At 38.7% G+C, this 107,322-nt stretch overlaps 1 protein-coding gene across 1 annotated transcript; it reads right to left on the bottom strand.

Moving 5' to 3' along the window:
* Positions 1 to 30,685: 30,685 nt before the first annotated feature.
* On the bottom strand, positions 30,686 to 84,142 carry CA1 (carbonic anhydrase 1). The gene is made up of 8 exons (XM_062189519.1): positions 84,060 to 84,142; positions 44,625 to 44,685; positions 43,975 to 44,169; positions 42,354 to 42,472; positions 37,520 to 37,615; positions 36,607 to 36,669; positions 31,633 to 31,788; positions 30,686 to 30,809 (listed from the first exon to the last, which is right to left on the bottom strand). Exons 2-8 carry the CDS (start codon positions 44,659 to 44,661, stop codon positions 30,693 to 30,695), a joined length of 783 nt encoding a protein of 260 aa, XP_062045503.1. The 5' UTR covers positions 44,662 to 44,685; positions 84,060 to 84,142; the 3' UTR covers positions 30,686 to 30,692.
* Positions 84,143 to 107,322: the final 23,180 nt, after the last annotated feature.

Genomic DNA, 107,322 nt, shown 5'->3' with positions numbered 1-107,322 from the left:
ATTGTAAAGGCATAAGAAAATAAATCATTTGTATTTTCATCCCATACCAACAATAACTCTTACCATTTGTCTTTTAGGAATTAAAAAAAAAAAGAATCTCTAGTGTATCTTGCTCTCATAAAGTTTTGAAAATTTGTTTTACTTTTTATAAGATGGATAATGCAATAGGCAATGAGAGAACAACATAAACTGGGTGTAACTCCATGTTTTAAGCCCCAGATTTGAGTAATTTACACTATACTGTGTAATCTAAGGGAGACAGACTGCTTTCTATTCAAAAGCACTGGTTAACTTCCCTCAGTCAGATATAAACCCTTCCACTGGCATTTCTGCCTGCAAGCTCAGCAGATATCAAGGAGCAATTATACCATTTCCTCACCTCCAAGTGACATCATCCATGGCTGGGTGGTGGCAAATGGTTGAAGAATGTCACACACTGCCCTGCAGGTGCTAATCTCTCTTCTCCTGGGGCAGAGACATTCAGTCTATGATGTGACACTGATGCCAACATTATGGTTGCAGCAAACAAGGACAGATGATCTGTGTGGACAAGACACTAGAATTTTAACTGTCAAAGTCCTGTGTTTGCTTTTTTTGTACAGGAAAGTTGGAGTGCATTAGGGATTTGACTAATGAGCCCATAGGATATCCTGACATATACTTTTACACTCAGATCCCATGACTGAACTTGGAAATTATGTATGCAACAGGAGGGTCTCTATGGAAGCGGGAAGTCTTCCTCATACCCATTGCTCTGGTCTCTCCAGACAACCGTGCCACCTTCCAAGAAAACCTGTTTTTTCCCTGTGATATTCTGTTTCTTTATTTCTTTTAGGACAAGCACACACACAGCTGTTTCTTCACCAGCTCTGTCCACTAGGCACAAGGAAGAGCTTTTTTGACTTGACTTGCATGCATTTGTTCACAGTGCTGCCCACCTTTCGATCTAGTTCTCTGTATGCATCTCCCACAGCTGGCAGGCTGCAGGTCTTCCAGGGCAGGGCCGAGTCTATTTTGTATTGTATCCCTAGAACTAGCACAGTGTTTAATGGAATCCATTAATTTATATATAGGCTTAGGCCACTGATAAATACATAAAACATATAGAATTGGTGTTTCACAGTATTTGCTAGTTTATTCAATTGCTTTTTAGTAAGTCCTTGTTTTATGCCAGGCACTTTGATACACCCTAACATAATATGATGAAGAAAACATTGTTTCTGTCTCGAAGGGGCCCACAATCATGTGAGGAAGAGAGACAGATGGTGTGAATTACCTGCATTTATGTATTTTTTTAAAAAAGTTTGTTTATTTATTTGAAAGTCAGAAAGAGAGGGAGAAACAGAGCGAGGAGAGAGAAGGAGGAGAGCAAGGGAGTGAACCAGAGACCTTTCATCTGCTGGTTCACTCCCCAGATGGTCTCAGCAGCCTGTGCTGGGCTAGATTGAAGCCAGGAACCAGGAGGTTCTTTCAGGTCTCCCACGGGGGTAGCAGGGGTCCAAACAGTTGGTCCATCTTCTGCTGCTTTTCCCAGACCATCAGCTGGGAGCTGGATCATCAAAAGTGGAGCAGCTGGGACACAAACTGGAGCTCATATGTGATGCCTGTGTCACAAGTGGGGCTTTAGCCACCATGGCACAATGCCAGCCCCCAGATTTCTTTATTTTATAAAATAGAAAAATGTTCAGAAATCTATTTTTCTCCCTGTATGAATTTATGGTGGAGAGGGAGTATGTTAGGAGCATGTGCAGCCAAAATATAAAGTATGTCTAATTTCTGGTTGGTGCTACTTAGAAAAGATGTATTTAACAGCAATTGTCTTTCCTCTCCCAGCAAGAGCACAAATCCTGGGTGTTTCTGCTTGGTGTGCTGGGCACTGAGCCATTCCTGTTCTTGCCACAGACAGCCACTGCCACAGGAGACTGCATTGCTTGGGAGATGGTGACTCTAGGCAGGAACACACTCACACAAACATGGACATGTACCCCATCCCCCACACAGACACCCAGAGAGGCACACAAACACACACACATGCACACAAGGAAAAATTGCTGTCTTGACTGCCAGAACCCTGCTAAGATAGCATCCCATTCAGGAATCCATAGGACTAGCAGAAAAGCAAGGGTAAATCCATAGCATCTTTGACCTACTTCTGGTAAAGTGAGACGATAAAGCACAGGCCAGCAAAATGTCCAGAAGGCATTTTGTATCAGTCTTGGGATTCATTTATCTTGTAGGCTTGGTTGAGTGTTTTCTAGATCCCTATTTTAGCTTGCACAAGTGATATGAGGGCTCCCAGCTGTTAATAAACTATGATGTGTAAAGAAACCACCTGAGATGACCAGCTGCATTTTGTAAAAATCAGAGGTTGCTATTAAAGGATTTCAGCAGAGACAACAATCATTCTTCTACTATACAAGGAGGAAAGTCCATACGCATGGGGTCATAAGACTGGAACAGACATTGGGACGTCAAGTATTCAGCCTTCACCTCTCAGCAGAACATCCAGTCATTCAAAAAAACAAAGAGAAAATAGAATGAACCCAATAAACTAGATCCTATTTTGGAAGCTAAATTCTATTCCAGCAAATGGCGCCAGTGAGCCTGCATTGTACATGAGGTAATATTCTAAAATAGCTAGAAGACATTTTAGAATTTTCTTAGCTGTATTAACAGTTTTGTTTGCTCATACCTTCAGAGTGAGAATTTTCAAGATTGTTTGGCAGGTGGCTTTGAAGATGCCTTAGAAACAAATGTCTGCTATTGGAGAAGGTGTGCTGTTTTCTCCTCTGGGACATGGCTTGGTGTTGGCTTCAGTTGTGGAAATGCAAAACTAGATGTGGGATGAAGTGGAAAATCAGAAGAGTTTCTTATGAAGATTTTTAGCAAAGGAGCCATGAGCTCTTCAGAGTATAAGTTATGGTATTTGTCAGTTAAGAGCACTTTTATGGCATTAATGTGAACTATTTTAATGTATTGCTTCTTTTCTTCCCTCTGAGGTTTCTAATAGTTCAATACAACCTCTAAAAAGTGATATCATTTGCTGTCACTTTCCAGAGAAGAGTAAGAGGCACATTGGAAATTAGTTTGTTAATCTGTGATGCAGGAGTCTTTAAGAATTGACCTTGGTAATGGGAGTGAAGATAAGTTTTGGCTTGATAATGAAAGACTCGGGCCATGTGTTCTGTCTGAGATCAGAGAGCTTTTGGAAACAGTGAAGAGAAAGCCTCATGAACCCAGCTCAGAATGGGCATTGCAGGGAAGTGCATTATGGTCTTCAGAAAGTTCATGGAAAATGTGTAGTATGAGAAAACTATGGATGGATTTCAGGCTTTTTGTCACCAAAATAAATTTCTTTTAATTTGTTCTACAAAATTTTTGCAATATCCTCATATATCCTCAGTTTAAAAAGTATTTATTTATTTTCATCTGCTAGAAAGGCAGAGGGATGGGGGAGGGGAGAAGGAAGGGAGAGAAAGAGAGAGTGATACCTGCAATAGTCAGTACTGAGGCCATGAGGCTGAAGCCTGAAGCCAGGAATTCCATTCAGTTTTCTTGGGTGAGTGGCAGGAGCCAAAACACTTGGACCAGGGCCAGTGCTGTGGCGCAGTGGGTTGACCCCCGGCCTGGGGCGCCGGCATCCCATATGGGCACTGGTTTGAGACCCGGCTGCTCCAATTCCGATCAAGCTCTCTGCTGTGGCCTGGAAGAGCAGTGGAGGATGGCCCAAGTCCTGGGGCCTGTGCACCCGTGTGGGAGACCTGGAAGAAGCTCCAGGCTCCTGGCTTCAGATCGGCTCAGCTCCGGCTGTTGTGGCCAATTGGGGAGTGAGCCATCGGATGGAAGACCTCTCTCTCTCTGCCTCTCCTCTCTGTGTAACTCTGACTTTTAAATAAATAAATAAATCTTTAAAAAAAAAAAAAAAGCACTTGGACCATCCTGTGCTGTCTCTCAGGATGCATTAGCAGGGAGTTGGATCAAAAGCAGAGTAGCTGGGACTCAAACAGGTATTTGATATGAGATGTGGGCATCCCAAGTAGCCCCATCCTCATTATTTATGGAAGATCTTTGAACTCTTGGGAACTGCGGTGGGTATAATAACAGAGATATTATATTAGGTACTCCAAAGATGGAAGAGATGAGCCTTGAGTCAAGGAATGCCAGTGACCTCTAGAAGCTGGAAAAGCCAGAGATAGATTCAATCCTATTGTTGTCAAAAATTACCTCAGCCATGCTGACATTTGATTTTAGTGCAGTGAGAGCCATGTAGGACTTCTGCACATAAGGGAACTGAAGAATACTAAATTTGTGTTGGTTTAAACCACTATGTTTGTGGTAAGTTCTAGAAGCAATAGCAAAATTATATAGGAATATATTATGATAATAATTATGAATCTGACAAGAAGACTTGAATCCAACTTATAGAAAAAGGGTGTAATCACCAGCTCCTTGTGATTCCTTATAGGAGCAATCTGTTGGCAGGCAACGCCCATTCGGTAGCATTATTTACTTGGGGGGAATTAATAGTTTTGGAATGAGGAGAAAATGAAATCTTCAGCTCCTACCTGGAGAATCTTGAAAAGATCATACAAACTCTTACATTGAGAGGAGATTCTCATATCGTATTTTTATTTCATTGCTGAGAACTAATATTTACAAAATATTTTGTTGATTTTCACAACAATCTTGATTTGTGTTCTCCCATTTTGTGTCAGAAAAACTGTAGGAAGAAACTTAACGGAAATTTCAGGCAAGATATTCAACCATCCATCCAATAAGGAAGGAAGGAAGGACTCAAGTCTATCACAACACCATCCAGTGACTTCCACTGATTTTTTTTTTTAAGATTTATTTATTTATTTGAAAATCAGAGTTACACAGAGATAGATGGAGAGCCAGAGAGAGAGAGAGAGAGAGAGAAAGAGAAAGGTCTTCCATTTGCTGGTTCACACCCCAATTGGCCACAACAGCCGGAGCTGTGCCTATCTGAAGCCAGGAGCCAGGAGCCTCCTCCAGGTCTCCCACACAGGTACAGGGACCCAACGACTTGGGCCATCTTCCACTGCTTTCCCAGGCCATAGCAGAGAGCTTGATTGGGAGTGGAGCAGCTGGGACTCGAACCAGAGCCCATATGGGATGCTGGCATTAGAGATGACAGCCTTATCCGCTATGCTGCAGCGCCAGCCCCTCCACTGATTCTTTTTTCTTTTTTTTTGACAGGCAGAGTGGACAGTGAGAGAGAGAGACAGAGAGAAAGGTCTTCCTTTGCCGTTGGTTCACCCTCCAATGGTCGCTGCGGCTCGCGCGCTGCGGCCGGCGCACCGCACTGATCCGATGGCAGGAGCCAGGTGCTTCTCCTGATCTCCCATGGGATGCAGGGCCCAAGCACTTGGGCCATCCTCCACTGCACTCCCTGGCCACAGCAGAGAGCTGGCCTGGAAGAGGGGCAACTGGGACAGAATCCGGTGCCCCGACTGGGACTAGAACCTGGTGTGCCGGCGCCGCAAGGCGGAGGATTAGCCTAGTGAGCCGCGGCGCCGGCCCCTCCACTGATTCTTAAAACAGATGTTTGCACCACCAGTCTAGTCATTTTCTTTACTATTCTTACTACATATCCTTGAGTATTGAACAGAATAAAGATTTCCATTCAAGACCGGGTTTTGTTTTCTACCTGTGGAGTAAAAATTGATGCATATCATTTCCCCCAAATTGTATTTGAACAAATTTGAATAGATTAGAAATAGAAGCAAATAGCGAAGTTGGTTCAGCCAACTTATTAGATGATTTTTGCTTAGTTTCTTTGCCAGTGTTTTCAGGGGATAGACCTGAACTCTGATGTGATTCAGTAGCTTTAACTATTGTTTTATTCAATTAATATAAGTTAGTGCAGTTGCATACAAAAATGAGCATGTCTGTAAATAAATCTGGCACAATGACAGTAAGGCATTTTTCTATTCTACAGGGAAGTATAAGTGGGTGGAAGTAAATCAAACCACTGGCGCACATCCCAGTAATATTACATAGATTTCAAGGCTACTCGTGCCTTCTTCCTAACGGCAGTAATTCAGATGAAGAGAGGAAGGATCTTTACAAATTAATGAAAATATCCAGCCTTGCTAAGATATAACTCATATGTAGTACAATTCACCCATTTGAACTGTCCAATTCCATGGTTTTTGGTATATTGTTAAGTTTTTTAGAACTTAAAATATACAACATAAAATGCACCATTTTAACCACTTTTAATTGTACAATTCAAGAGTCTTAATTACATTCGCAGTGTTGTACAGTCACCATTATGATCCATTTCCAAAATATTTTCATCATTTAGAGTAGCAACTTTGTGACTGTTAAGCAATAAGTTCCTATTCCTTCCCTGCAGCCCCAGTAGCCTGTAACCTCTTGTGTTTATGAATTTGTCTATTTTAGACATTTCATGTTATTAGATTCATAAAATATTTGTCTTTTGTGTTTGACTTGTTTACTTGGCATAATGTTTCCCAGTTGAACATGTCATAGCATATTTCAGAACTTCATTCCTTTATATGGCTAAATAATGGTCCGTTTTATGTATGTAACACACTGTACCCATTCATCTGTTGATGGACACTTAAGGTTATTTCTACCTTTTGGCTACTGTATTAATGCTTCTTTCAGTTCTTTGGGTATATATCTAGAGATGGAATTGCCAAATCATGTGCTTAGCTTTTTGAGAAACTGCCAAACCTTAATTACTGCACCGTTTTACCATCTCACCAGCAACATATGAGGGCTTCAGTTTCCTAGCAGGTGTTGATACCTGATTGTATCTCATGTGGTTTTGTATAAATGAACCTTTTCACTTTATAGCAGTGGCTGAAAATTTTGACTACAGTTAGTAGAAATCATTTACATTGTCCTTCTAGGCAGTTAATGTTAGATTCCTTCTACCCTTCAATTTCCTTTGATTTTTGTGAATATTAAATCACAATCAGGTGTTTATTACTACTTCATAAATTACTCCTATATTCTTAGTGTTGAAGGTCTTGTCTCATAAAAAGACCTAAAAGGAGACTCAGGAACAGGGAAAAACCCTTCAGGTGGAAAAAATTTGTGCAATAGTGCAATGTGTGTGTTATATAAAAGAGGGCAAAAAGGAGTGTACTAAGAAGTTATATTGTTTATAAAGGATTGTAAAGATTATGTAGGAGAAAGAAAACATGGGTGTATTCATGGCAAGGTAATGAAAGACATAAGAGGAACAGAGCAGGTACACTGTGTGAATAAAAGCCACAACTGGAACAGCAATGGTTCAAAGTCTTCATGGCTATATAAATGACTTTACTGTGGATATACATGTTCATGTCCCCTCTTTGTTTCCTATGGTGGGAAAAGTAGCTCCTGAAGCCCTACTAAAGATGGAAAGCCCTCAACTCTCCTTCAACTGCCATGGTGATCAAGTGTACAATACATTGGCTCAGTAGATTTGTTAAGGTTAGTCTGTGAGATTTAGGGAGGCAAGAGCTTCTTTCTAAAGAAAGGAAAAATACAGGGTTGTGTTTGTTTCCCTAAGGAGGTACTGGTTACCAAAATATTAGACTCCATATTTGGATAATTGTTTTGTAGTGAAATTGACATTTTGAGATTTAATGATTGTTTACAGCCCTTGTCTCTACTGTTGAGCAACAGTGTTTTCTTCTTTATACTATTTGTTGAACTCCTTACTTAGTATAGGGTTAATCCTATGTGTATAAGTTAAACTGAAAATAAATATTTGTAAAAATTAAGAGTAGGATGGCCGGCTCAATAGGCTAATCCTCGGCCTGCGGCGCCAGCACACCAGGTTCTAGTCCCAGCCGGGGCGTCGCATTCTATCCCGGTTGCCCCTCCTCCAGGCCAGCTCTCTGCTGTGGCCTGGGAGTGCAGTGGAGGATGGCCCAAGTCCTTGGGCCCTGCACCCACATGGGAGACCAGGAGAAGCACCTGGCTCCTGGCTTTGGATCAGCCAGCTGCAGCGCGCGAGCCGCAGCGGCCATTGGAGGGTGAACCAACGGCAAAGGAAGATCTTTCTCTCTGTCTCTGTCTCTCTCTCACTGTCTACTCTGCCTGTCAAAAAAAAAAAAAAATTAAGAGTAGGAATAGGAGAGTGAGGAGGAAGGAAAGTGGGAGTGTGGGCAGGAGGGAGGGTTGTGTGGGGACTATCACTATGTTCCTAAATTTGTATGTATGAAATACATGAAACTTGTATACCTTAAATAAAACTTAAAAAACGTATTGACATGGAATAATATTTATAAATTATTGACAAGTGAAACAAGCAAATTACAAAACAATAAATTCATAATTTGTAATATCTACCCATTATCTATTTTATCTGTCTATATCTATATATACTTCTTGCTACCTATAGCTATCTGTATCTATATATCCATCTTGATATTTCTAAATCTGTCTATATCTCTCCTGTGTATACATACACATATACATTATATATCAAAATCACTATAAGAAACAATGACCTAATCAGCTCTTGTCCTGACTCTAGATGTACAATGTAATACTTTATCCTTTTTAGTATTTGTTGTTGTTGTTGTTGTTGTTCTAGTACTAGTGGTTGAACTCTGTAATTAACACACAATTATTCTTAGGTGTTTAAATTTTAACTGAAAAGTGATCCCTGTTAAATTTCAGAGTGGAAAAAGAGAGGGAGGAGATGTACAATTTGGGACATGCTCAATCAGACTTGCCCCAAATGATGGAGTTAGAAATGTGCCAGGGGATTCCAATACAATGCCATCAAGGTGGCATGTACCAATGCCACCTCACTAGTCCAAGTGATCAATTTCAGTTCACAATCGATGGCTCTGATAGGTCTAAGAATCAAAGGGATCACACAAACAAGACAAGTGTCTGCTAATACTAACTGATAGAATCAAAAAGGGAGAGAAAGATCCAACATGGGAAGTGGGATACACAGCAGACTCATAGAATGGCAGACATCCTAAACAACACTCTGGCCTCAGAATCAGCCCTTACAGCATTCGGATCTGGCTGAAGAGCCCATGAGAGTATTTTAGGCATGGAAAGCCAAGATACCATGGAAAAGAAAAAAAAAAAAAAAAAAAAGAAGGAGACCTAAATGAAAGGTCTCTGTGAGTGAGATCCCAGTGGAAAGAACGGGGCCATCAAAGAAGGAGGTACCTTTCTCTGAAGGGAGGAGAGAACTTCCACTTTGACTATGACCCTATCGGAATAAGATCAAAGTCAGCGAACTCTAAAGGCTTCCATAGCCCTGGCAACTCATGACTAGAGCCTAGGGAGATTACTGACGCCATGAACAGGAGTGTCAAATTGTTAAGTCAGCAACAGGAGTCACTGTGTACTTACATCCCATGTGGGATCTGTCCTTAATGTGTTGTCTAATGTGCAGTGATGCTATAACTAGTACTGAAACAGTATTTTTACACTTTGTGTTTCTGCGTGGGTACAAACTGATGAGATCTTTACTAATTATATACTGAATCAATCTTCTGTATAGAAAGATAATTGGAAATGAAAAAAAAAAACCCCAGTGTTAAATTGGAAATGGCATAGAAAATTAATTAATTTTAAAAAAATATCATGTAGGATCTCTGTCTTTAATGTGCTGTACACTCTTATTTAATGCTATAACTAGTACTCCAACAGTATTTTTTTTCACTTTGTGTTGCTATATGGGGGCAAACTGGTGAAATTGTTACCTAATATATACTAAACTGATCTTCTGTATATAAAGAGAATTGAAAATGAATCATGATGGGATTGGAAGGGGAGAGGGAGCGGGAAAGGGGAGGGTTGTGGGTGGGAGGGAAGTTTTGGGAGGGGAAGCCATTGTAACCCATAAGCTGTACTTTGGAAATTTATATTCATTAAATAAAAGTCCTAATAATTTATCTTTAGGAGTAGGATTATAGGTGATTTCTATTCATTCTTTAAGATTATTTGCATTTTATAATTTACTTGTAGTGGCCTTGTATTATAGCCTCACATTCTCTACCCACATATCCTGGGAAATGCCAAATAGAGGCAACTTCACAATTTTGGTCAAGAAGGAGGTTGTTTGGGTTGGCACTGTGGTGTATATAGTGTGTATAGCTGCTGCCTGCAGCACCAGAATCCCATATGGGTGCCAGTTCAAGTCCCAGCTGCTCCACTTCTGTTCTAGCTCCCTGTTAATGTGATTGGGAAAGCAGCAGAGGATGGCCCAAGTGCCTGGGCTCATGTACCCATGTGGACACCCAGAAGGATTTCATGGATCCTGGGTTTGGATCAGCCCAGCTGATGGCAATTGCAGCCATATGGGGAATGATGGAAGATCTCTCTGTCTCTTTGTCTCTGTCTCTCTCTCTCTGTAACTTTACCTTTCAAGTAGATAAATAAATAAATCTTAAAAAAAAAACAAACAAACAGAAGGGGGTTGCTTTCCCTGCACACATGCAAAATTATCCACCTCTGTCTCCATGTATTCAGGGCAGTGGTGCACCCTTCTGGGTCTTCTTAAACATGTATTCTAAATGCATCTCAAAGAAGAAAACCAGCAGGCTGCAGTCTCATAGGGTAGTAAATGCTGACAGGGAGAGTAGAAATAGAGATGGTTCAGCAATGACGAGTCTTAATGGTTTGGTCACAGAACAGGAGTGCAGTGCCAGTTCCTGCTGTCTGGATGCCTTTTGTGTTCTGCATCATTTTTTTAGCTTGGGATTACTGGGGCAATGTTTCCACACCAGAGCATTCAGTGCGCATGCCCACCCAAACTCAAAGCTCAGTTTGATTCTGACTAGCTTCTAAAAACTCTGGTGGATAAAGATTTAGCTCTTGCTGACAGAATCGGTTCTTATGGATGACTTGCTATTGAGAAGTAAGCAAACACTGCTGTGATGACTTTGATTTACTACAAAGGCATTTTCTGAGTTGATTTCATCAGTATGTAACCTCGCAGGAACTTCATCAATAAAACAGCAAAATTATCTTTTCCACACTGACACTACACATACCTGGCTCACAGTCTCCAAGAATCAAAGGGACTCACGGGACCAGATGACCTAGTACTGTCAATAATGAACAGTGATAAAGATTGATGTCAATAGTCCCTAGTTCATCTGCACATTCCTTTTTAAGATCTAATAAAGACTATTGTGTTTTCAAAATATTATACCAAATAGTGAAATGTGAACACTTTAAAAAATAATTTTCAAAGTTATTTCTGAAACATCTGAACAATTCTGGGCTGATCAAGTGCTTGGTTTGTCCATCAGTTGCTCCAGAGGCTTTGGCTAGTAAGATCCTGAAGAGAATTAGAACAGGTCTAAAAACATGATGTCACAGACTGAGAAAGATGTTTAAAAATTGAAACTGCACAACAAGAACTAAATTCTTCACTCAATCATGTTAAGAGAGGGTTAAAAAAAAAAGAATATCATCCACCCAATAAATTGAAAAATGATTAGAAAACTCTTCAGGTGGAGTGATTTGGGGAATCCCTTAGCAAGATTGCTTAAATGAGTTCTTATAGTTCTCTGTACCCCAGTTCTCATCTAACCCTGAAACCCTGTAATACCGGAACACCTATTGCTTTCTCTCTTTCTTTTCCTTTAATGTTGATGGGGCCTAGTGGTTAAGATACCAGTCAAACCCTAAAAATATCTCTTCTAAAAGAAAATATTTTTCCTCAACAGATTCAAAAAACATTTACTGAATGTGAGCTCTGGATGTAGTTCTTTTATACTTGATCCCTCAAATTAGTCTAAAAATTTAGGAGTGAGCATTTAATTAGCAGTTAAGACGTTTGCATCCCATATTGGAGTGCCTGGGTTTAACTGCCGTTCAGGATCTTGACTCCAGCTTCCCACCAATTCAGATCTCAGGAGGTTGTGGTGGTGATTCAAGTAATTGAGTTCCTGCTTCCCACATGGGAGACCTGGATTTGGTTACTGGCTATGAGCTTCACACCTAACCTAGTCTTGACCATTGCCAGCATTTGGGGGATGAACCAGCATATGGGGACTCTGCCTCTCTGCTTCCCAAATAAAAATAATTAAAATAAATTATAAAAATCATTGTTGTTTCAGAATATTCTTAGAAAACTATCACCAATTTACACATTGGACAATAGTGAAAAGCATGCTTTTAGCCTTTGTGCTAACCAGCTTTCTTCCTCTGATCTTGCCCAACCAGAATCTACCTCTTCTTTGCTGGTCAGGTTACTTTAAGTGGACTTAGTGCATAAATGAAGTTTAGAAAATGAAAGATTCTGGAAGTTAACAATTAAAATCAGTATATTTTTATTCAAATGAGTCTTATGGGTATAAGTCTTGCTACTCTCATAGTTCTGTATATTTCCACAAATATGCTTTTTCTCTCTCCCCCAAGAACAACAAAATTTCACCTAGAACAAAACAAGCTTGTGTTATTGGCAATTGAATCATCTGTATCAATGAATATTTATTAAGGAACTAGCTTTGTGGTGCAGCGAGTTATGCTGAGGCTTGTGACTCTAGCATCCCATGTGGGTACTGTTCCACTTACAATCCTGCCCCTTGCTTATGTGCCTGGGAAAGCAGCAAAAGATGGCCCAAGTACTTGGGTACCTGTCACCCATGTCAGTAACTCAGATGGAGTTTCAGGCTCTTGGGTTAGGCCTGGCCTAACCTGGTCATTGTGGCCACTTGGGATGTGAACCAGAGGATGGAATAACTCTTGCTCTCTGTCTCTGTGTCTCTCCCTCTCTCTGTAACTCTGCCTTTCAAATAAAATATATCTTTAAAAAAGCCAAGAAAATGGAACAGAAAGATAATTTATCAAGTACCTTCTATATGTAAAGCAATTGGAATGTAATATCAAAATGATAAACAAGATTCCTGAGCTCATGGGAATTTCAAACATCCCTTGGTAACTCTAAGTGTGAGGAGTCCTGGAAAGCATTGTAATATCGGAACATCTATTGCTTTCTCTCTTTCTTTTCCTCTAATGTTGATGGGGCCTAGTGGTTAAGATATCAGTCAAAATGCCTGGGTTCCATATCAGAGTACCTGGGTTCAAGTGTCTGTTCCAACACCTACTATTTTGCACCTGGGAAGCAGCTGGTGATGGCTCAAGTAGTTGAATTCCTGCCATCCACATCAGATACCTGGGTTGGGTTCTCAGTTTCTGACTTCATCCTGGCTCAGTCCTGGTCATTGTGGGCATATGGGGAGCAAGTCTGTGGAAGGAAGATCACTGTTCCTCTACTGGTCTGTCTCTCTGCCTGTCAAATCATTTTGCAAAACAAAGTTGATATTTTCACCTGTGCCTCTGCGGTCTAGATCTACCCCTTGCTATGTGCAGCAGATGAAGTCTTAACCAATATGTACTGAAAATATGTAAAGAAGATAAAATGTGTATAGGGAATACAAAGGCAACAGTCCCAGTCAGGAAAGATAAGTTTCATTTCAGGAACTGTGAGCCTAGTGGTCTCTCTCTTTTATCTATTTGCCTTTCAAGTCTAGCAGCCCATCTGAGCTTTACTCTGGGTAAAGGAACATTCTCTGGATTTAGTATAAATCTGTGGCAATTCTGGGTACATTGCCACCTTGCTCAAATCTATTTACATGAACCATTCTTGCTTCAACAGAGCAAGTGATTTGCCATCTCCCTTGCTGTATTCATTCCTCTAGTGTAATATGCTCTATTTCTTTGTATGTTTTTCTGACTATATTACCTCATTCAGCCTGCTTAAGCAAACACAGAATTCTGCAACATCTAGACATTTATAAAGTTGAATCTTCTAATTTCTGTCCATGTTAGCAGGTACATTTTATGAAACTGTACTTTCAATTTTATTTTCCTTTTAGATTTTAAGACCTTTGAGGGTAAAGGACATTTTATGAGAAGTTATAAACTTGATACGATAAACCACAATGGCAACAACCCTCAAATCTTATAGCATAGCTTAGTAAATTATCTGTGGTGCTAGGATTATACCATTTTGTTCTAGCAGGGAAAGAGCATTAAAATTTCTGCTCCAAAAATAGTTTCAGAGAAGTGATTTCATTGAATTTTGTCATCAGGAAGTATATGTGATTTTCAGGTACCTTCCGTAGCATAGAATAAATGTAATAGTGCTTATGAAATACTTCAATATCTAAGGCCCCTTAGGAGCATGTTGTATTTTTGAGGGTTAATGACTTGTACACATTTATGCTGATTGCTCTTATTCATGTTAAGCAATAAAATATATTACCTTTTTTGACTTATACCTCACTAAACTTCTATGGTTTTGCTGTTTAGACTACCAACACATTTTCTTTGAAATCTTTTTAGAGCATTATAATTTTAGAAAAATTAAATATAATTTAACACTAAGAAAGTACTATATTTTCATAATTTTTATATGTACATATATTTTAAGTGATTGTATTTTTTTTAAATTAATTTATTTGACAGATAGAGTTAGACAGTGAGAGAGAGAGACTGAGAGAAAGGTCTTCCTTCCATTGGTTCACCCCCCAAATGGCCGCTATGGCCGCAGCTATGCCGATCCCCAAGCCAGGAGCCAGGTGCTTCCTCCTGGTCTCCCATGCAGGTGCAGGCACCCAAGCACTTGGGCCATCCTCCATTGCCCTCCCGGGCCACAGCAGAGAGCTGGACTAGAAGAGGAGCAACCAAAACTAGAACCCGGCACCCATATGGGATGCCAGTGCTGCAAGTGGAGGATTAACCAAGTGAGCCACGGCACCGGCCCCACGTGATTGTATCTTGAAAGAAAGTTAATTTAGAAATTGAGGATTCAAGGCCTTACCTTCACAAAATTTGGAATTCCAGTCCTATTTTTGTTCCTTTCTAGTTATGTGACCTTGGACAAACGAGTTCTCCAAAACTCAAACTTCTCCTCTGCAAAATAGTTAGGTTTAAAGAGGTTTATTTGTTTTCTTATTTGAAAGGCAAAGCAATAGAGAGGGAGTGAGAGAGAGAGAGAGCAAGAAAGAAGGGTCAGGAGTGGGATCTTCCATCCACTGGTTCACTCCCCAAAAGGCTGCAACAGCCAGTGCTGGGCAGGCTGAAGCCAGGAACTAGGAACCGGGAACTTGGAGTCCTCTTCTCTTGTCTTCCCAAGCCTATTAGCAGGAAGTTCAATTTCCAGTGGAGCGGCCAGCCTTTATAATGAAAATTTTCACATCATTTGTAAACTGTTGGCAGTAATGGGCTAAATGTCTAAAGATATACCTGTGTTAGAAGTGTACAAGATTTGAACATACTTTTAACAAACTTTAAATTGGAAGAAATGTACAGAACTTAAAATTTTGTTTAGCTTCACATTTCAAAAATTCATTAAAATGTAAAATATAAAATATAATAAATGAATTAAAACCTTTAAAAATTAAAGCTGAAATTTCCAACTCAATGTTATCAATATTTAATTTAATTGGATTAAATATTTTTAGAAAAATAGAACAATTCCTAAATCTGGTAGTCAATGTCCATCTACTTGTAACCTAGATTGATGAGTCACATGTTATCTCTAGATCAACTTTTCTACAAATGTAAGTTGTTTAAATTGCAAAATATTCCTCAGCTGTCATGCGCAGCTGCTGTGAACACTCAGTGATTCATGAGTAGCTTTGGAACCATAAAGTTGAGCACATAGGCAAACAAAAAAACTGTGTGCTTGGCTCGCTGTCTGCTGGGAACTAAGAACATTACTTTTTTTTAAGCAGGCATAAAATGCACATATGCTATCTGCAATGAATGTTTATTGTGGGCTTTCTCTTATCTAAACACCATCATTGCTCAAGTTGTCTCTATGCTGTACAGCCATGTCCGTCTCTAATGCCAGTGCTGGCACAGCCACAATCCTTTGTCTCATTCACACACAGTTGCCCTTTGCTTCAAGGACTTGGGCTATGGATATGAAATGGTATTTTCTTGGTATCTGAGTTATTTCTTTTATGATAGTAGATGTTTAGAGTTCTGAGTCTTGTTGGGCCAGCCTGAGTAATAGATCCTGAGGTACAGGGGACATCCATATGTTCTTCTATACATTTATTTTTATTTATGATGTAAGACCCTCCAAAGTGTAGGGTCTAGCCCAGGGTCCCTCTTGCTTAGGACTAGGGGTCTGTGTGACTACTACCTGTGAGACTCAGGAATATTATTAGAAGAGACAGGTATTTAGTTGAGTCTTGAAGGAGATTGGGCAACATGAGTCATGATGCTGAGATCATGTGCAAGGGTACTGATATATGTGGTTCAGGAATCTGCAGACATGTCTGTATTGTTGGAACACAGGTTGCTTGAGGGTAGTGGTGGGAGGTAAAACAGGAGAGAGCAGTTGGGATACATTGCAGAGTTTCTTAAGAACCAGATTTAAGCACATTGAAATGTATCCTATAGCAAAGAGAAACCTAACCCTAAAGGTTTTTATGCAAAGGGTTGTTTTTATTGGTTTGAATCAAGAAGGACAACACCAGGGACAGGGGCACTAATTAGGATGGTGATTATCTGAACAAGGACTCATGTCCTTAACAAATATGTGGTAGTGAACATGGTAATGATGGGAGGAGTTGAGATGACTTCAGGATACCATGAGAGGCTGGATGTACAAGTAGGCACAACGCCTTGTCCTTGTTTAATGTGTTTGTCGAAGTGCAATGGCTTCTCTTTCCATTGTCTTTAGCATTTTAACTACTCTACCACCTGCTTTGTTTAACTGTGAGTTAACTTGGATAAGTTGTTTCGATATTTGAATTGTAGTGTGGACTTTATCTTAACTTAATCAAAACTTAGCTTAACTTAATCAAAACTGATTCCAAGGGGAGCCATTACCAAGATTTCAGTGAAGCTGGTCATACTGTGGCGCAGCTGTGTTCATTCCCGGTATGAATACTTTGGAGATGTCTCCTCGGATCCAGGAAGTTCACCTCATAGGTCCAAAACATCATAAATGACTGAGTGACAGTGTATACTACCCATTTACAAGTTTTCTGTACATGCCTACTACACTGCCCTTCAGTTACCTTTGGTAAATTCTTTGTCTACTTTACCCAGTGGGAAACATTTGAAATATTTTTGAATTTTCCAAATAGGCTAGAACTTTGCATAATGTTCCCTTTGTTCTTTAAAGTGCTGAATTATTTATTTCTAAATCAAGCGTAACTTAAAACAACTTTTGTTTTTCTCTATTTTGACTTCATGTAACCTTTCAAAAACTGATTAGGGGATTTGTAACAAATGTAGCTGAAATTTGACTTGGCTATTTAACAATCACCGGCAGTGTGGACTGTATTCTTTTTTTGTTTCCAGATTTATTTATTTAACTATTTTAAAGGGAGAAAGAGAGAGAGAGAGAGAGAGAGAGAGAGAGAGAGCGAGAGAGAGAGACTGACTCTTCCATCTGCTGGTTTATTCCCTAAAAGCCTGCAAGAGTTAGGGCAGGACCAACCTGAAGCCAGGATCTTGGAACTCTTTCCATGTCTCACATATGGGTAGCAGGGACACAAATACTTGCTACTTCCTGGGTGCCTTAGCAGTGAGTTTGATCAAAAATAGAGTAGTCAGCTGCAGGTCTTGAACTGGAACTTTGATATGGGATGTGGATGTTCCAAGTGATGGCTTGACCTGCTGTACCCCAACACCTGCATTGTATTGTTCTTACACCTCTCTTACACCTCTCTTTAAAAACTCTCTTGTTCATGCTTATCATATCTATCTTCCTATATCTGGGTCAACTGGGCTACTTGATCCAAGCTCGATCCCACTGGTCTCTAAAACTCACCCTGACTTTAAGTAGAGAAATATGAGAAGCTAATCTCAATAACTTGTAATTCTACACTTACTCAACTATGAATCAGTACCTACTGCTATTGACCATGTGCTCTGGTTTGAATAACTGCTCCTTTCAAGGTTCTGGGTGATGAATTCAGGCTTTGAGAACCCAGATTCCCTAAGTATGGAAAATAATGATTTTTTATTCATTTTTCAGTCTTGTAAATGAAGCCTTGTTTCTTAATCTCAGCTTTGGGGCTAGGGCTTTTGGTTATGTGTTCACATTTTTGATGATCTGTCCAGTCCTGGATTTCTCCTGGATTTCTCCAGGAGAAATTTTTTTTTTAATGGAGAAAAACTTTTTATTTAAGGAACACAAACTTCATACATTTCACAATTACAACATAATTCTTGTGTTTGATCTTTTAGCACGAGCTTACTCTTTTTTGTCTGTTGCCTTACTTTTTACATATCTTATTTCATATGTCAATATGTCTTTTCTTTAATTCACAGAATTTGATCTATTCTCCAAACGTATTCCTCAACCCAGGTGAAAAGGCTGATAACAGATTCCATAGGCTACCTTTGTGTTAAAACTTGTTGAGCTGGTTGATTGTGTTCTGCACTTGATCTTAGCCAAAAGGCCGAGAAGCAATGATTGTGTTCTAAGATAGGCAAATTTGTAGCTGATAAACTAGTTGCAAAGCATTGCTGGACAAAGAGCAATAAAAATCAAAGTTAATCATTCTTCCACTGCTTTTAAGCACTTGGTTGTACATTTATTATGGTATTCATTCAGTTGCAAATAACATAGTTATTTACATGGATGTCCCAACCCTGATAGGATTGTGAGCATCTCTGACAGGGTCTACTCTTATTCTTTCATTCTATATCCCCTGCAGTGAGAGGATAGTTCTACTTTCCAAATGATAAACACATAGTAACTGATAGAAGAAATATGAAACTAGAATTTATATGACTCTTTTTATCCTGTTATGTGTTTTTTTTTAAGATTTATTTTATTTATTTGAAAGACAGAGTTACAGAGAGAGGTAGAGACAGAAAGAGGTCTTGCATCCACTGGTTCACTCCCCAGATGGCCACAATGGCGGGAGCTTCGCCGATCTGAAGCCAGGAGCCAGGAGCTTCTTCCAGGTCTCCCACATGGGTGCAGGGGCCCAAGGACTTGGACCATCTTCTACTGCTCTCTCAGGCCATAGCAGAGAGCTGGATTGGAAGAAGAGCAGCTGGGACTGGAACCAGCGCCCATATGGGATGCCAGCACTTCAGGCCAGGGAATTAACCTGCTGTGACACAGCGCCTGCCCCATAATTTTTTTTTAATGGAGAAAAACTTTTTATTTAAGGAACACAAACTTCATACATTTCACAATTACAACTTTAGGGACATGGTGATTCTTCCCATGATACCCACTCCTCTTCCTTCTCCCTCTCCTATTCCTGTGCTTATTTTTCACTAAGATCTATTTTCAATTAACTTTGTACATATATGAGTAACTGTATGTTAAATAAAGAGTTCAAAAACTAATATGAACAAAAAACTGTTCCTAAACAGTGGAGACAAGAGCTATTCAAAGACATTGCACTCCAAGTGTCAATTTCACTTCTGTAGATTGTCTTTTAGATGCTCTATTAGTTATCACAGGTGAGGAGAACATACAGCATTTGTCCTTTTGGGACTGGCTTATTTCACTAAGTATGATGTTTTCTAGTTTCATCTATTTTGTTGCAAACAACCATTTTTTAAATCACTGTGTAGTATTCCACGGTGTACATATCACATAACTTCTGTTATATATTAATGTTAGCCGTCGCAAAACACACAGAACACTGGAGTAAGGGAAAGGGTTTATTGGGGAACACCCAACAGACTGGAGTGAAGGGCCGGCGAAGGGAAAGAGAGAGAAAGTGAGTATAAGAGAGAAACAAAGAGGAGAGGAGCTAGCAAGGAGAGAAGAGAAAGAAGAGAGATGGGAGGAGCTGAGAGAGAGAGAGCCAAGAGACCAGAGGAGGAGGCTATAGAGAGGAACCAACAGAGCCCAGGAGAGAAGGGCCAAGAGAGAAGAACCAAGAGAGAAGAGCCAAGAAGAGCATGTGTTCAGGAACAGGTTTTAAAAAAAACTTTGCCTGAGGGCAGGCAGGGAAGCAGAAGCAGCGAATCCCATTAGGATGGGGGTGGAGCCTGGCTCAGGTAGCTGGACCATGTGGCCACCTGGCTAAAATTGCACAGGTTTCCTAACCACTTCTTTATCCAGTCTTCAGTTGGCAAACATTTGGGTTGATTCTATATCTTAGCTATTGTGAATTGAGCTGCAATAAACATGGGGGTACAGATAACGCTTTCATATGCTGATTTCATTTCTCTTGGATAAATTCCCAAGAGTGGGATAGCTGGGTCATATGGTAGGTCTATATTCATTTATCTGAGATAGCTCCAAACTGAATTCCATAGTGGTTTTATCAGTTTACATTCCTGGATTAGGTTACCTTTTTCCCACATTCTGGCCAGCATCTGTTGTTTGTTGATTTGTATAAGAAAACCATTCTAACAGGGGTGAGCTGAAACCTCACTGTGGTTTGAATTTGCATTTACCTGATGGCTAGTGATCCTGAGCGTTTTTTCTTGTGGCCATTTGTATTTCCTGTTTTGTAAAATGTCTCTTTAGATCATTTGCCCATTTCCTAACTGGTTGTTTGTTTTGATGTTGTTGAGTTTCGTGATCTCTTTTGTATTCTAGTTATTAATCCTTTATCAGTTGCATAGTTTGCAAATAACGTTTCTCACTCTGTCTGTTGCCTCTTCACATTGCTGAGTGTTTCTATTGCAGTACAGAAACTTCTAAATTTGATGTAATCCCATTTGTCAATTTTGGCTTTGATTGCCTGTGCCTCTTGGGTTCCAATAACTCTTTGCTCATGCCAATATCTTGCACAGTTTTCCCCATGACTAATAATTTGATGGTATTAGGTCATAGATTTAAGTCTTTAATCCATTTTGAGTGAATTTTTGTGAATTTTCCCAAATTAGGGAAGTTTTCTGTAATTATTTCACTAAAATGTTCTTATAATCCATTTTATCTTTCCACACCTTCAGAAACTACCAAGACCTATATGTTGGGTCATTTGATCGTATCCCATAAATCTCCAATACTATTTTTTCAATTTTCTAATTTTTTCTTTTTTTTTCTGACTGTAAACTTTCCAGAGATTTGTCTTGTAATTTGGATATTCTTTCTTTTGCTTCAGCAAGTCTGTTGTTAAGGTTTTCCATCACATTTTTAAATTTGTTCCATTAAATTTTTCATTTTCATTTCTCTTTATGATCTCAATTTCATGGGAGGAATTTTCTTTCATGTCATGTATGGGTTTTATTAGTTTCTGGATTTGCTTCTGATTACTTCTAAGTAATCCTACAATCAATTATTTGAATTCCATTTCTGGCATTTCTTTAATCTCTTCATCTTCAGATTCTAGTATTGAGGTGTTGTCTTCTTTTGGGGGTGTCATGCTTTCCTTATTCTTTTTCTTGAATTGCTGAATTTAATATTAGGCATTTGTGGAGATACTTATTGGATTCTTTCTCTCTTTCTTTCTCTCTCTCTCTTTCTCTCTCTCTTCCTTCCTTCCTTCCTTCCTTCCTTCCTTCCTTCCTTCCTTCCTCCCTTCCTTCCTTCCTTCCTTCCTTTTTTTTTTTTGTCCCTGTGATGGCTTTTATCTTTGGATTATACCTCTGGGGTTTAGTGCAGTGTCTGCTTTTTCAGTGAATACCCAAAGGCGTGTGCTGGGTGTGGCCAGGGAGCCCTGTTCAATGCTCCAAGGTGAAGGGAATGTCTAAGGTGACACCCAAGTGGGGTGTGGTAAATCTCTTATTTTTTTTTTTTTTTTAATCAGAGGGGAGGTTTGTTCTGCTCTGTTGGCATAGTTTCTTGCTCACCTCAAAGGAGACCAGCGGTCTGGGCCCTAGCCCCAGTGGGTACAATTTTCAGCCACTCTGCCACAAGAACCACACAAAGGATCTGTGTGGTACTCAGTGTAAGCATGGATCTTGAAGCAATGACCCTCAACAGGGAATCAGGGAGCCCCAAGCATATGGAGCTGCCCACAGTGACTGCCCAAAGTCCCAGCCACACACCCTGCACCCTCCCATGCAGCTACAATATTTTCACAGTCCTGGCACACAAGCCTCCCACAGTCATGAGCACATGGCTCCCTGTCAGTTCTCCCAGCCAGACTCAGGCATCTCTGCTCAGCTGGTTTGCTAGGTGTGAGGACACGGGCTGGCACAGCTGTTATGTTTATCCAAAATGGTGCCTGCCCTCTCTTGGCTTGTTACAGGACCCCAGTGCAAGGTGGTTGGGGAGAGAGAAACGTGCCCCACTATTTTCCCCCTGGGTTGGCAAGTACACAGTCCCCCATAGGGCTTCAAGCTGGACTTGCACTAGGCTCTTCCTGCAGCTTTAATGCCAGTGGTTTGGACTGCTGCAGTCTGGTCTCACCTCACTCTCCAAAGCTGGTGCCGAGTCTTTCAGCTGCTGGGATTCTGAGTTGTGTGCATCCACACCCTCCATGTAGGTCCACAGTGTCCCTCTAATTTGCGTGGAGTTTCCTCTGTCATTTTCTCCTTAATTCTTCCCTGAGACTGTACTTTCTCTACTTTAAAAAAAAAAATATTTATTTATTTATTTGAAAGACAGAATTCTGAGTTTCAATGAGATCATCTGAACTATAACTCAGCCTAAAGTTCATTTTTTTTAAAGGTTTATTTTATTTACTTGAAAGATAGAGTTACAGAGAGAGGTAGAGACAGAGAGAGAGGTTTTCCATCCACTGTTTCACTCCCCAACTGACCACATCATCCAGAGCTGCGCCAATCCAAAGCCAGGAGCCAGGAGCTTCTACTGGGTCTCCCACGTGGGTGCAGGGGCCCAATGACTTGGGCCTTCTTTTAGTGCTTCCCCAGGCAGAGAGCTGGATCGGAAGTGGAACAGCCAGGTCTAGAACCAGAGCTCATATGGGATGCCAGCCCCATACTCCATGGTGCTGACCCTTCTCCAGTTTTTAAAACTATCTGTAAGCTCCCTCCCTATTCTATCATCTTGGATCTCCCCATTTCCTATTATGAGTGTTTGTCTCTTTATCTACTACACATTAGTTTAATGCTTTCCATATGGCAAAACACTTAGGTAATGTTTAATAATAATAAGAATGTGGTGTCACTTTTCAAATGTAGAGTTAATACAGGATCATACCATTACAAATGGAACATTCAGCTTCTACAATTGGAGATGTCTCTCTCTAATGAACTCAGTTCTCACTTTTGACTGGATTTACTTGATGCTACTCCTAGTCCAAACTTTTCTTATCTTTGTTCCTCTTACCTTCAAGAGGGTAGTAAACCATTTTGGAATTTCCATTTGGTTTACAATGATGCTCCTAATATCCTGAAGAATATGTGCCGGGAATTCAGTGAATTCCATAGGATCCCCAGCCAGTGCTCAGCAACAGTTGATGGCAGCAAGGCTTGGTCCCATCCCAAGCCACTTAAGATCCTTTTCTTAGGAATCTGGAACTGGAACTAGTAAACATCTATTTATTCCTATTGCAAGTGTGAGGGTACACTGAAAATTTTGTGAAAAAAATGAAGCTAAAAAGTAAATTTGTTTTGATGAAGAAATTTTTGAAATCCATGGATAATTTTTTTTCTCACAATAAGAGGAGATTTTGAGAAAGTTAATACATAATGTATATTATAAAAAACCTGCATGGATTTCAATTTTCTTTGTATCCAAATAACTTACCTTTTACAGTTTTTCCATGAACTTTTGAAGTACCTTTATATATATTTTCCATGAACATTTTAAAGACTCATATCTGTAAAAGGAAAAATGTAAGAAGTAGCTCATTATGTAGGAACTTTAGTTTTTTAAAGATTTATTTATTTATTTAATTTTTAAAAATTCTATTTAAGGTATAAAAATTTCATGTATTTCATATATACAGATTTAGGAACGTAGTGATGCTTCCTGTCTTACCCCTCCCCATGCTTCCATGCTTCCTCCTCCTTTTCAGGTTATTTTATACTCATATGATTAACCCTTTACTAAGTAAAGAGTTCAACATATAGCAGAAGAAAAATCACTGTTCCTCAATAGTAAGGACAAGGGCTGTAAACAATAATTGAATCTCAGAATGTCCATTTCACTCCTATACATTACATTTTTGGTACTCTATTAGTTACCACAGATCAGGAAAACATGGTATTTGTCTTTTTGAGACTGGCTTATTTCACTAAGTACAATAGTTCCCAGTTGCATCCATTTTTTTTTGACAGATTTCATTCTTTTCTATAGCTGAGTTGTATTCCATAGTTGCATATATACTGCAATTTACTTAGTCATCACCTGATAGACATTTGGATTGATGTCGTATTTTAGCAATTGTGAATTGAGCACTTTGCTATTGGTGTCAGAAAAAAAGAGCAACATAATAATAAAGGGAAAGTTATTTTTGAACGTTTATGACCAGAAGAGTCACTACAAGTTCACTGGTGGCATCAGTTAGTCAAGGACATGTTTTATTGGTTTTCAGTCCTGCTGCCTCTCATCTCCATCTTTTGGGGCTGGTAGGAACCAGGTTTGGTAGCTTATCACAATTTGTATTCTGAATGGTTTGAGATGTTCATGTGACATCTAAGTGGAGATAATAAATAAGCATTGGACATGGACATTTGGAACTTAATCTTGGGTGGAAATATGACTTTGGAATCTGTAAACATAAATACAGTTTACACAGCCTTTAAAGCCAAGGTGTGGCCCTTGTTGAGTCAGCAGGTTAAGCTGTGGCCTGCAATGACAAATCCCATATGGGTGCCAATTTATGTCCTGGTTGCTGTATTTCCGATCCAGCTCTTTGCTAATGCACCTAGGAGGCAACAGAAGATGGCCCAAGTCCTAGGGCCCTTGCACCCACATGGGAGACCTGAAAGAAGCACCAGGTCTGGCCTTGACCTGGCACAGCCCTGGCCATTGTGGCCATTTAAGGAGCGAACCAGTAGATAGAAGATCTCTCTTTGTATCTCCCTTTCTCTCTGTAACTCTGACCTTCAAATAAATAAGTAAATAAATAAATAAACAAACAAATCTTTAAAAAAACAAAGCCAAGGTAATAGGTAAGTTAACCTCATTATAGCACCTCTGAAATTCTACTCCTTAACTCCTCTTTCCTACTTGGATCTACAGCCTCATTACACAATTCTTGATAATACAATTTCTTCTGGAACAAACATGTATTATTAGTTAACAGACTATACCAATTTATGCTCTTCCGGCAATGCGTAGCAGTCTTTATTTCTTTGCATCATTGGTATCACCGTGTATTATTTTTAAATTATTTGCCAATTTTTTATGTAAGGAATTGTTGAGCATTGTTTTGATCAGTAATCTTTAAACATTAAAATTGGGCATTTTTTCCATGTATTCGTTGATTATTTGTATTTCTTTATTGAATTGTTTGTTCATATCTTCTATTTCTCTTGGAAATTCAATTTTCATGTTAATAAGTTGTGAAAACTTTTTATGTCAGAAAGCCATTGTTCCTCTGAATGTGATTCACAGTAAGAATTTCCCCCAGTTTTCATTTTAATCTCCACTAAAATTTTTTCTGTTGTTGTTTTGACCTACATGTATAATCAACTATTCTTTTACTTCCTGGTTTCTAATTTTGGTGTTTTTGTATAAAATACTTAAAATAGGTATTATTTAAATATTTCCTTTTTCTAATTTATTAGTGATTTCATTGGTAAATTTAATCCATTTTGCATTTATTTTGGTATATGAGAGAGACCAGATTCTATTTTTCTAAGTAGCTGAACATTATTCTAGCATAGTACAGTTCTGATATGCGTATTTATTTCTATTGGCAATTAAATAATCTAGTAACATGGTGGATACATATCAAAATAGCTTAACATCCATCTGCTTCTAAAGAGTTCAGATTCTCACTAATGACTTGAGAAAAGTATACTCTAGTCTTTGAAGGGAAAAAGCAAAGTCCCTTAAACTCTATTCCTCTCTGACATAACTGCTATCTCTTCCTTTTCACAGAAATGGGGTTAGAATCCCAGGTGCCACTGTAACACTGCTAGTAAGTGTACTTGTGATCTGAGCGTTTTAATATTTTCAAACAGGACCCCTTTGTATACCAGCACCCTCTTTTGGTACAAGATGAGGGTTCTGAGAGCATGTACACATCTCTCAGTTGTTAGTTACTCATCATAGTTATTTTTTCGTTTTCTTTAAATTAATTTATTTGAAAGGCAGATTGACAAGAGGTAGACAGAGAGATAGATTGCATCTGCTGGTTGAATCCCCCAATACCCTCCACAGCCAGAGCTGGGTCAGGAACAGGACAGATTGAAAGCAATAGCCTGGAATTTCATCTGTGTCTTCCTCAGTGATTTCTGGGACTCAAGCCCTTTAGCCATCATCTCTGTCTCCTAGGATGTGTATTATTAGAATTAGAAATAGAGGCTTGAACCTAAGAGCTGTGATACAGGATGTGGATATCCCGAGTGATGGTTTAAGCATTATGCCACAATGCCTGCCCTCTTCTCTGTTGAAAGCAAAATATATAAATCCGAACACCACAATCACTTCTAATTTCCTTCAAGCATGTCATATTACTATCACTTTTTTTTTTAACTTTATGCACCTTCCTTTAGCTTTATGATTGTGTCCATTTAGGTCTGGCAGCACAAAACAATAATATTTCTTTTAAAAAAATTTTTTTTTATTTGAAAGTCAGAGTTACAGAGAGAGAAGGAGAGAGAGACAGAGATCTTCCAACTTCTGATTCCATCCCCAGTAGGATGCGATGGCTGGGACTGGGCCAGGCTGAAGCCAGGAGCCAGTAACTTCTTCTGGGTCCCCCACATGCAATTCAGAGGCCTATATATTTGGGCCATCTTGCACTGCTTTTCTCATACACATTAGCAGGGAGCTGGCTTGCAAGTGGAGCAGCAAGGCATAGAACTGCTGCCCACATGACATGCCGGGATTACAGGTGGCAGCTTTACCTACTACTCCACAATGTTGGCCTCAGCTATATTTTTATAATAAATTAAATATTCATGTCTGTGGTCCCATTTTGTTACAGTAGAGCAGTCTTGGAGTAAATGCAATTATAGATTCATTTGTATCTATGTGGGTCTGCTGATCTCTCTGTTTGTCTATATGCTGAGCTTGAAAACAGCCAAATCTATGAAGAATGATAATGAAACTGTACAGTGTCTAAGAACATTGGGTAAATAAACACTTGGAGTTTTTGACAATCGTGAAGACAATGGTCATAAGTATTTCGGTGTGCTTTGAAAAAGAAAGGGCTTGAGTATAGAAAATATTGTTGGCTTTCAGAATGTTTTTGACCATTATTAATTTGATGGTTTCTTCTTCAGCATTTTTGTATACTTCTTTTCCTTTTTTCTTTTCTTTTCTTTTCTTCTTTTTGGACAGGCAGAGTGGATAGTGAGAGAGAGAGACAGAGAGGAAGGTCTTCCTTTTTGCCGCTGGTTCACCCTCCAATGGCCGCTGCGGCCGGCGCAGCTAAGCCAGGAGCCAGGTGCTTCTCCTGGTCTCCCATGCGAGTGCAGGGCCCAAGCACTTGGGCCATCCTCCACTGCCTTCCCGGGCCATAGCAGAGAGCTGGCCTGGAAGAGGGGCAACCGGGATAGAATCTGGCACCCCGACCGGGACTAGAACCCGGTGTGCCGGCGCCGCAAGGCGGAGGATTAGCCTGTTAAGCCACGGCGCCAGCCATTTCTTTTCCTTTCATTTTTAATCCTTTGTTAATTAACTTACTAATCAGAAATTCACTAGGGTTTTGATTTCATTTCTTTCTGTGTTTTCTCTTCTACAATGAGACATATCAACTCTAAATTATATTTGGAAAGGGGAAAAACACTGAAAATGTAATTCATGGAATATACCAGAAATTTAGTGAAGTTCTGTCTCTAGACATCTATGAAAAATGAGATAGAAAATAATAATAACAAAAAGTTATTAGGAAAACAACATCAAGAGAGATTTGGAGTTCATGACAGCCCCATTTTTTGTAGTTTAGAACAGCCTTTGATTCTGAATGGCAGAAGAGGATGGCAGAAGAGGAAAAGAATTTAGAAAATATTCTAAAATTCAGTGCAAATTTTTGGCTATATTTTATTATGTAAATTCATGGGTGAAGCATTTCATAACTTTAATCACATGTTTATAGGAGTCTGTAACCCCCAAATCATTGGTGTAGAGAATATGTACTTGAGTCCTATAAGGAAATTAATGAAGATACTTTTTTTCAGTTTTCCTTTGCTCTAATTTGAGTCCTATAAGGAAATTAATGAAGATACTTTTTTTCAGTTTTCCTTTGCTCTAATTCCCCTGTTGATGAATTTAATGTTTATCAAGCTCTTTTGCTAAAACTAACATAAATGAACAATTTAGAAACATTTTAGCTTTCTGTATTCACAAATTGTCAGAAAGATGTTTAGCATGGTATCTCTGAAGGTGGGTGGGGGATGAGATGGTAAACAGCACCGTGCAAAAGCACCCTTCTACTGTAGAGCCTGTGATGGGCCTCAGCAGCTGCCATCACCAATCTGGATGCTGAGAAGCCCAATAGATTTGTCATAAAAAAAATCGGCTGTCAAACATCACAGAAGAATCTGAGCGTCCTTGCAGGATGTTCGAAAGTCTGCCATTTACCATTGCCAACAGGAGAGGGCACACTGCAGGCTCGCTAGTCAACAAAACATGAGCTAAGCTCTCATATGAGCCAATGCCTAGCCCACATATCATCTCTCAACAGCTGCTTTTATCGGCTACATCAGAGAAATGTAGAAAGCCCCCATGATGCACCTCGTGAGTTCTGCCAAATATATGAAATTATGGCAGAAGTAGTAAGAAAACAGGCTCACCATTTGGCATTTGGTTTAGGGATAAAGATTGATGACCATTATATATCTCCTGTCATACTTTTGCCCTTCCCATTATAAGACTTAAAGACTTACATATAAATTCTATAGTCTATTTTAACCTTCTTAAAACTATAAATGGATCATCAGGTGAAGCATTTTTTCAGGTTCTTCCTGTTTCTTCCTAAAATTATTTCTGAATTGTTAAATTTCTTTTCAGAAAATGTTTTCAAATATTATAGGTCTGAGCATCTTTTGTAGATATATTTCTCAAACTAAACTCGTGTCCCTGTTTCTTTGGGTCTCAGAGCCATCTTTGATAATTTCGAAATTAGAATCTTTCAATAAAAGGAAATAAATCAGGTGTAACTCTTTCAAACTTTCTCAATATTTACCAAGTGTAAAGTAGTATCAGATTATGTTTGCAAAGAAAACATTGTACATGTACAGAGTGTTTATGAGAGCAGAGCTAATATGTTACTTGGGTCTGTTACATTTTAATAAAGAGAATTTATTTAAATTCTGGGCCCCAAATCAAATATTTCAAAAGAAGTCTCTTAGTATGGTTATTAGTTGCAAAACAAACCTTCACAAAAAGCCTTTAGAAAACGGCTTCGACAAAGCAATGAAGAATCTGCTTGGTTGGTCTTTTCAACTTTGATTTTAGCTATTAAGAGATATTGGCAGATTTTGTGACCTTAGATATGACAAGGACATTGAAGTGGGCTTTGGTCTCTAAAATGATTTTTTAGGTTAGAAACAGCAAGACTCAATATTGGATATGGAATTTGCAGAATTCTGAGTGTAGATATAGCTTCAGAAAAAAATAGCATCAAGTTAAATGCACATCTGTCTGAAAGATTTCATGATGTGTCTAGGCCCAAGTGACTCTGGCAACATTTTTATAAATAATTCACATGTAACTCTACTTCCAATTTTAAAGTACAGATTCTCCATGAAAACGAACTAGTTACAATAATGGCAGAAAGGCATTGGCCTTGCTCATATAAGGAGAAGGTATGAGGGCAATATCCAGAAGCATCATTTTTCTATGTAAAAACTCATTTTTCTGGGGCTGGCACTGTGGCGTAGTGGGCTAAGCCTCTGTTTGTGGTGCCAGCATCCCATATTGGTGCCAGTTCAAGTCCCGGCTGCTCCACTTCCAATCCAGCTCTCTTGTTATGGTCTGGAAAAGCAGTAGAAGATGGCCCAAGTGCTTGGGCCATTGTACCCACATGGGAGACCCAAAAGAAGCTCCTGGCTTCTGGATTCGGATCAGCTCAACTTCTGCTGTTGCGGCCATTTGGAGAGTGAACCAACGGATGGAAGACCTCTCGCTCTCTCTCGCTCCCTCTCTCTCTAACTCTACCTCTCAAATAAATAAACAAATCTCTAAAAAAAAGTTCATTTTTCTCACTAGAATACAAGTGATAGTAATGTTGGGTCAGCATAATAATATTAAACCCAGTCACCAGTTTAGCAAGAAATTGAATTTTGAAAATTGTCAAAAGCAAGGAATTGAATTTCTCAATATTTCATTTCATGCTGCTCTTAGGTTATTTCAGTTGAGGCAAAATTAGTCTTTCAAGTAAGATACTTAAGATTTTCAACTGTAAATGAAGTACAGATTTAATGGTTTTGACAAAGAGCTCACAATAGATAAGAATTAAGAGCTAAATCAGTTTATTTGTGCAATGAAACTGAATAGGAAACAAATCACTTGGTTACAATTTTAAAGAGCTCCAGAAAATAAACTTTAAGCATAAATTTAGGCTCGCAGATTGCTATTTGTAGCTTACAGAATACTATTTTTAGTTAACATCAAGAACTAAAACTAAAGATTTTGGTCTTACAGATTAAATGGAAATGAGCCTATTTCTTAAAAGCAGTTATTGTACTGGATCATGTTGGTGGCAAGGCTGCTTTCCTAAGGGGATAGGCTCCTCTTGCACCCATCAGAATGAAGCTTTCACAGTTCTGCCCTTCAGAGGCTGCGGTGGTCGGTTGTTGTGCAGTATGGGGACAGCAGCCTCACCTTCAGCATTTGATAGAAGACTGCGGAATTGTGCCAACTGGAAGGCGGAATATTTAAATAATTAGACAATGTTAATGTTACACAAATTTCTCTATTTCCTGCACTATTAATGCACTGGTAGGTATAAAACTGAGCTGAGGATTGAAGTAGGAAGGAAGGAAACCCCAAATCCTTCACTCTCCTTTGTAGTAGTTATTTTACTTAAATTGTTGATGATGGTACTTATTTCATTGGGTTATTATGAAGATTAAAAGGGTCAACACATGTCAAGTACCTAGAATGATGCTTGGCACTAGCATGTGTTTGATAATGTTACTTAACGGTGGGTTACAATGTTTTTCTCCTAGGCTTGTCATGAGCATTGACTCACAAAAATATAAGCAAGTCTCTAATAAGAGTAGTTGCTCAATAAAAGATAATTATTATGATCATCATTATAAAAATAATTGAGATATTTTGTAAGATGATTAAAATTGCAAGTTCCAAAAAAAAAAAAAAAGGAAAATTTTGCCAGTTTTCAAAGGATGCCCATTGAGAGAGTTACAATTCATCACATCCTTAATGGAATTTGAAATTCCACTGACAGTTTTTCCTTTGTTTTAGAAACTTTTCAGAAACGATCTAACAATATTAGATTTTTCCTTATATTGCAGGAAAGAATAGTGGGAGTGCTGAATCTATTTTTTTCTGTGTAAAGTCAGAACAGTATTATAAATGTACTCTTTCTGATAATATAATACACCCATATCACATGCAAATCATTTTTTAATTAGGAAAATATTATTGAAATATTTATCTCCTTTTGTTGATGTAGAACTCCTCTACTCTCAAGTTTCGTTCGTTCACCTGTGATACGCTACCTGCTCTGAGCTGATGCTGATGCTGTCCTTACAGATGAGCCAGGTCACACTCTCGTGAAGAGGGGGATGAGTCAGAGAGCCAGAGTAGGTCCAGTAATCCAGGGATGGGGGAAGCAGAGTGGAAGGGTCAAAGTTTGTGAATGAGGCTTTTTTGCCCTGAAAGAAAAAGAGAAGTGCATGTCATTATATCATAATATCAAACACTATACCAAGATATAGCGTACATGTTATGCTATCTTTTTATGTTATTTAGAATTTGAGTTAAAATTTAATTATCTTTTTCTACCATATAGCATTTCATGACTGCTGTGTTTTGAGGCTATACTCAATAAAAACAATGGAAGGGAAAAGAAAAAAAGGACTACATGGAAATTTTAACCAAAAAAGCCTTCCTTCTTCACTTGGCTGAAGATCAACAACAATTCAAAAAAATTAGGGCCTTTATTCTTTGACACTTGTTTAACTTCCAGTATAAAACATTTCTTGTTTCTTTAAGAATGATGGCAAATTCAGTAATAAGGCAAAAATACTATTTGGCAACCATATTGTTTATGTTTTAGTCTTATTTTATTTATTCTCATTATCTTTTCTGAATGATTATTACTGATATAAAGGAAATAAACTGATATTTATATGTTAAACTTTTATGCAGCCTACCAGATATTTTTATTGATTCTGTTTTTTTGCTGATTGTTTTAAATTTGCCAAGCATTTGCCAATTATCATATCATCTGAACATAATGATGGTTTTGTCTTTGCTTTTCCAGTCTTTGTTCTAATATCTCATTTTATTTATTTCATTATTTTATTGCATTGATTGGGACCTTCATTAAATATGTCCAATCGTGATGGAGACAGTTGGCCTCTTAGTCTTGCTCCTGTTTAAAATGGAAAGATTTCAAGTGTTTCACTATTAAGTGTGATGTGATTCAAGGGATATTCTTTATCAAATTCAAGAAACTTTTAGAGTTATCTTTATCTTCATTTTGTTTTATCTTAAGGAATTGGCATTGATCTTTAAGAAATAATTTTTAACTATCTAACAAGTTGATACTATGGTTTTTCATCTTTTTTTTTAAAAAAGATTTATTTATTTATTTGAAAAGCAGAGTTACAGAGAGGCTGAGGCCGAGAGAGAGAAAGAATGAGACAGAGAGAGAGAGAGAGAGAGAGAGAGGTCTTTCATCCCCTGATTCAGTCCCCAAATGGCCACAATGGCTGGAGCTGAGACTATTCAAAGCCAGGAGCCAGGAGTTTCTTCTGGGTTTCCCAAGTGGGTGCAGGAGCTCAAACACTTGGGCCATCTTTTACTGCTTTCCCAGGCCATAGCAGAGAGCTGTATTGGAAGTGGAGAAGCCAGGACTTGGGATGCTGGCACTGCAGGCGGCAGCTTTTACCCACTATGCCACAACACTGGTCCCGGATTTTCATCTTTAACTTGCTAATATAATGAACTATATTAAGAGGTATTCCAGGGGGCCGGTGTTGTGGCATAGCAGATAAAGCCCCTGCCTGTGGCTCTGTCATCCCATATGGGCACCAGTTCAAGTCCCAACTGCTCCACCTCCGATCCAGCTCCCTGCTAATATACGTAGGAAAGCAGCAGAGGACAGCCCAAGTGCTTGACATCCTGAGCCCACGTGGGAGACCCATAAAAAACTTTGGCTCCTGGCTTCAGCCTGGCACAGCCCTGGCCATTGCAGCCATTCAGAGAGTGAACCAGTGGCTGCAAGATCTCTCTGTCTCTCTCTCTTTCCATGACTCTGCCTTTCAAATAAATAGAATTAATCTTTTTAAAAAAGAGATATTCTAATTTTGAGCCATCCTTGCAATTGTGAGATAAACTGTTAATTCAGAAATGTTATTATTGTTTATAGCCCTTGCCTGTATTTCTGCTGAAATAGGATATTTTTACTCTACTCATTGAATTCTATTTAGTAGAGCATTAAGCCTTTGATTATAATGCAAATTAAAAATGTTATATCAAAAATTTATAAAGAATTAATAAAAAGAAGAGAGGAAGGAAGGGAGGGAGATAAGGAAGAAAAGAAGGAAGGAGGTATCATTATATTATTGGAATTGTTTCTATGAACTGCATTGAATCTGTTCACTTTGTAGTAATATCACATTGGCATGAAAATTGAGAATTGTGTTGTAGTAATTATCATGCATATGCTATTAACAGATGAAAACCTATCAATAACTTCCTTAAATAAAAAAATTAAAATTAAAAAAGTTACTCTTATTATACTGTTTAATTTGATTTGTTATGATTAATTTTGGGATTTTAAAAACTACAATTTTATGTGCTAATTTTACCCAGTTTTCATGGTAGGTTTTATCGAACTGATGGGAAGTTTTGTGCCTGTCTCCTCATCTGGCCAGGTGAATTAACTCTGGCATGGTTATTTCTTGAAGTAACACTTTCCCATAAAACAGTTTTATCCAAGTTTTCTTTTATTAATTAAAAAATTATTTTATATTCATTTTATCTACTTGAAAGGCAGCAAGAGGGAGAGAGAGAATGAGAGAGAGAGAGAGAGAGAGAGAGAGAGAGAGCAAGAGAACTCATTTGCTGGTTTGCTCTCCAAATACCTGCAATGGTTGGGGCTGGACAGGAACCAAGAAACTTAATCTAGGTTTCCTCAGGTAAATGACAGGGACCCAACTATTTGAGTCCTCAACCATTACCTCCCAAGGTGTGAATTATCAGGGAGCTGAAACTGGGAGTGGAAATGGAACTCAAACCCAGGCACTCTGATAGAGGATGCAGGAATCCCAAGGGACGTCAACAATATTTTGAGTTTTCCTTAATAAATACAATTGGACTATTCATTTAGTTTTAGGTTCTCAGATTATTTATATTTTCTGATTCCTTTTGAGTTAAGTCTTGTATCTGAATTTTCTTAGAGAACTATCCATTTTATCCAAATTTTCAAATTTGTTGTCACAATGTTAGTTTTCTTTTTTAAACCTTTCTTCTATGGGTCAGACATTCAGTGCAGTGGTTGGGATGCCCAGCTGGGATACCCATCTCTCATACTGGACTGCCTGTTTTAGCTGTTTCCTAGCTCCCAATTCTGATTTTCTGCTAATGTGCAGAGCTAACAGGTGATGGCTCAAGTACCTGGGTTCCTGGCACTCATATTGGAGACATAGAATGAGTTCCTGACTCTGGGGCAGTTGAGAGTGAATCACGATGGGAGGTCTCTCTGTCTTTGCTCTCCAGTTGAAAATGGAAAACGAAAAACTGTGTATGTGAAATACATGAAATCGTCTTCTTTTATATAAATAAATTTAAAAAATTATAGAAGCAACCAAAATTTGTCTTAACTATTTCCCATTTTGTTGCCAAAATGTCTGCCTTTTTTGTTGGTTCATCCAAAGAATCAACTTTTCATTTCATTAATAAAATTTTTTCTTATGCTTAAGTCATCTCTTTCTATATTTCATTAGTTTTTGCTTTCATCTTTGTTAGTTGTTTTCTTTTAATATGTATTTTTATGTTATTAAGTTGTCATTTTTCCTTCTTTCTAAATTTAATACACTTACTTAAAGTTTAATCTTTCCTAGAATCATCACAAACCATATTTAATTTTCATAAAAATATAGCTTCTCCATACTGTAAAAGCAAATGACAGCTTTCTGACCCGTGGTTTAATTATTTACTGTTAAAAAAATGCTAAACATGGATATGTCAGAACACACATCCTGTTTTTCTACAGGATTTATTCTGCTCAAACTGGTAAACAATAACTATGCAAACAAAAACCAAAACATTAATCTTCCTCAAAAGCTGCCAATCTGTATGTTGTATCTTGATTTTCAGATTGTTAAATCTTCAGCCTTCTTACTCCCCACATCAAATATGCAATGCAATGACTTCATTGTTTATTTCAATATCTCTATCTCCCAGCAAAATTTTTTTCTTTGTATGTATCTCATAAATACATTAGGAACATAGTAATTCTTCCCACCTTACCTGCCTTCCCTCCCATCCCTCTCTTGTTTAGTCTGAGAAAGAAAAAAAAGAAAGAAAGAGAAAAAGAAAAAATGGAATAAAACTAAGAGAACTGTTTCTCAACAATCTAAACAAGGGCTCTTCTGTGTTATTGCTTCTCAAAAATGATTATGCTTTTTTTCTCTCTTCCTCTTTTCCCTTCCTTCCTAGCAATCCTGAGCATTTTTTTCATGTGTTTCTTGGCCATTTGGATTTCCTCTTTTGAAAAATGTCTGTTTGAGTCCTTTGCCTATGTCTTAACCAGATTGTTTTGTTGTTGTTGAATTTCTTGATCTTTTTATATATTCTGGTTATTAATCATCTATCAGTTGTATAGTTTGCAAATAATTTCTCCCATTCTGTTGGTTTTCTCTTCACTTTGCTGATTGTTTCTTTTGAAGTACAGAAGCTTCTCAATTTGATGTAATGCCATCTGTCAATTTTGGCTTTGATTGCCTGTGGCTCTGGGGTCATTTCCAAGAACCATTTTCCATCCATGCTTAGTGAAATAAGACAGTCCCCCAAAGTCAAATATCCTGATTTGTTTTCCTGATTTGTGGCAATTAATACACAGAGTACAAAAAGTGTAATGTGTATGAGTGAAATTGACATTTTGAGATTTGATTGTTATTTATAGCCCTTGTCTATACTCTTGAGGAACAGTGATTTTTCTACTTGCTCCTTGTTAAATTCTTTATTTAATAGAGGATTAAGCTTGCGATTATCAAATAAACTGAAAGTATGTCATTGTAAAAGTTAGAAGAAAAAATAAGAAAGGAAAGAGAGAGGTAGGGAAGCATGAGAGGAAGGGTAGGATGGGAAGTATCATTATGCTCTTAAATATGTATATATGAAATTTTTAACCTTGTGTAAATAAACAATTTGGAAAAATTTTAAAAACTGTTTCAATATTTCTATAGACTATTGCTCTATGATCTAAATTAACTTATTTACCTGTTAAATTAACTGCTTACCTTAGTTTTAACTGCACTCAGTGCATCAAGAACTTTCTGCAGCTTTGGGTTGGCCTGACCAACCTAGAGATAAAAAATATGAAATTAATATTATTAGCAATCAAATATTGGTTAGCTAAATTAAAAATAGTTTCAATTATGATGAGAGATAAGGTTTTTTTTTTTCTCTGCTTCAGGGGAGGAAATTTTGCTAGGTGTGTCTTTGTGGGTTCTTATCCTCTACAAACTGTTTATTAGGTGCAACCACAGATAAAGCAACAGTCAAAAAGTCTGGTTCAAATTTAATTATAGACAAAATATTCCAAGTTATTTAAGATAAAGTCTAGAAATTTAGCAAAACTGTGGTGCAAAACCTAAATCTCTCACTTTTGATCTGCTCTATTAGTTATAATTAGTGATTTTTGCTAGAATATAAGAGCTCAATAAAAGTTAGCTGGAATTAGTATAATCCCAAAATTTACTCATTCAAGCTTACCCAATTTAATAATAATTTTCCTATAGAACTTTTTAGGTTCTCTAATAGAGAGGGTTTGACCAACATCTGCCATTTACAAAATCAATTTTTTTTTTTTACTTATGGGAAAAACGGTCTTCACATTTTTCCCTGATGAGATAGTAAATTGGTAAATTCCCAAATCTGTCAGATAGGAAATTTAGAGGAAAAGGAATAAGGAATTTGGAACATCTGAAGAATAGAAATTTCTTTTTTCAAGTGAGGCTCTTCCTATTTTGCTACCACGTGAAGCTGGGAAAACAAAACTGCAAAGTACTAGGGAACTGCTTGTTCACTATGTCATTGGTGGAATATGAAATTTTCCAAAATGAAAACCCAAATGTCTTTTGGTATTTGTCATCCTCTGTTGAGATTCATTTGGTAAGAAAAAGTAGAGTTGTGTAACAATCTGTAGCTCACCTTCAGAAAAACAGCAACAATCGCCAAGCCATCAGCCTTGGAAATAGAGTCAGCAATGTTGGGGTACTTTGCAGAATTCCAGTGAACAAAGTGAAGCTAAAAATGGTATGTGGTTAATTAATTATTTATGCCAGTGTAAAAATAAAAAATAAGTTATGTTAATTTTCTACCATATGAAGATGAATGTTAGCTTTGAGATACTCAAATTAACTGAACTTTTACACAGTGGTTTGGGAGAGATATGTTCTCGATCTGAAAGGGTGAACTCTGCTCTGGGTAGGATAAGTAAACTGCAAGTCCTGGAGCCAGAAAGTATCATTTATTTTTCTATAATATTATTAACTATTAAACATTTCTCATTTAAAAATTAACTTTCTTTGGCATAAAAAACTTAGGAAATTCGACTAGCTTTAGGACAAAAATCAAAGTCTTTCTCTCACATGAGGCACTTTGTTCTAAAAACATTCCTAGAAAACCTTGGAGTCTTGGCCAAGATCACATTCTCATGCACACACAATTTCCTTTCCAAATACTTCTCAGCTCATTACCTCATGCTTCTTCCCTCTGTGGAACTCTAGACGTGTCCATCGGAGTACCTATATGTAAGTTGTCTCGATATTTGATTGATATGTTCACATGGATGTTTAATAGATATCTTGGGGCATAGCAGGTAAAGCTACCACCTGCAGCACTGGCATTCCCATATCAACTCTGGTTTGAGTCCTGGCTGCTCCACTTCTAATCCAGATCCCTGCTAATGCATCATAGAAAGCAGCTGAAGATGGTCCAAGCACTTGGGCCCCTGCAACCCTTGTGGGATATCTGGATGGAGTTCCTGATTCCTGGCTTTGGTCTGGGCCAGCCCTGGTCATTGCAACCATTTGGGTAGTGAACCAGCAAATGGAACACCTCTCTCTCTTTCACTCTGCATCTGCCTCACATTCTCTGTAACTCGGACTTTGAAATAAATAAATAAATAATCTTTTTTTAAAAATAGGTATCTCACACTAAATTTGTCCAAAACAGAACTCCTGATTTCTTCCTTGCCAAACCTCTTTATTTCTCCTATTTAGGAAAAGATAACACAGCCCATGTAATTTCTCAATAAAAAAAATGGGGCAGTTATAATTAATTTCTTATTTTCTATCATCACATCTCACAGATTTTACCTCCTCACTTGTTTGTAATTTTAAGTCTTTACATTAACTATTGATTTTCTCTAGGAATCCCCCTCGCCCATGATCTTTGAAAGGTAGGCTCTTGTCTTGTTTTAAGGATGAATTCAGATGTCACGCCTCAACAAGTCCTTTTCTTGTGCTCCAGTATGAAGCGATCATCATAAATCAAATAATTTTTTTCCATACTATTTATCTAATTTCTTTCTCTCCCTTTTCCCCTTCCTTTATTTTTCTAAAGTACTTCTTTCCCCTATCAAATGTTAGCCAGTCTTTTTTTTTTTTTTTTTTTTTTTATGGGTAGAGTGGACAGTGAGAGAGAGAGAGAGAAAGGTCTTCCTTTTCTGTTGGTTCATCCCCCAATGGCCAATACGGCTGGCGCGCTGTGGCCAGCGTACCTCGCTGATCCGAAGCCAAGAGCCAGGTGCTTCTCCTGGTCTCCCATGTGGGTGCAGGGCCCAAGGACTTGGGCCATCCTCCACTGCACTCCTGGGCCACAGCACAGAGCTGGACTGGTAGAGGGGCAACCAGGACAGAATCCGGCGCCCCGACCGGGACTAGAACCCGGGGTGCCAGTGCTGCAGGTGGAAGATTAGCCTAGTGAGCCACGGTGCCGGCCCTAGCCAGTCTTTTAAAAACAGTATTTGACATATTGTAGATGGTTGATGATTATCTGTTGAATGAAAAAGAACCATTAAAACAATATACCAAGAGACAGCACTTCACAGTTGAAATGTCATCTCATTGTTATTTCTTCTGACTGTGCCACTCTAGATTGTGTCCCTATCCTTAATTGACTGCTGCTGCATCTGTATTTCCATGGTGCTTGAGAATAGTGAGGCTGTCCTTTACTACTGTGCTTATTTAATCACTGTCATTTTGCCTATACTCTCCTGCTTGAGGAGCGCTTCTTTGTGATTCATCCACTGAATGTAAGTAACATTACTAAGTACTTACATCACAAAAAGCATTGGCCTAAGTGTGCTTTATATGGCTTTCCTTATTTCATCCTCTCAACAACCATATGAGATAGATACTAATATTATATTAACTTGACTCTATAGATGAGATGTTGGGGGACAAAATGATTTCCTCAAAGTTGTACATCTAGAAGTGGCAGTCAGCTAATGAGCTAATATTCTTTACCACCAGGCTGTCTTGTCTCTTGAACCTGGTGTGTCATGGGTGCCCTGTGGAGGCTTGTTGAATTGAATTGAAACACATGTTGAATTTTATTGTTTAGTGTCTCTAATCTCTAACCTGCATTGTTTCTACTTTTCTAGATTTAGATGACAGGATCATTGATTTAAGTCAGTTGGACACTAGCTATTTTTCTTCCAGAAAGATAATATTAATTTTTGGTCCTTTCTCATTTGATTTTACTCTACCTTCAAATTTTGGTAGAAGAATGGGGATAAACTTGTAATAGATTTCTGCAGTGTTGAAAGGTATAAGCTGTACAATACAACATAAAACATTTATGTATATCTGTATACTCCAAAGCCTCTTTAAGAATAAAAAATAAACACACTTTAACCTAGCAATCTCTCTTATGAAAATCAGTACTACATAATTTCTTCCACTTTTGTTTAAGATATATGCACAAAGGGCTGGCGCCGTGGCTCAACAGGCTAATCCTCTGCCTAGCGGCGCTGGCACACCAGGTTCTAGCCCCGCTTGGGGCACCGGATTCTGTCCTGGTTGCCCCTCTTCTAGGCCAGCTCTCTGCTATGGCCAAGGAGTGCAGTGGAGGATGGCCCAAGTGCTTGGGCCCTGCACCCCATGGGAGACCAGGATAAGCACCTGGCTCCTGCCTTCAGATCTGGCAGCCATTGGAGGGTGAACCAACGGCAAAGGAAGACCTTCCTCTCTGTCTCTCTCTCTTACTGTCCACTCTGCCTGTCAAAAAATAAATAAATAAGATATATGCACAAATGTAGTCATAGAAATATTTTGTTTGTAAAGGCAAAAGCCCAGATTGAAGACAGGAGATCAGGAGACTGGAATTCCATCCAGGTCTCCCATGTTGGTAGCAGGGGCCCAGGGCGTTGGACCATATTCTACTGCTTTTCCAGACATAGTAGCAGGGAGCTGGATCTGAAGCAGAGAAGCAGGGATTTGAACTGCCACTCCCATACGGGATGCTGCCATTACAAGCAGCTGTTTAACTCACTATGCCAGAATGCCAGCCCCAGCACCAATGGAACAAAAATAAGCAAACATTGTCATTGTTATTGTTATTGTTATTATTCACCAGTAGGGACCAGTTAAACAAATTCTGGCATACCCATCCAACGGAAATACTATACTGACATTAAAAGACTATGATAGAATTAAATCTTTTGACTTGGGAAATGACCATAATAATGGTAAGTAATAAAAGAGCAAAATTATATGTTCTATACTATTCATTTTGTGAAAGTAAAATTAAAAAATCAACTTGTACATATGGGTAAATGTATATTATGTAATTCGTTCATACACAGTAAAGAGCAAAATCTCTCCCCTTTTAATCTCTGAGACCCTTTGTTGACAATTTGATGATCACATGCCCATATTTTCTATGTGTAAACAGACAATAGTGTCTCGAAATGGAGCACACATTTCCAGGGGAGGGTAAGTCAAGAGGCTGTAGGGAGATGGTTGCAGTCAGGGACCTTCACATTCTCATCTAAGCATATGCTACTTTGTGTGAGCATTGCTGCAGTTAAACTTGAGCTCCTGGAGTCTTATTAAAGCATTCCACTCTGGTTACACTCATACTCCTGGTGTATCAAATATGAACATTTAAATAAAAAAGGGAGTGATGGTATCTTCTACTTGTGGTGAGAGAAGTAAACAAGATCAATGCCACCCCCCAAAGTGGACATGATGTCAAGGTGAGTGTTTTTAAGGCATTCTTGGAATGGTGAATCTTAGGGTTAGCAGTTCAGTTCCAAGTTTAGTGGATGCTTACCACATGAAAATTTCCTCCCTAATATCAGAGTGTATCTGTGTGTGATTTTTAAAAATTTTATATTGGTTTTAAGTTACTTTAGAGGCAGGGGAGAGAGAGAGAGAGAAAGAGAGAGAGAGAGAGAGAGAGAGAGAGAGAGAGAGAGAGCTGCTGGTTCTGTCTCTGCAGATACCTGCAATGGCTAAGGCTGAGCTAGGACCAGAACCAGGAGCTGGGAACTCAGTCCAGGTCTCCTACATGGGAGGCAGAGACCCAATCACTTGAGCCATCACCTGCTGCCTCCAAGAATTGAAACTGGCAGAAAGCTATAATAGAGAGCCAGTGCTGGTAATCAAATCCAGGCACTCTGATATGAGATGGGGCATTTTGATCACTAAGCCATATGCCCACCCCTATCTGAGTGAGATATGCTATAAGCTCTCTGAAGGTTGGGGTATACAAATCTGTTCCTTCCTTTCTAGCACCTGCTACAACACATATAACACTCAATAAATGTTGACTTGAATCCAATTATTCACATCTAAATGACTCATGCTATAGATAAATCCTGGTTTTCTTCATTCTAATGGAGGCAGGGTGTTCCTTGACAGAGAACAGAATGTTCATTTCTTTCAAGCTGTTATGGTGGTATCTTTTGTAAGAAGAGAGCTGCCCTTGGGATAACTCTCAGTGTAATTATTTCTCATGTACTAAATTACATTACCTCTGCAGAGAATTTGACTCCATCCACTGTGTGTTCAGAACCATAGTCATCTGTCTTGCCCCAATGAAAATGGAACTGAGAAAGTCGGTAGCTGTCAGAAAGAGGGCCGCCTTTCAGCACTGGAAGGAAAGGCAACTTCTGTTAGGCTTACGATCAGAAACCAGCTTACCACAGCATTTGATGTAGGCCAACACTAAATGACGTTGAATAGAAATGAAAGTAAACAATATTATTGAAGTTTTTATGTAATTTTTTAATCCCTCCACATCCATGATCATGACATTCTTGGGAGTATGTATGATGTATCCCTGACAATGGCACTGGTAAGATATCCCACAAGTTGTATATGATCTTCAGCATATGGGCCATAATTTCATCTATTTTCTACCTCCAAGACACCATACTTCAAGGTGAGTGAATTATATGATTGTAAGACTTTTACTGATATCTCCTTTAATTCACAAGTTTATTCATTATTTCTTTCAATAAGGACTATAGGCAGTATGCATCAAAAATATTTAGTAGTTTATTTTTAGTATCAAATTACTCATCTCATATTTTGTACCTGAAGAGGACACAACAGTATATTGTGATAGCTTTGTTGAGAACCCCTGGACATTAGGACAGGGGGTCACTTTTAAAAATTTAACATTGAATGACCTATCACTTTATTTATTTATTTATTTGACAGGTAGAGTTCCAGACAGTCAGAGAGACAGAGAGAAAGGTCTTCCTTCCATTGGTTCACCCCCCAATTGGCAGCAACTGCCAGAGCTGCGCCAATCCGAAGCCAGGAGCCAGGAACTTGCTCCCAGTCTCCCATGCGGGTGCAGGGGCCCAAGCACCTGAGCCATCCTCCACTGCCTTCCTGGGCCATAGCAGAGAGCTGGACTGGAAGAGGAGCAGCCGGCACTAGAACTGGCACCCATATGGGATGCTGGCGCTGCAGGTGGAGGATTAACCAAGTAAGCCATGGCACGAGCCCCAAATGACCTATCACTTTAGAGTGTACATCATATGAGTCCTTAATTGCATATTATACCACATCTGATCAATATTTATAAATGACATAGCCCCAAGGTGCCTAAAATTCAGGCTAAGCACCTTACAGAAGTGCCAAATTAAGTTTGATCTTTCAAGTCTGTAGAACTGTCTTGTGAAATTGTCACTTAACATATTATTTAATAAGCATTTATTAAAAGCTGATTATGTTGCAGGAAATGTGTTAGATTCTAGGGGGTGAGGATAATTCAATCACTCCATTGTCTCTCTTCTACTGTGATCCCTCACCCTCATCCCAAACAGAATATGTTTGCTTTTTCACTATCTATATTCGTGGCTCATTCACTAGTCCTTTGTAGGAACAAAAAGGCTTACTTACAGTGAATTAAGTGAACATAAAGATAGTGGAATGACCAAAAGAAATGGAAAGTGAAAAAGCACAGAGATCTCCAAGGCTACCTTCTCCACCTGGTGCACTCCGGAAGTCTCAGTCTCACCAGATTACAGCAATGGTACACACATCAGAAAGACTTAGGATGGATTCTTGATATCATGCCCCATTGTTCACATCTTCCCTGCCAACTCTAAGGAAAGATATCAGAAAGGTCTTCCAACTCACCTGATTGGCTGTCATCTTCAAAATTGACATGGAAGGAATGTCCTACGTTGATAATTTCTTTGGCAGAGGCTGGATTGTAGGAGACACTGAAAGGTTTCAGAGAGGTGTCATGTTTCACCTCACTGGTTTTAATATCAACAGGAGACTGCTTATTTCCATTCGCAATGGGATACAGCTTGCTCCAGTGTTCAGGACCTACCACAGTAAGGATGTGTACAGTCAAAACTTTATCAAATGCTTGATTCCAGGTTTATATATTATAAAGTTTACTAAATTATAATGTTTGCTTTATTTAGGCATCTTAAGTGGCAGTCTGTTTAGCTTAATGTAAATTCTCTGTTTGATTATGTCCCTTTTTCTGTACTATACTACAAAATGGTACACTGTGAATATAGTTTTTACAGTCAAGCTACAAATATTTTACTGTGAGCAATCAATTTCTACTACATACTCCCAAGTATTGAATAGATTTTATATACATCCATACTCCAAAGCCAATTGCTAAAAACATGCAAAGGAATTATTAATAATTCAATACAGGCAACTCAAACCATTAACCTACATGGTAAAGTTATTTTAAATGCTTAACATTTCTGTTAAAAAAAGAAAATAAATTATTATTTTAAATCATATAACAGAAGAACTCTTACCATTTTGGCCTTCATATGCCCAGTCAGAACTTGCCATGATCTCCTACTTTGTTTTATTTTTCTGAAAAGAAAAATAATGAATGCGTAGAGTAACTGCAACCACAGATGCAGTAGATACCTTAAGCTGTCACTTGAGGCTTTTTATAGAAACTTCTCTGCCCTTAAAAGGCCACTATTTCATCATCTTTGCTTATCAGGAAGTGAATATACCTTAAAAAAAAAAGGTGTTGTAAAAATAAGTCTACAAAAGTGACATCAGTTTTAATTGTTTTATTTGCTTATGTTGTAATAGAAAAATATCAAAATTTTTTATTTTATAAAACAACCACTGTTTCTCTCATAATAGTAGAAAATGTGATTGAATATATATAATTATTTAGATTTTCTAAGTAAAAAATGTTTGTTCACCTTTTCAATTTTTACCTGTTCAGGCTTCATACTTACAGGCTGATTTGAGCTACTATCATTATTTTAATTTAAAATTAGATAATAAAATTATTGATAATTTATCATACATTAGTTATGGTATTTATATATATATAGGGTGGTATTTTATATAGATAAAGATAGATAATAAAATTACTAATATCTCATCTATTAGTTATGATACTAGGATAATATTACTTGATATGGAGCAATATTGCAATTCACAAATGGAGTTTTATTAATGTTAAAATTAAATATGGTTTGGGGCCAGTGCTGTGGCGCAGCAGGTTGACGCCCTGGCCTGGGGCGCCGGCATCCCATATGAGCTCCAGTTCGAGTCCTGGATGCTCCGCTTCTGGTCCAGCTCTCTGCTATGGCCTGGGAAAGCAGTAGAAGATGGCCCAAGTCCTTGGGCCCCTGCACCCATGTAGGAGACCTGGAAGAGGCTTCTGGCTCCTGGCTTCCGATTGGCACAGCTCCAGCCATTGTGGCCATCTGGGGAGTGAACCATCGGATGGAAGACCTTTCTTTCTCTCTGCCTCTCCTCTCTCTGTATGACTCTGGCTTTCAAATAAATAAATAAATATTTATAAAAAAATAAAAAAAAAATAAATATGGCTCAGTATTTAAATACCACATCAAATAATTCTGTCTGAACAAAAGCCTTTTTTGTAGAGTTCTATTTATAAAGTACAAAGCATTTTCATACTATTTTATTTCACTCTCACACAGAGATCCTATAAAATAATTATCATTTTGTAGTTAAGAGATATTAAACAACTTCACCACAACTAGCAGGAAGCCAAGAAGCCGATAAAATTCAGTTGCTTTCTTAACAATACAGATGCTCTTACAACTACTATAGAGTTATAATGGAAGACCTAGCTTACCCTAAACCTGCTCGGAACATATCCATTAGATTTAGGATGGATATTGAGATATTACATATGACGTATCATTAACCCTGAAAAATCAAAATTCAAAAATTTCTACTGAACGCTCATTACTTTGGCAGCATCATCAAGCCAAAAAGCCATAAATTGAACTCGTGAGTTAGAAACATATTTATCTCTGCCAAATGCCACACTGGTGATCCCTCTTTATTCTTTTTTTTTTCTATGTTCAGAGTTCTTTTAATTTAAATTTAAATTTAAGCCTGGGCCAAGAAGACATCTGTTGAGTGTTCAGAAGGTCCACATGACTTTTGAGAGGCATAGAAATGGATTAGGATGTGTTGGACTACGGCTAAGTACATACTTTCAGTGTTTTAAACAAACTTGGAGGAAATGCAACATAAAAATAAGCTTGCAAAATAATTTCCTTTCATTTTTTTTTTGACAGGCAGAGTTAGACAGTGAGAGAGAGAGACAGAGAGAAAGGTCTTCCTTTCCGTTGGTTCACCTGCCTAATGGCCGCTACAGCCGGCACACTGCACCGATCCAAAGCCAGGAGCCAGGTGCTTCCTCCTGGGCTCCCATGTGGATGCAGGGCCCAAGGACCTGGGCCATCCTCCACTGCACTTCTGGGCCACAGCAGAGAGCTGGACTGGAAGAGGAGCAACAGGGATAGAATCTGGTGCCCCAACCGGGACTAGAACCTGGGGTGCTGGCGCAGCAGGCGGAGAATTAACCAAGTGAGCTGCGGTGCTGGCCAGCAAAATAATTTCTTTTCATGTGATCACAGTTGTCCCTCCTTCCACACTGTACAATTACCTGGGATGTCTCAGTTCCTAAAGGAAGAAGGTGATCAGGAGGAATTTTACAAGGCTGACTTGGAGAGAGATTGTTTCTTCCTTTGTGGCTAAAAGCAGTACAGATTGGGCTGCAGTTCATGAACATTCACAGAGTGGGAAGGGAGTCTATGGCTTTAGTACACCCAAGAAGATAGTGTTTAAAAGGGAACCTTTTAAAAAATTAAATTTTGAACTTTTTAATTTGACAAATGATATTGTATGTCTCTATTGTGTACACTATGATGTTTTGAAGTGCATACACACACTATGAGGAGGTTGAATTTACTTAATTAACAATTGCTTTACCTCACATACTTGTTTTTGTAATGAGAGCCCTTAACATCCAGTCTCTGCATTTTTCAAGAATACAAAAGCAGTGGCATTTAGCCTACTGGTTAAGAGTCTGGGGTTCCACATTGCAGGGCCTGGATTTGATACTCAACTCCGGCTCCAGCTCCTGACTCCAACTTCCTGTTAATGTAGACTGTGGAAGCAGAAGGAGATGGCCTCAGTAGTCAACTTCCACCCCCCTCCTCTGCCTACCATGGGAGACCTGGATTGAGTTTGCAGTGCCCAGCTTCGCCCGCAGCTGGCAGCTGTTATCAGAATTTGGGGGGTTAATCAGTGGATGGGAGTTCCCTCTCTTTCTCTGCCTTGCAAAAAATTATTAAAAAGGGATATAATTAACCATCATTAACTATAGTAACCTTGCTGTACAAAGATCTCTTGCACTTATTCTTCCTAATTCTTATGATGTATTCTTTGACTAGCCTGTTCAAACTACTAAGTAAATCAGCATATTTGAAAAGCTCAAATCCTTTTTCATTACACGATTGCATGATGATTCATCACTTGAATGTTTTAACATTCCTATGGGATGATAATTTATCTAAAGTTTTAGATGCAAAATTACTTTGAACCCTAACTCTTGTGACCTTTTATCTTTATTATGTGCCTAGGGTGTATTTGTATAGTTTGATAGGGAGCAAATTAAATAGAGGGAGGATGTAAAATTTAATGAACACCCATAATTTAAGTCCTAACACACTGCAATTTACCTTTATTCTTCTTTCTCTTCATAAACTTCGCCTCTCACAGTTTAATATCTACATTAAATCCAAAATGTTTTATCTCACATTTCCTTCTCTTACCTTTGGCCTCGTCCCATTATGTTCTTTAAGGATTGTAATCACTGGACTTCTTTTGCATACCGAAGAATTTTAATCAACACAGCCTTTGCTCCTCTAAACCAACAGTTTATTCCCTAAAGCCATCAAATATGTAAGCACATATGGAAAAGGGCTTTTTGCTTTTCCTGAGAGAAACTATTCTGAATAAATCTATATGCATTTGAAATTGAATCACGAGCAACAAGATTGATGGAAAAACTATATTTTTAGAAAAGTAATGCACAAGTACATAAATACTCCTGATAGATAATTGCTTAATTAGGAACATTAAGAAGTATCAAGAATGCTAAAATATTTCCCACACTCAGGAGCCCAAGTTCGGGACACCAGCGGCAGACTCAACACACCAGCGCTGGAACGCAAGGTGAGCCGAACCTCAATAGCCCGAGACACCAGCGGGAAAGTGGAAAGAGGAGACTAGAGGGAACGAGGCTTGAAACTCCGTGGGGAAAAATTCACCAGGCTAACTAGAAGAGAGAGAGAGAAAAGAAAAAGTGACTGATATGGACACGAATTTCTCTCTCTCCGCTCACTTCTCAAAGGCGAGCAAGACAAAGAGCAGGCGCCATTTTGGACATATGTCATAAACAGGGCAACCTCAGGTCTGCACCGGCCCTGAGCCTAGCAGAAAAACCTGACTCTGGGGGGAGGGGTGAAATAACAGGAGATTAGCATCTAACTTGGCAACCCAGTGGGAGACTGCAGGAGAATTGGAGCCCACACTGAGGGCAGCACAGATTCCCTGTGTGGTCCTTGGGAAAGAGCTTCTGATCTCTGGCTCCTGTGGGTATATCATTTGCCTGCTAACTACCTCCAATTATGTTCAGCTGTGCGGAATTACATCCCTTTTGAATCAAAAAAAAAAAAAAAAGAAAGAAAGAAAAAAAAAGAAAGAAAGAAAGAAAGAGAGATTTACCACGCCTAACCTGGGAGTGTCAGTCACCTTTGGCACACCCTCAACACTGAGGAACCAAACAGAGCCCTCAGGCCACACCCATCTCAAGCCTCTAAGGTTCCATCAAAAGCAGACAGTCCACTTAATCTAGACTCATAGTATAACAAGAAAAAACACCACAGTGAAGAAACCAAATATCTCCAACATGCCAAACAACAAACGCAAAAACCAAGCTAACAAGAACAAGGAAAACACTATGACGCCCCCAAATGAAAAAGACACCCCAATTCAAGATTATGAAGATGATGAGATAGAAGAAATGCAAGAAATGGATCTCAAAAAATTGATAAGAACATTAAGAAGTTCTCAAAAACAAATTCTTGAACTACAGAAATCCTTCATGGACAAGATAGAAAATCTCTCTCGTGAAAATGAAATCTTAAGGAGGAATCAAAATGAAATGAAACAACTAGTAGAACAAGAAACTGTGATAGTGAGGAGAAATCATAATGAAATGAAGAATTCAATAGATCAAGTGACAAACACATTAGAGAGCCTTAAAAACAGAATGGGTGAAGCAGAAGAGAGAATATCAGACTTAGAAGACAGCACAGGAAAGTATACAGTCAAACCAAAGAAAAGAAGAGGAAATTAGAAATCTAAAAAATATTGTCGGGAATCTACAAGATACTATTAAAAAACCCAACATTCGGGTTCTAGGAGTTCCTGAAGGCATGGAGAGGGAGAAAGGATTAGAAGGCCTTTTTAGTGAGATACTTGCAGAGAACTTCCCCGGTTTGGAGAAGGACAGAGACATCCTAGTACAGGAAGCTTATAGAACCCCTAGTAAACATGACCAAAAGAGATCCTCACCACGACATGTTGTAATCCAACTCACCACAGTGAAACATAAAGAAAAGATCCTAAAATGTGCAAGAGAGAAACGCCAGATTACTCTTAGAGGATCTCCAATTAGACTCACAGCTGACTTCTCATCAGAAACCCTACAAGCTAGAAGGGAATGGCAAGACATAGCCTAGGTACTAAGAGAGAAAAACTGCCAGCCCAGAATATTATATCCTGCAAAGCTCTCATTTGTGAATGAAGGTGAAATTAAGACTTTTCATAGCAAACAGAAATTGAAAGAATTTGTTGCCACTCGTCCTGCCCTGCAAAAGATGCTTAAAGATGTGTTACACACAGAAACACAGAAACATGGTCACCAATATGAAAGAAGGTAAAGGAAAGAAACCTCACAGCAAAAGATCACAGGAAGCTCAATTTCTCTTTGACATAGAATTAAACTCTGATGCTCTGTTAAAGCAATGTGTTAAAGTAATCTACTTCTTCTCTTGATGTCCGTCAAATTCTAATTGTTGAAAAACAGCTGAATTTTTATTAAGAGCTATGGGTTATTTAAATATGTCCTTATTTTCTTTCTTTTTTTTTTGACAGGCAGAGTGGATAGTGAGAGAGAGAGACAGAGAGAAAGGTCTTTCTTTCTGCCATTGGTTCACCCTCAAATGGCCGCTGTGGCCAGCGCATCTCGATGATCCGAAGCCAGGATCAGGTGCTTCTCCTGGTCTCCCATGCGGGTGCAGGGCCCAAGGACTTGGGCCATCCTCCACTGCCTTCCCAGGCCATAGCAGAGAGCTGGCCTGGAAGAGGAGCAACCGGGATAGAATCCGGCACCCCAACTGGGACTAGAACCCGGTGTGCCGGCACAGCAAGGCGGAGGATTAACCTGTTAAGCCATGGCGCCGGCCTATGTGCTTATTTTCAAAGATTTGAATAATCACCTTGTAACAATGATCAAATTTGGTCTATGTTATGTCATGATTTTAAGGAATCTTATTTCAACCAGATATTTTGGATTTTGAGCCTTCTTGGCATTCTTGACAGGCATTCAAAAAATCAAAGTTTCATACAATCTGGACCCTAAAATTTCAAGTAAATCCTGGACTTTGGTTTTTCCAGTTTGGGCCCAACTGAAAAAATCGAAGGACCTATGTCTCTCATCTTATAGAGACACCAACTAATCAGTCTATTTGGAGTATATTAGAAGGACTGTCAAGATGTGACATGGTACTAAATTTTAAGTTTCTATAATGGAAATGCTATTAATGCAAATGTTTGAGAAATAAAAAGTCTAATGATATTGTGTTACTAGACATGATAGTTATCTTAATGAGAAAGCCCCAGAGGCCTAAAGGGTTAAATACTTGTAAAATCCTACAGCTGCTTTCAAAAATACTGTGAAGTAAGCAAGTGCCTCTTGTTGGCTAATGAGTTTATAATTTTAAACATGGCGACTTAAAGTCTTTTGTCATCCACAGTTATATATGATGTGCTGCTCATAAAACTAAAGCGTTGTTGGCTCTGTGTTTAGCTGTCCTCCTATAGGTTCCTATGGACTTTTTCCAGCCACTTCTATTGTATTCAGTACTTTGGGATGGCTCTCTAAACAGATGAAGCCAATAATGTATTAACAGTACCAACTGAGAGAAAGTATGGTTAACTGAGGGTACTAAAAACAAAAAGCAATTCAAATCAATTGGCAATCTACAAAAAGAGTTAAAGATTTTAAAAGCTATTATTAAAATTGCTATATTGGTCTCTTATGCTATGTTATATGTGTGTACATATTGTATGTCCACATGGGAAAATTTTATTAAGAATTTTATTTTAATTGGCTTATAGATAAGATTGTCCATAAATTTAAGCTGCTAAAATTAATCAAAGATACATTTTAATTTGTGTGACCTGAATCTCTGCATCATATGTTTTATACTTGTTGGTAGAAAGAAACTAAAAACATTTTATATGGTTGTGCTTAAGTTTACTGGTTAAACAAACTATACCATGTTAGATATTTAAGAGGTGTTTCCAAATACATGATTCTTAAAGTTTATAGAAGGCATTGGACTTTCTGGTAAATGTTTTCTTAAGTTGTTATCTAATGGTTGAAACGGTTTGCTAAGTATTCATGTAGTAATGCTATTGTCAGCAAGCGATCTAGGACTTGCTCCCTCATTTCTCTATTCTAAGCCCAACTTGTTCTTTCATTTCTCTATTCTCTTCAAGGTAGGAAACTAATTCTATTATGAAGGAATCTGTAGGACACACAATTTAATCTTTAGACCTTATAAAAGAGATGGCTAACATTTCTCTGTAATAGCATAGCCAAAATAAGAACTTAAATAATAATCTCATAGCTAGATTCACTTCGCCATCAGCGAAGTATACAGTAAGTAGAAAAAAACCTCCCTTTCAGACCAAAGGGAAAGAAAGTTTTAAAGTGAGAATATAATTTTCCTCACGGGCATTGTCTACCTTAGAAAAACTACTACAGAACATGCCTGTGACTATAGACTTGTAGTTCAGGCCACCGAAGATTAGAGATGGGACATGGGCACTCCCTTGACTTGCATCCTCTGGTCTGCTTTAACACAAACCAGGAGGAAAAGTAAGCTAGGCACCAGAAGCAATAGGTGGCAGGCCTATTAATGGCTGATCTGTACAGTGATCTTCCCTCAAGGAGACCCAACAGGCCAGTCCACTGCAGTGGCTTTCAATGTGGTAAGCCTGGGCTTCAGCAGAAGTCAGCTTGTGAAGAGCCCTGGCAGCTCTGCCAAGAGTTGGATCACTGGAAATGGACCTGCCCTGGAGTCAAAGGATGCCCAGGTCAGAGCCACAGATCTTATTGGCTCTAAGCTGAAAAGCCCTTCACTCAGCCCAACTTCCAAAGTGACCACTGCAGCTGAGGGGATGGTCAAGTAGGGTCTGCAACATTGCAGGCAGAACTGTAAATTTCTTGTTAGAGATGCCCCCTGCCTTTACCTGGCCAGCTCTCCTCCCAGGCCAGCCAAGTAATGAAAGTCAACAGAGTGCCTTCCCCTAGGAGGTTCACACCTCCCTTAGGATATACCCCATGGGAAGAGATAGATAGGTCTGGGCCTCTGAACTTACAAGGCCTAAAGCCCACCAGATTATTATCAAGCCCCTTCTATCAGGTTCTATTTGCCTCTCAATCAGAAAACTTAATTGTAGCTTAGACAGCACCTTTCTTAGCTCCTCTAATAATGACTCTGTCCTTTGTTCTAGACCCTGTCTAGCGCACTTGGGCCTCATTCCTTCGAAATCATAACCTCTACTCTACCTCCAATGGCTCTACTCCCAACCTGTGTGTACTGATGGTCCTCTTCCCCACTTAATGCTGTATAATTGTTCAGACCTGGTAAATGCCACTCTTGGGATCATTGGTTACTATCCTCACCCTGTCTTGTATGACCTTGTCTAAATATGATCAGAGTCGGCAAACTTGGAAGGCTTCCATAGCCTTGGTAACTCATGACGACAGCCTAGGGTGGTTACTGGCGCCATAAACTAGAGTGTCAATTTGTTGGGTCAACAACAGGAGTCACTGTGCACTTGCTCCTCATGTGGGATCTCTGTCCTTAATGTGGTGTTCATTGTGACTTAATGCTATAACTAGTACTCAAACAGTATGTTTCACTTTGTGTTTCTATGTGGGTGCAAACTGTTGAAATCTTTATACTAAATTGATCTTCTGTATATAAAGAGAATTGAAAATGAATCTTGATGCAAATGGAAGGGGAGAGGGAGCAGGAGAGGGGAGGGTTGCTGGTGGGAGGGAAGTTATGGGAGGGGGAAGCCATTGTAATCCATAAGCTGTACATTGGAAATTTATATTCATTAAATAAAAGTTAAAAAAAATTCCCACAATTATTACATAGAACTATTTCACAATATACTCATGTTAGGGAACGGTAGTGTAAGTTAAAAAAGGACTACTTTATTTTGAATGACTTCTATCAGTTGGGTCCTTTAAAATTAAGATCTAATTAAATCCTCATAGTAGACCTAGGGAACAGGTTATTATCCCTCACTTTTCTTTCTTTCTTTTTTATTTTTTAAGATTTATTGATTTGAAAGTCAGAGTTACACAGATAGCGAAGGAGAGGCAGAGAGAGAGAGAAAAATCTTCCATCCTCTGGTTTACTCCCCAATTGGCTGAAACTGCCAAAGCTGTGCTGATCTGAAGCTGGGAGCCAGGAGCTTCTTCCAGGTCTCCCACGTGGGTGCAGGGGTCCAAGAACTTGAGCCATCTTCTACTGCTTTCCCAGGCCATTACAGAGAGCTTGATCACAAGTGGAGCAGCCAGGACTTGAACTGGTGCTTATATGGGATGCTGGCAGTGCAGGCTGCGGCTTTACCTGCTATGCCACAGTACTGGTCCCTATCTCTCACTTTTCAAGAGGAAATAACTCGGCTGGCGCCGTGGCTCAATAGGCTAATCCTCTGCCTGTGGCGCCGGCACCCCAGCTTCTAGTCCCGGTCGGGGCGCCGGATCCTGTCCCGGTTGCCCCTCTTCCAGTCCAGCTCTCTGCTGTGGCCCAGGAAGGTAGTGGAGGATGGCCCAAGTGCTTGGGCCCTGCACCCGCCTGGGAGACCAGGAGAGGCACCTGGCTCCTGGTTTCAGATCAGCGAGGTGCGCAGCGGCCATTGCGGGGTGAACCAACGGAAAGGAAGACCTTTCTCTCTGTCTCTCTCTCACTGTCCACTCTGCCTGTCAAAAGGCAAAAACAAAAACAAAAACAAAAAAACTGAAGCTAAGAAAATTTAAAGAGGAGAAACAGAGTTTGAACCCATTTCTGTGATATTACTAAAGTCCATGAGAATATCCTCTTCTTTATCACACCATACTATCATTTTTATTAGGCTGCTTGTTATGATATTTGGTTTAAGTTAATTAACAGTGTATTATATCTATTTATTGAGTAACACCAATTAACTTTGTTGAAGATTCTTTTAATGCCCTAAAATATTTTTCAAAAAAGCCAGTATATTACAAAATTTAAAAACCCATTGTTTATCTGATTTTAAATGATATTTAGGAACCTTAGTGTTTATTATTTTAACTTTTTCATTTCTAGTTCCTCACATATTTATTTTTCTCTAATTTCTAATGTAATAGTTTAAAATTAATTCGTAAAATCCTATGGAGATAATTAAATTATGAGTTTTAAGTTAAAATTTATAATTAAAAATAATTCTTTAGAACTTTCAAGATAGTCAATAGAGGTGCCCAGAATTTGCTCCCCCTACATGGAAAAGAACCAAAATATCAAATAAATAGCTACATTGTAAGGTATGTGCCCAAGGAAGAACACTGGAGCCCAGTAGGACACCACTAGATGAACTGAAATTCACATAATTGGACTTCACAAGGGAGAGGATAAGAGAAAAGGCATAGAAACCTATTCAAGGAAATAATAGCTGAAAATCTTCCATCTGGGGAAAGATATGAACATCTAAATATAGGTCCAAAGCACCCCAAACAGACATAACCAGAAACAATTCTTCCCATGACACATAATAGTCAAATTTTCAAAAGTACAACACAAAACAAGCTTACTTTTAAGGAACACCATCACAATAACAGCATAGTTTTCATCAGAAATCTTTCAGCAAAGAGGGAACATAGTTACATATTCCATGTTATGGAAGAAAAGAATGTCAGCAAAAAAACGCATTATCTAGCAAACTATCTTTCATAAATAAAAGTTTTTCAAGGCAAATGCAGGGAATTCATGATTACCAGATCAACTTTTTAAAAGATGCTTATTTGTGTCCCAAATTCATACAGAAAGAGCACAACTACCGTTATGAAAATGAACTGGCTGCTCTACTTCCTTTATTTTTTTTTTATTTTTTATTTTATTTTTGACAGGCAGAGTGGACAGTGAGAGAGAGAGAAACAGAGAGAAATGTCTTCCTTTGCCGTTGGTTCACCCACCAATGGCCGCCATGGCTGGCGCACTGCGGCCGGCGCACCGCGCTGATCTGAAGGCAGGAGCCAGGTGCTTCTCCTGGTCTCCCATGCGGGTGCAGGGCCCAAGCACTTGGGCCATCCTCCACTGCACTCCCGGGCCACAGCAGAGAGCTGGCCTGGAAGAGGGGCAACCGGGACAGAATCCGGCGCCCCGACCGGGACTAGAACCTGGGGTGCCGGTGCTGCTAGGCGGAGGATTAGCCTGTTGAGTCATGGCACCGGCCTGCTCTACCTCCAGTCCAACTTCCTGGTAACTCACCTGGGAAAACAGTAGAAGAGGATCCATGTACTTAGGCCCCTGCCTCCCATGTTGGAGTCCCAGATGGAGTTGCAGGCTCCTGGCTTTGGCATGGCCCAGCGCTAGTCGTTGTGTCTACTTGTGAAGTGAATCAGCAAATGGAAGATCTCGCGCTCTCTCTCTCTTTCTGTATCCTTGCCTCCATGCCCCCCCCCCCACTTTGCCTTTTAAATAAATAAATAAATCTTTTTTATTTTTATTTTTTAAAAGACAAAAACTGTAGAAAATAACAAAGATGATCACAGTATAATGATCAAGATCAACTCAGCAAGAAGATATGAGGAACACGATTGCACGTACACTAAATTCAGAGCACCTGGCTTCATGAAACAAAAATGACTACATCTAAAGGGAGAGCTAACTCCAACATGAGGGCAGCTTCCACACCCCATTTGCATCGATGGGCAGATCATCCAGACAAAAAAAGCCGATAAGATAGTATTAAAGTCAAACTTAACACTCGTGGCTAAATAGACCTAGCAGACATTTACAGAATGTTCCATCAATAACTGCAGAGTACACATACAGAATTCTCAAGGATAGGCTATATATTAGGCCACAAAGGGTATCATCAAATAAAAAATGTTGAAATCATATCATGTATCTTTTCTGACCACAATGAAATAAAATTAGAATTCAACAACAAATGAAACTAATGAAAATGGAAACACAATACACATCTTTTTAAAAAGATTTACTTATTTATTTGAAAGTCAGAGTAACAAGGAGAGAGAGGGAGGAGAGAGAGAGAATATCTTCCATCTGCTGGTTCACTCCTCAAATGATCGCAATGGTTGGGTCTGGAGCAGGCAGAAACCAGTAGCCAGGAATTTCAGCTGGGTCTCCCACTTGGGTGCAGAGGCCCAAGCACTTGGGTCATCCTCTACTACTTTTCCAGGTGCATTGGGAGGGAGTTGGATTGGAAGTGGAGCAGCAGGGACTCTAACTGGTGTCCATATGGGATGCCAGTTATGCAGATGGCAGCTTAACCCACTTCTCCACAGTGCCAGCCCGAACACACCAAAATTTATAGGGACAGCAAAAGCAATACATAAAGGGAAGTTTATTTAGTTATTTTTCAGAAGGGAAGTTTACAACAGTAAAGTACCCATATCAAAAAAGAAAGAAGAAGAAAGAAAGAAAAAGAAATTAAGATACCAAATAAACAACCTAAAATGCATCTCAGAAAAACAATAAAAAAGAGCAAAACAATAAAAACCAAACCCAAAGCCAGTAGGAGGAAAGAGACACTTAAAGTTGAGCAGAACTAAATGAAATAGAAACTAAAAAAAATAAAAGATTAATGAAATGAAGAGTTGGTTTATGAAAAAATAAGTAAAATTTATAACCATTACCTAAATTAAGAAAAAAAAAGAGCAGATTCCTAGTAAAATCAGAGATAAAAAAGAAAGTACTAAAGCTGACACCATAGAAATACAAGAGATCATTAGGAACTATTCTGAACAAATAAATGTCAAAAAATTAGAAAACCTACAAGAAATAGATAAATTCCTGGTTAAATATAACTTAGCAAAATTGAACTATGAAAATACAGAAAATCTGAACAGTCCAGTAACCAGTGATGAAATTGAATCAATAATAGAAAATCTCCAAAGACCAGTCTAATAGCAAATTACTTCACTGCCATATTGTAACAAACTTTAAAGGAAGAACTAACAGAAATTATCTAACTATTAAAAAAAATGATTGAATGTAAGGGAACTGTTCAGCACTCTGACAAAGCTAAAATTTCCTTGATCACAAAACCAGACACGGACACATACACAAAAAGAAAATTATAAACCAATATCCTTAATGAACAAAGATGCAAAATTTCTCAACAAAATATTAGCAAACTGAATCCAACAATACACAAGTAGCATTTATCCCAGGGATGTAAGGATGGTTTAACATACACAAATCAATAAACATAATACATCAATAAAAGATAAAAATCATGTGATTAAGTCAATAAATGGAGAAAAGCAATTCAATAAAATTCAAATCCATTGAAGATAAAATCCTACAACAAATTAGATATAGAAAGAACATACACCAATGTAACAACATTTTGAATGGGGGAAAGCTGAAATCATTTCCTTCATGGTATAGCACCAGACAAATATGTTCATGTCCATAACCATCTCTAAAATGACATCTTTGTGATGATAGGACTTTGACAATTTTTCACCATTGTGTTCTTTTCATCTATAGCATGCCTAGAAAACAGTGGCATTAAAGAAATACTTATAGAGAGAAGAATTAAATGATATTTTAAAACTTAGAAGGACCAAATGCTCAGAAGAGACTACACCTACACAAATGCAGTTTTCTGAACTTGGAGGTGTGACACACTGGTATGAGGGCATGGGAATGAGCTTTGCTAGAAGTAAACTCATGTTCATATTTGGACTAGGAAACTGAGCCTTCCTGTCACTGTTCTATTAATGGGAGGAATGAGGTAACCGATTGTGTCTGTCAATCATTGCTGGGAGACTGAGAATGCTGGTCTTTGCCAAGTATCAAATTTTTTGACACTTTGTAAGTGTAAAAATCTAAATCTTTAAATCTTAAATCTAAGTTTAAGAAACCCTTAATTGTAATGACTTTTATTACTGTAATTAAAGAAAACTTTCAATATTATGTTTCTTGCAGGATATTTTATTTTAAAAAGCAATTTTAAAAACTGCTATTGAGTATTATTTATTAACAACTAAGTCATCTCTAATAGATAATTTTAATTCACAACATAGAGGTACTTATAGTGTCTTTCAATTTTATGGTTTTAAAAACATTGAATTTTAAATCTGAGGATATTTCAACAAGTTCATGAAAAATGAAATTAAAATATAAATTATTTTGGTGAAAAAATTTTGAAATCCATGCATAGCTTTTTAATAATTCACATTTTCCATGAACTTTTTTTTTTTTTGACAGGCAGAGTGGACAGTGAGAGAGAGAGAGACAGAGAGAAAGGTCTTCCTTTTCCGTTGGTTCACCCCTCAATGGCCGCCGCGACCAGCGCACCACGCTGATCTGAAGCGAGGAGCCAGGTGCTTCTCCTGGTCTCCCACGTGGGTGCAGGGCCCAAGGACTTGGGCCATCTTCTACTGCTATCCCAGGCCATAGCAGAGAGCTGGATCAGAAAAGGAGCAGCTGGGACTAGAACCGGCACACATATGGGATACCATAGCTTCAGGCCAAGGCTTTAACCCGCTGTGCCACAGCACCAGCCCCATAAACATATCTTTTAATTCCGTTTGTTTCATGAACCATTCCAAGCACTGTTGTAAATTCTGAGAAGACTGTCTGTGAACTTTTAAACTAATAATTAGGAACTACTTTGTCATGAATTGTTAGCCTGGGCAGGTTAACTGTACACCCACATCCTTAAAAATGAGAAAATATTGATGTATCTTATCTTTTACAACTAGTTAGAAAATCAATGAGCCCATATGTAACCACTATTAAACAACATTTTTCAATAAGAAAGAAAATAATATGCACAAAACTGTATAAACCATAAATATTGCCCAAGTGTAACTGATAAGCCTCAGAAAGAATTGGATTTTCTCAAATAGATGATTATGTAAAACAAAAATAGTTCAAGTGACTGAAATTCAAATAATTGTTTAACAGATATCTGCTTGCTAGAGATTAAACTAAATCCTACATGTAAATATGAAAAGAGGTTGGCTGGCGCCGTGGCTCAACAGGCTAATCCTCCGCCTAGCGGCGCCAGCACACTGGGTTCTAGTCCGGTCGGGGCGCCAGATTCTATCCCAGTTGCCCCTCTTCCAGGCCAGCTCTCTGCTATGGCCCGGGAAGGCAGTGGAGGATGGCCCAAGTGCTTGGGCCCTGCACCCCATGGGAGACCAGGAAAAGCACCTGGCTCCTGCCATCGGATCAGCGCGGTGCGCCGGCTGCAGCGCGCCAGCTGTGGCGGCCATTGGAGGGTGAACCAACGGCAAAAGGAAGACCTTTCTCTCTGTCTCTCTCTCTCACTGTCCACTCTGCCTGTCAAAAAGTAAAAAAAAAAAAAAAAAAAAAAAAAAAAAAAAAAGAAAGAAAGAAAAGAGGTTAAGTTTTCAAGTGCAAATTTAAGGGAAATGAAGGCCCATTGTATCAGTCATCTTGTCATAATATTTTTCACCCACCTTTTCGAGGGTCTATCTTCCTAAAATCATATTGATCCTCTGATGAGTTCTCCCCAAATTTTGTTAGCTTCTAAACTCTTTTATTAAAGACTAGGTTTCTTAAGTCCATTTGCAATTGAATATGTCCTTTCTTAAACGAGTGTTTCATAACGTATAGTGTACAGACCACCTGCTTCAGACTCACCTAAGGACGACAGTAAAGCACACAGGTGGGACGGGCATTTGTCTCAGGGGTGAACATGTCGCTTCGGATACCCATGTGCCACATTGTAGTGCCTGGGTCTGAGTCTCCCTGGCTTTGCTCCTGATTCCCGCCTTCTGCTCATGAGCACCCTGGTAGGCAGCAGGTGATAACTTAATTACTTGGGTCCCTGCCACTCACATGGAAGACATGGATTGAGTTCTGGGATACTTGCTTTTAGCATGGCTCAACTCCAGCTGTTGCAGGCATTTGGGGCAGTGAATAGTCAATGGAAGATTTCTCTCTTTCTCTTTCTTTAACTCTCTCTCTACCTTCCTCCTTCCATCCCTGCCTTTCAAATAAATAAATACTTTTTAAAAATTAGGGGCTGGAAGCAGGTAAAGCTTCTGCTTGTGACGCCGGCAACCTATATGGGCACTGGTTCAAGTCCTGGCTTCTCCACTTCTGATCCAGCTCCCTGCTAATGTGCCTGGAAAAGCAATGGAAGATGACTTAAGTCCTTGGGCCCCTGAACCCATATGGGAGAAATGGATGAAGTTCCTGGCTCCTGACCATTGTGGCCATTTGTGAAGTGAATCTTTCTTTCTCTTTCTTTCTTTCTTTCTTTCTTTCTTTCTTTCTTTCTTTCTTTCTTTCTTTCTTTCTTTCTTTCTTTCTTTCTTTTCTTTCTTTCTTCCTTTCTTTCCCTTCCTTCCTTCCTTCCTTCCTTCCTTCCTTCCTTCCTTCCTTCCTTCCTTTCTTCCTCCCTCCCTTCCCCCTTCCTTCCTCCCCCCTTCCCTCTTCCCCCTTCCTTCTCCCCTTCCTTCCCCCCTTCCCTCCTTCCCTCCTTCCTTCCTTTCTTTCTCTCTCTCTCTTTCTCTCTCGATTTTTTATTTATGTATTTGAGAAGTAGAGTTACAGACAGACAGAAGAGCCTTCTATTCACTGGTTCACTCCCCAAATTGGCCACAACAGCTGGAGCTGGGCCGATCTGAGGCCAGGAGCCAGGAATTGTTCTAAGTCCTCCCATGGAAGTGATGGGGTCAAAGCACTTGTACTGTTTTCCCAGACCATAAGCGGAGAGCTGGATCAGAAGAGGAGCAGCTGGGATACGAACTGGCACCCATATGGGATGCTGGCACCTCAGGTGGAGGCTTAGCTCACTATGCCTCAGTGCTGGCCCTGTAACTCTACCTTTCAAATAAATAAATCTTTAAAAATTTTTAGAGGTGCACATGTATGTATTTCATTCAATGTGTTACTTCTGTGACATGGCCCTAGCCAATTTAGATGATTAAGAAACATCTGTATTTTTCATTAGTCTTGTTATAGGTATCTGGAGGCTATTCTCTAACCCTACAATTTATTACCAATGGATACATTTCAGTGAAAGTAGATTTCTGATGAAATCCCCCAAATTTCTGTGTGTGAGTAGCAGACAACAGTTACATGACTTTTATGGCTTCAGAAGGGCCGGCTGCAAATGAGGCTTACTAACCAGCAGCCTAGGTGAAAAATTCGCTCCAAGCAGCCTTTGTTGACATCAGGGCTAATGATCCTTATTGTTGGGTCAGGCATCTGGGTTTAGTGGGGCCTAGGCTCATATGCCACATCATTGCGTTCAAGTACTGGGGTTGTCTCCTTATATGTCTTTATTTTTAAAGATTTATTTGAAAGTCAGAGTTACACACAGAGAGAAGGAGAGGCACACACACACAGAAAGAGCGAGAGAGAGGAGAGAGGTCTTCCATCTGCTGGTTCACTCCCTAGATGGCCACAACGGCCAGAGCTGCACCAATCTGAAGCCCAGAGCCAGGAGCTTCTTCCGGGTCTCCCATGTGGGTGCTGGGGCCCAAGGACTTGGGCCGTCTTCTTCTGCTTTCCAAGGCCATAGCAGAGAGCTGGATCAGAAGTAAAGCAGCCAGGACTAGAACCGACGCCCATATGGGATGCTGGCACTGCAGGCAGCAGCTTTACATGCTACGCCACAGCACTGGCCCCCGTATGTGTCTTGTCCATACAAGATATATGGGTTCAGTGGCCAGCATTTTGGTGCAGTAGGTTATGTCCCTATTTACAATGCTGGTTCCAGTCCCAGTTGCTATGTTTCTGACCTGGCTCTCTGGTAATGCACCTGAGAAGACAGCATAAGATGGCTGGTGTACTTGGGTTCTTTACACCCTTATGGGAGTCCAGGATGAAGTTCCTAGTTGCCGGCTTTCGCCTTGCCCAGAACTGGCTGATGCAGGCATTTGGGAAGTGAGCCAGCAGATGGAAGATCTCTCTCTTTCTCTGTCACTCTGCCTTTCAAATAAATAAAGATAAATAAATAATTAAATAAATAAATCTTAAAAATAGGAGTTTAGCATTTTTCCTACTCAATTATTACTGTTGATATCGCTAATTTTGTGAGTTCAAAATTATTTATAACATCCTATAACAAACCTTCTGCACTGATTTTGCTGCAAATAGCAAAATAGTTACCACTGAAGGTGCTATGTCCTGGTTAGGATGTTAATAAGCATTCCTATTAAACATTCGATTATATGAGCAAATTCATTATTTATAGTGAAGTAATGTATAAATATGATGCTTACTGTTTTTTTTAAACCAAAATATGAATGGTAGGCCTAAGAATCTGTGTTTTTAATGACCATTTGCAGGTGCTTTTAAAAAGCGCACTTGGACACTTTTACAATCACTTTTCAAAGACACTGAAGGTTATCCTCCTGACTTGCTTTCATTTAGGAAGTACGCTGAATTAATATTCACTTCAGTAGCCACTTCAAAAGACATTCACTGTGGGGCCAGTGTAGTGGGGCAGCAGGTTAACCTTCCACTTTCAACACTAGCACCCCCCATCGGAGTGCTGGTTTGAGTCCAGGTAGTGTCACTTTCGATCAAGCATACCTGCTAATGAACCTGGGAATGCAGCAGAAGATAGACCAAGTACCTGGGCCACTGTCACCCATGTGGGAGGCTCTGAGGAAATTTCTGGCTCCTGGTTTCAGCCTTATTCTTCTATGGCTCTCATGGCCATTTAGGAAGTGAATCAGGCATCCCATATGGGCACTGGTTCTATCCTGCTTACTCTGCTTCTATTGCAGCTCCTTAACCATGTGCCTGGGAAAGCAGGGGAAGATGATCCAAGTGCTTGGGCCCCTTTGTCCATGTGGGCGACCCAGATAGAGTTCCAGGCGCCCAGCCACAAAGGCAGTCCTGGCCTTTGTGGACATTTGGATAGTGAAATGGCAGATGGAAGATTCTCTCGCTCGCTTGCTCGCTCCCTCTTTCTCTGTTTCCCTCTCTCTGTCACTATGCCTTTCAAACAAATTAATTTTTACCCCAACAAAGAGTGAACAAAGACATACCATTATGTGCAGTCATATCTGCAATGCTCCGTCAGTCTGTAAAAACTGTGTTTCATAGCTACTTTCAGGTGTTAGCATCAACTATAAAATTCTTTGTCTACCTCAATTTCTTTGAGCAAAGCTATTTCTCTACTGTGAATCTGGGTTAATAATAACAATCACCTTAAAGTCTTCTTAAAAAGGAGAATTAGATGGGAGCCGGTGCCATGGCTCACTTGGCTAATCCTCCACCTGCGGTGCTGGCATCCCATATGGGCTCTGGGTTTTAGTCCTGGCTGCTCCTCTTCCAGTCCAGCTCTCTGCTGTGGCCTGGGAGGGCAGTGGAGGATGGCCCAAGTGCTTGGGCACCTGTACCCACATGGGAGACCAGGAGGAAGTACCTGGCTCCTGGCTTCAGACTGGCACAGCGCCGGCCGTGGTGGCCATTTGGGGGGTGAACCAACAGAAGGAAGACCTTTCTCTCTCTCTCTTTCTCACTGTCTAACTCTATCTGTCAAATAAATTAAAAATATTAAAAAAAGGAAATAAAAAAAGAGAATTAGAGACAAAGCCACATAGCAGCTATATAGTGATATCTTTTGCCTATTACTGAGTATACTACTAATAAGGGAAAAGTGGGTGGGCTGTATTTGAGTAGGTTGAGTGAATGCAGCTGAGAGTTGAGGAGGACAAAGGCTTAGGTCAGAGCTTCCAAGCTTTGCCTGATGAAGCCCATCAGCTTTGAAACTGCAGGACCTAAACCTCACTTGGGTTTTTTCCAAGAAATAGTGAAGAATACATATAATGATTACAGGTGCTTTTCAAGAATTTCTTTCTTTTAGAATAGTTCCAGATAATGGAGACTTTTGCTATCCTTGTAATCATCAGATCTGATTTATAATTTTAAAAAAATCTAAATATAAACCTACCATATGATCCAGCCATCCCACTCCTGGGAATTTACCCTAGGGAAATGAAATCAGCAAATAAAAGAGTTATCTGCACCCCTATGTTTATTGCAACTCAATTCACAATAGCTAAGACATGGAGTCAACCCAAATGCCCATCAACTGTAGACCAGATAAAGAAAGAATGGGATATGTACACCTTGAAATGCTACTCAGTGGTAAAAAATAAATGATATACAGTCATTTGCAACAAAATGGAGGAATCTGGAAAACATCATGCTTAGTGAAATAAGCCAGTCCCAAAGGGACAAATAACATATTTTCTCCCTGACCTGTGATAACTAATAGAGCACCTAAAAGGTAATCTATAGAAGTAAAATTCACACTTTGAGAAGCAATGATTTGAACAGCCCTTGTCTTGACTGTTGAGAAATAGTTTTTTTAATGCTATTTGTTGAAATCTTTACTTAACATAGAGTAAACATTATGTGTATAAAGTCAATTGAAAACAGATCTCAGTAAAAAATACTGGGAATAGGCCGGCGCCGTGGCTTAACAGGCTAATCCTCCACCTTGCGGCGCCGGCACACCTGGTTCTAGTCCCGGTCGGGGCGCCAGATTCTGTCCCGGTTGCCCCTCTTCCAGGCCAGCTCTCTGCTATGGCCTGGGAAGGCAGTGGAGGATGGCCCAAGTCCTTGGGCCCTGCACCCACATGAGAGACCTGGAGAAGCACCTGGCTCCTGGCTTCGGATCAGCGCGATGAGCCGGCTGCAGCGGCCATTGGAGGGTGAACCAACGGCAAAAGGAAGACCTTTCTCTCTGTCTCTCTCTCTTACTATCCACTCTGCCTGTCAAAAAAAAAAAAAAAAAAAAAAAAAAAAAAAAAAAAAAAAAAAAAAAAAAAGAAAGACAAAAAACACTCAATATAATAAAGTATTGCAAGAAATTAAAAAAAAAAAATCTTGCCATGGGACCTCAAATCTCCTTAAGCTGGGTGGTAAAAATACCATCTTTTCTTTTTTTAAAGATTTTATTTATTTATTTGAGAGGTAGAGTTACAGACAGTGAGAGGGAGAGACAGAGAGAAAGGTCCTCCCTCCACTGATTCACTCCCCAAATGGCCACAATGGCCGGAGCTGCACCGATGCAAAGTCAGGAGCCAGGAGCTTCTTCCAGGTCTCCCATGTGGATGCAGGGTCCCAAGGACTCAGGCCATATTCTACTGCTTTCCCAGGCCACAGCAGAGGGCTGGATTGGAAGAGGAGCAGCCGGGACCAGAACTGGCACCCATATGGGATGCCGGTGCCACAAGCAGAGGATTAACCTATTGTGCCATGGTGCCAGCCCCCAAAATACCATCTTAAATGTTAAAGTGATTTACTAAATAAAAACTTTCTATAAAAAAATTTAAAAATGTTAAAGTAGTCATATGGATAGAATTGAGTGTCTGGTAATAATTATTATTAGAATTAAAAAGGAGTGAATGCTCCAACATGGAAGCAGTCCACATAGACTCATAGAATGACAATTGCTGTAAGTAGCATTGTGACCTCAGAATCAGTCCTTAAGGCCTTCTGGTCTGGATGAAGAGCCCATGAGGGCATTTCAGGCATGGAAAGCCAAGACACTGTGGCAAAAAAAAAAATGTCCTATATTAAGGACCTCAGTGGGTGAAACCCTAGTAGAAAGAAGTGGTCATCAAAGAAGGAGGTACTTTTCTCTGAAGGGAGTAGAGAATTTCCATTTTGCTATGGCCCTGTCTATAAACTGATGGAGTTTGTGGATTCAAAATGCTCCCATAGCCTAGGCAGCTCATGCGAAGAACAGCTCTTATCTCTCCTGTTAAGGAACAGTGTGTTTTTTTGTTTTTGTTTTTGGTTTTTTTTTTGTGTGTGTGCAAACTGTTGAACTCGTTATTTAGTATAGAGTTGGTCTTCTGTGTATAAAGTTAATCAAAAATGGATCTTAGTGGAGAATGGGACTGGGAATGGAAGAAGGAGGAGGATGAGGGGTGGGAGTGTGGTGGGGGGCAGATATGGTGGGAAGAATCCCTATATTCCTAAAGTTGTATTTATGAAATGCATGAAGTTTGTATTTTTTTTTTTTTTTGACAGGCAGAGTGGATAGTGAGCGAGAGAGACAGAGAGAAAGGTCTTCCTTTTTGCCGTTGGTTCACCCTCCAATGGCTGCTGCGGCCAGCGCATCGCGCTGATCCGAAGCCAGGAGCCAGTTACTTATCCTGGTCTCCCATGCGGGTGCAGGGCCCAAGCACTTGGGCCATCATCCACTGCACTCCCTGACCACAGCAGAGAGCTGGCCTGGAAGAGGGGCAACCGGGACAGAATCCGGTGCCCCAACTGGGACTAGAACCCGGTGTGCTGGCGCCGCAAGGCGGAGGATTAGCCTGTTAAGCCACGGTGCCGGCCAAAGTTTGTATTCTTTAAATAAAAGATTTCTTTGGGGAAAAAAAAGAAGTCTGTAGAGCAAATATCTGTATCTGTGCTTCAAAATAAAGAGGTTTTTGCAGAGGAGGAAGATAAGGCACTTATGCAAAGTCAGATGTACGCGTTAGATGTAGGCCAAGTCCTCAAACTCTGCTGGGAATTATCTCATTTATGACACATTACCAAATGGAACAAACAACAGCTTTTCTTTCATTCTTTTTCGCTATCACAATAGACTTTAGTCAAAAGGGGCTGCTATTATCTCAAAGCAGTCACTGTAGGCTCCCTAAATAGATCCGTAGTAGCTACCTAGACAAACTTGGTCTGGTCCCTGGGTTAGGTGCTAGGGGAGGGCTATTATCTCTCCGGAATGCATGTGTGCAGTGGTTTTTCATATTAGCATAGGCTGCACCTGGCCGTGGAGCTCTCACATATATTCCTGCTGAAGCTCCCTCACTGGCCACTCCTTTGTTTCTGTGGAGAAACCAAACTGCAGATGGTTTCAATTTCATAGGTGCAAGATAGTGGATGGGCACACCTTTCCACAATTCCATGAAAATCTACTATATTTCTTCCAGCCCTAAGGACAATGAATCAGAGCACAGGGTGGGGCAGAATAGGTCCTCCTTCCCTCTAAGAAAAGAAGGAAAAACTCAAATCAAAAAATTTATATTTGTGTAGTTTATTAACAGTGACCTTCACAGGAAGAATGCACAAGGCTTCTCCTGTGGTTTTTAGGACTACTTCAGCTCCTGGGATCTGAAAACTCGGAGAGCCCTCCAGTGACTACTAAGCTGTGACTTCAAAGGCCCTGGGCTTCAAACCTCCAGGGTAACCAGTGAAAATGTCCAGAATGAAAGGTCTCTTATTGCTTCCCCTTACACTTAGTTGACCTGGCCCTTTGGTGAAGTTCCTTAATAGCAATACTTGGCGCTTGCAATTGGTTTTCATTCCTTTAAGACTGTCCCAGATTCTGACTTTAACTAGTTGGTAAAGTTCCACATAACCTTTGTGCAACTGCCTGAAGTTACAAAGTGAGGGAATGACACGTTGGCAACTGCCTTGGTTTTCCATCATCACCCAGGAGGCACTTTGGAACCGGTCTGGTGAGAAAGAACTCCAGGAAAAACACTTTCCCAGGTTCATTTCAATAATGCTTTTAAAATGGATACCCTGGGAGCCCAACAGTGTCCTAAAGGCCCTATTGGCTAAAAAAGCAAGCTCCAGGTAGAATGCAGTTTTTGAGTGTTGGCTTTTTAGAATAAATAGAACTGATTTTATGCAGTGGTTTGATCTGGGGAAGATGAATTCCTGGCAATATTCTCAGTTCCTCCTGTTAATAATTCCTAGGGTGCTAGCTAGCCAGGCCTCATGTCTGATGCTCTTACAATGTGGTCTTTTGTTGCTCCTGTCACAGGCTCCAAGAGTTCTCGTAAAGTGCCCAGCAGAATTAGAATTTTATTGTGCGGCTGCTTGCAGCTGGCACCAGCTGTTGCTACACTTTATTATTTTAATTTTTGTGTTAAGTTTGTGTTTCTAGTCTTCCCCTCACTTCTGACACTACATATATAGTGCTAAGTTGTTTGCTGATGAATGTGACATTGTTAGTAAAGGGTCATGGATTCTTCCAAGAGAGAATTGACTATTTACATAAAACCACTTTCAGGTGTGGAGCTGTTAATATAATGTTGGTTAATGTAATGTTTTTGAAAGGGTCGTTTTGACTTTGGGATCAGAGGTAACAAATAAAACTTCACTAAGGATTCAAAACCCTAGAATGTAAAGTTGGAGTGGTAAAGAAGAAACAAATTGCCTTTTAGCAGCAGCTAGATATAATGAAGTTTGAAAAAAAAAACAAAGATAGGGTGTCTTTTCATAGATCAAATATTGACAGCAATGTTCTGGCATGATGGACATGCCTTCTGTGTGAGATGAGTGTGACACCCACTCAAAAAACAGCCCACATGGGAAAGAAATGCCAACGATAATAGAAGTGACCTTTTAGTGCCTTGGCCATTGGCATTGCCCGAGGGTAATCCTAGATCACCCGTTTTTCCATTTGGATGTAATGGAGACTGACAGGGCAGGTGTCCTGCCTAAATCAATTGATTTATGGTCAGCTTTCAGTCTCTTTCCTGCTTGCCTCTTCTAGCTCTTTTCACTGTCTGTAAGGCTTCTATTGAACTAATACAAAGATCGATGATAAATTGATGAGTCTTGAAGAATTTTAGCATTGGTATTGAATTCAGTAGTATTAAATGTGGCTACTGACATGGTGCTTGAACTGCAGTGCCTAGATGAGGCTAAATCAAGCACAGCTTAATCCCTTCATCATAAGATGAACAAGGAACAAAACAAATGGTACCTTGGCAGTTGGATACTGCCTCAGGCACCACAACCTGCAGTTGTTGAAATTAGCAATGGATTGATTTTGTAACTCACAGTGGCTCGCACTGCTGCTGATGTCGATAGCTTGCCTTTCAAACATCATGGCTGTACCCAAAGCATTTAACCCACTCCTGGGAAGGGTTGGAGAAAGTCTGTGTGCAATTCAGTGACCCATGGTTTCTTAGGTTGTAAAATAAGGGTTCGGCAGCACTGAATGTAGGAGGGGAGAGAATCACATTTGATCTCAATCTAGGTTACAAGTGGTACTGGCAGAATTCTTTCTTAAATTTTCTCAGCAGGGGCCAGATCTGTGGTGTAGTGAGTATAGATAGCCATTGCCTGCATCAGGGGCATCCCATAGCAGGGCCAGTTGGAGACCCGGTTGCTTGACTTTTCAAAAAAATATATTTATTTATTTATTTGAAAGTCAGAGTTACACAGAGAGAGGAGAGGCAGAGAGAGAGAGAGAGAGAGAGAGAGAGAGAGATAGAAGTCTTCCATCTGCTGGTTCACCCCCCAGTTGGCTGCAACGGCCGGAGCTATGCCAATCCAAAGCCAGGATCCAGGAGCTTCTTCCAGGTCTCCCATGAGGGTGTAGGGGCCCAAGGACTTGGGCCATCTTCTACTGCTATCCCAGGCCATAGCAGAGAGCTAGATCAGAAGTGGAACAGCTGGGACTTGAACCAGCGCCCATATGGGATGCAGACACTGCAGGTGGCGGCTTTACCAGCTACACGACAGTGCCTGTCCCCTACTTGCTTGACTTTTGATCTAGCTTCCTGCTGATGTGCCTGGTAAAGCAACAGAAGATGGCCCAAGTAGTTGTGCCTCTTGCACCCATGTGGGAGACCTGGAAGAAGCTCCTGGTTCCTGGCTTCAGCCTGGCTCAGCCTCGTCCTTTGTGACCATTTGGGGAGTGAACCAGTGAATGGCAAATTTCGCTCTTTCTCTCCCCCTCTCTCTGTAACTCTGCCTTTCAAATAAATAAATAAAGAGCTCAATTTTTTTTTCTCAGCATGAAAAAGGGCTGAAACCCTTCAAAGGGGACATACCCTAGTTATATCCTGGAATAGCCATGCTTGAACTTTTTTTTTCCTTATACTGGATTCCGGTTTACTTGAATGTATGCCTGGTCTCTCACAGGTGCCCTTTGGAACAACATTACTCTCCAGACCTCAGCCACAGTCCTCCAACCTGGACTCTAACCTTGTGTCTGATTTATTGTTGGCCTTACATCACAGCCACTGACTGCTGTCTGTCTCCAAACTCAAGGCCTTGCTCTGCCCATCTCTTGCCTGCAGGCTCAGCCCAGATTCTAGTCCAGCTTTCTCTTTGCCCACTCTGTTCCATGACTTGATACTGACCATTGGTTGAGTCCAGGCCTAAATGACTACTTGGTCTGGGAGGAATACTTCCAGGGATTCAAGCCACAGACAGGGGGAGCAGACTGGCTTGAGCTAAGAGCAGAGAGCATTGGGTGTTCTCTGGTGGTTAAAAAATCTAAAGAAAATGATCTGCCTAACTGAGAGGAAATTGAAATCAGGATTGTGAGGCACTTACATGCCACACTAACAACCAATATGAAACTACCAACTCAGCTGACTTGGGTAGCATTTGCGTCTTAAATTTCCCATGAATATAAAAAAACCACCTGTGGCTATTTTAATTTATAATATCAATATAATTTTTTGAATGGGTATGCTCATGGGCTTCTAAATTCAAAGATATAAAGAGTAGAAAATAAGGATATATCTCCCACCCTCTGTTCCAGAGAGGACCAAAGGTATTAATTTCATTCATACTCTTTTAGGGACACTTGACACACACACATGGGAATGATTTCGTGTATTATTATACACATTGAAAAAATACAAATAGTGTTATACTGTCCATACATTTTTTATCTTTATCTTTTCTTAATATGTTATCTTTGATTTTGGTCATATCACTAGGTTAAGAGTGTTTCCTTTCTTTCTTTCTTTTTTTTTTTTTTTGGATTACAATATTTTTATGGATTGCCTTTATTTAGCCAGTGCCCAGTTGATGCACATTTAGGTGATTTCTAGCCATTTTACATGATGTTGAAATTAATTATATTACTTATATACTGAGAGGAACAGTATGGGATAATTGAAACAGTGATAAAACAAACACTTTATATGTGTGCAGATTTTTGCTCTTCTTAATATACTCTCACCTTCTTTTTACTTAGATTCTTATAATGGTCTTGAAAAGGAGGCATAGGGAATATATATCTATTAAGATGAGAAAAAAGACATATCTAGAGAGAAGTGAGGTGAGAGCTTTCTTTAATGAGAAAGTTGAGCAGAAGGAAATTCATCATTTGGATACATCCCTGGAGAGTGCTTTTTAACAGAGAAGTCAAAATTTTTGCTTCCAAGAAAGTTGAAAAAACTAAAATCTTGTTGAGACAATCTTTGGTCTTTAGTACTAAAAACATCTGCTTTCTGACACATATGAAAAGTGAAAGAAAACAGGTACAGGCATTTGGTATAGCAGTTAGTTAAGACACAGATTGGGCTAACTGCATCCCTCCGTCAGAGTGTCTGAGTCCTGGCTCTGCTCCTGACTCCAGCTTCCTGCTAATGTACACCCGAGGAGGGGTAGTGATGGTTCAAGTACTTAGATCCTTGCCACCCTTGTGGGAGACCTGGATTGAGTTACTGGGCCCTGGCTTTAGACTGTTAACAGGTGTTTGGAGGAGTTAACCAGCAGATGGGAGATCTCCGTGTGTCTCACTTTGTCTCTCTTTTAAATGAAGAAGTAAATAAGAAAACTTAAAAAAAATTGAAGAACAAAGTAAAAGGAAAGGAACAAGGGAGACGGGAACACTTTCAGTATGCTGATGAAAAGCTCTCCAGAAAAATTTTTGTGTTGAATCTGAAGAGAGAAAACCAGAGCTCTGAGGACAGTGTCGACAGCAATGAACACAGCAAAGCAGAAACCTTAGATCACTGATATCTGAGAGAAAAACTGTGCCAAGGATGAAGGGTTGATATGCAGACACACAGAGAAACCTCATTCCAAATTTGCTTTAACTGTAAGAGTGATCATACAGAGCTTAGTGAGCAACCAGACATCCATTATACACTTATTTCATTATATAGCTTTAAACATTTTACTTTTAAAATAAATGTGTTTATTTATCAAAAGTATAAGTAAGCAAAACATGTTAAATCTGTCTAAGAGCCAATATGTAAAATTTAAAATATGCATAACAAGGCAACATATAGCACCTGGATCCATATCCTGTAGTAATGACATAAATACTATACTTGGGAAAAGTAACCACCAAGTTCAGGTGATTGTATCCCCTAAGGAGGAAAACAAGGAAAGAAAAAGGAGGCATCGTTTAAAGACTTTTACTGTATTCAAGTTCTTATTTATTTATTTATTTTAAATGAAGCAAGTACAACAGGTAGAAACCAAAGGAACTGTCTCCAAGATGGATTTGGTGAGAGCAGAGGCCAAAGTAAAGCTGGTTGAGGGCCCAGGTTACACATCACAGTAACTTGGGGAATAATTAGCCTGCTAGTTCACAAAGCACAATATAGTACCTTGAACCCAAAGAGATAGGAAAGTAATGAAGTGTCACTTGAAACAGTGCCATTTTGCAGGTGGGAGCACTCACGGATTGTGCCTTACTCACATTCCCATAACAGTTATCAGCAGCCAAGGTGGAGGGGAAGTGCCTGTTAAAAATGGCTTTTGATGTAAGAAAGGCCCTAGCAGGAAGGCCAGATGGAAGAACAAGAGCAGGCACGTCTCGGAGTGCGTGAAACATGCGGAAAGATTCCACGAGTTAACTGGAGGAAGTTTGATTGAGGTGAGGGTGTGGGGAGACACTATTCCTGCAAGCCGGAGCTATGAATCAATGACCTCATTTGGTTGATGATGCCTAGGGAAATTCAACTAGCAAAAATAGAAATACCTGTAGTAGCTAACACATAAATAAAAATAAGATGCAACCAAATGTAAGTGATGATGTAAGAGCCCTTTTTATTTTGATTGGTGGAGGGAGCTTGAAAGGAGGAAGAAACAGTGTCTCCAACTCAGAGAATGGCTGGCCTGAAGGTAGAAGAGGAGGAGGAAGTAGAACTGGAGAAGCAGGAGAGGTTATTTTTATATTTAGCTGTGCAAAAACTCAGAAGCTCCATTCAATGGTATTTCATGTATTGTTGCCAGTTTAGTAGAAGTTATAACATAGTCTCATTGCATTAAGGCTCATGCTAAAGTAGCGCATCTATTGTCTCAGAACGTTGGCTTCCATGATGATTTCCCAGGGTGCTGGCGCTGTGGTGAAGCCAGTGAAGCTGTCACCTACAACAACAGCATCACATATTGGAGTGCTGGTTGCAATACTGACTGCGCTGTTTCCAATCCACTCATTGCTAATGCCCCTGGGAAAGTAGTGGAAGATGGTCCAAGTGCTTGGGCTCCTGCTACCCATGTGGGACGCCTGGATGGAGTTCTAGGCTCTTGGCTTCAGCTTGGTCCAGCTCCAGCTATGGCAGCCACTTGGGGAAAAAACCAACAGGTGGAAGATCTCTCTTTGTCTATTACTCTGCCTTTCAAAGAAATAAAGTCTTCTTCAAAAAGATACCCTGGGACCTGCCCCCCTCCCACAGATATTCAGGGTAAAACTGGCTGGCTGAAAACCCATTTACTAATATTAAATATGATATATTAATGAGGACACTGCATTCCTTGGAGGATCATGGAGAATATGTGCTGATATTCTACCCTGATCATGGTCCTGGTTGTAGCATTTGGTTAAAAATAAGAAATTTAAAAACAAAACAAGAGGTAAAGATATAAAAAAATGGTTCAACTACCATTACATTCTTGTCAGTCAGTCCTTGGGAACAGATTCCATAGCTTTTTGTCTATTAATCCTTCCAGAGATTAAAAAATATGAGATTTTGTAGCCTTATACCACTTTTGAACTTACTTGCTTGACATATTCACTAACTCTTTGTCTTAAAGAGAAAATCAAGCCAAAAAAGACAAACATTGTATATGTAAAATATGTGTAAAAGATAATAAAGGAGAAAAAGTTGAAGAAATAATGTATATTAAGCACTTAGTGCAATGTCTGAGATGCAAAGGGCTCACTGGGGGGAAGCTCCAATTGGATTCCACTTCATGCTTTCTTCTCTGAACCACTGCTATTATCACTGATTCTCCATCTCTGTCTGGGCAGGCAGTACACAACACTGTAGTCTAGAGACCATAGAAAATCATACACAGAGATAGATGGTACTTTTTCATTGCTACTGTAACAAATTGCCAAAACTTCAGTGGCTTAAAACAATATAAATTTCTTAACTTTTTGCTGCCAGAGGTCACAAGACTGAAATGTACATTAGTGCTAAGTTCAGCATGGTGGCAGCGTGGCATTCTCTCTGACAGCTCTGGGTGAAATCTGTTTCCTTGTCTTTTCTGATGCGGGCCAGCCGCACCTGTCGAACGGAACCTGAAGGAGGGAGTGGGAATGAAAAGCGGGACAAGGGCGCAGAGAATGGAGCCAAGACAAAAGTCTGATCAAGGCTCATTTATTCCAACGTCTCAGCGATATTTTATACATAACCAGCTGCAGCTCAAGGCAACACAGAAGTGAACAACACAGGCAAGCAAGTTATCAGGCTTTCTGCAACACAATCATAACATAGTTAATTTTAGCGGAGTGTTCTTGTTTGATCATTCTCCTGGAGCATGGGAATAGGTGACTTTTTTTCCTCCCAGGAATTTCACAAGCCAAGACTGACCTTGACTTGTCTATGACTTGTTTATGGGCTGCCTACACTTTTCCAGTTTCTAGAAGCTGGATTTCTTAGCTCCTGGCTCCTTCACCCCCTTCAAAGCCAGCAACAAAGAATCTTCTCTCTCTATCTCTTCTCTTTCCCCCTTATAAGACCATTGTGATTACATGGTGCCCATCACCTGGATGATTCAGAATAATCTTTCTATGTCAGGACATTGAATTTAATCACATATCCAAAGTCTCTCTTGCCATGTAAGATTACGTATTCCCAGGTTCTGAGGTTTGTATGTGGACATCTTTGGGGGCCATTATTTAGTCTACCATAGATAGGGGAGCACAGAACAGCTTCTCAAGGTCTCATTGAATGATGGTGGATAGAGGTGGAGGTGGATGGGGTATCCAATAGGAAATAGGTCAAGTGGGGAAAAGAGATGAATTTCAGGCCTGGTGTGATTGGATACACATATTTGGGGGGGGGGAGATTCAAGGAAAATAGTTGCATATTGAACAGAGAAATATCAAGAGATTTTGCTTTCTGAAATGTGGGCACAACTGTGTGTGTGTGTGTAAAAAGAAATAGCAAGGAGAGTTAGTGGTGGTTGAAATAATGTGATAAACTAATACTTTTGTTACTAATGAAAGAGTATCATTTTTTATATTGCATTCAATTGACTAGCTGAAATAACAGAAAGGTGTTCTAATTGGTCAACTATTAACTCTACTGAATTTTGTAGGCAGATAGCATATTATGCATTATTTTGAGGAAAATGCTAATATTAACAAAAGATACATGAGAAGAAGTGATTCTGAAGAACTAAAAATATGTGTTTTGGCAGAATTATGTAGGCTGTTCACCTTTAATTCCCCTGTGGCACAATAAGGCAAGAAGGTGAGTCAGATTGATTTTAAGTGAATTTTATTTTTATAAGGGCTATTAAGTTTACAAAGGTTTGCTTAGTCATCATTTTGTGGCATGCCCATTCACTTAAAATGTAAGGAAAATGTGAAGGGAACATTTTCTTTTCTCAGCACTTTTGCTTCACATAGCCCATTGTTAATTTTATTATTAATGAGAGAAACTCCAGTTTTTCAGTAGTTAATTTTAAAACAAACCTTTTTCCATATCTTTCCAACCTTTGAAGTGCCATGCACAGAGCACAACATAATAAAAATATCTGCTCATGCAAGTGATGAATGTTAAGTGTTCCATTTGTTAATCAGTTAAGAAGTGCAGATTTACATACATTCAAGGCACATCTGTGAAAATGTTTCTCCTTTGAGTACAAACTTATCTACTCAGTCTTTTTACTAAAAGGCCAGTACTGTCAGAGTGACTGGACCGCACTCTGAATTCTTTGTACCACCAGATGAACCAATGATTGTTCTCCTCCTGCCTCCTACATGTTGGTTCTTGGTGCCACCAATATTGAATGGGTCAGAGTTCAGGCCCACCTACCAGGAGTTACCTCTGTCACTTGCCCTCTCACTAGGTTCCCATTCATGAAAGCTGTCGATTTCATCTCTGCAACCCTTCCGGCATGCCTTTCAATCTTCTCATTCGATTGTCATCACTTCTCACCTGCTGACATAAAATTGCTTGTCTCCTTGCCTGAGTCTTTTTCCATCAGCTCCAGTTCAAAGTCTTACTGAAGTATAATATCCCTGAAGCCAGTTCCAGTGAGCTCATTCGTGGTCCATGGACTTTCAACAACTTCCCATGGTTTTGCAATGAAAGGGGAACACTACCACCTCAAATCTACTTTTCTAGGTTTGTATTTTTACATTCCTTTGTGTTGTACAAATACATACTTATTTGTCCTACCAGAAGATGTGATCCTTGAAATCAGAGATCCAATCTTTTCAATCCTAGAAATCATTCATCATGTTTAATAAAAACTAAATAAATATTTATTAGATAATAGATTGAGCAAACAAGTGAATTGATTATATTAACTTATTTCCATGGGGGTTAGTGATGATGTGAACAAACAATTTGAGCCCACTCAGAATAAGATCTCTTTGGAACTGGAATAATAGAATTTCAATCAGAGAAGACTGTTAAGAATATGCACCAAGTTATGAAAAATCTAGTTTCTCCAAAACATGTCAGAATATTAGTACATCATTTTCATGAAATAGATACCATCTCTTTACCTAAGACTTGGTCTAAACTTAGTAGCAGAAAACTGAAACCTCCTAACTGGAGAATAAGTAAGTTTCAATTTTTAATATATCATAAATTGTGACAGAACTGGGAGTATCAAGTTAGCTCAAGCATTAGCCACCCTTCAGTGCCAATGAGGGGCATGTGGAGACAGAAGTCCTGGGTGGATGTGATGCTCAGATTCTAATCACAGTACTGACAGCAACAACTGCATCATGGCTCAGAAGGCAGCCCTCTGCTCTCCATCTATGGCCAAGAGATGGATGAGAAAAGCTTCAACAGCTAAGACAGTAAAGATGAGATGGAACAATGTGCGGTCAGATACAGTTTGAGGGGAAGATTTAGGTCTTGGTTGAAGATGCAATTGAATTGTTTGAAGCACATTGATCATTATCAATCTATGGAAGGGTGGGGAATATAAGAGTGTTACATGAGTTATGGGTAAGGATAAATTTTGTTTCAGAAACAAATTACCTGGTGAGTAAACTTATAGGTGCCACATTTCATAACAACATGAAAAAATTGCAGACCCATAAATCTAGAAGTACATAGCATCAGCTCCACCGTAATGGATGATGAAAGGCGAGATTAAATGATTCTGAAACTTTACCTGACCTGATAAACCTCTGTGACTTAAGAAAGTAAACCCGGCTTGGCTGGCCACAGCCTCTCTAATATTATGGCAAAAAGAATTTCTCACATTGCAGGCTTTGGAAACCAAATATGGTTTTCTGTCAACAGTATTCCACACTCATCCATACACAGAGCTTTTGCTTTAAAATTAGTGTATGGATGAATTGGTAAACCACTTTATGCAGTTTGCTGGTATTTTATCCTAAATCAACTTCACTTAATTCCATGGTGTGAAACAGGAAACATTCAAATTACGTGATTGGAAAAAAGAAAAACAAATTTAAGGATAAATTCTGCTGCACATGAAAATCAGCTTCTTGGTCCTTTTAAGCCAGAGGCTCTCAAATACAAAACTCTTAAAACAGTGTCCAACCTCACCATCAGAGTTTCTGGGTCGGTAGTTTTGGGATGAAAGCTGAGGATCTGCTTTTCCAGCAAATTCCAAGGTGATGCCGCTGCTGGCTAGGAACTCCACAGAGAACCATTACCTTACAAGTATTCCTTACATCCCCTTTATTAGAAGTGGCTGAGATTTCTAGAGGCAAGAACAGAAAGACAAGCAAGATATTCAGAAGTCATATCCGGTACTGAGATTGAGGGTAGGTAGTTTAAGCAAAATCAAGACTGAAACCAAGCTCTCTGTTTCGCTTTGTATGCTGTGATACCATTTTGCATATTATATAAGAAAAAACACTGAAAAAATCCAAAATATGTAAGCATAATTAAAAATTATTTATTTGTATGTAGGTTGAGGGAGTTTAGAAGAGATTTAAATGACCCTGTCAGGTTCATTGACTCTTCCCCTTAGAGTTAGATAGCTGATTCTGTGGTTTGATCCTGATGTTTGGGGGTTCTATCTTGCCTATAATCTGAACTTAAGCTTCTGGTTTGATAATGAGCCTGCTGCTCCAGGCTGTCTAGATCTGTCATTCTTAACTATTTTTGGTCATGCATTCTTTGAAAATCTGATGAAAGTTACATCTGACTCCTGAAAACAATTATACGCTAAGGCACATGCATGTGAGCACACATACGTACACACACACACTCACAATTTCAAATACAGTTTCAAGACTTTAATATCACACACTCCCAAGCAGAAGTCAGCCTCGTTGAGACAGCATACTAAATCACATGTCACTAATCTTGTCTTGCTCTCTGGGGCACTAGAATCCTGACTGCAATAGTCAGGTTAGGTCCACCCAATGCAAATATTTGTCCAAAGCAATACTCAGAGAAGTACTATGATTTACAATTTTATGAGAAAAATAAAATAATTTGCTGAGCATGAGTGAAGCTACTTGAGACAGTGAGAACAATATAGATTTCACTGTGATGGTAAGGGCTGAATTGCCTTATTGAATTACAAAGCAGCAAAGTTCTGTTATTTACTTGTAGTTCCTCTTTACTGAAGAATGTTTAAATGCCTGTATTCATTGTGGCTAAAAGAACAGTAGCCTGCATTCCACAGATTATTTCAAATTCAAACATTCATTAAATACTGACTGTGTGTCAGCCCCTAAGATGAGTGTTGTGAATAAAAATATGAGTATACTTTTTACTTGTTGAACATTATGGTGAGTAGTGCATTAAGCATGTGATTATAAAGTAAATTGAAAGTATGTTTAATGCAAAAATTAAAGAGAAAAAAGAAATATAGGAAGGAAGGGGGATAAGGAGAGAGGGAAGGAAGCATGGTTATCTTCTTAGAACTGTATCTATGAAATACATGAAATTTATTCTCCATTAATAAATTTTAATAAATAAGCATATAGTAAAAGAAAAAAGAATTTTGAGGAAAGAAAAGAAGGGAGGGATAATTTCTTTAAATCATGAACTCTCATAATAGAAACTGTATTATAATTCATGTACTCTAGGAAATTACATTTATTAATAACAACATTGTATTAATAAGGACATTATTTTGGAAAAGTATGAGTGAGGAGTGCACAGTGTAGTACAAAAAAGTGACATACAAGTAAATAATGATCAATGGTATTGCTGATTCCTCAAGGGTGGCACCCAGGCTAATGGAGTCATGTATATGGGGACTATAGAAAGTTCATGGAAAAGGAAACTGAAAGATTATTTCTTGGCACAAAAATTTGAAATCCATGCATAGTTTTTTATAATATGCATTTTCCATGAACATTTGAAGACCTTTCATATATATTTTTTTAAATATTTATTTATTTATTTGAAAGTCAGAGTTACAGAGAGAGAAGGAGAGGCAGAGAGAGAGAGAGATCCTCCATCCACTGGTTCATTCCCCTTTTGGCTGTAATGTCCGGAGCTGCGCCGATTCAAAGCTAGGAGCCAAGAGCTTCTTCCAGATCTCCCATGTGGATGCAGGGGACCAAGGATTTGGGCCATCTTCCACTGCTTTCCCAGGCCATAGCAGAGAGCTGGATTGGAAATGGAGCAGCCAAGACTTGAACCAGCACCCAAATGGGGTGCCAGCACTTCAGGTGGTGGCTTTTAGCAACTATGCAACAGCGCTGGCCCCGACCTTTCATATATTATTACCCCAAATCTTCAAAACAGTTCTTGTGGTAGGTTTGCTGTTATTCTCATTTTACGTGAGAGGAAATGAAGTGCCAGAGAATTAGGATAAATTGATCATATACCACAGCAGAACTGAAGTTCAGGCTTAAATCCAGAGATGACCAAGGTTTTTAGGGGACTTCCTTTAAAAACAAGCATGTGCTTCACATCCTTTAGATGGCTATGAAAAACAAAAACCATGAATAACCAAGTAAAAACCCACCAGAAAATAACAAATGTTGTCTATGAAGTGGACAAACTTGAAGCCTTAAGCATTTCTGTTGGGAATGTAAAACAGTATAGCCACCATGGAGAATGATATGGCATTCCTTAGAATGTTAAACATGGGGTGGGTGTTTGGTGTAGTGATTAAAACACTACGTGGGATGCCTGGTTTTGACACTAGGCTGCATTCCTGATTCTAGTTTCCTGCCAACAGACACACTGGGAGGTTCGAATATTTGGGTCCCTGCCATCCCTGTAGGAGGCCTTGATTGAGTTCCAGGATCCTGAATTTGGCCTGGCCCAGCCCTGGCTATTTGAAAGCATTTGGAAAGTGAACCAGCAGATGGTAGATCTCTGTCTGCCTATCTATCTGTTTTTCAAATAAAAAATTAATTAACAAAAAGTAAACATAGAGCTACCATATTGTACAGCAGTTCTGCTTTGCAGTATAAATCTGAAAGAAAGGAAAACAAGGACTTTACAGATATTTGTGCACCTACATTTATAACACTAATATTCTTAATAACCAAAAGCTAGGAACAAAACATGTATCTATTGACAGATGAATGGATAAACAAAATGTGGTAGATGCATACAGTAGAACCTTATTCAGTCTTTTAAGAGAAAAATACATTTGACAACACAAATCAACCATGAAGATAACAATGCTAAGTGAAATAAGCAGACACAAAAGGACAAATATTGTATGATTCCATTTATATTAGGTAATTAGAATAGAGTCATCAGATAATGGTTACCAGAAATTCAGGGAAGGAGGGTTGGGGAGTTATTGCTTAACGGGTTAAGAATTTCAGTATAAGAAGATAAAGGAGTTCTGGAATAAACAGTAGTGATGGTTTCACAACAATGTGAATGCATTTAAGGCCATAGAACTAAATGTAAGTTAAAATGTTTAAAATTCAAATTTTACAACAAAAAACTATAAAACCAATAATAAAAGTGAGTAAAATGAAAGTCTATTTAGGACAAGAAAAAACCATAATAAACATTAAAAACGTTAAACACCAAAAAAACCCCTACAAAATCAGAAAATAATAGAATATTTTATATTAACTAACTGCCTGACACTATTCTATCAATGTTCTATCTGCATTTCAGGTCCATGGAATCCTCAACTGTCTTCAAAAGGCAAAAAATTTATATCATTTTCTATAGAGAAAACAGAAAGATACCTTAGTCTTACTTTTGGCATGGTTGATTAATTTTTTGTTATTATAGTGAGATGTAGAAAGCTTCATACACGTTTGAAGTATTGGTACAGATTTGTGCCTTAATACACAGGATTCATTAATTTTGTACACTTTCCTCCAAAAATTTAAATGCATGATGTCATTTTAATAGTAAATAAAACACCATCAGATATATTCCTGAGGAGATAGAACTTCTGACTTGATTAGGCATCCAGTGAGAATCAGATTCTCTGCCTACAGTTTTACATACTTGCTGAAATTATTTTCATGGATTAGTTCTGTCTCTGTACATTTCACAATCTGTTTAACAACTATACATGTACATTGTGATTTAATGCTATAACTAGTACTCAAACAGTATTTTGCACTTTGTGTTTCTATGTGGGTGCAAACTGTTGAAATCTTTACTTAATACATACTAAGCTGATCTTCTGTATATAAAGAAAATTGAAAATGAATCTTGTTGTGAATGGAAGGGGAGAGGGAGCAGGAAAGGGGAGGGTTGCGGGTGGGAGGGAAGTTATGGGGGGGAGGGAAGCCATTGTAATCCATAAGCTGTACTTTGGAAATTTATATTCATTAAATAAAAGTTAAAAAAAAAACAACCATACATTTCTGAAGCTGGATGCCATTAGGATACTTTCACATTTTGTTGTGACTTTGGCTGTACATATTTATTTTGGCACAATTGGTGCTACCCAGAATGGCTAGATTATTAACATACATAAATGACTGTGAATCAAATAAATACATACCATTAAAGCCAAACTAAAATTATTCTGTATTATACTTTCTGCATCTGAATCTCAAAAATGCCTGTAACCTCTATACCACCACCTAACACAGGAAATAAGATGATGGGAAGTAAGAATAAAATGATAATAGACTTGATTGATTGAGGTTAAATATTTTTGTCAATGTAGGACTATATGAAAATATTTCTAGGGCCCTAGAGGAATCTTGGAAGAGAATGTTTCTAAAGCAAGTGAATGTTTCTAAAGCTTCAGTATCATTATTTTCACAAAACACCAACTCTCTGATTAAGTTGATTTGAGTCCAATAATGTTGCTTCTTCTTGCTACTTTTCCACCTCAGATAATTATCAACCGTTGCAGTAAGGACAATGATCAAAACCTAACTAGACAGGATACAAAAGCAGCTCTGGCTAAGGAAGAGTCCAGGGTGAAGAATTCACCTGTACTGGGACTGCACTGCTATATCATGTGTTTTATTGCCACTTTCAGAAAATTGACAGTGCCAGCTCTGTCCCACTACCACTTCTAATTCTGTTCCAATCAGCTGTCCTATATTACCTATGGTTCATAGAAGAATTGCTTTTTTTTCTCTCTTTTTAAAAATAATAGTGATTACAATAAGTAGAACAAATGGAAAGATTAGCACAAACGTTGGCATGAGGGAAACAATGAATAAAACAGCTAAAATTATCCCAAGTAACTTATATGCTCTAAAGAAATTTGTATCTCCTTGAGGGAAACTTCAACAAGACAGATGAGCCATGACAGCAACTCTGAGAAACAGATACATTTTTATCCAGTTCTATAATCCTAGTTTTTAACATGGAGTATTTACTCCAATTACTTATAATGCTATTCTTATAGTTTTATAGCTTATGATTTTGTCATTTTACTCTTTTTATGTTCTATGTATTTTCTTTTCTCCCTTTTGGATTCATCAAATACATTTTTCAGCATTTTCTTGCATTACTTATTACATAATTCTTTCCATTATTCTCCTACAAAGTTAGATTTGCATGCCTGAGTTTACACATTTTAGTATATTATTACTTTTATCATTTCCCAATACTGCTAGGACGCTATAATTAGGACACTATATACCACTATTTTTCTGAATCTGTATATATGAAATACATGAAATTTGTATACCTTAAATAAAATTTAAAAAACTTACTGTAAAACATAATAACTTTACAAAAACTAGCTTTTGCTATAAATCTTGAAGACTGTTAGTGGCCGTACACAACACACAGATGCTCAGCTAGATGAAAGGCAGAACATTTTGTTACTTACAGCTCCAAAGGGCAGAAGGCAGCCAGGCAGGGCCACACAGGGGAAGATAGCTGAGGACCAAGTACAAGCAAACTCTAGTGGAAGGTAGTAACTTACATAGGCCAAGCAAGGTAGGGTGAGCTGATTTCGTAGGTTCCCCATTGATTGGCTAATTTGAATAATTTTGGAGGGATCTGGGACATGGAGGATGTAATAGTTGTTTGGGGTCTGGCTCTATGATGATTAGGGCAGGTATAGATGGACTCAGAATGTGAAAGCCCGATAAGGGAAATGGTTGCAATGTGGACTTAATCAGCTACTCCAGAAGGGGAACTGAAAACTAGATCAAGACATCACATAAAAAGGGAGGAAACACATATAAAATATATAGTAATTAATATCATTACATACACCAGCTTTTAGCTCAGTTATTTGGGGTATTTGAGTGGCCCAAAGATTTGAGATTTCTAGAGAATAGAGGATAGGGTCTGCAAAATTTTCCAAGGATTGAATAAATTGTGCGCAGGAAACATGTTATTATGATAGTACAAAGAAAGGAACCAAGTAGAATTATGAAGGGTTCCTGAAGGCTGCTTGTAGCCAGACTCCCCATTTGTTTGATGTTAACAAGGAAAGTGAATCAATTCTGACAAGGGCCTCCGAGAATCTTTTATTTGTACTACAGGTGTATTAAACAGGTGAGTTATGTTTGTTTTTATCATATTATTTAGTGATCCAAGAGTTCTAATTGAGTGGTCATTTCATTGATATTGTTGGCCTACATACAATAAGAAGCACTAATAACATAATAAACACATCATTAGCTAGTCAATAGATAATTAAAGACAAATTTATGGTCAAATTTTTTTTTTTAACCAGGGTTCCTTGGCCTTGATAAATCAGGCCTAATATCTGTTATACTTAAAAAAAAATAAAAAGTATTTGGGTTCTGGACATTTGTAGATTATAGTCAATGATTTTTTGATGTTGGGTTAGAGCAATGGTCCCTCTGACCATTACAGAAAGTCCTAGAGTACTGGGAAATCCTGATAGTATAGGCATTATTATGGCACATCAGTGAAATTTGGCAGAGATAGAGGAAAAATAATTGACATTTATATTTATGGGAAGGGCTAGAGAGGGAGGCCAGAATGCATCAATGTAGTTTCTGCTTGGAAGTAACGGAACAGGAAAATTGAGAAGACGAGAATCTTTGTTTTTTGTACCATAATATAGTTCTGTGATTTTATATTTTGGTGAAAATTTATTTATTTGAAAAGGAGGGAGAGAATGAGAGAAAGAGAGAGAGGGAAGGAGGGAAGGAGAGGGAGAAGGGGGAGAGAGAGAGAGAGAGAGAGAGAGAGACTATCATTTACTGCTTCACTCCCTAAATGCCTGCACTGGCTGGGCCAGGCTGAAGCCAGGAGTCTGGAACTCAATCTAGGCTTCCCACATGGGAGGCAGGGACACCAGTGCTTGAGCCATCATGAGCTGCTGCCCAGGATGCACATTAGCAGAAACTTGGATCAGAAGGGAGTAGACAGGACTAATGTCCACCCTCTCTGATATGGGATGTTGGCATTCATAATGCCAACTGAACTGCTTTGTCAAACACCTGCTCCTGGATGCTACTATTTTTATTGGAAAACTGTATCTCACTGCAGGTTATCAGGAATTACTAAAGAATGGAATAAAAGGGAGACAGTGATTTTTCTTAAGTGTATGCAAGGGTAAAGAGCTGTTTATTAGGTAACTCATAGGAAACATGAAAGTCATTGCCACCCTCCATAGGTTGACGGGAGAAGATATAGGGAAGGTGACAATTTAGAAAAGGTTTTAATTTCCCAATATTTTTCATTCCTTGGGATAAAGCAATTGGGTAAATGTACAATGTAGGATATGTGGAAGCAGACTGATGGCAAATCCAACAGTTAAGAATAGTCAATGAGTTTGGATTTTACTTGCCATGTAGTCTTTTGAAGAGCAAGTTCAATAAAAGTTGTTAGGGTAGGAGCAACCAAAATGAAGGTTGGGATACTAAATATGAAGGAAAGAGAATTGAAGGGAATGAATGACAGATCTAAACAGTTGGAGGCCAGCAGAATTCTCCTGTAATACTTAGGAGAGGCCAGAGATAGAAATGTGGTAAGGTTACTCTGCAGGCATTAGAGGTGAGTGGCAGTATCTTAGAAACTTGAATCTTGAAAACATGGAGAAATTGGCCTTGGTCCCACAGGAGCCTAACCAAATGAGGTTGAATTACAATTATAGGGGGGGAAGAACTCACAGTTTTAGAGTGTTAGAATATTACAGAGCAATGTTAAGTTGTGGTGTAAGCAGACTCCAATGTCTGGAAAGTCAGACAAGGTAGGTTCCACCAAACTTAACTCAGCAGTATAATGAATAACTGGAGAATCAACAGTCTGGAGTCTCTTGTGGATGTTGAAACTTTCAAAGTTCCAGTGTAGTCGGAACTCCTGGCAGGAAGTTGAGAGGTAGGTTGGGAGGAGAAGTTATCTCTAACAATGAAGTATTAGCCTGGAATGATGGAGTGCCAGGGTATCCATCACACATAAATATTTGGGTTGCTCTGCATCATATTTTTTGTAGCTCTATGATCTTATATGATTCTGAATATTTGCTATTGGTGTAAATCAGTGTAAAAGATTTGAACCAAAGCCAATAAGGCCTGGGCTCTGGGTGACCCTCAGGGCTGTAGTTCAGATCACATCTAAGGACTCAGTGTATTAATGGAATTTACAATTATTGGGATAAGGTACTTGAAATTTTATCATTCTATAATCCTAAGTGCCATAGATGTAATATAAGGCATCTGGTAATTTTGAGGTAGCAGAGGTTTAGATGGAAGTTAATGAGCATTGAATTTAATGGAAGAGCTCATGGAAAGCTATGATAATTGCTTCTATTAGAGGCTAAAATTTGGAAATTCAGATAGGAATGGTGGGCTAGGATCTCTGAAGTGGTTATCATAAAAGTTTCCTCTCCCTGAAGTGATGTGCACTAGCAGACTGTGTAAAAATGGTACTTTAGACAGACTGCAACTGTCTGAAGTAGAAGGCTATTATTAGGAGAGATCTCTGTGTAGGTGTTTGTTAACCAGGTAAAGTCTTGAGAAAGCAAAGGCAATCCCATAGTTGAGAGGAAAAGAATGATTTGGAAAATGGCCAGTACAATGCTGGAAGGCAGATGTTATTGTCATGTTTATTCCCTCAATGATTTATCAAGCTTCTATTATGTAAGCATGTACCAAATGAGGTTCAGAGTTCATACTCTGTCTAAGATGACAGAGGTAGAAAAGCTGGAGCTAGGATTCAAGACATGATCTTCTGACTTTACAGATACCATGTTCTTTCCTTCTTCTATGAATGCTGGTGAAGGAATTCTTGAATGAGATAGAAAATTGGACCAGATAGCTGACAGGCTTTGAGACTGTGTTCCATGAATAGCATTGCTCAAGTGCTTTGATTTAGTAAATAAGGCTTTGATGGCTTCTGGCACTCTTGGAGGGCTTACCCATGACATCTGTCTGTAGACACTTAAAAATGGAGCAGTTGTTCTTAAAAGTTTCTGAAATAACTGAGCAGTGAGTGTCAACTTCAAACACTCACATAGAATGTTCTAATATCCTATTCTTATGTAAATGCCAGGACCAGGCTGGATGAAGGTCACTGGTCAGGACACAGGCTGGACATAGAGGATCTGGGCAATATTTGAACTCCATGGACAACTACACTTGTTAGGGGTAATGGCAATTGTGTTGGTCTGGAAGTGAGGCAGACATTCAAAGGAAGGAACAAGATCTGAGGCTGAGACCCCAGGAGTCAGAAATGTTGTGAAAATATAGTTTTAAATTTACTTTGGGCCACAGATTGCAATATCTTTTGTGAGAAATCAGATTGCTGTTTAATTTAACACCAAAAATGACTCATTCTAATAAACTTTCTATATTTGTTTTAGTCATTTACATGTTTATTTATTAAAGGGAAAGAATATACCCAACAATATCCATTTTTATATGTTTATTGCATTTTAGAATACTGATTTAGATATGTACTCAAAGAAGCTTCTTCACACTTCTTCAAAGTTTTAACAGGAATGGATCAGCATGGTCAATATTTTTCAGAGGATGTAATATTCTTCCAAGGTAATAAAACAATGATTGACCCAATGGTCAAAAGGAAAGGGAACAATGAAATATTTCACTTGAGGTAGCAGCTGTGAGAGAGCAAAGCTTGGTACATGAGTCCTTCTTTCGGAGGGCTACTCATAGAACTTTCTATAGTCTTTGAAACATGATGCTTAGAGAAGAGCCAGAACCTCTATTAAATCAAATACAAAGAAAGGAAAGTTTATTAGGGAAGTGTGATGTGTTTTCTCCTACACATGCCAGAAACTCTCCTAACTCAGTAAATTGTTCCATAACACTACTTCCATCATTCCATGGCACTCCCTTAGAAGACATTTTAATCATTATAATAAGATTTTTACTACCAGATCCATTCTGTAAATGAAAAATATAATCCATAAATAGCTGGAGTGCAGTCATGTTGATTTCAAGCTCCTTTCTCTTAAAAAAATCTTTTTTGTGGTCAGTTAGCACTGTTTGAACTAATCAACTCTTTTATTCTCTAGAACCTGTTTTCATTAGAGATGTGGGCAAAATCATAAAATTCATAAAAATAAGTAGGATAGAATTTCTTCTACCTCCTCAGCAAGGGAAGAGTAGGTGTTGGAAAGAAAGTAATGGGGATGTTTGAGAAATGTTTTCCCTCATTTGAACTAAGTACCCATGCATTACACAGAATGCCAGACAGAGGAATTAATCAAAAGGCTATTGGGACACCTTAGATATTGGGACCGAATCATGACACCAGGGTTTTGATGCATTTAGAACAGACTCTTTCTCAATGAACACTGATAAATTAGATGTTCCGATAGCTCCATGTATTGTGTATAGTACACTCTATAAATGTGAATGTAATGTTTGTTAAGAAAAGTGCAATTTATTGCACATTGTTCCAACAAATGCTTACTTTTATAATTGTTAAAACTTGAATTGGATTGGTATCTTATTTCATGTGCAAATGAAGCCTTATGAAATAAACAAATATGACCAAGAAAGTAATGAGGTGAATGTGTTTGTGAGTCAGTGATGTTCTTGATGCTTTGTGTTGCCCTGTTGGACCCATGAAATAGTAATGAACATTTGTTCTGAAGTAAAAAAAAAAATTCCTTTTTGCAAAGCTATTTCCTCATTCTCTATGAGTCTCTTAACCACTTGTCAAAACCCAGGTAGAACAAGAGAAGAAAGAAAACCCAGAAAATGTGCAAGCTCCATGTTCAGTTTTTAATTTAGAATTGCTTAAAAATATCTGGGAGATGATTTATCCCACATTTTTAATAATCATAATCCTTCATATATGAGTTACTATTGAAAAATATTTCACTCTTTGGTGTGATTTTCTGAATTAGTCCTGAAGTAAAAGTGTCACTAAATTTAAGCATTATTCTTCTATAAATAAAAAGAAATTACTCATAAGTCTCAGAGGGTAGGAAGAGGTGAGAGCTGATTACTCTAAATCATCATTGTGAAAATTGCCAAAGCTGCAAATGTACGTACAATTGATCTTACTCTTGTGATCCATGACTATAGAATTCAGATGAAGCTCTGATAACAGATTTTAACCTACAATTTGCAAATCTCTCAGGATTTGGGACTCTCAAGGTAGGGTTTAGGTGACAGTTTTATCTTCAGACTAGTGACACCACTTGAAATTTAAGTCTGGCTTCAGGCTATATTTAATACCCAGTATCAGATCATCATCATTAGCTACCTCTGACCATCTTGCCTTTTATGAAATATGATCACATTTTTATATAACAGCGTTTGCTTCTACAAAAGGAAAGGTGAAAAAGATTCTATCATGTGTTTTACAGGATAAGTGGTAAATTAAAGCAATCTAAAATGAATAATGTAGAAAAAAAGTCCCTCTTCTATAGAGACAATTTTACATTATTAGTTACTTTATTCAGTATCATGTGCTCATAATATGTTGACAAGTATTAATTATTAGAAGCCCTGAAGTCAGAGGCTCCACAGTGAACCAGTTGTGGTTGTAGATCATTCACAAAGATCCCAGTCTCCCAGAATGAGTTTGCTTATTTGTGAAAGAGGAGTTATAAATATCAACTGCATCAGGTGTTTATGAGGCTTGAAGATGGTAATGTTTTTAAGTATTATCACAGTGTCTATAATCCAGCAAGTTCTAAATAGGCTGTTGTTGCCATTATTTTTTAAGACTATAGAGACTGTGTACATTTGTATGCATGTCCTTTGTGTTAAATTGCTTTTTCTAGAATGTTTGATTAAGAATGTCATTTGTCCACAAATAACAATTTTGAGAATGGATTCCATTTAGATTCAAAAACCCCTGCTAATTTTTGTTTTGTTTGTAAATATAGTGACTTTTCACAAAATCCTTTGCTTACCTTCAACAAAATTTTCTGAATTCTAATATACTGTATATTAATGGGACACTGTATAATTCTAGTTTAAATAATTTACAAGAACTATAATTTTAACTATTATACACACATTATACAACATCTATATAAATTTTCTACGCTTTCTTTTTCTGTTCACATTTATTAATTTTAATTGGCAAACTATAATTTTGTATATTTATTGGGTATAAGTGATGTTTTGATCCACATATACATTATAGAAAAATTCAATCAAGCTAATTAACATATAAATCACCTCACCAATTACGTTTTCTGTTGAGAAAGTTAAAAATATATTCTTTTAGCAATTTTGAAATACATTATTATTAGCTGTAGTCACTATGTTGTGTAATAGATCACTAAAGTTTATTCCCCCACTCCAATGAAAACTTTGTACCCTTTGATCAATGTCTTCTATTTCTCTGTCCCTGCCCCTCTCTCCTAGCTCTTCCTATTCACCTCTGTACTCTGTATTTCTAAGAGATCAGCTTATAAAAATTACACAAGTAAGTGAGATAATGTGGCATTTGAATTACTGTACCTGGCTTATTTCATTTAGGATAATGCCCTCAAGGGGCAGAATTTCCTTTTTACTTTATTAAGTACGTATAGTATTCTACAGTGTATATATGTCACATTTTATTGAGCTATTCACCTGTTGATGGACACTTAGGTTGCTTCCTCATCTTGGCCACAGTGGGTAATGCTGCAATGAACATGAGAGCACAGGTATCTCTGACATTGTGATTTTGATTCCTTTGGCTGTATACCCAGTTTTGGGATTGCCTGACCATATGGTAATTCTATTTTTAGATTTTTGAGGAACCTTCATACTACTTTCCAAAATAGCTGTACTAGTTTATACTACAACCATTGATGTATGGGTCCCCTTTTCTCACATCCTCACCAACACTTATCATTCATCATTTTGATAATAAGTGTTTTAACAGGTGTGAAGTTTTTATTTGCATTTCCCTGATTATTAGATATATTGAGCTTTTTGAAATATATTTTTTAGCCATTCATATCTCTTCTGTTGAGAAATGTCTGTTCAAGTCCTTTGCCAAATTTTTTAACTGGTTATTTGTTTTCTTGCCATTGAACTTAGGCATATATGAACACATTGCTATTTGAGATACATCTAGGTAAGAAACCAGCACCTCAGTTTATAACATCAATTCAAGAAATTATAGCATTATAGATTTCTCATTTAAAATGGCAACTATCTGTTGGATTTCTTCTTCCCTTACTCTTTCCCTCTCTTTTCTCCTTTATTTGTTGTGACACAATATGTGGTTACCTTTCAATTCACCAAAGTATACTATTGGAAGAATTTCCAAATTTTGTTTACAACATTTCAGAAGTTGTATTTGAAGACCTGCAAAACCTGATAAAATTTCTTAATTTCTCTAATATTCAGTCCTCTAAGTCCCTCTGTGATGCCAAACTCCCAGAAAGTATCTCAAGAGTTATGAAGTTTAAATATAGATTCCATAATTAGGCCAGGAATGAACTCTAGCTCACTTCTCAAAATTTAGGGATATGTCTGCTCTTCCTAGAGAAACCAGAAACAGAAAGCATTCTTCTCCATTATCACAAAAGTAGTAATAAGATGGTAGGATAGCCACTCAGGAGTACTCAGGGGGAAAATAAGGAGTAGGGATAAAGTTTGGGTGTTGCAACAAATGTTTAATAAATGCTTGGCCAGTGAATATCTTTATGGTGTGTGCTCCCTGGAACTATCTCCTGATTTGTGATTATGATTTTTTTCACAGACTATCAATCTTCTTAACCTTCTGGCTGAGAGTGCCAATGCTCAGAGGTTTAAGCTTGGTTCTAAAGTAGCTTGCAGAGCATGCTCAGATGTCTTGGCACAGGGACTGACTTTGTACTCTAGGAAGCCTTCTGTCCATGGTGTCAAAGAGGTTTAAGAAATCAGATTGGTAAAAGAGAAAAGGAAGCTGCCAGTATTGGAGAGGGCTCAGAGTCACTTACAGTCAGCTGCCAGAGCCTGCATAGGGCATTCAGTAGTAGCACTGTGAAGGAAGGAGGGACAAAGAGAGAGATCATCTAACTACACAGACTTGTGTCCATAAACAGCTGACAGAACAGGCTCTTTTCTCTACCCCGGAATTACACAGACTTACAGTGAAGAAAAATATCACTTCAGATCCCTCCATTAGTTGTTAAAGGATCCTTCAGAATGGATGCAATGTATAAATATGATAATGTTATATAAATTATAATTCATAGTGCTTTATGAAAGGAAATTTTATGCACAGTGATTTATAATTTTCCTGAACTTTATATTTTGGATAATAAACACAACTATCAAGGAAATGTGTGATTCCATTAACCTAGTATAAATATATATATATATAGACACATATGTATATACACATGCACATATTGGAAAAGGTTATGAAAATGAGATAACTGAGATCAGAAAGGTAATTACAATGTACACCAGTGTTACATATTGAAATTATTGGGCAACTTGACCCTAAAGGATGCTGACTTTTGATGATTCCAGTTCCAAAAAGACAGATATCATATGTTTTCCCTGATCTGAGGTACCTAATAGAGTATTTAAAATATAATGGGTAGGAGTGAAATTGACATTTTGAGAGTCTTGTCTCTACTGTTGAGGGACAGTTTTCTTTTTCCTCATAGATTTGTTGAACTCTTTACTTAGTGTAGGGTTGATCTTATGAGTATAAAGTAAGCTGAAAATAGATATTTGTAAAAATTAAGAGTGGGAATAGGACAGAGAGGAGGAAGAAGGGTGGGGGCATGGGCAGGAGGGAGGGTTGAGTGGGAAGAATCACTGTGTTCCTAAAACTGTATATATGAAATATGTGAAATTTGTATACCTTAAATAAAATTAAGAAAAAAAGGTTAATGGTATGAGAAAATATCTAGACATTTATAAGTAATGTGAGCAGTGTAAATGAACTTAAATTCATTCATTCATTTATTCTAAATATGGTTTTTGAGTTCCTATAACACTATAGGCATACATCTAGGTACATAGAGCCCTCACCTAAGAAAGTTTACAACTAGAGGAGAAAACATGGTGACATATGATAAAAGTGCAATGTGACTTCTGCTGTTTTAAAGACTCACCGTTTTTTTTCAATGTAGGAGCGTCTGTATCATTCTAGACTGGAGGAGGTAGCACCTGGATAAGTAAGTGAACAAATAAAAATAAGGAACCTCATCAGTGGGAAAAAATTGCAAAGGCATGAGACACGAGAAAGCATGTTGGGTATCATAGTTAGAATTTTGTTTTATTTTTATAAGCAATAAAAACCATTTCTAGTTAATGAGAAAAGTAACAAATTGAAAGAAAATTGTCTCCCCAAATCCTCAGGAAGTCTGAAGAACCAAGCTCAGTATAGAGCTGAAACTAAGAGGGACTGGCTAGCTAGAGCCACAGCTGACGGACCCTGGATGCCTCCAGTGCAGTCCTGCCATTACTGGCCTCGTCCTGTTGCCAGTCACTATTACTTCCTGCAAGGAGACCATTGTCCCTTGACACTGGACTCCACCACTGACAGAGTCACAACAGAAATAAATTTGGCATTATCCTTTCTTTGCTGATGTCATTCACTCCAGAAATAAAAGAACTACTCTAGGGCCAGATTGTGGCGTAGCTGGATAAGTCACTGACTGCAGTGCTGGCGTCCCATAAGGACACTGGTTCGAGTCCCTGCTGTCCCATTTCCATCCAGCGCCCTCATAATGTGCCTGGGAGGACAGTGGAGAATGGTGCAAGTGCTTGGGCCCCTACACCCACATGGGAGACCCAGATGAATCTCCTGGTTCCTGGCTTTGGACTAGCCCAACTCTGGCTGTTGTGGTCATTTGGGGAGTGAACCAGCAGATGGAAGACCGCTCTCTGTGTGTCTCTCCTTCTCTGTCTGTAACTCTGCCTTTCAAATGAACAGAATAAATTAAAACAGAGAGAGACAGACAGAAAGCGAGAGAGAGAGAGAGAGAGAGAGAAATCCCTGTCCCCCTCCCCCTTTTTTGAAGTCGCTCTCCCTTTCTGTAGCTCTATCTCTGTCATCTATAAAGATATATTCTTTTGGCTGAACTGAGGGTCTTCTCCTGCAGGGAGCTCAGAAAGGGAATAATAACCCCTTCTTCCTTATCTTTCAGAGTAAGAAGCAGAGCTCTACTTCCTGTCAATCCTAGCATTTCTTCAAATAGGAAGGCTGTCTGGAAGCTAATTATTAAGCAGTTATTCCTCTGCTCTCTGTTTAGTGGTGCTGGGGCTGGGACTCTGCAACTACTTTTCTTCCTTCGGACCACTATCAGATTCTACTAATAGGAGACACCAGCAGAAGAATAGAGGTTGGGGAAGGAAAAAGGGACCTGTTTCTTCCTCTATTGCTACATGTTCCTGCCAGGAATCTAACTTTAAAGTGGGATGCAAAAAATCTCAACACTACCTAACTAAATGAGTACTCCATTCCTGATTCCAGCTTCCTGCCAATGCAAACCCTTGGAAGTAATGATGATAGCTCAAGTAACTGAGTTCCTGCTATCCATTTGAGAGACCTGTATTGTTTCTAGCTCCTGGCTTCAGGCATTTGAAGAGTGGACCAGCAGATGTAATCTCTTCCACTTTCTCTCCCCATTTAATTGTCTCTGAGATAAATAAAAATTATGTAATTAACTTTAAAATAAAAGAAAAATTATAGAAAAATATGGTTAGGATTGAAATTTAGAGTTCAGATGAATGCATTATGTTTGGTTAGAGGAGAAAGATGTGTGTGTGTGTGACTGTGTATATGTAGACAAAAAAAGGAAATTGTGCAAGAAATTTTGTATTTCGGAGGTGTCAAATAGTCTAAGAAGTTTAAGCCTGTAGATTCATTTTCTCTGAAAATCACAATCACGGTGGTAGATGGATGGTTGGCAAAGTATGGGGCTTAGATGACTGTTGTGAAGAGCAAAAGAAGATACTAATGATAATAGAAGAGGATTTTCATAGACTTACTAGAGCATTATTCTTTTATGTGAGTGCCAAATCCAGCCTTCTGAGAAGAAATTTAGTATTTGGGGAAGAATAATGTCAACCAGTTGGAAGATATTTTTGGAGTTTCTGATAAAACTAAACTACCATATAATCCAGCGATTTGGGTCCTTGTAATAAACTTAAATGAATGGAAAACATGTCAACACAAAAACCTGCATGTGGAGGTTTACAGCAGTTTTACTATGACTGCCAAAACTTGGAAGTAACTGTGATGTCCCTTTAGTTAGTGAATAGATAAAAAAAAAAAAGACTGTAGTACATGAAGACAATGCACTATTATTCACCACTAGAAGAAATGAGCTCAGAAGCTGTGAAAAGACACAGAGGAAGCCCTAACGCATGCTACAGTGTGGAAGAATCCCATCTGAAGCAGTGGCATACTGATTATTCCAACTTTATGACACTCTGCAAAAGGCAGAACTATAAAAAAGATCAGGGTTTATGGTGAATAAGTGGAGCACAGAGAATTTTTAGGGTGGTAAAGCTGCTCTGTGTGACCCAATATGGATCACATGACACGGTGGTCACATGCTATGCATTTGTCAAAAATCCGTAGAGTGTGTAACACTGAGTGTGAACTGTAATGTGAATTATGGATTTTGGATGAAAATGATGTGGCAGTGTAGATTCATTGATCATAACAGATGCACCATTCTGCACAAGAGGTTGATAGCAGGAGAGTTGTGCATGTGTGGTGGTAGAGGTACATGAGAAATCTGTATTTTCTGCTCAATTTTTCTGTGAAATTTAAACTTCTCTAAATAACGAAGTCTATGTTAAAAAAACTATCAATAAAAATCCTTTTTTTCCCCCCACAGGTAGAGTTATAGACAGTGAGAGAGAGAGACAGAGAGAAAGGTCGTCCTTCTGTTGGTTCACTCCCCAAATGGCCGCTACGGCCAGTGCTGCACCGATCCGAAACCAGGGGCCAGGTGTTTCTTCCTGGTCTCCCATGTGGGTGCAGGGGCCCAAGCACTTGGGCCATCCTCCACTGCCCTCCCGGGCCACAGCAGAGAGCTGGATTGGAAGAGGAGCAACCAAGACTAGAACCCAGCGCCCATATGGGATGCCGGCGCCGTAGGATGAGGATTAACCAAGTGAGCCACAGCGCCGGCCCCTTATCAATAAAAATCTTAAAATTTTGCTAAACTCTATTCTTGAAGCAGAGACAAAGATAATGAAGGCTCCAGAGAAAGTGTAAATACCATTCTTCAATCTCAGACTGACACAGCATTCTCTTTGAAAGCAGTAAAGCAGTTAATCTCAGGGATGGCCATGACCTTTGGGGAGACCTCTGTAGAAGGCCTTAGTCAAATGTGAAATAGTCAGGCCAAACAGGTCCTTTCTCTCAGCACATGAATTTAGAAACGTGAACAAATCAGTACTGTAACACTGGAGCAGAAATTGATTTCCAGAACTTAATTGGCTACGCTGAGAAATGACGAGTCATGAGAAGTTTAATTAAGGTGTAAACAGACACACTGGGGAAGTGAGTAATGGTAGATAGCGCCAGGGAGGGTAGAGTGGAAGTGAGTTAATGACAGAAACATGGAGTCCTTTGCTGAAGGCACAATTCACATGCATTTTAAACTTTCCATTCTGCTGGATAAGGCTTTCTGTGGTTCCTGTCTTGAATTTATTCAAATAAGGTCCTGTCAGACTTAATCCTAGTATCCTTAGAGTTATCCTCCATCACTTGAGCTGTCTAGATGGAGTCTCAATTTCACACATGCAAAAGACTCCAAATACCATGGTTGCTACAAAAGATAGAGAACACATTGCAATACTGGAACAAATTTGAACCATCTTGTAAATTTATCATCTCTCCTGGTCAGAAAGTGTATTTTGAGAGGAGTGTATATAATGATCAAACATTTTTGCCAAGACAGAATTACTTTAATTCTTTTCTACTTCATCTCCTCTTCCTTAAATATATGAATTCCAATAAGAATATAACTTAGTTGAAGAATAAAGCAAGAATTTGAAAAATCAGACCATTTTATGGTTGCTAAACTCACAAATCTTTATGATGACCTTAACATATATGTTTTATAGGTGGCTTAATTATTTCATTATAGCATGAATAAATCTTCTTAATGTCTATTTTTTTATTTGCATCTACTTGAAAGAAAGGAAGTGCAAGAGTACAAGGCCGAGAGATATTAATCTTCCATCTTCCGGTTCATTCTCCAAGCGCCCAAAACAGCTAACAGCCAGGGCTGAGTCAGACAGAGCTAGGTGCCAAAAACTCCATCGAGGTCTTCCACATGGGTGACAGGGATCCAAACACTTGAGTCATCCTCTGCTGCCTCCCAAGGTGCAACAGGAACCTGGATATGAAGTGCAGTTGCCAGAACTTGAACCAGCACTCAACCAGTAACTCACTACCTTGGGGCAAACTTTCAATAAAACATAAGCCAAGAGTTGTTTTTCTAGTAGTGATTCTTTGTGGTTGCCAAATTATCCACGTGCTCTTATTGCTTGTGTTTTATCTCCTGAATGCAAGCAGTGTCTGTTTAGGGATCCAGCCTGACTCGACAGCATTCAACTTGATTGTAACTACCATCTTGTTCTTTTGGTGATCTTGACTATCATCCCAAATCCTATGGGATAGGCAAAGTTCTTAAGATCACCTACCACTCTTATATGTTGACTGGAATGTCGTATAGGATTTCTCTAAAAATACAGGCACGTTCTGGTTGGCCATGGGATAACTTTTTCTGCCTTAAGGTGTGTTGATCCTGTGGCCACCCAATAAATCCCTAATAAGTGGCACCTGGATTTAACTGCATCTTCCTTTGGTATCACAGCACCCTCTGCCTTGGGTGGCCAATTCTCATATACTAGGTTTTCCCCAAGCAGCCTAACACATAAATGGCAATCACTCTCACTTGCATTGTGGTATATTTCTCTATCTTTATTTTTATGAGTGTAGTTTCATTGATAAGAAAGACTCATAGTGAGTTGAAAATTAAAAACAGGCATGTATCTAAAATGTGTGCAGTACTTGTCCTAGGTCCTGGCTACTCCAAAATGAATGGCATGGTTTCTCTTTTCAAAGAAATTACAGTCCAGTAGAAGAGAGCAAAGTGTAAAAAATTCAATATAATGTGACAACTATTATAATGTAGATGGATGCAAAGTGCTAAGCAGCACAGGGGGAAAAGGAGAAACCCTGAGGTGTGAAAGACAAAGATGAGGAAAGGAGATACTTTAATTCACCACACTGTTGCTGGGTTTTGTCTGGGGAATTCAAGTTGCAAGGTCTTGAAATGTAAGTAGGATTATCCCTGGGGAATCTGGGTGACATATTAATGGCTGCAAACTGAATTGAGTCTCATTCCAAGCAACAAAAATAGCTTCTTTAAAACCAGTCAAGGGGTGAAAATGTTTATATTCAGGAACCGTAAGAAGTTTCGGGTGTGTGTCCCTTACATTTTCTCACAAACAGCTACGTAACAAAACAGCCCAAATCCAACAGCTTATCAATAACGAATTTTTGCTTCTCATGGGAATGCTGTATCTATCTTTTGATTTGGCTGCATTCTGTTGATTTAAGCTGGATTCACTTGGCTGGGAACTGGCTGGTTTTAAATGGCCCCGGCTGGGAAGACTTATCTCTGCTCTATGTCAACTTTCCTCTTCCACTAGGCTGGCCTGGGCTTGTTTTCATGGTAGATGCAAGGTTCTCATAGATAGCTATTGCACACAAAGCCAGACTTGTAACAAGCACAGCACCGTGGTCTGTAAGGCAAAGCAAATCACTAGGCAAGGGCAGAACCAAAGAGTGGGAACTAAAGAAGCAGATGCTACATAGGCACACTGCAAAGTATGGAGGGACAGGGAATTAGGGTCATTTCGGCTAACTCCATGTTACTGTGTAGGGATGGAAGGAGTATGTGGCAGAGTGGTGCAATGTGAGTCTGGGAAGTTATATAGGACCCAAGGCTTTGCAAATGGAGATGAGAAACATGGACTGAAAGAAAGGCTTGAAAGAATGAAAAGCAGAGCAGTGGAAGAATCAGTTTCTCACTTTAGGAAAATAACTCTGGCAGCCATAGAGAGGATGGGTTGGAGGGATCCAACCTTTTCCTTGTAAACAAATATCTGATATGGAACTCTGCATAGTTATCTATTTATTTATATCCCACTTCATTCCAAAAAAGACATGATGCCACAACTCTTCCATAGTTACTATCAAAAATATATGAATTTATGCCCTGTCTACTTTTAAAAAGAATCTGAAGCAGCTCTATTTGAATTCTGCCCAAAGGCCATCTTGGAGGTATGTCGGTGTCTGACTTAACTGAGCTACCAGCAAATGAAGTACCAGAGCTTCCAGCCAAAGAATATTCCTGGAGGCGAAATAAACAGAGGTGAATTTGGCTGTTTGAAAACACATGTAAGCTCTTTATTTAGAACTCTGATTCCATGGTGGCTGAAGAGAAAGAAAGGTATGGCAAGCAGGGTGAGTTCAAAACGAATATCTACCATTCCAATCATCTTAGAAAACGCTGCAACAACTTCTGCTTAGCAAACACAAAAATAGGCTGGTAAAACTGAGCGCCTGCCTGCAGAAAAAGCTGATAACCAAGAAGGCCTTGTAGAGATTAAACAAGTAACTGGCAACGCTGAGGTTGCGTTTCAGCCTGTTGTTAAAGTTGGAACACCTTTGAAATGGTCTACTTTGCTTTCACTCTTACATCTGCATATGAAAGCAAAGTAGAAGTGAGCCTTAGCAACGCTGTCAGATTTTCATAGGAAATTCTTTCTTGGATCTCAATTTTTTTTAACCAAAAGGAAAATTCATTTCTATAACTTCAACATTAGTCAATGTAGCAAATGCTATAATTTCAGGGTTAAGAACCCTTCTGCTACCCTTACATTAACCTTACATGCTGAACTGAAGATGCATTGTGTAGATGTTTCAGAGATTACATGTAAAATAAGCCCTTTGTTCTTAAGTTGCTCACAGAGATGCACAAAAGAAGGCAAATAGCCACAGGTCTCACTAAGTGCCCATACCTAATTATGAACAAAGTGCTGTGAAACCATAGCTGAGAGCAAAAGCCTCAGTTTTTCTATAATACTGCCTTTTGTCTCAGGTTTCATAATCATAGGAAAAAAAGTAAAATAGGAACAAGTGTTCTCACTTGCAGTATACTAACATTTCCCAAAGTTCATTTAATTGTGGACTTCTGATACTCAGCAATAGGCAAATTCTGGCTGGTACTAAAACATAGACTTCTTTCATCTGAAGGGATACCAGAAAGCTTGTACCATGACATGGCATGTACATGTAGCTTAGATGTTGGTCTTTCATGTTTACAAAGATGATACTGACAGCTAGAGCAACATCAGCCCTCCACTTGCTGGTGCACCCCCCCCCCCCAGGTGGATGCCAGTTATCACCATTAAGTTACTCATAACAGCTCCCTCAAGAGTTCAAGTTCAAATGATAAATTATATGATCATTGTTCTAATAGTAGTGGCAAACCATCAAAAAAGCTTAAGCTACGGGTTGTTTTTCCAGTAGTGATTCTTTATGGGTGCCAAATTATTCACACTCTCTTACATAATGTCTGAACGTCTTTGATCAGGGATGTGAACTTACATAGTGCCTGGCCCATGGTTAAGAGTGTTTGTGATACTGCAACCATTTTTCTTAGAGCAGAGCTGAATACTCTGTGTAGAGATCGTGACCATTGGGACCCATCGGTGCCCAGCACTAGCCAAGAGGAAAGCTGGCTCCAGTGACAGCTTCATAGCTGCAACTTTGGCAAAGGGACAGAGATATACTCCCACTAGTAAACTTTGCATCAGAATTCTAATTCACATGCCAACTGATTAACTTCAATAATGAATTTGTCATGTTTACTGAAATATGGTGACAATACTTGTTATGCTTCCCAAATATTGCTGAAAATAAATGTTTCAAAGATAATTTTATAAAGTAATGAAACAAAACATTTTGTGCTTGTTTTTATGGGGAGTAAGGTATCTTGACCCCCTGTTCTTTTTTCCTGTCAAAAGTCATGCATTGATTTTTCATGCAGATTGATGATTCTTCAATTAACTATCCCTTGGATACTTTAAAAGCTATGTGTCACTCAATCATTCTTTGGCTAGTAAGTTTTTATGGTTTGAATTTCTATAATGACTGCCATTTGGAATGGGTTTGAGTTCTATTATGACATAAACAACTGAAAAGAGAGATGAGGGCCTTAGACTCATACGAGCTACACAGAGCCCCAGATTTGCCAGCCTACAGCTGTATGACTGGAGTAAGCATTTACCTTTTTAAACCTGTTACATTATTTGTTAAATGAGGATATCAGGGTATAACTCATTATGTTGCTGTGAGAATCCTTACATATAGTAGGTGTTCAATAGATTTCTTTCTCTTTGCATGATACTAGAGAAAATATAACTTACAACCTTTGAAATGCTCATGCTTATAAAACTCCATGCAATAAAAAGTTCTTTGACTATAATACCTTAGTTCACATAAATACCCTAGAGGAATGTCACCAATGGTTCTCCTGTATTCAGGTTTTGGAGACACTTGCTAATTCAAACAAAAGTGCTTATCTGAATGAAATTTTTAACAACTGGTAGGCTGCTTTACAATTGTGCACATACAATATTGGATTTCACATTTGCTGATTAGCTTTAACATTGTGTTTTTAAATTAGCTGGAATTACTTTTTAAAGATTAAAACATACAAAACAGCAGGTCACCCCAGTGAGCGAACCATAGCCCATATAAAAATAATCGAAATTGGCACCATGTTGCGGAATATATTGCAGCATGTGAGGAAGATTTAGAAGGGTGAACTTGGAGAGCATATCCAAAAGGGGAAATTCTTCAGAGGACATATATCTATTATAAGGTTCTCATGATATAAGTCAAATGTTTTTTTTTAAAGTGTCACTTGGGGGAACAAATATCTCTCGTGCTGTGAGAAAACATCCTCCATAGTAAGCCCAGTGGAAAGATATTTGATGAAGACTGGAAAGGAGACAAGTATGCATGGAAGTGTTAGAGGTGGAAGAGGCACACACAAGAAGCAGGGTGCTGTTTGACAGGGGGCAGAAAAGCAGGTGCTGCATGTCAAAGGGAGACTTTGCAGAGGGAAACATAGAGTGACACCCATTCAAAAGGGGAGCTGTGTCCTAAAAATATCTTCTAGTTATTTGTACAAATGTCATCCTTCCAGGGAAGCACATGGACACTCTTTGTGAAATGATGATCCCATATTTCTTCAATTCCTGTCACATTTTCCTTTTTCTACGAAGCACTAATCACATATTAATATGCCTTATCATTCACTTTTCAGTTCTGTTTGTGGCCTATCTCTCCTCACTGGAATGTAAGTTCCAAGAGGGCAAGTATGTCCATTTTTCCTTTTGTTCACTTTTGTATCCCTGGCATATGAACATAAGGACGTTGTAAGTGGATAAATGAGAGAATTTCCACATAAATCAGCTGTCTTAGGATGGAAAAGGTGATTTCTTCCAGGAAAAGGGAATAACACATGTTAATTTGGTTCAAGAAAATTTACTGAGATTCGTGCTCACGGATGGATATTTTCTAAAACTGAAAAGCCTCATTTTAATATATTCCTAGAAAAAGCTTTCTTAGAAGGAATCTTTTGGTAAGCTGCTTTGGGGACAATTAGTAATTTTATTTTCTTTCACAGTGTAAATATTACTGATATGGCAGATCTTTCTCTACTTGATACAAAAATATGTCCCAGACATGAAAGAACCAAAAACTTATATGATTTTAATCTTCAGGAGGGAATCCTATGAGAGGGTACAAATACTGGGAACAAGGTCGGATGAAGAAAGAGACACACACAAACACATGGCATGGAATGCCCCATGCTTTTGGCAACGGTGGTTCCCATCTTTGCTACCACATCCTCCCCTCTGCAACAATATAAAGGACATAGTTATAAACACTGGTAAAATATTTATAGATTTTTTATTTATGCCAAGCACAGGCATTCAGTTAAGGGCAGAGGCATACAAAACTAAGAGTTAGGTAGGAATGTTACATTCAAAGTGTAACATTCAGAATTATGTAGGAATGTAACATTTAGAAAAATGCATCAAATAACATTAGCTATTGTGAATGACTTAGGTCAAAAGTAGTAGTAATCAACCATGTTTCTTTGTGATTTCTACTAATTTAGGTATTTTTGAAAGATTCCAACTACCTTTTAGAGATGATGGTAAAATTTCAAAGTAATAAAAGGCAAACAATCAGCTTCTATTTTATGGCAATGGGGGCATGATCTCTAAATTGTAAAGGGTAGAACAAATGAAAGGATTATAAGAGAATACAATGAACAGTGTATGCTAACAAACTAAATAATCTAGTTGGGATGGGCAAATTTCTAAAATGCCACAAACTACCAAAGCTAATTGAAAAGAAAATAAAATCAGCATAATTTTTTATTTATCTATTTTTTTTTTTTTGACAGGCAGAGTGGATAGTGAAAGAAAGAGAGACAGAGAGAAAGGTCTTCCTTTTTGCCATTGGTTCACCCTCCAATGGCCGCTGCGGCAGGCGCATCTCGCTGATCCAAAGCCAGGAGCCAGGTGCTTCTCCTGGTCTCCCATGCGGGTGCAGAGCCCAAGCACTTGGGCCATCCTCCACTGCCTTCCTGGGCCATAGCAAAGAGCTGGCCTGGAAGAGAGGCAACCGGGATAGAATCTGGTGCCCCAACCAGGACTAGAACCTGGTGTGCCGGCGCCGCAAGGCGGAGGATTAGCCTGTTAAGCCACGGTGCCGGCCTATTTATCTATTTTTAAAGGTTTATTTATTTATTTATTTGAAAGGTAGAGTAACAGAGAGGAAGAGGCAGAGAGAAATCTTCCATCCACTGGTTCACTCCCCAAATGGTTGCAATAGCCAGAGCTGAGCTGATCCAAAGCCTAGAGCCCGGAGCTTCTTCCAGATCTCTTGTGTGGGTGCAGGGTCCCAAGTACTTTGGCCATCTACTGCTTTCCCAGGCAATAGCAGAGAGCTGGTTCACAAGTGGAGCAGCTGGGCCTTGAACCAGTGCCCATACGGGATGCCGGCACTGCAGGCATATGTCTCAATATGCTTGAGGTATGTGCCTGTATGCATTTAAGTTTTCTGCATTCAATGAACAGTTATTCAGGTTTTTAAAATATGTGGAAAGCAGAACTGATGGAATTTTATTGAAATTTTTTAATATAATTGTGGCTATTTTTATATTAGCCTTAGAAAAGTTAACAAATGGTAGGTTTTTAAAGATTAGCTTCAATATAGAATCTAAAACCATATTAATAAGTTTTTTTGCACTCTGTTACATTAAAATCCATGTTTTCTTGCACTTGGATTATTTACCCATATATCATTTGGTAATTTTCTTTGGTTATTTGGGAAATATTGATTCACTGAGTTCCTAGTAAACTGAGTCCAATAGTATAAAAATTATAAGCTGTAACTAAATAGAATTTTTCTTAGAATGAATGGTTGTTTCAACATATGAAAATCAATCAATATAACACACTATATTAATATACTAAAGGGTGAAAATAACATGATTATCTTAATTGATGCATAAAATCATATATTAAAATCCACCACCCATTCATGTTAACAGCTTCCAACAAACTAGAAATAGAAAGAAACTTTCCCCATCTTATTGAAGGCCTCTACAAAAACTCATAGCTAACTCACACTAATGGTAAAAGACTGAAGCTTTTCACCAAAATCAGGAACAGGGTAAGGATGTCCACTCTCATCATTTCTATTCAACATTGTATTAAGGATTAAGTTGGTAAATGAGACAAGTAAAGGGGAAAAAAAAGCATCCAAGTTGGAGAGAAAAAAGTAAAACTATTTCTATTTTAGATTACACATACCTTATGTATATGTCATATTTTAGATGACATATATCTTATGTATAGAAAATTAAAATTCTAGAGAAAACACAAAATAATAATTATTGTTGCTAACAACCTTGTTAAAGTCACAGGATACATGATAATTACATAAAAAGTTAACTATGTTTCTAAGCAGTATCAATGAACAATCTGAAAGGAAATAAAATCACAATTCCATTTATAATAGCATCACTAAAATAAAATACAAATAAAAAGTCAATAAAAGTAGCTTAAGATTTCTATTTTGAAAATTTCAATATATTTCTGAAGGAAACTAAAGAATGCCTAAATAAATGGATAGGCATCCCATGTTCATGGATTGAAAGACTCAATATTGGAGCCAGTGGTGTAGTGTGATGGGTTAAACTGCTGCCTGCAATGCTGTCATCCCATATGAGCACCAATTCGAGTCCCACCTGCTCCACTTACAATCCAGCTCCCTGGTAATGTACCTGGGAAAGCAGCAGAATATGGGCCCCTGCACCCCTCTGAGAGACCTGGAAGAAGCTCCTGGTTCCTAGTTTTGGCCTGGCCCAGCACCTGCTGTTGTGCCATTTGCAGAGTGAAACAGCAGATAATGTAAAATCTCTCTGTCTCCACCTTCCCTCCTGTAACTCTTCCTTTCAAATAAATAATCCTTTAAAAAAGACTCAATATTAAGATGACAATACACTCCAAATCAATTCTACATAGTCAATGAAGTTCCTATCAAAATTCCAGAAGTCTTGTTTCATAAACAGACAAGAAAATTCTAAAATTCATATGGAAATGCAATAATAACCTGAACAGTCTTGAAAAAGAACAACAAGATAAAAGACTCATACTCATCAATGTCAAGCTTACTATACAGCTATAATGCTCAAAAAATGTGAACCAAAAAAGGACAGAAAATTAGAGCATTGAACATAATTGAAAGTTTAGAAATAAATCTTGTATTTATGATCAACTGATTTTCAACAAGGATGCCAAAAATATTCAATGGGGAAAGAATAGTCTTGTCAACCAATGGTGCTCAGGTAATTGGATATCCCTCTGCAAAAGTATTAAGTTGGCCCACTGTCTCACATCTTAAAAATTAGCTACAAATGTACCAACACATAAATTTAAGAGCAAAAGCTATAAAATTCATAGAATAAAATATAAGCATAAACTTTTATGACCTTGGATCAGGCCATAGTTTTCTTAGATATGACAACCAATCACAAGCCAAGCAAAAACAATGAAGATAAATAAATTAGATTATATAATTAGATAATAAATTTGATTTTTTTAAAACTTAAAAACTATTGTGCCTTAAAAAACACCATCAAGAAATTCAAAGGACAACTCACAGGATGAAAGAAATATTTTCAAATTATATATCTAATAATGGATTAGTAGCTAGAATATTTTTTTAAAAATCCCCTTGTAACTCAACAATAAAAAAAATTGAAAAATCAGCAAATACTTTGAATAGGTATTTCTTCAAACAAGTTATAGAAATAGTCAGTAAACACATGCATATGTTCAACAGTAATAATCATTATGGAAATGGACATCAAAATATGAAGACATCACTATATACTAAGATGGCTATAATTAAAAATTAGAGAAATAGTAAGTGTTGAATAGGATGTTGAGAAATTTAACTCTCTTATTTTGCTATTAAGAAGGTAAAATGGTGCAACTTATTTGAAAATAACTTCTTGGGGTGGGCATTTAACAGAGAAGTTAAGATATCTGCATCCCATATGGGAGTGCCTGAATTTGAATCCTGCCCCCAGTTCTAGGTTCCTGCTAATGTGA

Source organism: Lepus europaeus, chromosome 4, assembly GCF_033115175.1.
Source record: "Lepus europaeus isolate LE1 chromosome 4, mLepTim1.pri, whole genome shotgun sequence".
Classification (NCBI taxonomy): Eukaryota; Metazoa; Chordata; class Mammalia; order Lagomorpha; family Leporidae; genus Lepus; species Lepus europaeus.
Note: the sequence above shows the minus strand (reverse complement) of the source record. Positions and strands in the feature narration are given on the sequence as shown.

Coding starts and splice junctions, on each gene's coding strand:
- CA1 (XM_062189519.1), bottom strand. CDS start 44,661: ATGGCAAGTTCTGACTGGGCATATGAAGGCCAAAATG. Junction 37,616..42,353: donor GAGTCAAATTCTCTGCAGAG/GTAATGTAATTT, acceptor TACCATTTTTAG/CTTCACTTTGTTCACTGGAA. Junction 30,810..31,632: donor TCAGCATCAGCTCAGAGCAG/GTAGCGTATCAC, acceptor TCCGCCTTCCAG/TTGGCACAATTCCGCAGTCT.